The sequence below is a fragment of the Passer domesticus genome, chromosome 12 (assembly GCF_036417665.1).
Source record: "Passer domesticus isolate bPasDom1 chromosome 12, bPasDom1.hap1, whole genome shotgun sequence".
Classification (NCBI taxonomy): Eukaryota; Metazoa; Chordata; class Aves; order Passeriformes; family Passeridae; genus Passer; species Passer domesticus.
The window spans coordinates 17608442-17731221 of record NC_087485.1 but is presented as its reverse complement, the minus strand read 5'-3'; the positions used below and the strand labels follow the sequence as shown (position 1 = coordinate 17731221).

The window sequence follows — 122780 nt, the reverse complement described above, 5'->3', positions numbered from 1 at the left end:
ACCTATGAGGTGAGGGAAAGGTTGTGGATGTGATAGCCACTGCCAAGGCTTCAGCAAGGCTTTGGATACTGTCCCTCAAAACATTCTGCTGGACAAGCTGGCAGCTCGTGGCTTGGACATCTTCCCTTGGACAAAAACTGGATGGAGACTGGGCCAAGGTGGTGAATGCAGTTAAATCCAGTGAGCAGCTGGTAATTAGTGGGGTTCTCTAAGGCTCACTATTGGGGCCAGTCCTATTTAATATCATCATGGGGGGAGTGGAAACTTCAGATAAAGTTTATTAGAGAAGCTCCCAGTAGGTGCAGAAAGGACCCTGGGCTTCCTACACTCCCCAGAGAGGGGCCTGGGGGCAGCTGGATCCACTCTTAGTCCCAAACTGTCAGCAACTCAAGTTGTGTGTATTTATATATACATGTACATACAAACTTAAGTCTAAGGAATCCCAGAGGTGTGACTGAACATTTGTACAACTTTGTCCTGCAGAATTAAGGATGGCAAATTAGATAGATTTCTATAAAATAATTATTTTGATAAATGATTAGACACAGGATCTAATATCTGAATTAATTACTGCATACTATAAGAGCTAAAACTACTAGGATAGGATAGGATAGTGCACTTTATAAAAGCAGTCACAGTAAAGCAAAAAAAAAAAAAAATTGTATCAAAACTATCAAAAAATCAAATTATTAAGTAGAGATTGATGTAACTCACCCAGGCTTGGGGCAAATCCTGTTCACTCCGTCTTGAGGAGTAATTTTGAGTGATGTCTCCATCCAAAGGAGGAATCTCCATACACACTCCAAGAAGGGGTATGTTAGAAGGACCTGCCATTTGGAAGTGGGACTGAATTTTATAGTGTAAAGTGATTGATTACCAGTCATACATGTCCAGGTACCCTAGCAGCTTGCCTGCCAATTAATATCCAGTTTGGGATTGATGTGTAATGCCTAATTCAATAGCAAAAGCAGCACATGAGCCCCTCTCAACCCACCAGTGATAACTTTGTAAATAGGCATTGTCTGAGTTGCTCGCCCACATTCCAGGGCAGAGCATCCTGCTCCAAGCATCCTTTATTTTGATGAGAGGATCCAGTACACCCTCAGTCAGCCAGGTGGGAGTGTGGATCTGCAGGAGGGCAGGAAGGCTCTGCAGAGGGATCTGGGCAGGCTGGATCCACGGGCTGAGGCTCAGGTGCAGTGCCAGCTGCTGCCTTTGGGTGACAAACCCATGCAGTACTACAGGCTGGGGGAAGAGTGGCTGGGATCTGATCTACAGCAGCTGAACCTGAGCCCAGAGTTCCCAGGGGCCAGAGGCACCTGGCTTGTATCAAAAACAGTGCAGCTGGGCCAGGGCAGTGATTGCCCTCTGTGCTGGGCACTGGTGAGGCCACACCACGAGTGCTGTGTCCAGCTCTGGGCCCCTCACAGCAAGAGAGACATTTTGGAGAGACATTCTGGTGTGGAGCCTGCGCAGAGCAGGGCAGGAACTGGGGAAGGGTCTAGAGAGAAAGTGCTGTGAGGAGCAGCTGAGGGAGCTGGGAAGGGGCTCAGCCTGGAGAAATGGAGGCTCGGGGGGCCCTTCTGGCTCTGCACAACTCCCTGCCAGGAGGGGACAGCCGGGGGTCGGGCTGTGCTCCCAGGAACAGGCACAGGAGCAGAGGGAACGGCCTCAGGCTGGGCCAGGGCAGGCTCAGGGTGGGCTCCAGCAGGAATTTCCCCATGGAAAGGCTGCTCAGGCCTTGGCAGGGGCTGCCCAGGGAGCTTGGCAGTGCCCATCCCTGGGGGTGCTGAAGGAACTGGACATGGCACTCAGGGCTCTGGTTTGGTTGACAACACAGTGTTTGGTCAAAGGTTGGATTTTGGAGGCCTTTTCCAACCTTAGGGATTCTGGGATTCTGTACTCTCCGCTCATACAGATCACAGCCTGCGTGAGCTCGACTTCCCTGAAAATGAAAACTTTATAGATGCAGTTTGAAGAAGAGCTGAATTCCTCCTACTTCTGAAAATGTTTGTGGTTTCAATTCATGTTTAAGATGAAAGCATGGTCAGGGTGACAGCAATCCCCAAGAGCAGAGTTCTGTTGTTTATGCACTGTACAGCTACATCAAAGCCATCAAATAGTATTGCTCAGTACCAGCCACTGACCAGTTTAGTTTTCTCCACTCCTTGCTGCTACATACAAAGCTGACAAACTGCTAAAGGATAAGCAAGCTCCTGATCTGCTAACATTGACTGCAGTGTCACCTTTGGAGGGAGCCTCTGGGAGTTATAGATTTCAAACTAGTGTCTTGTGTTGCTTTAAAAGAAAGGTCTCTGCCAAGGAATGTGGGAACCTTCCTGGAATGGGGAATATGACCCCCTTCTCTCCAAATTATTATAACTTTGAAAATGCGGGGTTTTAGGCAAAGATATGGGAGAAATGGAATAACAGTTCTTTATGTGTATGTATATATATATATATGTGTGTGTGTGTATAAATATAGAGACAAATATATATATACACATAAACACACACACCCCCATCCCAACATATATATTTATATAAATATAAATAAATAGATAAATATACACACACATATATATACACAAACACATGTACATACAAACAGGGTCAATCAAAACCCAGCACCTTTTTTCTCTCGGTGTCACCCCCAATCCACCCCCAGCCAGGACTATTTCAATGGAATGTCACACCCATCTTGTCACACTACATCTTTTGTTTCCTAACTGCCCCATTTGTCTCAGGCCTGCTCCCAGGTAGCAGATGGGAGAAAAATTCACCGAAAAAAACCAGACCCAGAATATGAGGGAAAAGTAAGGAAGAAGAAAAAAAAAACAACTTGTAATCATTTGTCATTTTTCTGTTAACGTCAATAATGGAAATAAATAACTTTTAGTAACTGTGAAAAGCAAAGTTCACATTTTAGAAATTGAAGTTCAATAAGGGATAAAACAAGGGACAAATATCCAGCTCTGGGGAGCTTTTGGTGAACGGCCAAAGAGCACAGGGTCAATTCAAACATCGTTCTCTATATACTGCTACATTGCTGGGGGTACATGCATATTCATGATTTATACATTATTCAAATATTCCTTTGAGTTTTTGCTGTTCCAGAAACTCTCTTGTTTGGTTTTAACCTCTGACTTGTCTGCAGGACATTCTGTAAATTGGGTCAATATACTTTATTTCTTCCTCTAGTTCTCTCCTGTTGTTTCACACTCCCTGATATCGAGGAGTGGATAAATCCTCCCTGGATGCTCGTGCTTTGATTTCTGTCACTGTTATCACGTGGAGAGTCCAAAACACAGGTGTAAGAAACAAAATAATTGCTTTACACCATTCTCTGAGTTAGTTACATAGAAGTATTTTAGTCTCTATTTTAACATTTTGCTAAGGCCTATGATACATTACATTTATCACACTACTATTCATATAAACTATACAGTGCGTATATAAACTGGCAGATTATACTATACCAAAGCACTTAAAAGTAAGTATAAATTGTACCATATCAAAATACTTGTGACACAAAAAGCTAATCTATGAATGTGAAAGCCAATATTACATTGTCACCTCTAACAGCAATCCTTGAACCACACTCAGGACTGAGATTAAGTTCACAGAAGAGAATAACAGAAGCACAATCTGATCCGTACAACCACCTTGAGAAACTCAAAATGCTGAGACTGGCAGAGGCTGCAGAGCTCCTGTCACGTTCCTGGAGCACTTGTAACCTAAACTCCAGTGTACTCTGTGGACACGATATGGATATTGTAAACCTTTACAATAAACCCCTGCAGCAATCAGCCAAAGGTCTGCTGTCTCCTCTCCAGCTGGCATGATTTGCTTAGAGATCACTTCACACCTTCCAGGGCACTGGAACCCTGCCTGATGGTCACAAACCTTTAAAATTCAAATTCAAAGCTTTAGGATGTCTTCTATACACGATAACTGAAGAGCCACAAAAGCTTTTTGTGGTTCTAACTGCTGTGTCTTACGAAGGTGGCACACTTGTTCTCATTTCTTGCCCATGCTTGGCATAGTTTCCAGCACACTACAGAAAAGCCAGGATAACTAAAAATGCCTTTATAGGAGGATTTACTGGGCCACTGCTGCCAGCTGATGTTTTGTTAAAGGTGTATACCTTAAGAATTTTAAAATAGCTTTTCCTTGTTTCATAGATGCTATGCTAAATTTAGATGACACAACACTAAGAAATTATTTGACTGTTTTAGTCTAGTACAATAACTCTACCCATGCCAATTGATCCTTTTTCTATTACCCACCTGACAACAGAAACTTGCTATTTGCCCTTGACCACAGCTGACAGAGCATCCTGACTCTGTTATGTCGCTCCAGTTACAGAATCTTCCAGATCTTCCAGTTGGTAAATGGAAACCACGAAGTAGTTTCAGCTTCCTCTCACAACAAAACATAAAAACATTCTTCCATTCCTACCTTGAAAAGGAGAAAATTCAGGATTTGTGGAACTGTAGTCACATTCAAGTTTCATTGATGAATTTACAGAGCACGTTCTGTCCATAATAACTGAACATAATTTTGCCAAATTTTGGAAAAAATAATGTGATTATATATTCAAAAAGCAAACATTGCTATCACCTTTTAGAAACCAAAACCACAGGAGAATTCAGAGTGAAAGGAATGAGAGACTTTTCTTTACAAACGAACTGTGGATCTGCTGGTAAATGGAGCTAGATACTGAGAGATAAAGGAAACAATGGGAAGAATTTTACTGACTCTTGAGTGGAATGAGAGAGATTTGTCTTCACAAACTGCAGGTCTGCTGATAAATAAAACTGGATACTGAGAGATGATAGAAACAACGGGAAGAACCATAAATTCCATAAGGAATTCCACTGATTGACACAAGGAAAAGACAAAGGTGGGGGATGATACATTAGAAGGGAGTCTTAGGTCTCAGGTGTTTGGGAAGTCTGGACCTCCCAAGCACCTCAGCTAATGGGAAAAGAGGAAAATGTGGCCGGGAAATTGGGATAAAAGGGAGGCTGCATCCTCCTAAAATGTGAGAGAACACAGGGCAACGCCCCGTGGCCTCTCCTTTTATTTGAATAAAGTGAAAAGGACTCCTCTGTCTACCTTTTAGACATAAACCTCTAATGTTTGTGGATTACTTTTCCTGCCAGGAGTAATTCCCAGTAGTTCCAATGCCAGCTACAGCTAAAATAGTGGCGTCACTTTTCCCTCCCCTCTGCCAGCCAGGACAGAGCCCTTCACACTCTGTGTTTTGGTTGTGTAAACAGCAGGGAGAGTCTGACACTCCGTCACACCAAGGTAAGTCTGTACCCGTGTTATGTGAACTGACAGAGCTTTGATAAGGTGTACTTACCTTATCTTTATTTCCACTTTCTAAAAAAATTCCCCTGACCATTATAAGTCATTTAAACCCAGGTGTTTTCTTTTCTCCTACCTCTATTTCCAAGCCAGAAAGATGCTGCTTTTCAGGCCGGGAGATTGCCTTTCTCCATCTCAGAAGAGAGAACCTCCTAAGACTTTTTCACCATGAAAAATTCATTCCACTATCCTGGCACATTGCATCAGGAGCTCTGACAATTTTCCCTTGGGACTGCAAGTCCTTCCTTGGGCAGGCAAGGCTCTTCCATTTAGGAGAGTTCTCAGCACTGATCCTTCTCTGCAAATCTACTGCAAATAAGTATGCTAAAAACTCCATGGTGTCAATCAGCTTGGATCTAGAAAAGCAGAAGCACTTTGAAGGCTTCTTTAAGTTTAAAAATGTGGTTTCTCAGGGAGTGAGCTCTCCAGACTTTTTTAGTCCTGAACTATTTTCTTCTATACTAAATTTATTTCAACATACCTATATAACCACATATTCAGACATGAAATGTAGAAAGGAATATATTTTAGCTATTAGAATTGTTTTATACCTGAAATATTTGGTTTCAGTAAATACAAAATTAAAAATGAGACTTCAAGAGTAGCACAGAACATCATGACCTCAGTGGAGTGCTTCAGTACTCAGTGCTCCTTTCCTCAGCTAGAGGTGGGCACAGGACAGATCTGTCTTCCAAAACCAGTGCTAACTGGTAACCCCTCCTTGGTGGAAGGCCAGTGGAATGCAACCTGAGTTTTGGACTCAAAAAGGAGATCAAAGTCAGGTTTTGTTTTTAAATTAAAAAAACATGAGAAGTTGGATGTTTATCAGAAAAATCATTGATCCTGATCAGAGTTGGAAGCACTGTTAAAAACTTAAAAACTAGTGTGGCATACTAAAGCTGATTTTCTCCAGAGGTCATCAAAATTCCTTTAGAACATCCTTAGGAAGAGACTTCTTGATTTTTTTTGGTGACGTTTTGGATAGAATGACACACCCAGCATTTACAAGTTTATTGACAGTCTCTAAACAGCTCTGCTTAAAAAATATCTGATACAAAATAAATATCTCGTTGGACTAAAGACTCTGCACTATTTGGGCAGTTCTAGTACAAAACCTTTAGCAGACCTGAATATATTGTCAAAAGCCTTATTTGTCACAGGAGAAAAACCAATTCCACTGGAACCAAGAACTAAGTAGGGAAAAATACAGGTATTTAAACCCCAAATATTCTGTTAAGAGCTGTAGTCTATTGAGTAGTTCTGTTAAGAACTACAGTCACCTAATATTTCCTACTGACCTTCACAAGATGCAAAGATCTTGCAAACCAGTGGCACAACCCAGCATCACCACAGCTGTTAAATCATATAATTTCTTTATATTCCACTTGCAGCATAGCTGCAGTTACTTAGGAAAAAAAAAAGTTATTTAAAGGATGGCTGAGATCAAATCTTAGAACCCATCTATTAATGGTCAGAGTCAAAGGAGACCAAATGCAGGGAAACACACTGGTCCTCATTAAAATGCAGTAACCTGGAAGCAGGAAGGTTGGAATGGAAAGTATTCACCCTGAGATACTGCTAAGCTACAATTACAAACTGCAAGTTAGGATGATCCTTATCATTTGCTTTAGTATTGATCAAAGCAGAACATGCATCACTGCAAGCAATAAATACCAACCCTAACAAACATTAACCTTCATTTTAGTAAGTAATGATAATAAAAGGTGTATTTATATACTGTCCCCTTGCTATTTCCTGAATTAAAGTTCAAAATTACTTTTTACGATTTAATTGGTAAATGGCATTTTGAAAAGGTTCAAACTACAGTCCTTAAATAGGACCAGCCCTCAAAGTGTTTGCCTCAAAATGCCTTGGAATTTGAACTCATTCATGCCTTCATCTATTTGTGTACCTATTTGAGAGGGAAGGATTCTTTTCCCATGGCTTTAAAATGTAATTTCTCTTGTCTATGAAGAAAATAATATTAGAATCCTTGAAATCAATGTTTCTTTTTCCCTTCAGTGGCTGAGGAAAAAGAGGATTGCTGGTAAAATTAAAAATCTTTTAATGGGTTTACAGCATCCCAAGAAAAGCAACCCCTAAATTAAAACTAGACAATAAATGAAGATACTTTTCAATTTTTATAAAGAAACACAGACTGGTTAAGGTGAAATCACTGCAGAGACCTAAGGCACCAATTGAACAGGTGGGATCTCTCCAGGCTGACTAAAGAAAGCAGCTGCTCAGACAAAAACTCAAACCACATATTTTCAATGCTGCTTTTATGGGATCCGAAGAAACAGAACGGAAAACAGATCTGAAGGAGAAAGAAAAGACAACTGACACATGCATCTACACAAATTCATCAAAGATGACACCAAATCTAAGAAAAATTCCTCAGCAAAACTTTATCTAACAAAGCATTAAAGATTACATATCCCATTGTCTTTTCATCAAAACAACATGGGGTTTTTTGGGTTTTTGTTGGTCTGTAAGTTCCAGGTAGAGATGATGTGAAAGATGTGCCTGCTTCATTTCAAGGGACAATGTTAGCCCCAAATATGACCTCCCCTACTTTTTTGTCTTTTCACATTAGCTCTGTCAATAGTCTCTGTGGCATTTCAGGACAACACAGGTATGAGAAAATTATAAACCTTAATTTCAAATTAATCAGAATAAACAACACAGAGGTACATTATATAATATCTGATCCCAAATAAGATTGGGAAATGTGAAATTGTGAAATTGAAGGATATGAAAACATTGGTTAATTTTGTCATACATCAAAATTACCATGAAAAATATTTAAAAAGTCCTTGTAAAACTTTCATTAAAAGGAAAAAATTGTTCATACCTGTCTTTTCATAGGGAGCATGATTATAATTTTAACATATTTTATTCTCTTTATCTGTAGGCAAAGAAGAAAACCCCAAAGTTTTGTCTGGCCATTCTTACTCTGATAATTTTTCAATAAAAAGTTAATTAAGATGGAAGAGCTTCTCTCGTATCTTAACCCTATTTCTGTGATCATTAAACAAGAAAAACAAAGAGACAAAAAAGCCAGTGACTAAAAAAGTAGAGTTTTAATTTTTTTTTTCTGTACCACCATTACTTTGCAACCTCAGTCTTGGAGAAAAACATTCCCAGTGCAGTCTGGCTCAAGCACCAGAAAGCATGGCAAATATAAACTAACAAGTGCTTCACATGTTCTGAAGAGTCCTTTTTTAGTCACAGATTTACATCATCATTGCGGAGGGAATTCCTGTTGATCAATCCTGCATGCTTAATAAGTTTGTCAAAACGGGAGGAGAAAAATTGTCCAAACGTGTGATACTCAGGCCCAACAATTTGGTTTTAATTTCCAGCCCTGTACTGCATGTTTATGAGCCATTATCTCAACGAGGCAACAAATGTTAAATGTTAACATCAGGATCCAGTTCCTGAACATCTTTTAGCAGTAGGTATTTATTGACAAACTCATTTAGAGGAGGATGGTCAGGACTTACTGGTTGGAGTGTCATAAAGCAAAGGAGCTGTACAACTGCACTGCTAAAAACAATTAAGTGATTAACATGATTAAGTGACTTTTTGCAAGTGTTTCAGGGATGACTAGCTCAAATGAAAGCAGTTACCTTATGACAGAATTCAGGATAATAATACTTTTTTTTCCCCTGGATATACAACTGCATAGAAACAGAATGGCATTTTTCACTGAAGCAAGATCTTTTAATTTTTACAAAAAATGGAAAATATTTGTAGCTGCAAGCAAAGGGAACACCAGCTGCCCACTCAGCTGCCTCAAGTTAATGAAAAACAAAGGAAATATTTTTGCTTATGCTTCTCTACCTTCTCAAGATACAGACATCAACTATTTTTAATAGGCTTCAAATAACATCTGGGCACATGGTTTTAATGCACCCACAATGTGACAATTACTTAAAAGTTATCTTGCCAAAGCATTTCTAAATTAGCAACTGCTTGCTATAAAGAGTATCAAAATAGACTCTCCAAATTATGGTTCACTCTCACTGTGTGATACACCACTTAGGCCTTGACAAACATTCTCACAAATGGAACAAAGCTGAAAAAAACATTTTCTTGTTTTTAAAGATAAACTAATTGGACTATCAGTTCACCTGTGGTCCCTAACTCAAAACTTCTTGGCAGAGAATGGGTTTAATGATTACCTTTTATAACCTCTGTACTTAGGCTGCTGCTCCTTCATATTCTGGTTTCAGACATGGACATGCCTTGCTTGTGACTGGGGAAATCTAACAGGAGAAATACACTTGGCAAGGATTCCCGGGCCTGATTAACACCAAACAAATTTAAATAAATAAGGTAAGTGAAAGCAAGAATTGCTAAAGGTAATGATTGAAGCAGTGTAAATACATGACTTTAAAAGAGAGATGTTGGGCACAAAGCTAAAATGAAGTTCAGCCACCAAGCCCTGCATTCTTCATGTGTGCAGTTTTCCTTCATAGATTTAATCGTAAAAGTTAGATTCATTATGATTATTTTAAAAATCTATAATTCAGAAGGTAAACTTGATGTCTTTATAGCCTAAATGTTTCTGAAGACCAACAACAGTGACCTAAGTAGGTGTTCTGTCAATTTAAAATGCTGCAGGTTTTGTAGCCAGTTACTACTTAATTTACAAAAAAAACCTCAACTTATGTTTCCTAAACATGATGCCTTCCAGAGCTGCCATCTGTATAAAAGCATAAGGATCTTCAGCACTCAAATTCAAGTAATTATAGTTGTAAAGTCTTAGGAGAGAAGAGACTTTTGACTGAATCTGCTTTGGAGACTCAGGACCTAACTCGATCAATTTCCTTCACTGTCGCAGATTGTATTTTAGACCAGTACTGGGGGAAACAGCAAAATCCTCACCAGAAAAGTCCTTAAGTCTAAATTTAAATTTGAAAACAAACTCTTTACATTCCAGTTCTAAAAAGGACAAAACATTGAGTGGAAGACATTCACCCTGAATCAACACAGAGAAGCCTGGTGACCCTTTCTGAGGCAAAGAGCTGCTAAATAGATAATTCTAGGAGCCCACACTCTGTTTAGCAGATGCTTCCATCTCCAAGGAACTGAGGCAAGGCCTGATTTAGTGAAGAATGGAAAGAAGGTCCCTTAGATAAGAAGAAAACCAGCTTTTGGGAGGAAGATAAAATCTGTCTGGACCTTTGGAGTAGTGCAAAGGAAGGACTGGCTATAAAAGCTTGATCGTTGCAGTGAGGACATCCTGCAAGCTGAATGTGAGAAGGCACAGGCATTCCCTGCCAGGTGGGTAAGGAAAATCCCCAGCAAGTCAGAGGAGGAGGAGGAGGTGAAGCTGCCATCGCTTCTCTCTGAGCAGGTAGCTCCATGGGAGTCCCTTTCCTTTGAGTGAGTGTGTGCATGTGTTTGTTTTCTGGTAAAATTTACCTGCACTATTTTGTACCCGCGTGTATCAGCATAATCAAGCAATAATAATAATCAGCATAATCATAATAATAATCAGCAATAATAATAATCAGCATAATCAATCAATCAAGAGTAAGATGTTGTCGTTATTTCCTTAGAAATTTCAACAAGGAAAACAAATGGGTGAAGAAAGCTTGAAGAGAAGAAAAGGAGAGGACAAAGGAAGGGAGGACAGACAATCCATCCAGAGTCATGAGCCCCAAACGATGAACCTACAAAAGCAGGTTTTGCTTTTTCTTTCCTCTTTGGTCCGCGTGTCAGGGGCTGCCAGAGGGAGGCAGAAGGGATAATTGTGCTTATACATCATCATACAAAATCTCCACTGTGTCCCAATTTAGCAAAAATATCCTAATATGTGGTTGGCTTGCATTTTCAGAAACTGCTAGTTACTGAAGTTAAAAAGCTCTGATGTGAACAGACTAAACCTCCAAGAATATGTCGCTGAAGTTATCAGATATAAAAACAATTCAAAGACTTATTCTAAGTTGATCAGCTGAGGCATTTCATAAACTTTTTTTTCCACTTGTACTTTTCAGAAGTAATAGTGAGTTGTCCAGCTCATCGTTTCTGAAAGTATTCTGAAACTCATTTGTTAGTGATCATAGCTAGGAAGTAGGCACTGGTACTTGAAGGAAGAGAAGTGAAAATCTGTCTCCAGAAAATTACAGATGCTTCAGAAAACAGCTTGTCACTTCCTCTCAGGAGGGAGTGGCATTTCTCTTAATTTAAGTAGCCTCTAGAAAGATATCCATGGTTTTAGTTTGGTGTCAAGACTGGAAAAATACTGATGTTATTAGAGTAGCCATAGCTATCAGAAAATATCGAGTAGCCCATGCCTCAGTTTCAGTGGTTTCATGTGATATTGTAGGACACTACAGATTTGGGAGAGCGTGATCTTATCACCTAGCAGTATCAACACCATATACAAATATTAAAAGCAAGGAGAGGAAAACAGCTGCTCAACAACAACAACAAAAACTGGACTCCATCCATGAAAGACAATTTCTGAATCTTATAAAATTCAGAATTCATCAAGTGCTTGTAAAAGAATGTCATGGCTTAATCAGAGAGGAAAGGGCAAATTCACCCATTCAAGGTTATATTTGAGACTGACATAATTCAGTTTAATAAAGGAAATAGGCAGGCAAAACATAAACAGATGTACTTTTGAAAATTCCAGGAGCACACCACAGGGTACATAGAGATCCTGGAAAGAAGAGTGAAACTTTGCAAAATGGTTTAATATATTTATTTACAGAACTTACATATTGAAAGCCAATAAAAATAAGGCAGTAATGACAGTTATTGTAGTTTTATGACACTGAGAAGTAATTGGTGAATTACTAGAAATTGCTTACAAAAATATCTCATTTTACTTCAAGGTGGGCCTCATTAGTGGAATCTGTATGATTGTTGGTACAATTATTGGCTCAGGTATCTTCGTTTCTCCAAAATCAGTTCTTGCCAATGTTGAAGCTGTGGGTCCTTGTTTAACCATCTGGGCAGCCTGTGGAGTTCTGGCAACATTAGGTAAAAGACTCAACAAAGAATCTGAATCTTTGCCTTAAATCTTGATATCTGCTGTTTGTGCACACTACTCTCATTTCACAAATTAGCTTATAGCACCTAGACCAAAATCTACTAAATCCTGCTCTATATATGCAGTACCCAACCATAAATTAAAAATGGGGTGTTTATAGAAGACAAATTAAGTTTTAAAATTGTAAATCACACTCTATTTTGAAAGGAAGGTTTCGTTTTTCCTGCTTCATCCATTGACTGTAATAAAGATAATAGTCTTCTATTTAAATAGCTGGCAATATGTGAAATTTACTGGTAGTGAGCTAGGTACTTTCTGCTTGCTTTCTACTTCTGTAATTCTAATTCTGCTATCTGAAAATTTAGTACTAAGCACCTCAAAATATTTCAAGAAGTAAAACAAATAAATTTTTGAGCATTGTATCAGGTGGGACAGCATACAAGAAAAACCAACATGCCACATACAGCAATAGAACAGGAAGTATCACTGTACTTTAATGTTGAGCTCAGCAGACATTGTATTTCAAAATTGTGCAGAAAGTCTGTTTTTTCAAGCTTCCATTAGGTATGTCAGCCAGTGCAGTTCTCACTTAAATGATTTTGTGATATGTGATAGTGTTAATTTCTTAAACAGAAATCAAATGAAATCAAAATGTTTGTTTGTACTGTTTTGGTGAAGTCTAAAATATCAATGGTGGTAATTTTTAGGCTGCATCTGAATAATTTCAGGGTATTTCTTTCAATTGCTCACAAGTAATTACAATTTTATTTTGCATATACAGTAAAATATACAGGAACATGCAGAGAGTAATGGTGCACTGCACAGATCAATTTCCTTCACTTTTCTACCTATTAAAAAGTGATCATCTCTCCAAGCAGTCCCAGGTTCAAAAGTGCATGAACTAAACCTGCTTTTCTTGTTATTCAGGTGCACTTTGTTTTGCTGAGCTTGGTACAATGATCACAAAGTCTGGGGGAGAATATCCTTACCTCATGGAGGCATTTGGCCCAATTCCAGCGTTTTTGTTTTCTTGGACCAGCTTACTGGTTACAAAACCCAGCTCCTTTGCAATCATCTGTCTCAGCTTTGCAGAATATGCATCAGCTCCTTTTTATCCAGGTTGTGATCCACCCCAAGCTGTCATCAAGTGTCTGGCAGCAGCTGCTATTGGTAAGAGCCACGCTTTTAGACAGAGCAGATCCAACACTGCAGAGTGAGCTGTGTCTGGCCCCATCACTTTCAGTACCCTGAAACTTCCTTATGTTCATCTTCACAAAGACACCAGAAATCTTTAAGACACAGTTATTATTCCCACAAGAACTAATTAAACAGCATTAAAAGGGTGGGTTTAAAAATGGTTTTTTCCCTAGTCTGAGGTTTTTTTATTCCTCCTTAAGATTGATACATCTATATAATGAATGCTTATCTCTAGCAGAAAAGGAAGAAAAAATGGCTGTATAAATACTATTTCTTTATTTATCAGAAAGCTGTGCAACTTCAAAATGTTTTAATTAAAGGTACTATAAAAGTCTAATTCATAAATCTATTTTTCCTCACTATTTTAAAAATTATCCACTGTAAGTAAAACCTATATATAATATAGACAAAAAGTGTGACAGAAAAGCAGTACAGTAAATAAGGGGAGGGGCAACTTTTCTTTTAAATTCTGACAAACATTGCAAAAAATTATAATTTGATTTCTTTTAGTGGTAATTACAGTTGTGAATTCATTGAGTGTGAAGCTGGGAAGTTACCTCCAGAATTTTCTCACAGCTGCTAAAATGATCATTGTCACAATCATTATTGTAAGTGGAATTGTTCTCCTTGCACAAGGTAATAAAATATATTACTTGAAAAATTTTTTTAGCTTTTGTTATGATAATTAAAAATTCCCCACTGACAGAAGTGATGACACAGAAATAAGGCACAGCCCTGAATCTCTTCATTCGGGGTTTTAGTTCTGCATCTCTTGGAAATTATGGCATTTTCTTTCAGAGAAGGGGATGGGTGCAAAATGCAACACTACAGATCAATTAATATAGAAGGGTATTCATTAATTTTATAAGTGAAAAGTTTCAAAACATGGGACATGTGGGAATGTTTTTTCATCTGGTGGCATTACAAGAATTAATTTCAACATTGATCAGTAATCTTCCTCTTATTTGCAGGAAAAACAGATAACTTCAAAGATTCTTTCAAGGGCAGTAAAATTTCTGTTAGCTCTATCAGTTTGGCATTTTATAATGGACTCTGGGCATATGATGGATGGTAAGAAATCTTTATTAACCTTCACAGTTACATTTTAACAGCCTTTAACTGGTTTACTCTCTCCCTGTAAAACTCCTTGAAGAAGTTAGAAACTGACTTGTTATTAAGAATGTCTTGATGAATTCTGGAAAAAGAACATTAGTTTGGGTAAAACCCCCCAGAACTTCTCGCTCTTTTAGTTGCTATTTATTAGGGAAAGAAAATATATTAAATCCCAAAAGGACTACTACTCCTGCTTTGTTGCTGAAGGTGCTTAGATGCTGCAGTAATGAGGAGAATATAACACATTTAATTCCATTGTGTTAGACAAAACAGCTTCCCCTGCAGGTTTTCCCATCAAACTCCATTTCTCGTGAAATATGGTGTTTGATTAGTCCTGGAGAACATAAAAAGGAACATTGTGTCAGAAATGATAAGGTTGAACTTGCAGATTTTCTTCTTAGGGAATGTCAGTTGGCATAGAGCTCTGTTGGCACAAATCCATTGTTATTCTTAAATGTGCAAACTGCAAAAGTCTGTACACAGGTCAGTACTTCGGAAGCAAATAAGAATACAATCTTGATCTACCACGCAGCAATTCCCATTTAAAACCTTTTGAAACTGAATTTATTTTAAATAGATTCTTTTTTTAGGTTCTGTTTACAGGCTTGAGTGTCTCAACTCAGGCATGTAAGTCTGTTAATTCAGGCATTCATATGGACTTTTTAAGAGGGCAAAGAAGCTGATCCCTAAATAATTATTTGTGTATGTAACCAACAGGCACTAATGTCTGAAAATTTGCCTTTGAACTGTAAATACTGACTCCAGATTTTCAGAGTGGATGAATATAACAACCTTGTTTCAATTGGTCTAAACACTCTAGCAAAAATGGGTATTTGGAAATTATAATTCAGATGGGTAAAATTCTTAAAAAGGTTTTCATGCCTGTCTTCTAAAGGCAGAATGACTTACAGAGCCACTCTGACACAGCAGCAGACTTGCTTTTCTCTTTGCCCTCAGCACACCCGTGCTTTTTTTTGACAAGACTCAGACACTGCAAAGCTTGAAGTTGAAAGGCAATTTTGTAAATCTAAGATGTCTGCCAAAATTTTGTTTGATTATTCTGGGACATTTTATCCAATATTTAGAGTCTTAGAGACACTAGAGATAATGCAGGAAGAGATTGTGAATCAATACCCTGACTTTTGGATAAGAAGCTCACATTGGTTTTGTCCTGCAGTTTTCCCACTTAAAAGATTGATTTTATTTTTTTTTTTCCTTTTTAAAACTGAAAAGATGAAAAACAATAACACAGGAAATAACCTCACCTCATAGAATAGTCGTATTTAAACCCCTGACTGCTGAAATACTCTATGAATGTTTTTCCTTCCAGGAATCAACTCAATTACATCACAGAGGAACTTAAAAATCCTTACAGGTAACTGTGTAGGAAAGCAGTGTTTTTACTGGCAAGAAATCAAACACTATATATTTTCCTATAAGCAAGCATATGTTTTGGTTTGTTTTTTAGAAGCACTAATCTATTATTGAAGGTTTGAGCACTAACAGACAAAGGTAATTAGCTAATTATTATTACAGGCTTTGTATCTTTGCATAATTTGTACTTTTCCATTTTTTTACAATTCTGATTTCCATAGCTCTACAGTAAAAAAGAAAAAAAAAGAAAAAAAAAAAGTAAATAGGAAAAGTAAGAATCCACAGTTTACTATGACAACTGTAGCAGTGATCCAGCAATGCTGATGGGGTCTTACTTCTCCATTCTTTAGAAATCTACCACTCTCTATAATTATTGGAATCCCCTTGGTCACAGTTTGTTACATTCTGATAAACGTTTCCTATTTCACTGTGATGACTTCAACAGAGCTCCTGCAGTCCCAGGCAGTTGCTGTGGTAAGCTACTTAATTTTGTAATAGAACATCTGCATTGAAGTCATGTAAGCCACTAAATTCCATTAATTCTTTGTGAGATAAAATTCATTTTAGTCTAAGCTGTTAGTGCCACCTTTCCCCCCATTATCTACTATCATTCCTTAATCTAAAATTTCAGTAATGCCTAATTAAAAGAGTAGTTCTGTCATCTCCAAATGGGAATAAAAGAGGGAAGCAAAAGTAAAGCAGTTTTCTGCAAACATTCTGTAAACATTGCAGGTCAGAGAGGGACTGCTTCCCACAGGCATCAAAAAGATGGAAAGAGAAATCACATCTGGCAGTTGCTTTGCCATTTTCAGTGTTCCCAGTATTTCTAAGAAAGAAGCACATGCCAAATGACAGCACAACAAAATTTGTAGTTATGGAGATAACAGCACATAGTCCATCATTCACTTCCACTTTTCTTTTTGGGCTTTTTTTTTTTTAACATATTTGAAAGATAGGATTTTTATATTTTTGCAAGACATACTCTCAAAGGTAAAAGTAGAAATTACAGAAGTTTCTGAATCCATAAAAAATACACCTGCCCCTTCATTTCCACTCAGTACATTTTCTGTGTCTCTGAAACAACTGTTCAGGTCCTGCAACAATTTTCCTAATGCTAGTTTTTTTGGAAAACAAATAGTGTGTGACAAGCATTTAAATATATATATATAAAATAGTCTAGCCCAGTGAAGAAGTACAGCAATGTTGAAATGCTTAAAAATTTTAAAAATCAAAATCAAAATTAAATAAAAACTAAATAAAAATTTATTTAAAACATTTTAAAATAAAAGCTTTTAAAATTTAGCTCTCCTGTGCATTTCAGCAGTGTGTCTGCACCAAAAGGTACAGCAAAGAATGTATGAAGTTAAATCTTGTATAAGAACTAGTCCTCTTCAATACACCTTTAAACTTACAATCTGAACAACACCCAGCAACCAGCAGTGAACCGACCAGACTGAATTAACAGAACCTCGGCACTGGCTCTGAGCAGAGGCAGCACAGCAGAAGGAGAGCCCTGTGCAGAGCTCTGCACAGCTGTCAGCAGCCTTTGAGTGCCCTACTCCTGGACCAGGACACATCACTGATGTCAGACTTGTGCAAAACCAAAGCTCTTCATGCTTGACTTACTAAAATAAGACCAAAACCAACCCAACCAAAAACTAAACCTACCTGTCAAAAACATTTAAATTCAAATTCATTTGCTGTTGGTCAATGTACCTACCTGGGATCTACAACAAGAACCAACAAACCACACCACAGGTGGAAGTTCAAATTAGTGAAAGACCAGAGGGAGTTTGTCCTTGTTTGCCCCAGGCTCAGGCTGTCACTGCTGGTGTTACTCCTCCTGGAGAGGCTGAAAGCAGCTTTCTGTATGGGCAGTGCTCTGCAGCAATGCCATCTTCCTTCCCTCAGGCTTTGCAGAGACGTCCCAAAGCAGGTGTCTTTTAAGAGAATTTAATTTCTGGGTAGTTTTTACACCTGCCTTCCAATGTCTCCTACAGATGTTGCATTTTAAACATCATGGCAATAATACTCCACTCCATTTTATACTGGCCAATGAATGAATCCAGGTCTTTATTTGGCAGAGTATTCTTTAATAACTACACAAAATATACAACATGGATTTTGTTGGTAACATAGTTCAGATACCCATTTAACTACAAAGAGGCTCTAACGTTACTGATATACTAAATGGTAGTTAATATGACAAAAGTGATTAATTTTAATCCCATTTCCCAGACATTTGGAGATAGAGTCCTTTATCCAGCCTCTTGGATAGTTCCTCTCTTTGTGGTATTTTCGACACTTGGATCTGCCAATGGCACCTGTTTCACTTCAGGCAGGTAAGTCCCCATTCTAAATATCTTCACATGAAAGGTTTTGAAGGGTGGAAAAATATATATGCATGTATCTACAGACATAAGGACATTGTTCTGATCCACATTGCACAAAATGTAACTTGAAATTGCCTGTAAATCTAGCTATATTGTTTAATTTTCAAAAATAAAGAGTGGCTATTCAGGTTTGAAAAATTACAAAACATGGTCTCTTCTTAATTCAATGAAGGTATACCACTATAGCACAAAAGGTTTTTTCATCTCTCATAAATTTTAAAGCTGAGAGTTAAACAGTTAAAAGTTACTAGTAAAAACATGACTACACCAGCAAAGGTAACCAAGAAGCTATTCCCTTCTATCAGCTGTTCAGCACTTCCATTTACTATTTAAAATATTTTAAGATTTCAAAATCATCTGAATACAATGTGACTTTAAAGACCATTTTTTGACAAAAGGTTGTCAATATAGCTTTTTGCTACTAGACACATGAAAAAGGAAATATTTAATTAAAAGGGACACAGTCGGTGACATTTCCCAAAATAATTTTCAATTTTATGTGCAAAATAATGATTCTGAAATTAGTTTCAAGTGCACTATTTTAATACTGGTTCAGAGTATGTTTTAGCTCACACTTTAATACTGGTTATTTAATTTCCCTTATTTTGAGCTGCTACAATCTTTAAATCCCAATGCATATCAAAGAAAACACTGATGAAATTAGTTGGAAATCTATTATTAGTAAGACTGTTTAAAGTCTAGGTGCCACACTAACTGCATTGCCTTGTTTTTGTTTTGTCAGACTTGTTTATGTTGCAGGTCGTGAAGGGCACGTGCTAAAGATACTGTCTTACATCAGTGTTAAGTACTTAACACCTGCACCCGCTATCATATTTTATGTAAGTATATATTTAAATACATAAAAAAAAATTATCACCTATAACAAAAAATTCTCCAGTCATACATACTTTCACAGCTTCTTACAAGCAGTTTTGACACTTATCATAAACTATCTACACAAGAAAATTGCTAAATACATTTTAGAAAAAAGACTACATAAAACCCCCTGCTTCTCTTAATTTGAACATATTAATTTCAGAACTGAACTTTAAAAATCAAAATGGTTAAGAATCAATGGCATGTGAACAAAAACTTAAATGAATGGTTAATATTAGGGAATGCTTTCATAGGATGCTTGCCAGCAAGCTACCCTGTTTGCTCCATGTAGGAATATTTCCTCCATGTAGAAAATTTGCATCTCACTAAAAAAAAGTCCAGTCAGTAAATACACTTAAGAATAAATCTAGAACATCTTGTTATTTTTATTTTACCCATTTATCTTCAAGGCAAAACAAGATATATTCAATCCTGTCAGGAAAATTAACTCACAAACACCAGAGGTTTATGGCCAAAAAGGAGACAGAAGAGTCCCATAACTTTATTTGAATAAAGGGAGAGGCCATGGGGCATTTCCCTTGGAGTCTCTCAAATTATTAGAGGACACAGCCTCCTTTTTATCCTAATTCCCTGGCCACGTTTCCCTCTCTTTTCCCATTGTCTGAGGTACCTGGGAGGTCCAGATGTCCTGCATCACCTGATACAGACCTCATTTCCAAAGTGTGACCCCTGCTTTTTCTTTCTCCTTATGTCTCTGTTCTTTTTCTCTAAATCCAGACATGTAGCACAGTCTCGAGTGAGTAACAGCCTTTGTCAATTAGTGGAATTCCTATGGAATTTATGGTGCCCATTGCTTCTTTCATGTCTCCATATCTGGCCTTATCTACCCTCAAGCCCACAGTTGTTTGTAAAGACACCTCCTCCTCATTCCTTTCAATCCCAGTAACAATAAAAACCTAAAAATATATTTTGTATCTTCAAGATAGTCAGTCAGCAATAAAACAGATTAATGCATAAAAATTATAAGCATTTTTGACTTAAAATGGAATTAAGATTGCACACAAAAATAACCACATGTTGGCAGGAGGCAGTCACAATATTTAAAAGTGCTGCAATACACTTACCCAAATATTTAATCAAAAGCATTCACAGTTCATACTCTGGGACACTACACATGCAGTTGTATTGAAAGAGAAGTAAAATTCAGCCTTCTTCTATAATAAACTACACTAATTTTTGTTTTCATTTTTAGGGGGCCATTGCTATTATTTATGTTATTCCTGGTGACATCAATTCACTCATAAATTACTTTAGTTTTGCAGTCTGGATATTTTATGGTTTAACTGTACTTGCACTAATTGTGATGAGGTTTACAAGGAAGGAACTCAAGAGACCTATCAGGGTAAGTTCTGTATGGCTTTTCCTCCACCCCATGTAGCATGAATTCACACTCAGTATCTGGATATTTAAACAGCCTCCTTGGGCAGTACCTTGTTTTTTACTCCCCTTATCTGAAATCCAACCATTTAACAGCAGATCTGCACTAGGACTCAAAAGCTCAAACCTCATAAGGACTGGGAAAATATTACAGAATGCTGATTTTTACTTGCACAGACCACAGGTCACAAGCCAAAATTTCAGGGATGGGTAATTGCAGTCAGCAGACTGCCATTGAAAGAATATTCAAAATAAGACCCCAGGTCATTGCATGTAAGTCAGTTCCCACATTTATTAAAATGCAAACTTGTACACTGCAATTTGAAATATTCACTAAGAGATCATAGTGGATAATTTGGCAGAAGAGTTATCCCTGCCCATATTTCTGCTACTCCTTCAGTTGCCCCATCTGCTTCCAGAAAATTTTAAAGTAGAAAAATGCATAAGGCAATAAAAACATTTGTTCATACAGGCAACTTCTGTACAAACAGCTAAAGAATGAAGAAGTGATTTTCTTCTTTGTATCTTGCAGGTGCCCATCATCATTCCTGTCATAGTGACATTGGTCTCAGTTGTACTGGTATTGGCACCAATCATCAGTGCACCTGAACTGGCCTATTTGTACTGTACTTTATTTATACTTAGTGGACTTATAGCTTATGCACTTTTTGTTCATTTAAAATTCAGCTGGGCACAAAAGATATCAAGTAAGTATACCTCAGGTAGCCAGCTCTAAACCCAATATTTGCTAAACTTGAGATTAATTGGTATATAAAGTTCAGTATCTGGTCAATCCCTTCTAAAGCATGTAGCAGAATGTGGAGGGAAGCAATTTCCCTGGCGTGCAGTGGGCTTGACTGAATACTGTATTTCACTCCTTCCAGCTGAAAAGAAGTAATGTCTGACTTAAGGAAAAATTAATACACAGAAAACAACACATCACTGTAGTAGCACAAAGGAACAGAACTAATTAATCTGTAAAGTTAGTTTTCTCAGTTATCTGTATTTCAAAACATTGCTTTAGCTATTAACTGAAGATTAGCAGATATAAATTCTTATGCCACCAAACACTGGGCTTTTACCTCTGATTATTAATTTTACTATCCTTACTAAAGAAAATGTTAACAGCATTAGGATAAAAAGATAATCCCAGGGCTGAGTACAGTGAAAGCTGCAAGAGCCCAGCATGACCATTTATGAACTGATTGCATAGTCCCTAAAGAAACTCTGATATTATCTCAGGTAAAACAGGATACACAGGTATTTCTAAGAGGCTAACTGGAATTAGCTGAATACAACAGCATTAGTAGTTCTACAGACATTCAAAAATCCATATTCTATCTCTATTGTCCCCAGGATGATTAATTATAATGTAATAATTATAATTAATTATAATTTGTATTATATAATTGGAAGTGTTGTGCTCTAATGTAAATTTGGAAATATGGAATGCTGTAGTTTGGATCTTAGGACTGCTCATTCCCCACCCTTTATTTTTCATTTTGAAATAGGAATTGAGATTAAAAAAAACAACTACACAGAAGGATAGTTTTATCACTTAAGAGTTTGAATTGAAATTTCTCTTATAAAGCCTCTAACAATAAATCTTTTCCTCAGAGCCCATCACTATGCACCTTCAGATGCTTATGGAAGTTGTTCCAGAAGAGGAAGCTACTAAATGAAGTATTTTATACCCACCAGGTTGTTTTTAAGTGCTGTACTGGTTCAAGTATATTCAATTTAGTTTGGCACACATATATACTTGCTAAATTGTTATGTTTGTACTGGTGTATTAATTTTGCAACACTTCAGTACTTCAAAGCATCAAATATATATAATAAAAGATTTCTAAGCCAGACTACAGTGTCCAGCAAAGCTGGTTTCATTGTTTGTTATAAGTTATGGTGTCTTGTTTTCTGAATTAAATTTTTTAGCAAAGATGTGTTTTAATGTCTTTACAAACAATTCCATGGGTGTCAACGTCTTTGAAATGAGTCAATGCCTTTGAAATGGGTGTCAACGTCTTTGAAATGGGTCAATGTCCTTGAAATGGGTCAATGCCTTTGAAATGGGTGTCATCGTCTTTGAAATGGGTCAATGTCCTTGAAATGAGTCAATGCCTTTGAAATGAGTCAATGTCTTTGAAATGGGTCAATGCCTTTGAAATGGGTCAATGTCCCTACCAACTTCAAGCCACAGGCATGTGGCTTAGAGCATCAGTTTGACTCCTTAAACTGACATGGGTATGCTCAAGGCTGGGATTCTGAACTTTGGGGGAAAATGCCAGGTTCAAGGGGGATATGGGGTGGGTGGTTTGGGAAGGCTGCACCTTCCTGGTACCTCAGCCAATGGGGAAAGGAAGAGGGCAGCATGTGGCCAGGAATTTGGGATAAAATGAGGCTGTGCCCTCCAAAACCTCAACAGAGAAACCCCCGTGGGTGTGTGCTCCAGTGGACTCTCCCATTATTTGAATAAAGTTGCAGGACTCCTCTGTCTCCTTTATGGACACTGGTTTTTCACAGCATGATTTTCCATACAAAATTACTCAAAAAAACCTTTCAGTTATGAAGATGGCAAAACTTAGCAGCAGCAGTGTCAAGATGCTTCTGATGACACTATAGAAAGAATAATACAGCTCTTACAGCATCACAGAAAGGACAAAAATCACATTAACCAGACTAGCTCTATCCTCAGGTTCTCAGACCAAATATTAGCTATCAAAACATCAGTCTTTGGAGTTGGATATTGCATCCTATAACATCAGTCTCACAGAGAGACATTCTGGGTCTGCTGCCTTAATTGCAAGGTCCTAGAACAAAAAGAAAGGCAGTGCTGAGCTATGAAGCTTTAAGCTGTGCAACACACATTGGTGTTATGTTTTTTGGTTTCAGCCACATACACCTTTATATTTTTGCTCTCTCACTGAGCCCAGATCCATGATTTAATCTGGAAATAAAAAAGGAGTAAATGGCTGCTGATTTTCACATTCACTTCGAAGGACATCAACACCTATGAGGCTATGAGCTCCTTTCACACTATGTACTATCACATTCTCTAAATCATGCAGAGCTCTTGAACCTAAACTAACTGTACCAAGCATAAATATTGGTCAAAAAAGGTGCCTGCTCAGCAAATGGTTGCTGTCTCCATGTTTAACTGGCATCATGTGAAAAGCAACACACCCTGTGGAGTGATGCACTTTACCATCTGCTGCATGTATCATCACATTCTTTCATCCTTGCCAAGCCCAGTTGCTCTGTCCAGCAATTGCTCCCTGTCCAAAGGTCCTAGAATAAAAAGTAAGTGCTGGCCTTCACTTTCCCTCTGCAGCTTATGAAGTGCAGGACACAGCTCTGTGCACTCTCTGCACCCTCATGCACTTTCAATCTCACAGAGTCTAGTAACCAAGCTAAGAGCATTCAACCGCTGGTCCCACGGAAAAGGTTCTAGGAGAAAGAGGCTGCACTAGAATTCACTTTTGTTCAGCAGCCTTTAAACTGCAAAGCCAACAATGCAATGATTCCTCTTCCTTCCTCACGGGATGCAGGATCCCATTCCGTCAGTCTCCAAGAGCCAGGATGCACAGCAGAGCTCTTCCCTGCACTGCTCCCACACCCACGGGCCGGGCCAGGAAAGCACTGGGCTTCTACCTGGGCACTGTCAGTGCTCATCACAGCAGCCACACCATGGCACTGTGACTCACAAAAGAACAAAATGCTCGTCCTTCTACAAACCTGAAAACAGCTGGTGAAAACAGAGCTCCCAGAAGTGCCAGCTGAGAAAGATCTGTCTGCCTACAATTGCAGCTGAACCCATGAAACTCCCAGCACACACCCTGCTATCGGCACTTTCCTGCTCAGCTCTAGGTACCATCCTAAGCCTTCAGGCTCACAGTCAGGATCCAAATGGAATGTCACCGGGATCTGCTGAGGGAGAGTTTTGAGAGGGGCAATTGTCATGTCCACTTCACAAAGTTCATTGACTGGCTCACTGGATGTGTGGAAACATTTACTCACTTGGTGTATCAGAAGTTTGTTCACCTCATGTATGGAAAGTCTGCTGCTAGCTTGCTTTGTGTACCAGCAGTTTACTGCTCTCACCTGCTGTATCCAAAGTCTGGTGTTAGCAAGCCCGGTGTATCAACCACAAGCTCTAGGAATGACTTTCAACAGGGCGCCTCATTTTCTAAAAAGCAAAGCACTTTCTAAAGTTTTTCTTAGAGGCAGCTTTAATCTTCAAAGAGGCAATGGGGAAACAGTCTTTACTTTTTACTCTTTCACTACAGAGCCGTAGCAGGAAACCTTTCAGTTTAGACTCAGACTGGTGGCGTGCCCAAATGCTAGAGCTGGGAAGGAAAGTGCATAGCAACAGCCTCTTCTAGGAGCAGGGCTGCCAGCTGAAAATGATCTTCCCTGCTCAAAGTCTAGCTCCCACTGATGCCTTTTCCTTGGTTCTAAAAGTTAAGAGCCAGACATGGTTAAGGTTTTTACCTCAGTATTTTAATAAGGATCCTTGTGGTGCACCACTTTGCCAAGGCAGAATGCACTGTAATGCACACACACGGTAGATCACGTATACAATTTATAGACCTTACAAATTAGCACATCAAACAAAGATGCCCCAGTGAGAGGCTTGAAATAATAGCATGATATCCTCCCATCCTGAGGAATTTTCCCCTGGATGGGCCAAACTTTTAGTTTCCAGGATGTATTCTATAGAGGACCTTGGTTTCTCGAGACAGCTTAGGGCTTTCTGGCCTCCAACTGTGAGGCCTCGAGGATGTTTGGTCTCCTGGCCTAACAGAATACCAAGACTCTGCTCAGCTTTCAGACTTAAGGAATTATAAGTGTGCATCCTAGGAGTACCAAGGATACATAAAAGATATATATAAAAATTACATAAAAGAAGAGGCAAAAAAATCATCCTGGCATCAGCACCTGATGTGTCACATACTCTGACACGTGCGCCCTCTCTCTAGCTCTAGGCACCAGCATAGTTTTTCACTCTCGCAGATCCCAAAAAGCTTAAAACATCCAGCAGCTGCTTCCCTGCAAAAAGTCCCACAGCCAAAAGCCAGGCCTGGCCTTCACCTTCCCCTCGCAGACTACAAACTGCCAGATGTACAGGTGATTCTCACTTTCCTTCTCAGCTACATGGCAATGCACATCCTCTCAGTGTCAGAGTCCTTAGCGAAACTGAACAGCAGTTCCACTTCACACAGCTCAGTGTGCCAGAACAGAAAGCTTTCACTGACCCCGTGTGTCCATCTCCTTCTCACACAAACTGCTTCTGTTGAAATGTGCTGATGCTTTCCTGCTCAGCTATTTGCACTGTCACAGTCTGTGTCCTGCCTGCAGTCTGAATCTAAACCAAGAATCTTTTACGCACATCTTTTATGCACAGATGTGGCAGGAGGAAAAGGCTGCTCATGATTTGTGGAAGCAAACAAACTCCACAACTTTTGTGACAGTTGTAAAGCCAGTATGTTTATTACAGCACTGGACACATGTGGGAATAATTTCCCCAAAATGACATGCATACCTCTGGGAACTCCAGATCCTTTTTTATCTCCCTCTCAAATACACATGCATGCAATTTCACAACAGGTTCATACATATTCATTCTACTAATTTCTACTGACATTTGCTGCTAATTTTTTCTAAATCAGAAAGAATTCCTGGGTCATTTCGTCCTCCTCTCTCTGTCTGCCCTGTCCTTTGGCTGAAGCAGTTTCTCTGAGCATAAGTTTCTGTGAGAACAGGCAGTCAGACCAAACAGCTATATTTGCAAGCTACTCAAAGCTTAACTCAAAGATGTACATTTCACCTAAATCAAAATGGATTTCTACTCTGGAAAATTTCCACTCTGTCTCACCACCACTGCCAACTTGGGCTGCTTTGACAGTGCCAAGCGCCTCCTGCAAACTGACATCAGGAACCTGGGCTGGTGAGTTTTGTTTCCTAGGGAAAATACCAGCATTGCTGTTCAGGGGCCTGAGGCCCTGAGTGGGATTATACCTGCTGGAATTCCGCAGGGCACAGGATGCCACCCAGACCCAAGCTGCCACCACCGCAAACTCAGGCTGGTTTGACAGTGCCAAGTGCCTCCTGCAAACTGACACCAGGAACCGTGGCTGGTGAGTTTTGTTTCCCAGGTATGTGTTGTGTGAGGAGATGTGAATCTTGACTCCCTGATTCAGAAGGCTGATTTCTTATATTATGATATATATTATACACTAAAACTATACTAAAAGAATAGAGAGAAAAGGATCCATTATAAAGCTAGAAAGAGCAAGAACAGAATCAATAACTGTCGGGGTCGGATGTTACTCGTCTCTGCCCCAACACGGGAAAAGGCGGTTCTGGGCAGGCTGCACTTTGAAGGAGGAGTCTGGACTCTTGCTTTTTGGTCTTCAGTTGAGTTTATTGTTCCTTATCTACAAAGTTTTTCTGTCTGTCCAGCCGAGGTCTGATCAGCAAGACAGCCAAGGGCCCTCTCTCCCGCCCACGGGGCAGTTGTCTCTTTTATAGTAAAAACTACGTATAAGATATTTAATTTCCAATACTTTTCACCCTTGTTGGCAAGTGCACTTTCCCTATGAACCAATCCACACATGCCAACATCATCCTGAACATGCATGCCAAGGAGAAGAAAGAAGGACAGGGCATGCCCAAATTCCTCCATCTTGGGACTCCTGACCCATGCGCAGAATTCTAAACCTCCCCTGTACAACATATAAAACCCCCCTGTACAGTGCATTATAATTCAAGTTTTATCAAGTGAATATCATCCCCTCACCATTCAGGCCTGAAATTCTCTCATTTCCTCACATTCAGGTGTCTTTGGCTTCCTGCCAGGGTCTCCGAGGCCCTGCCAGGGCTTTGAGACATCCAGGACATCCAGAGAGATGCTCTGGGTTCCGACAAATAACAAAGCCTCATGACTCTGAGTCTGACGCAGCTGCATCTTTGATCCTGAGGTGCAGCAGGAGGTCTGAGGCTGGTTGAGGCTGTTTTTCTTGTTGCCTGTGTCCACAAAAACCCAGTGATGTCCTGATGCTGCAGTACCAGCTTTGTCTTTAAAAAACACCTGCCTGCTGCCACTGGACCTTATGCTGGACTTGGAGCAGCCGTTCCTGGTCTGTGATAAGGACCAGCAGCCCCTCCCAGATGGCCAGGTGAGCAGCCCTGGACTCCTCCAGTGGGGTCTGAAGAGGAGGGATGTGGTGGTGCCTTTCTGTTGGGAGCTCCTTGAGTCAAGAAGTTTATTCTGTAGTATCAGCAGTGGGCTGGCCTGAGCTGCATCAGAAGAGCTGCTGAAGGAATCAAAATCTCACCTGAATTGAGAAGATCCATCCTGGCTTCAAGGCACAGGGAGAAGGGAGCAGGCAACTGGGTCTGGGCAAGCCATGCAGTAAAGGTGTCTCCTGGAAAGCATGCCAGCTCTCCAGCAGCCACCCCCTTGTATTGCTGCTGAGCACAGGAACGGGAGCCTGGGGGAATCCTGGACTGGACTGTGGTGCCTGCAGTCAGACCCCAGCTGTAGAGCAATGAACCATGAACTGAGAAGCCCATGCTGGAGTCACTTTGAGCATTTACTGTTTTGTGCTGTCAGACCGTGGGACATTATCCCAGAGGTGATTAATTATGAATTACTGCTCATCTCCTTGCAGCCTGTGAGATTGGATGTAGGGGAGACCTGTCATCTCTACGTCGCATTTGACCCAGCTTTTGGACTGGATTTGAAGAGCTGGAAGAAAGAAGGTTCTGAAGATAGACATGGTCAGGGGCCAACCTTTTGTGGAGCGTATCACCCTTTGGGGAGAAGTGCACTTCCCAAATCTCCAAATCCAGCCCAGCACCCTGGAGTTTGGCTGCATCCTGGCTGGCACTGAAGAAGTGCGCTCTCTGAAGATGACCAACTGCAGCTCACTTCCCGCCCAGTACCACTGGTCATTCCATTCCAGCAGCCAGGTGAACAGGTTGAGGTATGTGCACCTTTGCCCTCTCCTTGAAGCCCTTCTTGCTGATGTCCTGTTTGCACTTGGCAAAGAACAAAGCTGTTTGCCTAGGATCTGACAAATAACACTGAGCAGCCGTGCTCAGGCTGGATGCTCAGGGAATAGGTTTTCCACCAGTCTGGTGCTGCATAGCCCCCATAGTGGTTTCCCCTGGGAAGGAAAGCTGGGGTGAAAGCTGCTTTCTCAGACCTCTGTGGCCTGAGGCAATGTCCACCTTGATGAAGGGCTCCTAGTCCCAGCTCCCTCAGTGCTGCTGGAGGCCCTTCTGGCCCCTCTGCTTTGGGATGGGTCCTCTCTGCAGGAGCTGCTCTCTGCTCCTTGCCTTCCTCCCTTGCACTGTGCTGGAGGATGCCCAGAAAGTCCCAAGGCCAAAGAACCACTTAGGGCTGATGCTGAAGATCTTGTTACCTTCCCTTTCCTTCTTTGCTGAGACAACTCCTTTAGTGCCAGGATGATTTCTTTCCCAAGGGCCAGCTTTCAATGGATACCTTGGAGTCTTCACTCCTTTTTTTGTGATACTTGTTACTCATTTTGACTTTTCCACCCTGCAACGTGTCCCTTATGGATTCTGAATTGGTTGACAGCAGGACTTGTTCATTGTTGGGGCGCGTTGGCTTGCTCCCCGCACCCCCGAGTTTATACGTGGTCTAGCCCTGGGACACTCCTCCCTTTTCTCTGTTAATCACCCTGTCTGTCATCCCTCTCCCCGCCCTGTTTAGCAATGTATCCACCTGAACCCCTCCCTGGACCCCCATCCATCACTCGGAGGCACAGTCCCATTTTCTAGAATCTTCCAGCCAGGCCATCGGGTGACTGGCTCAGGGGTCAGAGACACTCCCCACTTCCCCTCTCATTGGTTAATTTAGTTGTCAGTTCAAGGTTTGTTACACCCCCCTGAATCCCTGATTGGTTATTGGTTACCCTTCAAAAGGCACGGTCAGGCGTGGTTCTTGGTCTTCGGCTTGTGTCTTCCCTGGAATAAACCGGACTGTGACACAGCTGGAGTCCGTCTCGTTCCTTCCTGCGGATTGCAGTCTCTGTTCCTCACCTGGGAATCCTCGTCAATATAAGGCTGCGAAGCCTTAGGCGCTCTCTCAACCTCACGTGGGCATAGGAGTGCGCCCCAGTGCTGCCGGTGACGCTGGCCACAGCCAGCCGGGTTCTCCTTTGAGGTCAGCCGCCGCTGCAGTTTGGCGCCCAACGTGGGGCAGGCCGGGAACATCGCCGGAACCCACGGACGAGGTTTCCAGATCTCAGGACACGCTCCGTTGGATTTGGACTTATACCTCACTGGCCGTCAAGCTACCTCTGGGTGAGCAGACCCCGTTTTAGTGGGTGGCGCTCCCCGAGGATTGGGATCGGCAGCTCCTTGCACCCCAGGAGTCGGTCCCGCCGCAGGATCCACCCTCCTCGGACCCTTTCCCGGATTCACCACCGAGTGTGAGTTCTTGCCCTTCCTTCACCCCCGTCTTCTTAAATTTCTGTTGCTTTTCTGTTGACGGTTTCGTCCGTCCTCCTCGTCAAATCCTGCAGGTCATTTTCACCAGCTGGTGGTGTCCAGCGACGGGGTTCGGTTGGTGGTCCCCTTTCTTTGCTCCTTTTTCCCTCCGAGGTTGGGCGGTTTGGGTTGTGGTTGTAACATCTTAAGATGGGTGCCAAGGTCTCCACAACCCCGAAGAGGCTTGTTCTTAAAGTTCAAGGGATTCTTGTCGTTGGGGGGTTTGAAAATGTTAGTAAAAAAGAAATAAAAAATTTAGTTGCCTGGCTGCTCTCCCAGTTCCCTGCCACCACCCCCGAACAGATTGTTAATTACGTGTTTTGGTCCCATGTCTGTTTGAAAGCGGAAAGTATGTGCCGTTCGGGGGATTCTAGAATGCTAAAGGTCACATTTTTATGCTCTCAAATTCGGGACCACTTGAGAGCTCAGAAGGAATTGGAACAGCAGCCAACCACAAGTTGTTCAGTCCCCAGTTCGTACGGTTCTCCTTACCCTACCCCTCATTCCTTACCCTCTACCCCTAAGTCCGGGATTCTGAAGAGGGCAGCCCGCGACAGCACCGCGCAGGGTTCATACCACCTCCCTGGCTCTCTTCAGAATGCCCAATCCCCCCGCCGGAGGAGTCCTGGCCAGACTCCTCGGGATTTATCCAACCCTCCCTTTTCCCCGGTTCGCGTTCTCCGCGGTTCAAAACGTTCGGTTCGGTTCTGTCCTCCCCCTTCTCCTTCACCCTCTGAAGATTCACTGGCGCAAGATGGCGCCGGTGAATCACAAAATGGCGGAGGCCGCATGGCCTTTCCCGCCAAAACCTCTTCTTCTTCCCACAATCCTTTTCTCTCTCCCCACAATCCCTTCAATCAATCTAACCCCTCCTCTTTTATGTCATCCCCTTCTCCTTCCGCTCCGCCCTCGTCTCCTCCCATTGCTCCTCCCTCTGCGACTCCTCCTCTTCGGCCAGCTCCTCCCAGGTACCACCCCTCCAAGGCGAGGACAATACCGCCTGTCCCCGCCCCTGTCCTCGGCCCCTCCTCTTCCTCCCCAGTTTCCGGTTCCCACGGTACCCCTTCCGGTTCCCACGGTCCATCGAGTGCCGGGAGGGGGGCTGGGAGTCGGGACCCAGAGCCGCTGCCTACGCTCTCTGCGGCCCCAGTTGTCTACCATCCGGGGGCGGAGGGGAGGACCCAGGCCCAGTGGACCCCTTTCCCAAACTCCACAATTAAAGAACTATGCAAGGCCCAAAAAGATTACACTCGAGACAGCGAATTTTTTCGGGGAATCTTAAAGGCCACGCTCACTGATGTTGTAGTTATCCCTGCCGATCTGCGGCGAATTTTCTCATGTCTTTTGAATCCCACTGAGTTTGTAGTTTGGGAATCCAAATGGAAGAGAGAAATTTCTAAATCTCTACCATCGTTGTGGGACAATCAAAGTACCGCTGTAGATTCGGAAGGGGGAATCTTAACAACTGATCACCTCAGTGGAGCGGGGGCTTGGGCCGACGGGAATTACCAGGCCTGGTACATCCCTTCGGAGGCATTGAAAGCTACCACATTGGCGGCACAGAAAGCGTTTTTTAGTTTAAGATCTCCTACTGCTCCTTTAATACCCTATTCTAAAATCGTTCAATCAGATAATGAACCTTTTTTGTTGTTTGTTGAGCGTCTGCGCAAAGCAATTGACATGCAGGTCAGAGATGAGGCGACCCGGAATGGAATTCTAGCCGAGCTAGCGGCCGCGAATGCCAACTCCGCGTGTAAGGCCGCCATTCTCAGCCTTCCCCTCGAGCCGCTGCCAGAGCTTTCCCAGATGATTGAGGTATGCGAGAGGAAGGTGGCCGTTCTCCCGGAGGAGCTTAATCAGTGTTCCCGAGCGCCTGCACGTCGTGTCGCCGCCGCAGAACCTGGGGAGGTTCAAGTCGCTGTTGCCCCTGTTCACCCTCGTACGCCGCGTCCCGTCCGCAGACCACCGCCCGGCACGGACGCGCCGTGTCATCTGTGTCACCAACCTGGACATTGGATGCCTGATTGCCCTTTGAGGCGATGATTCCTTCAGCTTTAGGAATCATCAGAGGCCTCAAGGACCCAATCAGCAGCCAAAAAACTAACTTGTGAGCGCGCCTCCTCCCCGCGCCATGACATAAATAGGGCAGGCGTTTTTCCATCATACAGGGGGGGAGGGAGAGAAGAAGCTTTCCACCAGGCTTCCCAGCAAAGCCTGCCTGTTTCGCAACACTCACCGGACTTGGTACATAATGGATCAACTGATATGTCACCATTTTTAACACGCCCAGTCTTAACAACTTTCTCAAATTTCTCACCGTACAGGCTGCAGTTGACGGACTCCCTTTATATCGAGGACTCCGACTTTAGAGACGTCTCGGTCTGCCCGAACGTGCCAGGTACCTGGTGGCGGATCAAGAGTAAGTACGTTGTCGTCGGAGACACAAAACACACACCAGAGCACATCACAATCTTGCCTGGTCTTTTGTCATCTGATTTACATCAATTTTCCGTTGCACTCTACTGCACGCGCCCTCCCATCTTTCTGCCAAAAGGGCAGGTGATAGCACAAGCGATCCCTATTCCTGAGTTAAGCTTTTCTAACACCTCAGATACACTTCAAGACACTTTGACACCCGTTGTGGCCTGGTCCCAGGTTTTATCCAGGGACAAGCCGAGACTCACATGTCACTTGCAGAAAGAGGGAGAGTTTACCACCTTGAATGGGCTTTTAGATACTGGGGCAGACGTGACGATCATTCCCGCAAGGGAATGGCCGTCACAGTGGGAATTGCAGGACGTGGCTGGAAAAATCCAGGGTGTTGGAGGGGTGCAATTGGCCAAGCAATCGAAGAGCATTGTGCAAATTATGGGGCCCGACGGGCAATTGGCATCTATCCGTCCGTTCGTTTTAGACTACGCGGAACCCCTGTGGGGAAGAGACCTCCTTGCCCAGTGGGGAGCCACAATTGATCTCCCATCGGCTCCCCAGGTTTTTCGGGCAGCGGCCACTGAAGAGCGCCCTACTCAAAAGTTAAATTGGAAAACGGATGTTCCTGTTTGGGTAGAGCAGTGGCCGCTTTCCAACAAAAAATTGGAGGCGCTCCAGGAGCTCGTGGAGGAACAGCTGCAAAAGGGACACCTAGTTGAGACCACGTCACCATGGAACTCACCGGTGTTCGTCATTAAAAAACCTAATAAAGAGAAATGGCGGCTCCTCCACGACCTTCGACAAATTAATAATGTCATCGAGGATATGGGGTCTCTTCAACCAGGGATGCCGTCCCCTGCAATGCTCCCTCAAAATTACCATCTGGCCATTATTGACATCAAAGATTGCTTTTTTCAAATTCCCTTGCACCCGGACGATGCCCCACGTTTTGCCTTCTCGGTTCCCACTATAAACCGGGAAGCCCCAAGGAAGAGATACCACTGGCGAGTTCTCCCGCAAGGGATGAAAAATAGTCCTGTCATTTGCCAGTGGTACGTCTCTTCCTTGCTGTCCCCAGTACGTGCAGTGGCGACGGAGGCAATCATCCATCATTATATGGATGACATTTTAGTCTGTGCTCCGACCGAGGACGTGCTTACCCATGCGCTTGACCTGACAATCAATTCATTGGTTGCTGCAGGGTTCGAGCTGCAACAAGAAAAAATTCAACGGATGCCGCCCTGGAAGTACCTGGGCCTTGAAACTGGCAGACGCACGATTGTGCCCCAAAAAATCTCAATTCGGCCTCATATTCGGACTCTGTCTGATGTTCAGCAGCTGTGTGGAGCTTTGAATTGGGTGAGACCTTGGCTGGGCATTTCCACTGAAGACCTGGCCCCCCTTTTCAATCTATTGAAGGGGGGAGAGGAGCTAAGTTCTCCAAGGACCCTCACCCCAGAGGCACGAGCTGCATTGGAAAAAATTCAGACGTCCATTTCTGAGCGTCAGGCTCATCGTTACATCCCAGAATTACCATTCAAATTCATCGTGTTAGGAAAGTTGCCATATCTCCATGGGGTGATTTTCCAATGGGACAAATCATTCAGGAAGGACCAGGGACTTAAGGATCCCCTCTTAATCATAGAGTGGGTATTCCTTAGCCATCACCGGTCCAAAAGAATGACACGGCCACAAGAGCTGGTGGCAGAACTGATCCGCAAGGCTCGCCTTCGGATCAGGGAGCTGGCAGGTGTGGACTTCGAATGCATTCACATTCCCATTCAGTTAAGTTCAGGTCATCTGACGAAAGCAATGTTGGAACACCTGTTGCAGGAAAATGAGTCACTGCAATTCGCACTAGATAGTTACTCCGGTCAAATTTCTATTCATCGTCCAGCACACAAAATTTTTAATCCGGAAGTTCAATTTCATCTTTCTCTAAAATCTGTTCAGAGCCGAACCCCTTTGAAGGCTGTGACCATTTTCACTGACGCGTCTGGAGCATCCCACAAGTCAGTGATGACTTGGCGGGATCCTCGAACTCAGCGGTGGGAGGCTGATGTTAAAGAGGTCAAGGGATCACCTCAAATAGCTGAGTTGGACGCTGTCGTCCGAGCCTTCGAGAAGTTCTCTGAACCCTTTAATTTGGTTACTGATTCAGCGTATGTAGCCGGAGTGGTATCCTGTGCAGAAAATGCGGTCCTGCAGGAGGTTTCCAACAACACGCTATTCATCTTGCTCTCAAAGCTTATTAGATTAGTCTCCCACCGAGAGCAACCTTACTATGTGATGCATGTCAGGTCCCACACTGATCTGCCAGGGTTTATCATGGAAGGAAACAGAAGGGCCGATGCCCTTGCTGCTCACGCCCAGATGGCCCCGCTCCCGGACGTGTTCCAGCAGGCTAAGATCAGCCACCAGTTGTTCCATCAAAATGCTCCTGGTCTTGTTCGTCAGTTTAAGATCACTCGAGAACAGGCCAAGGCAATCGTGGCCACATGTCCCCAGTGCCAAATGTACCAACTCCCATCCATCTCCGTAGGCACTAACCCCCGTGGATTGTACAGTTGCGAAATGTGGCAGATGGACGTAACCCATGTCGCGGAGTTTGGACGGCTCTCATTCGTTCATGTCTCCGTTGATACTTTTTCCAATGCAGTTTATGCCTCTGCCCACACAGGGGAGAAGGCCAATGATGTTAAGAAACACCTGCTATTGGCTTTCTCCGTACTGGGCATCCCAAAGTGTATAAAAACAGATAACGGCCCTGCGTATAAGTCCAGGGAGTTGCGAAGCTTCCTGCAGCAATGGGGAATTGAACACAAAACTGGCATCCCCCATTCCCCGACAGGCCAAGCCATGGTGGAAAGGACCCATCAGAGCCTAAAAAGGGTTTTGAGTCAACAACATTCGGCGATGAAGATGGATCCTCCACAGATCCGCCTTGCCAGGGCACTTTATACCATCAATTTTTTGAATTGCTCATTTAACAACTTAAATCCACCGATAGTAAGGCACTTTGGACAGAACGAGACGCTGCAACTGCGAGCCAGACCGCCTGTTATGGTGAGAGATCCTGAGACCTGGAAGATGGACGGCCCATTTGATTTAGTAACCTGGGGGAGGGGATACGCATGCGTCTCCACCCCTTCAGGCTTGAAATGGGTGCCATCCAAATGGGTCCGGCCGTTTGTCCCCAAGAGGACTTCAGCGGTGAGTGTTGCACAACAGGTTGAGGAGGCATGCTGGCGGAGAAAACGGAAGCCTTTTGTTAATGATCTTGATCTTCTCCCAGAGCTAGACCTTCCCCTTTAATTATGTTTCTTAATCCTTTTATATGTTTTTATTGCAGAGCTCATACCATGACCACCCGAGCAAAATCCATCCTGCCGCTCGTCAACATCGCAACCATTGTCGTCTTGTGTGCTGTGCTGCCATCATCTCAGCCATGGGTTGTTCCCCAACCCAAAAATAACGTTTGGAAAACCCTCGCCGGCGCCCTCGGCCAAGACAGCATCTGCCTGACTACCGCAACAGCAGCAGACCCCTTGTCCACCTGCCTTGTGGGGATCCCAACTCCTCCCGATGAGTTACCTGATTCCCTACATTCCTCTCTTGAGCCCTTTTACAATAATAAGATTAGTCGCCCTTCCAACCCTAACCCCAATGTAGCCTGGAGGAGGTTTGCCAATCAAATGAATAGAACGAAATCAGACCCCATCGAATTCAAATTGCTCGGGTCCTCCCTTGCTCGCTTTTGTTTTCAATTTCTCCCATTTTCAGACCAAGATGAATCAGTGATCACCCCAATTATATCTTCTAATTACACGTCTGAAAACTGGTGTTCCTCCCTTTCCCAAATTACTACCTCTATTACCTTCGATGGTAAACCGCGTTCTCTTCCCAATGGCTTCTTCCTAATTTGTGGGAACCGAGCATGGCAAGGCATCCCCTCTCGCCTTCTTGGAGGTCCATGTACTATAGGCCGGTTGACGCTGTTTACACCCAGCAAAAACCAAATTGTTAATTGGCGGGAAATGCAAGTCGCACCCGATTCGGCCCGTACCAAAAGAGATCTGAAAGATTTAGATGCTGACTGCGACAGTGAAATTGTACATTGGTCGAAACTCGAAGAAGTTGCATGGATCACCTTTCTTCCTTGGGTGGCCGTTGCACAATCTCTAGGTGAATTGGCCCACCTAGAGTGCTGGGCAGCTAAACAAGCGAATTTGACATCAACCGCGCTCAGCGACCTTCTAGCAGACGAGGAGATAACAAGGCAGGCAACGTTACAAAACCGAGCGGCAATAGATTTTCTATTGCTGCTCCATGACCATCGTTGTGACGAGTTCGAAGGGCTCTGCTGCATGAACTTGTCATCAAAGGCTGAGGACGTCCGAATCTCTATTGATAAGATGAAGGAAATGATAAAGCAAATAAAAGAGGATTCTTCAGATTGGTTGGGGAACATGTTGGCAGGATGGGGGTTGTCGGGATGGTTTTCATCTGTCCTGAAAACCGTTGTCTTAATCCTGTTCGTTATATTGTTGGTTTTGGTTGCTGTATCTATTATCTGGAAGATTTTGAAAAGACTTTTGTTAAAGTTAACATCCCCAGTAGAAGTCAACCGAGTGGCAGCGGAGGAAGAATGGAGGTTTGGAAAAGAGGACTTTGAATCTGCACAGATGATAGATTACCCCGATGTGGACAGCTACTCGGAGGACAGTTTTTAAGCTATTATAGTTCTTTTTCTTGTTTTTTCTTTTAAAACAAAAAAGGGGGAGATGTTGGGGCGCGTTGGCTTGCTCCCCGCACCCCCGAGTTTATACGTGGTCTAGCCCTGGGACACTCCTCCCTTTTCTCTGTTAATCACCCTGTCTGTCATCCCTCTCCCCGCCCTGTTTAGCAATGTATCCACCTGAACCCCTCCCTGGACCCCCATCCATCACTCGGAGGCACAGTCCCATTTTCTAGAATCTTCCAGCCAGGCCATCGGGTGATTGGCTCAGGGGTCAGAGACACTCCCCACTTCCCCTCTCATTGGTTAATTTAGTTGTCAGTTCAAGGTTTGTTACACCCCCCTGAATCCCTGATTGGTTATTGGTTACCCTTCAAAAGGCGCGGTCAGGCGTGGTTCTTGGTCTTCGGCTTGTGTCTTCCCTGGAATAAACCGGACTGTGACACAGCTGGAGTCCGTCTCGTTCCTTCCTGCGGATTGCAGTCTCTGTTCCTCACCTGGGAATCCTCGTCAATATAAGGCTGCGAAGCCTTAGGCGCTCTCTCAACCTCACGTGGGCATAGGAGTGCGCCCCAGTGCTGCCGGTGACGCTGGCCACAGCCAGCCGGGTTCTCCTTTGAGGTCAGCCGCCGCTGCAGTTCATCACATCATCTCCTCTCCCTGTCTCCCACAGAGTTTCTACTCTAGAGTGAAAAATGTCATTGTCCAGGCACCATGATCCTGGGCAGTTGCCTCAAACCATTCATTCCACTAAAGACAGTGCAGAAGATGATTAGGGATCTCTTGGGGGTTATGATGAGAGAGCCAGCAATGAAACCCAGCCTTAGATAACAAGCTACAAAGCAAAAGTGCTTCACTGGGGAGCAGGTCATTACAGGCCCTGAACGCCTGTGTGGGAATGGAGCATCCAGGTCGTGTTTGGCTGTGGGAGCACTTGCAGCTCAGCAGGGTGACAGGCAGGCACAACTTGTGTGTCCCTCACATGGCATTAGAAACACAAGCAGAGTTACCCTGAGCACCTGCTTCAATTTAAAATGGGGAATGTGACCTGAGTCACCTGGGAGGGTTGGAAAATGCCAACCAACCCCCCAGCACTGTCAGGGAAACATTCCTGATAAATACCTGGTGGAGCTACAGAGTTTCTGGTGTTGGGCACTGGGGGGGCTGTGCTGGCTCATCACTGGCTGGGTCTGCCCCTCAAATCTCACCTCTTTGCTTGCCTTCTCTGTCTTTTCCTCTCCCACTCTGCTTTTTGCTTCCCCTAAGATATTAATCCCTGTCCTCTGTAGTTCCTCAATGCAAGCATTTGCAGCTGCTGCAGCACCTCAGTGTCATCCCTGGGCTGCCTTTAGAACAGACCTGCTCCAGCCTGGATTGGGAAGGGCTGGATCAAAGCATTTCTCAGTTCAGTGTGCCAGCACCCACCCAGGGGCTGCATCCTGAGCAGGAGCTGCTTGTGCACTCCTCCCACTGCAGGTCCCTGTTCACAGTTATCTTATTTTCCAGAGATGAGCTTCACCCACCTAAATTCAAACCCCAGCCTCCAAGGGGGAAGATAACCTGTTTGGATCGCCGGGCATCTCAATGGAGACACTTCAGGATTAGAAAGGAGGAGGCAGCCAGCACCTTGAAAGAAGTGCAGGATTTAAACCAGTCTTTAGGAGTAGAGGTAGATTTTCTTGTACGTCTACTGCTTGTGTTTCCTGCCACCAGCAAGTCATGCTCCTGCTGAGCTCCCTTTTTGCTGCCCTGCTGTCCTGTGCCCTGACAGTGGCTGGGCAGCAGGACCAGTGGCTGGACATGGGGTGAGAGGGAGGGAGCAATAGGAGAGTTTTCCTTGGAGAAGCTCACTCAGATCCTGTAGGCCTGTGTTAAGTGTGGAATTTTTTGCCTTGCTTCCTTCACAATGTAAGATGAGGCCTTTACCTGCATCATTATGGTAAGAGCTCCAGCTTTCTTCCCAGAGCAAGCTGTGATGAGTCCTGATCTCCATGTGCCCTCTCCCCAAGCCAGCCAGACTCCCTGTTTCCAGGTCTCTGCTTTCAGCCGGGAGCTGGTATTGCACTGGTGGCACTGAAGCAATCTTATAAACTGACTTTGCAAGTGGCTGTCTCTTCCTCCTAGCATAGAAAATGGTTTGTTTTTCAGGTGCCACCTCAAACTCCTGAACACCCTCAGCTCCCAGGAGGCTTGGAGGAATTCAGGTGCTCCATGGACTTCCCACACACTCCCCTCAAAGCAGAGGAAGTAAGAGGGAGTGTGTCTCACTTGCACACTGTCAGTGTGGCAAGCAGGGCTGGAGCTCCCAGTGCCACTGGTGGCCCTCAGCATTGGCCACACAGGGGCCTCCCATCCCTGCAGGCCCATCACAAAGTGCTGCTGGAGCAGCTGGTTGTTGGAGAGGCCGTGCAGGACACGCTGTAGGACTGCCCAAGGATGCTGTGCAGCACCTGTGGAGGGCATTGCTCCCCCTGGAACTCCTCAGGTGGTGCATAGGAAATTTATGGAGGAGCTTTGGCTGTAGCACCTTGAGAAAGCAGCATTTAATTCAGAGAGAGAGGGGAAGAGCCTCAGGAGTCAGATGAGCTGGGCTGGAGTCCTTCACTCAGCTCCAAGAGATCTCACTCTGAGTCTCCTCCTTTTCTAAAAACAGTAAGAAATGCTTTTTAAAGGCAAGTTGTGCCATTAGAGAATTTCTACTGCCAGGAGACATCCCCGTTCACTTTCATGTAATGCACTAATTAATTCATTGATCCGTGTGTATGGGAGAAGATTTTCCCCATGGTCCCTGCACTGGTCAGTGGCATGGATACAGGATGAGATCAGGGTGATTCTGGCTGTGTTTGGGGAATAGGCCCCTCCAGGTACAGCTGCACTTTGCTCCAAGATGCTCTTCTGCATCCATTTCCATGCTCCACAGCTCAGTCTCTCCTGTCTTCCGTGCAGGCTTTCAGGATCGTGCCACTGTCAGGTGTGCTGCAGCCAGGAGAGAGCCAGCAGGTCTCCTTCACCTTCTGTGGCCATGCCAACACCATCTCCAATGTCACGGTGCTGTGCCACGTGGAGGGAGGCCCCAGCTACGAGGTGGTGCTGACCGGGGAGGCCTCACGTGCCAGCTACTCCCTGAGACAAAGCCTTAGAGAAGCTGAAGAAGGAAAAGAAGGGTGTCTCTGTGGGGAAGCAACATCCAAAACCAGGGAGCGAGGAAACTAATGCCCCAGGGAGGAAGAAAACCAGAATCCCAGAGAGGAAACCAAAGTGCCAGGAAAAAAGGAAACCAAAGCCCCAAAGAAAGGGGAGCCTAAAGCCCCAGAGAAGGGGGAAGCTAAAGCCCCAAAGAAGGGGGGAACTGAAATCCCAGAGGACCCAGCTGAGATGGAGAAGAACTTGATCTTGAGATTTCAGATGTAGGAGTCATCACAGCAGAATTTCTCCTACTGGGACAGGGTTCAGGGTACCGTGCAGTTACCTGACCCAAAAGGGAAACAAGTCCCATCCTGCAGCTGGAAACAAAGGTCAGAAGACCAGTAAGCCTCAGGAGAAGGTGAGGAAACCTGAACAAAAAAGTGGAGACCAAAGGATGTTGTTTTACCATGCTTTCATTGTATTGGGTTGTATATTGGACTGTTCTGTTCTCCCCTCTGTTGCAATGGCTGTGCTCTGGTTCTCTCCTCCCTCCCTGAAGTTGTCAGTCACCCTTCCTCCTCCCCTGTTACCGTGGTCACCATTGTATCTTTCCTCAAATCCCTCCCCAGTGCCCTGTCCATCACTCGGCGACCATTCCCTTCTCTCCAGAACCTTCTACTAAGGGCATCGAGTGATTGGTTCAGGGGCTGGGGCCCCTCCCCAAGGTTGTCCCTATTAGTTTCCCTTGGTGACAATCTACCTTTCCCCGCTCCCCCCTGTGCTCCCATTGGGCTAAAGACCCACTTCTCCCCTGTTTGCTCCCCTCCTTATAATCCCCTGCGTGGTGCCAGTTTGGGGTCTTTATTGGTTGGCTCGTCTGAGGTGTTGTGATCCTGGGTGGATTCAATAAACTCGGATTTGCCCCAGCTGCAGTCTGTTCTGTCTCTTGTGCTGCCTGCTGCTGTCTCGTGCTGAACAAGGCGAGAGCCATAGCCGCTCTCCTGGCCAAGGAATGGGAGGGTGTCCCCCACTGCTAGTGGTGCTGGTGCTAGCTGGGAGGTCCTGAGGGACCTTCGGACAGACCCTGCTTCCAAAGGAATCTTCAGTCATCCCAGCTGGAGATGCAAAGCAAAGTTGCAGAGGGGGCAGTCAGATGATGATGTTCCCCAATGACTGTGTGTCATCTGTGTGGAGGGGGAGGTCATGTGTAGAGGGTCAAACTGCTAAGTCAAAGTGACTTGAATCTAGTTTTGATGCAGAAAACATTTGTGTCTGTTGGCAAATTCCTGTCCAAGTAGAGATAAGGCCTGGCCACTGCCCAAGCCCAATTCTCTCCAACTGGGAGAGAATTCCCTAAATGTAGTTTAAAACAAGGTTCTTAGGAGTAGCACTTAGGAGTAAAGGTGTGAAAGGGTGAAAGATCGATGAACTATCCAATAGCTGTCTCTTCCAGAATTTCCTCAGGGTAGAGGTGTTTTAAACACAGCAAACTGTTGGAGTGGTTCTGTAATACTAATACTTAGAGTAGATGTCACAGTACCATCTGTTTAGGGGAGGCTTCTGACAAAGCTGAGAGATACTGTTTCTTGGAACTCTGAAAAATGCAGAAAACTCATGAGACAGCACTGGGTCAAACCATGGAGCCACAGTGCAGAGCCCAGCTAGAGGGGTAGTCTGGTCTAAGAGATACACGAGCAGTTAGAGAACAAAAGACGGATCCTGAAATGACACATGTCTTGTGGATAATTACACCAAAAAGATGGTAAAGCATATGAAAAGCTGGCTATAAAAACAGTAATAGAAACAATTATGTATTTATTACAAAAAAATGCAACAAAGAAAAACACTGAACAGCTGACTAGAAAAATTTATGATTCCTAAAAGGATTTTAAATTAATACACATAATTTCATTATCACCTTAGCAGAACAAAAAGCACACTCAAGAGAACGCGAAGTTAATTACTATTAATACCAAACATATTTTAAACCATAAAAGACTGGAATAGAACATGGTTCAAACTTACTAATACTGAAACTTAACAAAAATAAAATTACCAAAATGAACTTAGTAAATCTTAGCCTTATTCAATGTAACAGAATGCAACTGAGCATCACAATATTGGGCCTTATTTTAACAGAATTAAAATGAACATCCTTAAAAGTTATAGATATGACATGATGTGACAGTCTAAGGTTAACACAAAAAGACAACTAAAAGGTGAATAAGCCGTAAGTGAAGTAACAGCATGATGGTGTACTGGATGGATTAAAGTAGTAAGAAGCATATTAGAATTATGAGTAAATCAATTATGAGAAAAACCCATGGTAAATGCAAATTCCATGGAAACAGAAATTCAGTGAGAGTTTTTAAAGTGCAGGGTTGCTGTGAAATAAATATAATAGCGTGCAATTTAGTATCTTGCTGAACAACCCAACAGTTTTTTGTGACTGTATCTGGCATCATTTTATATGGCATATTTGTTAGCATTCTTGTTAAAGAAATCAGAGCATGTTAAAATTTGGTAGGTAATAAGGCATTGTATTTATCGCTTTTTAATCTCTCCAGTAACTGCAAAACTATATAAAAAATTTAAAATTTAGTGAGAAAACAAAATAAACTAAAAAACCCTATAGCAACAGGTTTTCAAGGCACACAAACACAGCAGGTAAGGCTTCATCAGACAGAGGTACTCAAGCAGCTCTGCGCTGGAGCAGGGCCTATGCTGCCCACAGGGGAGAGGGAAGGCGCCGTGAAAAGGGAAACTGTGGGCAGAACAGAGGACATGTAAACTACAATAACATAACTATACATCAGTAAAGCTTCTCTCAATATTCACACACCATTCATCCCTTAACTGCGAGAGCCAATCATCTCATTATCCCCCTCTGCCCGCAGGGCCCTGCGGCCGTGAATCCAGCCCGCCGGGGCTGGCCCGGCTCGGCTGCCACCGCCCTGCCGGGGCCGCTGCGCCTCTGCTCCCCAAACACTGCGGGGAAGAGAGCAGGGGAAAAGCAGCAACACACAGCAAACCCTACAACCCGCACACAGCGAGAGGAGAAAACCACCAAGAGATAAACACAGAAAACACACAGGCTGCATTTTGTTTCACCTTCTGCCAACAAAGTCACTGACTGAGAGTTGCATTTCCAAGGCAAAGATCTGTCTTTTGAGAAACTTCAAACTCAGAAATACCAGTTTTACTAGATGTGGACAAGGCTAGGCCTGATTGGAGGCACAGCTTTTCTCCCAACTCTGCATCATCTTTAATTGGAAAAGAAGCAGTGTGGTCATGAGTCTGGCATCTCAGCCAGAAATGCCAGGCATTAGAGGGAAGAAGTCAGCCTACCAAATGTGATTATTTTTTCTCTTCCATTGGCCTGTCAATAATGATAATCAGAATATATCTCTACATGTTAACATGAAGGTTTTAGTTTACATAAGCCTTAATATATCTATAAAGTCTTTTGAATTATCTTCAAGGACAAGGAAACTTGAACCAATAACTGTGGCCCAGTTTGATTTTTCACTGAAGATGTTAAACCCAAGGGCAGTTCATGTAATGCTGTCTTTATATGTGGCTGTAGAGATGGGCAAGATATCTATTTCTTCATTTGCAACAGCTCGATTTTATTCTTCACAGCTCACATTTATGTGGTTTTCTAAAGGCATTGTGTTTCATTTTAATTTGTTAGTAACTTACTGCAATTCAGTTCATTGGTTAGTAGATGCTAACATAGGTGTCAGTGAGAAACTTTCCTCTCTAATGAGGTTTACATTCTTGTCTCCTGGATAGCAGGTGTGGGTAGAAGTCTTTCTTTTCACAGGTGCAAATTCCTTTCTCACAGGAACTTGTCAGGCTAGCTGTTAGCTGTGCTTAGCCAAAGTAGCAGGCCCGAGCCATCATTTTACAAGGGAACAAGGCTCTTATTTTATAGGGCTTTACCTGTATGCAACATTGATAGATGTTTCTTTCAATCTTAAAGAATAATCTTAAATTTCTTTCATGTGAAGTTTGACCTTTGTAATATTTGTGTATGATAGATTTAGAGTTAAAATCTATGTTGAATCATCCCTTCACAGAATCACTGACTCATAGAATCATCAAGGTTGGGAAAGCTCTGTGAGCCCATGGAGTCCCAGCTGTGCCCAATGCCCACCTTGTCCCCAGCCCAGAGCCCTGAGTGCCACCTCCAGCCCTTCCTGGGACACCTGCAGGGATGGGCACTGCCAAGCTCCCTGGGCAGCCCCTGCCAAGGCCTGAGCAGCCTTTCCATGGGGAAATTCCTGCTGGAGCCCACCCTGAGCCTGCCCTGGCCCAGCCTGAGGCCGTTCCCTCTGCTCCTGTGCCTGTTCCTGGGAGCACAGCCCGACCCCCGGCTGTCCCCTCCTGGCAGGGAGTTGTGCAGAGCCAGAAGGGCCCCCGAGCCTCCATTTCTCCAGGCTGAGCCCCTTTGCAGCTGCCTCAGCCCCTCCTGGGGCTCCAGGCAGGATAGAATAATGATGCTATGCAAAGAGCAGTGTATAGACCTGCCACAGGTGCCTTTATCACCACATTTTAAACTTTTATAAATATAAAAAGTAGGGAAAGTGCCAATGTCCTTTGGCAATCCCCCCGGCCCGGCCCCGCGCTCGGTGCCGAGGTTGCCCGGTAACCGCGCCGGGAACGCAGCGTCTGTGACGGCGCCGCGGCCTCAGCGCCAGAGCTCGGCCCCGGCTGCTCGTTCGCAGCCTCGGCGCGTTCGGACGGCTGCACTCGGCGATTGGCAAGTGCATTGTTCGCAGATCGTTGTTTTCTGTGAGCGAGTGCTGAGAGTTCGCGGAGATTTGGTCTCTGCGAGCAACTCCTGAACTCGCAAAGCATTGGTCTTTGCGAGGGACTCCTAAATTCGCAGCACATTGGTTTCTGTGAGGGAGTCCTGAACTCGCAGAACATTGGTTTCTGCCAGGGAGTCCTGAACTCGCAGAACATTGGTTTCTGCCAGGGAGTCCTGAATTTCGTTTGAAGGTAAAGATTGGCTCAAGTTTTACTTTCTGGTTTTGTCCCATCTGTGCTCTGAAAGAGAATGCCAAAGGGAAATACAGGATGGGATAAAGCCAGTCTCCAGTTCAGTGGCATGCACAGCTGAGGGGATGAGCAATAGATGGTCTACTGATGGTGCTTTTTCTCACTGAAGAAATACAACATTTCCTAAATATACTAGTCTATACATTTTTCCCTATAGTATTTATTTAAACTACTTATAGGTGAATGAGTTCTGTTCAAGTTTCAGTGGGTTGTTATGATCTGGTTATTAAAATCATTAAGGAGATGTTCCCTGAATTAAGGTGCAAAATGAGACCATATGCCAAAGTCAATAGTCTGGATTTTGTGTAACAGTAAATGTGAGGAAGAGAGAGGGAGAAAGAAATAGAAAAAGGAGGGGGGAGGGAGGGGTCTGGGAAGGGGGGAAGAAAGAGAGTGACAGAGACAGATTTAGTAGAAAATTTCACCATTCCATGGATCCCATCCCATCCCATCCAGTCCTCTTCTGGTCTTTTCTGTGGTGAGGTCTTGCAAAATGTAAGAGTGCAATGGATTAACGCAGATTTGGGCAAGGTGGGACTGCCCAGGTGCCTCCCTGGGGTGGGACAAGTTTGGCTCTGTCTCTTGCTAGTTTTGAATAATCTAAAATCTTTAGCACCAGTATATCCTTTGAGTCTGCTGTGAATTGGGTTGTGGATTTTCAGATCTGTTGTGTTACTTTGCATGCCATGCAGTCATCTGGTGCAAGGGCTCAGGAATGGCTCTGGGGGCACTTTGGGGGTCCTTGATGGGTTATGACACCCCCTGAGCTGCCCCTGATGGGAATGTCCCCTGGATGTGGCCTTCTGGGGGTGGGGGGTTTTAGAGCTGAGCCAGTTTGTGTGAGGGAGGATGGGTGTCCACTGCCCCTTACCAGAGGTTGCGCCACACACCCAAAATTCCCTCCTGCCCCTCTGTTGATGGGAGGTTTGTGTGCAAACCTGGCCTCAGCAGAGGAGTCTGTGGCTATGACTTGCCCAGCCTGAAGGCAGACAGAGCTGATTTTCAGGACAGCTGCTGGCTTTGGCTTTGTTGTGGATATATTTTTCTCCCTCAGCCTTACTCACTTGTCCCCAGACCTGAGCTAATAGGACAATAGTGTCACCTTTATCTCGTCTCAAGTTCCCTTGCGGGGCTGAACTCACAGTCCCTCAGGGAAGGGTGGGCTTGGGTGGTCTCAGCTTCTTTATTCAGTTTTGTCACAATGGGCAAAAAGTCCTTTATAGCAATATTTAAGCCATGAGCCATAACATTGCAGTCTCTCCCAAGTCCAGTGAGGAGCAGCTGAGAGAGCAGGGGTTGTTTAGCCTAAAGAAGAGGAGGTCCACTCAAGCTGTTCTTAAATAATATTTAAGCTACAGCTTTGTCTGTTCTAAGTATTATTAATGTTTAGCACTTTAGCTCCAGGTTTCAGTATTATCCATCTTTGAATTGCACAAGGTAATCATCTAGTCCAAATAAAGTCCAGCTAGAGGCCTAACAATACTAGCTACTTATGCCAAACAAGCATTTAGCTACTTTCAAATCATATAAAATCTTCAGCACCAGTAAAGCCCTTGAGTCTGCCATGAATTGGGTTCTAGATTTTCAGAGTTGCATTGTTGTTCTTTCCAGTTTTGTTGAGGCCTTGTCGCTCATCTGCAACATCCTCCCTTCAGAATGGCGTCTGGATTCTCGGGAAGGACACCAACACCTCGTCTTTTGCTCAGGGACAGACTGAAGCCTAACACTGTGAGTAGGCTCTGGGGCTGTGCTCAGGCTGGCAAGTGCCCTGGTGTCCCTGGTGTCCCTGCCCCTGTTGTCCAGCAGCGCTGTGAAGCTGCAGAGCCCCTGCCCAGCTCTTTGTGCCGTGCTGCTGTTGGTGGGGCTGTCCTGGTGCAGTAGGGAACACTGTGTGATGTTTCAGGGACAGCCAGCGCCTTGCCTGGCTGTGCCACGGGAGCCAAGTGAATCCAATGTGCAGCTGAAGCCCTCAGCATGTGCTTCTGTGCCTGCCCTTTGCCACAGGAATTCCTTCTGTCAGGCTGGGCACTGCCCTGTGCTGCTCTGACCAACCTGCCCTTGGGCACCTGGGCATGTGAGGGGGAGAGCTCAAACTCTGCCCAAAGCCTTGAGAGCCACGGCTGGTCCCAGCCAGAAGAGCTTCCAAAGCAGCTGTTCTCTCTCAGCTCCTGGGTGGGCACAGCTCCAGCCCTGCAGGCAGCACTGCAGTCAGGGCCACCAAGGTCCCTTGCTGTCTGGAGCTCACTTGGCTGAAGGTGCCCCAGTGCTGAGGCTCTGGCAAGGAGATCCCTCTGTTTTCTGCTGTGGGGGGCTCTGTCAGCCCAGGCAGAGAAAACAAATGCTAATTAACAGAAGAACAAAAACATGGACACATTCCTGTGCACCTCACTCTTGGCACAGCTTTTCTTTCTTGCTTCTCTTGGACTGAGCCAGCAGCGCTGTCTCCTCGCTGTGAGTTTGGAGTGCTGTGCAGGGATGGAGTTCAGGCAGTTCTGAGAGCTCCTCCCCACTCTCTGGGAAGGTCACTGCCTCAATCCAATGAAACATAGGAGGAAACAAATGCCCAAAGAGCAGAAATCCCCAAACATGTCACATCAAATCATGGAGAGACTAATGGGACACAGCCATGTGGTTGGAGTGTGTGTATTGCACTCTGTATAATTAATTTCTTGGTGCTAAGTATTTCAGCAGGTAACTTCCAGGGCTTCCAGAACTGTCCTGGTGGCTGTGATCACAAATTATTCATCAGTAGTAAGTGAACAAGAACATGGGCATTTCTGAGACTCTTGCTGTTTTTTTGCCTTTCAGCTGACTCCCTCTGCCTTCCAGGAGGAGGTATCTCTCAGCACCAAGCAGAGGCTGGCCAAAGCTAAGAAGCTGAGTCTGCCTCAGATTGTCCAGCCTCAAGACAAGCATGAGAGCTCTCATCACAAGGTAGCCTTTCCCTGGCCTTGCTGTTTGATGTGATAATTGAGGAGAATGCCAAAAGAGCAGCAAGGCTTGAGCCTGCTCAGCGTGGTCCAGGAGCTTTTGATCAGCCCAGGGCAGAGGTGGAAGAGCCACTGTTTGCCCAGCGTGGGCTGGGGAGACGTGCTCACCCAGAGTCTGTACTTCACTGGGGATCAGATCAGAATCTTCCTCCCAGCAGCTGAACCTGTCTCTCTTGTGTCTGGCCTCTCCTTGCAGTTCTTGGCAGCTGAGCCAGAGCAGAGCTCATTTCAGCCTTGCCCACCAGAGGTGGTGTTTCAGAACTACACCCCTGGTGAGGTCTATGAAGTGCCGGTGGTTCTGAGGAACAGGGACAAGGTAAGTGCTGGGACGTGGAGGTTTAACGCTGCGCTGGGAGAGGAGAGCAGAGAAGGGTGGTTAAGGATGGCACCAGGGCATGTCCACCTGTCTCCACAAGTGGCAAAACCATCATTCCATGTCTGTCCTGCAGGTTCCTCACTTGGTGAAGGTCACGTTGGAGAGCTCACCTTATTTCCAGCTGGTGGGCCCCAATGACGTGTGCTGCAAGGTGCCACCGGGCCTCTACGCAATTGTCCGCGTCCTCTTCACCCCTGGGCAGAACAAAGTGAGTCTGGAGGTCCCAAGAGATTGGTGTCTTCAGTGGAAAGTGGACCTGCAGGGCTGGATTCAGGGCATCTGGCCTGGGTTTTGAGGGCCTGTTCTGGTTTCAGTGGAGTTGCACAGGATCTGGAACTGGGAGATACTTTGCCCATGTTTAAGATGGGGATGAATGCTCTGTGCTGAGACAGTTTCTTTTCCCCACAGGATTACTTCCACAAGCTCCTCTGCACCACTGAAAGGGAAGAGTTCATTGTGCCAATTCGGGCCATTGGTCCCCGAGCCATCCTGGACTTCCCTGACCAGCTGGACTTCTCCACGTGTCCGGTCAAGTACAGCAGCGAGAAGACTCTGCTGGTTCGCAATGTCGGTAACCGGGTAGCTCGTTACCAGCTGAGCACCCAGAGGTGAGGCAGCTCATCTCTCCTTGTGCAAAGGATGTCACCTTTGGGTGATAGCAGAGTTGGGAAAGAGCAACAAAAGGAAGCAGAGCATCAGAGCTGCTGCCCTGCAGCCCTGGCTGGAAGTGAGCAGGATGGATGGCAGCTGCTCTTGCTTTCGGTGTTCTTAGCAGGATGCAGCCTTTGAGCTTTCTCTGTCCCAGATTTCCTGGGGGGTGCTGGAACATGTTGGTAGCTGGCTTGCACCCTCCTGAGCACAAGCAGCTTCTGAAATGCTGACTCAGCACTGTCAGCAAACAGAGCCATTCTCTGGGGGGCCACAGGCACGAGGCTTTCCAGTGGTCCCTGCATCAGATGCCTCATGTGAGCTGTGTTGTGGGCAGCCTGTGCTGTTCCTGTCAGTCTCAGGAGACAATCACTGTTTCTCCTGTTGGCTGAACTGGAGAGAGTAATGCATTTTTGACATCGTATCTGCAAGGAAACCAGTTCAGCTGAAACCAGTCTCCTTGAACACAGCATTTACCAAAAGTGCAGATGAATGGTGCTTTGAGAGACTTGGTGACAAAATTGGCAGCTTTGCTCACTTGTCAGCTCTGTTTCTAAATTATGTCAGGAGTACTTGGTCCTTGGTGTAATCGTGGCCATACTTTTGCCCAGCCCTGTCAGTAAGGAGAGCTGATGCCTGATGAAAGTAAGCCAGATGCAAATGACTGTTGAGCCTAATTGCAGAGAGTATGGGGGAGATGAGGTCACAGGCTCTTGTGAGGACTGGATCTCCTCACTCTAGAGTCAGTAGCTGTTTCTGACCCTGTCTGTTCTGTCTTCTGCTGACTGTGGTTGGTTTTCTCTTTGCTTGCACAAGTGAGCAGAAGTGAACTGGACTGCAAAAGGGGTAACATCCCCAAATGTCCACCAAGAGTCCTGCTATCTCTGTGTTGCAGCCCTTTCTCTGTCATTCCGGCCACGGGAACTCTGGATGTCGGTGGTGCCATGCAGGTGACAGTGGAATTTCAGCCACTGAAGACTGGGGACCATTCCGGGTCCCTTGTCGTGCACTACGACACAGGTGAGTGCTGGGCACTGCACGGGGCACTTGTGCATCCCTCAGAGCAGAGCCCTTTCTAAGCAGAAAGGCTGGTGTGGCCGTGGGTTTAAAGAGGGAGATGATGATAGTTTTCATGGTGTTCATTTTCTAGTCATCTAGTTTGTAGTCATGTAGTTTGTCATCTTGATCCTTGTAGAGCTCAATGTAAATGCCATTTCTAGAGAGCGTGTGTGATATTTGTTGTTTGCATTTCGCCTGGGAAAAACTCATCTGCAACAGGAATGGTGAGCTTGAAGTCTGAGCCCAGATGAATCCCAGGAGCTGGCTGGGAATAATGAAGGTTTGAAAGCTCTGGAAATGAGGGAGCCTTTGCTAGGGGTCTGTTCTAGAGGGTGAAATGCTGGCAGGTTGTCCAGGAGATCCTCATGCTGGGCACATGCAGCTCTCAGCTTGTGATACATGTACTGATCCATGGAACTGCTCATTCAGCTAAAAGCTGTGCCACTTTCTTCTGCTGCCTGTGGTTTGCTCTGCTCCTTGTGCTTCCATCAGCCAGTGAGCTGAGCAAAGACTCCCCTTTGCTTGTTCCAGGTGAAGAGACCCACACAAGCCTTCATGGAAGAGCTGTGGATGTCCCCATCAGGCTGGGCAGGAATACTGTGAGCCTCGAGAAGACGTACATCGGCATGTCAAACCGTGCAACCGTGCGCATCCACAACCAGAGCGATATCACAGCCCGCTTCCAGTGGAAGGCTGTTGATACTGAGGAAGAGGAGCATCATCTGGAGCTGAGGTAGGTTTGAAAGATCCATTTCAGTGACATAGCTTGCCCAAGGGTAAAACTAACATATGGCTTCAGGAGATACTGGTGCTGTTGAATGGCTTAGGGTAAGCAAACCATCCCATCTCTACCTGGCTCCCCAAACAGTTGTGTGTCAGGAAAAGCTGCCTGAGGTGGCTGGTGGATTCTGCCTCAGCTGTGGCAGAGGCTTTGAGCCACGAGGTTCTCTTGAGGGCTGCTGGCTTTGGAAACCTCTCCTGAGCTTGCAAATGTGGAGTGAACAACTGACTCTCTGATCCATTTGGGCTCAGGGTCAGCCCTTTGCTGCAGAGCTGCTCCTGCACTTCCACTTCTCTCTGCAAAGATGTGGCTTATTAAACAGCCTGCTGGGTTTGTGGTTTGTCTTTCCTATGCCTGCAGGCAGTATCCCAGGATATTTCGGCAGCAAAAGGAGAAGTTGTATGATTTTCTGAAGGAGCGCAGAGTGGACATCACTTGCCAAGAACACCTTGCTCTTCTGACCCACAGCTTCCAAAGTGAGGTGGCAAAGATCAGAGAAGATGGCATCCTGTTCCATGATGACGTTTTCTCCCTTGAGCCGAAGGTAAATGCTGGCTGAGAACCTGCCTTCCTGCTTGTCTTCCTTCTCTTCCTCCTCATCCCTGAGTAAGGTCACTTGACTGATCCCTGCCTCAGCTGGCTTTGTGTGCCAAGAGAGAAGTCATTGGGATTCTAGTGAGATCAGAGATCTGGTGGCAAAAAGCATTTCTGCCCTGTGGGCTCCTGGCAGGCAGCAGGAGCCTGACTAAAGCTTGCAAATTCTGTTGTCAGTGTTATTGATGAGTGTTACTCACTCCTTGCTTGTCACTGATGCTCTAAATAACGGCTTACAGGACTGTGGTTGAGAACCAAAATGTGATGTCTGAAGAGAAATGTTTTGCTGTTTCCTTCTGCTTTAGGAGGGTGAGATCAGGCCAAATTGCTCGGCTGAAGTCAGCGTGTTCTTCAAGCCCCAGGAAGCCCGGGTCTATAAGCGAACAGTTTACTGTGACATCTCAGGTACAGCTGCTTCCCCTGCCTCTCTCAGTGCAGTGAAGGCGAGGTGCAAATACTGCCCCAGGTCACTGGGCTCCTGTGTCATTGCTGGGAAGGGTGTGTGGTCAGCAGGGCAGTGCTGGCACATGCCCACTGTCCCTGCAGCTTCCAGGGCATCTCCTCTCTTTTGATTTTTTTCCCTCTCAGCTGTTCTGAATGCTGCCTGTATTTAGTGTGCTCCTCCTCCCTTGGGAAAAACACTCTGAGGTTGCACCCAGAAGGAGGAAGAACAAAATTTCTGGCATTTCCTAAAGTTTCACTCTCAACATAGACGTAGAAGAAAGGGTGGTCTCTATGGATGTACTGCATCTCCTGAGGGAAGAGAAGGGTCCATATCTTCTCCTGGGACATCATGCAGCTCAGAGTCAGGGACTAGCACTAAGGCAGCCTGGAAAATGCAGGATAGCAGAAGGAATTACTGTACTGAAATAGAAATCTCTCCCCAGGCCGTGAGAAGAGGATGCCCCTGCTCCTCACAGGGGAAGGCCTCGGGCCCCGGCTCCATTTCCAGTTTGCGGAGCTGAACATCGGGGAGGTTTTTGTCAGAGTAACCCACAGATATGAGGTGAGCAGCAGGGCTGGGATCCTGGTGGCTCCTAGGGTAGCAGTGAGCCCTGTGGAATTCCTGGCAATTTGGGTAGTTGTGATACTAGTCCATTTTGTGGGGTTTCTTGGAATTTCGATCTTTTGGGTGAGGTCTGAAAGGTGTGTCTGTTGTTTGTGAAACCCCAGTCCCTTCTTTTGGGCAGTCTTCTTTGGAGATCAGCTGGGAGGCTTCCTGCAAAACCGCGTGACACATGAAACCAACACTGGGTCAAAAAGCTGCATGTTCAGAGGCTTTTGTTCCAGTCCCAGACACAAGTCACCTTTGTGCTCAGGCTGTCCAAAGGCAGCGGGAACAAACTGGCCGCATTTGAGTTCAAGCCCATTGCAAACAGTTTTCAGTCATGTCCCTCCTGCATATTCGTGGGAGTCAGAGGAAAGCCACCCACCCTAGCACTGGTCACAGCACTTGGCAGTGCTTTCCCTTGCTGACCAGTCCCTCAGCACACTTCAGCCTCTGGCTCTAGAAAGGGCAAAGTGTTTCTGGGAAGGAAGCAAAGGAACTTTCTACATCTTTGCTTCTGGTTTCTCCCACTCCTGCTGCAAACAGGTTGGGCTGCAATGGAAGCTGAATGTGCCCTGCCCATGGTGGGGTTGGGCACATTAGAAATCACTGTGGCGATGTCACTGGTAATGCTGGGATGCCCAGTGCTGCTCTTGGGGCCAGCTGTGAATGAACTCGGTGATGCTGAGCAGCCCCTCTGTGCTGTAGGTCTAAGTGGACCGTCTCTGCCAGTGGGAAAACCCCAGAGTGACTCTGGTTATGTGAAGCTGTCAGTGCTTTGCATGAAAAACCCAAAGCTATGCAAAGTTGTATTTCAAAGTTGTATTTTTTTGCTTCTACCATGCAGCAGCACAGGGCATCTTCTGTCTCTTACAGGTGTTAATAGTTTAATTTGAAAGTGACTCAGACTTCTGTAAGAAAGGAAGATTCCTCATGTATTTCCACTTTGCTTTTCTGCTGCTGCTGCAGGCGGTCCTGTTCAACAATGGGCCTATTGAGGCTCCCTTCAAACTCATCCCTCCAAGCACAGCCATGGGCTCCTGCTTCACCTTCCAGCCCCAGGAGGGCATCGTGGCACCCTCCACACTCCAGGCCATCAGTGTCTCCTTCTGTCCCACCATCCTGGGGCAGTTTGAGGAAGAATTCTGTTTCAATGTGTCTGAATCCCCTGAGCCTGTGACCTTCACTATCAGGTGAGGAGGGCTTTGGGAGCTTGGTGGGCACATCTGTAGCTGTCTCTGGGTAATCATCTCCCATCTACCTTATTTTGTGGTGGAGCAGAGAAAAGAGGTGTTGCCTGAGGTCTTAATCTTGGCTCTGGCTCTGGCATCCCTTTAGTGTGGGGGTGCCTGCTGGCCTGTGTGGTACCCAGGAGCTGGAGTGACTCCTCCCTGCAAGGATCTCCCTCTGCCTTGGGCCATGGCAGGCAGTGGGATGGATCAGCTTTGGGCAGTAGCTGCTCTGGGATGTCCCACCTGAACAGCCAGCAAAGCCTCCAGGGCTTTGGAGATGGGCCAGCCTGGGTGATTCTGCACCAGCAGCAGTGTTTGTAAAAAGTTCTGTTAATAATCCATGCCAGATGGGCAGCAGCAGCCTCACCTCACCTCTGCCATCCATGCTGTGGGGACAAGCTGTGCTCCCAACTCCTGTGCACAGAGTGCTCTGGTGCCTCCTTTGCACAGCCAGGCAAGGGCTGATGTGGGAGTCAGGGAACTGTGCAGCAGGAACTGTCCCAAGGACTTGGGCACCATCCCCTGGGCTGGTGCCATGGCAAAGGATACAATCCTCACTCAGCAAAGGGTAGAGGTGGGAAAAAAATAAGAAAAGTGATGATAGGAGAAGTAAAAGACTTCAGCTCCAAGGCCTGTCCCAGCTAATCTGTCAGCTGCTGACCATTTTGCTTTGGCTGCCTCCTGTCCACATGGGTTCTGTGCTGAGCACAGGGTGCTGGGTTGATTTGAAACCCAGGGTGGCTCTGGCAGCAGCTTTTATCCACCCTCTCCCTAAGGACCCCTGAACCCTTTGTGATTCCCTTTAACAAAGGCACTGCCTCCCTGCCTTTGTCCTCGCAGGGGCTACGTGATGGGCCCGACTTTCCATTTCGATGTGTCCGCCCTCGACTTCGGTGACGTCTCCTTTGGTGAGTGTGCCCTGGGCTGGCACCACAGCCTCAGAGGTTGGAGTGGTGCTGAAATGGAGCACTTGAACCTAAGAGCATTCATCACCTGTGTTCCTCCACCACAGCCTCTTCAGGGTGTTAATTCCAGGGCTGCTGGTGCCTCAGGTACCCTTTTGCCATCATGAGATCAAACAGGAGCAAAGGAATAAAAAGTCAGCATCACTGTTTGGCCACTTCTTGTTTCCCTTTTAGTAAGTGGCACAATAAAGAAAGGCACCAGGCAGGAATATGGTTCTGTAATAGCAGATTCATCCTGCTTAATCTGATTTCATTCCTAGGGTTTCTTCAGCTGGGGGCAGCTATTTTATCTTTGTTTCTTTTAACTGTGCTGCTGAATGATGTCTGCATGCGGTTACCCCAGTGGCATTTGAGATTGTGACATCCTTTTTGTGCTTCTCTTGCCTCCCTGCTGGAGTCACTGTTGATGGGCATGGAGAAGCCCTGGCTGTGCCTCCAGTTGGGTTTTTCTCCCCATCTGGGTCTAAATGACTCTTGGTAAGCAGGCTGGAAGATGTCTCCTCTGCACATAGCTGGCCAGCCAAGCCATAGATCCACTGCAATGAGCTGTAGTTCAGATAACAAAGAAGTAAAATCCAAGCATAGGATTTTATCCTACCAGGATATTCACACCAGGAATCATGAGATATTGATGCCTAAATGGATATTTGTGTCATTTTCTTAGGTTTTCCTCGCACCTTGAACTGTTGCCTGTTTAACACCTCCCTGACACCCATATCTTTTCAACTCTACATTCCTGGAGATGGCTTGGGAGAGCCCAGTGTTGACAGCTCTACTCAGATATGCAAATGCAGTAGCCAGTCTTGGAGGAAGGAAGCTCAAGGTCTTAGGAGGCCAAGGGAATTTGACATAAGGCCCTGCAGAGGGACCGTCCGTGCCCTGGGATCCCAGGATATCAAGGTATGGGAAGAGTCCAGCCCATGGGGCTGAAGCTTCACTGGAGTGTGGGAGGGCTTTAGCTCTGGTGCCAGCTTTGATCATTGTGGGAGTGAGAGATCTGCACTGCTGTGAGGCCTCTGCTAGCTGGCTTACTCGGGATGTTCCTCAAGGAGCACTGTTTTGTTTCCAAAATCATACGCTGAGATCACATACCATATGGTCAAGTCCTGAAGCCATTCTTGTGTTTTTGAGAGGATTTATTTGATTGCAAGTGGGCAGAGCAAGGATGAGGGCAGAAGGTGGCTGTTAGAGAGAGAGATATCATTGTATAAAGCAGTTTTCTTTTCTTCCTGGTCTCATCTCCTGGGCAGCAGATGAGTTGTATTCAGTGCAGGGATCTTCAGTGGGGACAGAAAATACTCTGCAGCCATGAACTGCCCGGCATGGGCTGGGCCACACTTTGCCCTCAGCTTCCTGCTGTAAAGCTGGACTCATTCCATTCAAGGAAACAGACTTCTCCTGCATTTATATTATTGTAGTCAGGTGAAAAATTAGTCCCCTTAGCAAATCTGACATTGCCAGAGGGCTTTTTTTACTCTCAAAGACTGTTGCTCTACTTATGGACCAGCAGAAGAATGAAAACAAAACCCTCCCTTTGTCTACCATGGAACAAGAATTGGAGGCCAGCACACATGGGTGATGAGATTTTGGGAGTGACCAAATCCTTGCTGCACTTCTTTTCTCTTCTACCAGGTCACCCTGTGTTCCAACACTGTTGGAGAGTACAACCTGCAGCTGGTGCTGGACGTGGATGATGTCGGCGAGAAGGTGTTGGCAGTGCCCCTCACAGCCAGGTACCAACACCTTTCCTGCACCTGCTTGTCTTTCCTTGTGCATCCAGCACACTGCCTGGCTGCAGCTCCAAAGGAGAAGTGTTGCTTAATGAGCTGGATGTGCCCATCTAGACATGAGAACAGTGCTAGGACAGCAGCCCATAGTGAGATGCTCCCTGCTCGCAGCCAGGCATGGCCCTAGGCCTTTTTCTAAAGGGAGCAGGAATAACATGAATTGTTGGCCTGGGGTTTGGTGCTTGAGCTGGAACAAATTTCCAAAGGGTTGCCTGTCCTTCTTCCTGCAAGTGGTGAACTTGTGGTGGCTTGTGACCCCCCTGCATCATTGGTTTGGAACACAGTGAGCAGCCTGCTGAGAGCTGGGGCCTGGTTCACTTCAGCAGTGCAGTGGGGAAGAGGCTCCAGGCAGGAGTGGGGAGACCAAAAGATCTTACAAAGAGGACTGTAGTCCTTGATGTGGCAGGTCAGCTCAGGTTTTGCTGCTTCCCTCTGGCTCTTTTGAGTAATGTTCTCAGAGTTGAGAGCAAAAGTCATTCTTGGTGCAGCAGAATTCCATCCTGCTGTGCTGCTGTGGGTGTCAGTTTGATGCCAAGAGGGATGCAGTTCCTGGTGCCGTTCCCTCTCCCAGGCAGAGCCATCCAGGCAGTGCCTGGGCTGCCGTTTTGTCAAGCAAGTGCAAATGGGGACAGTCAGTGTGAAGAATTGAGGGAGCTGTAGGAACTGGAAGAAGTTGATCACCTGCACTGCGGGCCTTGTGCCCTCCACTGCTGGAAGAGATGATCCAGTTTTCAGGCAGGACAACAGTGCTGTAGCAGAAAAGGGAGTAATTTTCACTGATACACCGAGTCTTGTGTTCCTTGAGCGTGGGTGGGCACTGGTCCTCATTGGAAAGGCTGCCCCGGAGCTCATGGAGCACTGGGACTGCTACAGGAGTCCTTGCAGGTGTCCTTGGGCAAAGAAGGGGCAAAACTGCCAAGACAGCTCTGGACTACTGTAGGACTACTCTACTACTCCAGTGTATTAGATTTGACAAATGTCTTACGCTCCATTGCATGCTCTTGGAGGACAGAAGTTCTCCATGCTCTCAGTATCTCTAATTCCCTTTCATTTCTTTGCCCAGATGCGTCGTTCCTTCACTGCGAGTGCTCAACCCTGTGGTGAAGTTTGGGTACTGCTTTTTCAAGACCTGCTATGATGAGAAGCTGACCCTTGTGAATGACAGCGACTTTCCTGGCTGCTACTGTCTTCTCCCTCAGGTTTGGCCTTGCATCCATCTCCTCCCCTCAAATGTTACTGAGGGTGTTATTAGGGGAATAAAAGGGTTTGGATAAGACCTTGCTGGTTTCTCTTCAAAACTAAAGGTTTTCTGAGAACAGGAACCTAAATACAACCTTCAGGAAGCAGTTTAACATCTTGAGGAAGATTCTAGTCCTGGACTTGTTTTCAAGTGGGAGAGCTTAGAGGGCAGTGAAAATCTGATGCAAGGAGGCTGTCAGCACCGAAGTGGGTGTCTGTGGATGCAGCAACTTTTGGACCCCCTGGGGATGCTCAGCACCTACACCTTGCATCTTGATTTTGCCTTTTTGCTTTCTCCTGAGAATTTTTACAAGCATGTGGGAGTTGCTCTTGTGGTACACGTTAAGGAGTTTAAAGTTCCTCAGTTCTGAAGTTGCTTTTGATTCTGTCCCTTCCAGGAACACAAGGAGGAGGCTGCTGCATGGTGCTCCAGCCCTGCACCGCCTGGGATTATCGAGGCTCACAGCTCGGTGGAGATCCCAATTGCATTCGAGGCCCGGTCGCTGGGAGAGTGCAGCATCACTGCTGAGCTGGCTGTGTTTGGGAGAGCAGGATCCCCACTGGTGAGAGCAAGGGGAGATGTGTGCCTTGAGCAATTCATCCCAGTGGGGTGTAAACTGCACAGGGATTCTTCCAGGAACTTGTGCTGTATGGCTGGTGTGGACAAGGACAGAAGGGATTGATGGCACAAGCAGCAGTTTATGCCTAGGAAAGAGGAAGAGTGGAAGCCTCATAGGTGGCAATGTCAGTGCCTGAGCCAGCATATAGTTACAAATCTGGGAGATGGGATAACAACCCCAGTCTGAAAGCCAGACCAGTCCCTGGGTCTCATACTCTGCCGTGTTTTCAGATGAACACAAGTGCTGCTTCATTACAACTGTTCAGCATCACACAGGAACATCCCTGAATCCTGCTAAAGCAAGCACTGTTTGCTAAAGCAAACACTGAAGGAATGTTTTGTGCAGAGCTGGACTGAGGCTTCTCTGAAAGCCGGGTCCCTCAGACCTGAGAAATACCCATCATATCTCCTCCACAAAAGCCCAGCCAAAACGATACGTATGTCCACACAACTTGCATCTGGAGCACAGACTTTGCTTGTTTTTTCCACCAAGTTTGGAAATGGATAAGGAAAACAATTCCTGAACTAAAGCCTCCTAAAAGAGGACTCTGAAGATTCTAAAGAAGATTCTAAGGATTCTAAAGAAGATTCTAAAAGAGCTCCTAAAAGAGGCATATATCATAACACCAAGAGTGACTACAAAATACAGGCTCAGTCTGCCAGGCACGGCTGCTCTTCATCCCTCCATAGTGTGGTTTGTGACATGAGCACCCCAGCAAAGCCAGCAGTGCTGCAGGATGTGTGGGGCTGCTGCAGGATGTGTGTAGCAGTAACACTGAGGACAAAGTTGCTGTCTGCTTTTATTCTCGTTCCTGTGTGCCGCATTGACTGTAACGCTGCTGAGCTGGGCTGTTCTTGTCCCTTTTAAGAATACTGTAGATGAAGGGTTTGTGTGTTTTATAAGCCTTTTCCTCAGTGAGGATCTATCCCATTGTCACACACTAACTGAAGCTGGCTCAGGAATCCTCCAGATGCTCTTCTGCCCATCTCCAAAGGGCTCTGCCCTGCCTCTGCTGCTTCTGCCCCACTGTCACCTAGAAGCACAGCCAGCTGCTGAGGCACAGCTGCTCCCTCCAGCTTCTTCTTCCAGGGAGCCTTGGGCAGCATCAGCCAGGCTGCAGCCCCTGGGCCTCCCTTCTCCCAGAGGAACAAAAGATCTGTCATCATGAAGGGATTCAGTTCCTTACTCTTGAGGTAGCAGCCATGGTACATAGTTTCTGGCTCTTGTTTGCACAGTCATGTATGTCCCAAAGGGATGTGCATTTCTGGATGCTGCTCCTTCTGACTGAAGGTAATTCTGGCAGCTGTCAATGCCTTTCCCTCAAGTCAAACCTTCAAACTGAAGGTTTTACATCATGGAGGCCGGTTTCTTCTGTAGTTAAATCATACTCCAAGCCCTCCAGTGAATCTCATTGGTGTTGTGAGTTTTATGCATTCAAGTCCTGTGTAAGAGTTGGGGTATTCAGGACCAGTGAAATCCAACAAGATTGAATCAATTGTCCTGGTTTCCACTGGTGTGGGCAGGTAGTTTAGCAAAGGGATCCGTGTTCCTTGTCCCACTGTCTGTGCCAGCTCTGCAAGAACAATCCTCTGCAAGAACAATCCTCTGAACTATTAAGTCAGTTCAGACGTTTTTTTAAGGAAAAAATACTGCTTGAATGATACAATTACTTACTCATAGATACGAAGATTAGACATAAGCACAAAGTGAAGGCAGCTAACTTGCCTCATCTCAACTCTGAAGAGCCTGCTTTGCTTCTGACTCGAGCTGGTTTCACCAGTGTAGCTTTTTGAATTTTCAAGAACTGAGTGTTCAAGGATGGCTGTGCAGCAGCAAAGGTTGGGGTGGTGGCTTGGGCCAAGATGGAGCAGTGAATGAAGCAGGCAGGAGGTAAAGGAAATAGCCATGTGGAAGAGGTGTGAAGAAGGCACCTGGCAAACAGCAATTGTTTGTCCTCTGATAATGGGAGCTTGTGGCTTTCAGGTGGGGTCACTGCAGACTCCACACTTGCTTCAGGCCTTCTGTTTCAGTCTGCATCACTGACAACTTCAAACAGCCATCATTATCCCCAGTCTAGGAATGCTCTTAGAACTGGCTATGTTCTTTAAACTGCATTTGCTGTGTCTTATTTTTGATCTTTCCTTCTTCCTGGAACAGAAAATCCAATTCGAGTGCATTGGCCAGGGACCTGTTGTCTATGTCCATCCGAGGGAGATAAACTTCGGCTCTATCCCAGTCTTAGAAGATTGTTTCCAAACTTTGCACCTTGCCAATCAGTGTCACCTTCCTGCAACCTTCCGGGTGGAGATGGTAAGTGTCTGTGGGGATGTTTTCCAGGGAAAAGTGCTGGTTACTAGCAGCCCTTGACCTGTTTTTTGTGTGCAATGTTTCTGTATTGTTCTGTGGGAGTGGAAGCAAGATATTCCATCCAGGTGCAAGCAAGAGGAGCCAGGATCTCAGGCACGCCTCTGTGAAATAGTTTGCAGAGAGGTTGGAGCAGAAATGAGTCTGGGTCATGTTTGCAAGTTCTCTCTTTATTTTGTGGAAGATACTTAGCTGTGCAAGTCCTGTTTTTGAAGCTCTTGAGATCAAGAGGAGCCTGTGGGGCTTTGTTCCCACGAGGGCATGGATTTCCCCATGGACTCCCCATTCCATCTGCATTTGCTGTGTGCCAGACTTGTGTTAATGGCAGAAACCAGGGTGTGAGCTCTGCCCTCCAACTGCTCATGGGAAGGCAAGTTTCACGACTCAGTAGTGCTGTTGCAAACAAATGCACCTGTGAGGGTTGTGCAGCCCCAGAGCCTGTGGTCTCTGTAGCATTGCAGAAATGTCTCTGGAGACCACCTGCAGAGGAAGGTTGTTTCATTCATGGAGGTTACAGAGGGGGCAAGCCACAGGGCTGGAGCTGCAGCTCCAGGGTACGTGGCTTGGGGATGAGTGGGATGTGCTCCCTGCTGGAGGAGGCATCTGTGAAAGGCTTGAAAAAAGCTTTGAAAAGAGATTTGATCTTCTGTATTTTTGGTGGGTTCAACTTCTGGAGCTGGTTAAAGCCAACCCTGACACTGTTGACTTGTTTGTGTCTGTGGATAAATCACCAGGTGTTGTGTGAGAGTCCAGGCTCAGCCTCTTGTGCTGAAGAGGAGGGGTGTGAATTTTCCTCTTGCTGCTTCTCCAGCTGTTTAGGGGGTAAACATTACACCAAAGTGGAGGATTGCCAGGGCAGCTTTTCCTGACTCCACAATGGAGTTCTGCTTTCCACCTCTGCAGGGAGCAATGCACCTTGGCTGGGTGGTCATGGTGTGTAAAGGTTGGGTTTCACATGCTCCTGCCAGGGCTGGACCTGCAGAGCTGTGTCTGTACAGCTGTGCTGTGCAAGGCCTTTCCTCCCTCCTTGGGACAGCTTCCAGCTCTCTTGCCCAGTCTGTGAAGTCCATGAGAAACCAGATGACAAGAGTTCTTGGGAAGTGTGGGCCATGTCCACAGAGCACATGCATCCAGTTTTCTTTCTGCTTGCTGCTTTCCTGCTCTGCTCTAAGCATTTGGAGGTGACTTTTCCAAAGCAGAGGGCACTGGGGCATCTCTCTACAGCTGATGATCAGTGGGGAGTGAGGGCTTCAGTCCTTTAGGGGGTGTTCAGAAGCATTGATGGCCCCTTGGGAAAGGAGACTTTGGGTTTTTGCTCAGCTGGTTTGCAGTTATTCTTCAAGGTTTCAGCAGCGCCCTCCAGCTGTGTGGCTGCTGGGCTGGGATTTGAGCAGTCCTGCCTTCTTCCAGCCGTGAGCCTTTGTGCAGACCCAGCTCTGCTGTCGGGAAGCCAGCAGAGAGTGAATAGCTTCCCTTGGCAAGCACTCCAAAGAGAGCCGGCAGGGGGAATTGCCTCCTCCTGAGGAGGAGCATCCCTTGGGTTGAGCAAAATGGGGCTAATGACCTGAGTGTGTTAAAGGAAGGTAAAATACAGGTTGTATAAGCTCTTGGGGAGTTGCTGTGCTGGACACCATAGCTTACATTTAGGGAAATTAAACATGTATGGTTTTTATACTCACCTCTTTAGCCTTCCTGTTTCCTGCACCTCACAGCAGAGTGGGGTCCATGGCTTCCATCTAAGTTTGTGTTTGGCTTGTCTTCCAGGCTGGGAAAGACTCCTGCTGGAGGATTGAGCCCAGTCATGGAGTGGTCCCCCCTAAACGTGACACATCCGTGACTGTCATAGCAAACCTGAACGACACAGTGAAATTCCGGGAGAAGGTGAAGGTGTTCATTGAGAACAGCTATACCACCATCATCTCTCTCCAGGCTGTGGGCACTGGCACCACAATTGTCACGGACAAACCTCTCATTCCGAAGCTGGACTTGAAGTCCCACTTCAGGTAGGAGGCTCTGGAAACTTCCACACCTCCTGTGTGTTCAGCAAGGAACAATTTTTCCATAGTCCTTCAGGCTAGATCTTCAGTACTCCAGGTCCCAGCTCTGAAGCCACAGGAATTCCTCTAGAAATATGTCATCCGAGAGTTGCTAGATATCCTGGAAAGCCACAGAAATGGAAAAGCTGGAAGACCCGGCAGGGCTGAAGCTTTGAGCCTGGGCAGCCTTTTGGGTAGAGGTTTTATTGCAGAGTGTGCAGTCAGGGAATGGCATCAGGGTGAAGCTGAAGCTGAGTGATGCCAGGGAAATAACAGCTCCCGTGACATTTTCCATCTCTGCTTCTCTTCCAGCTTTACTCCCTGCTATTTCCATTTCAAAGTGACAAACAGAGGACGACGCATGCATCGGCTGTACTGGAACACAGAAGGTTTCCACATGCGCTGGCGCCGTGATCGCGCCCCTGCCCTCGGTGGCACCAAAAGCAAAGGTGCTTCCCCGATGCCCAGACCTGGCAGCCCCGTGTTCAGGCTGTGGCCGCCGCAGGTGGACCTGATGCCGGGCCAGAGTGCGGACATGGTGCTGGAAGGCTGCTCCAGCACTGCCCAGGTGAGGCCCCTGCCAAGGGCTGAGCCTTCCCCTGCGATCCCCTCCACTGCGGTTTCTTCTGCAGCCCCTTGACATTTGCCTGGCAAAAGGAGCAAGTGCCTTCAAGAAACTGTTTTCAGGCCATTCTTTTCAGTTGCTTTCCTTGCTGGCCACCGTCAGTTGCTAAGGCTCTTTTGTGTTTCCCTAGCTACCATAAACCCAACTTTTATGGTTTTATGGTAGCTAGGCTGAAGGAGGTACTGCTCCTTCGGGCAAACAGGGCTTACCTGTGTCATGTGCTGAGGCAGAAAGGAAGAGCAGAGCAAAGAAGTTGCACTTAGACTAGAAGCCCAGGCAGGAAGCAAATTAAACTACTGTCAAGTGTTTTTTCTGAGGGAAGCAGGGAGTAAAACAAAAGCCCTGTGAATGGCAGGAGTGTCTGGGAGCAGCATTGCTTTTCCTCTGAAGACAAACATGGGCACAGGGCTGGTCTAGCTATGAGTCCTGGAGGGGGAAAACACAGCGTGCCAGCTCTAATGATCACTGTGATGTCCATCCAGGCAGGAACTGTTCCCAGGGATCATGAGAATTGGCAAACTGACTTTGGTCAACTTATCTATTACTGCTTGCCCCAGTCTCTCAGCCAGCCCAGGGACAGCCAGGTTTTGCAGCACCCCTGGAGAGCAACTCAGAGGGGGAGATTTTAGCAGAGTCTGGGAGCATTCTCCTACCTGGACTTTCCTTTCCAGGGGAAATGGAACTCTGCAGAGAAGCTGCCAGCTAAGTCTGGTGTGCATTCCCTGGCTGCGGGACCCTGGGCACAGATATTTAGAACAAATAGGTGGGAGCTCAGAAAGAAAAAAGAGCTATTGAGGAGAGCAGAGACTATTTACAGTCCCTAATAACAAGTGACAGGAATAGGGCCCATGGGTGGGTGGCAAGCCAGTGTGGGGTGCTGGGTCTGCCAGCACACACTGGGAGACAAGTGAATCTTGTATGCAGGAGGTGAAGGAGCGGCTGCTGTGTCAGGCTTTGGTGGGGAAAGAGATAACAAAGAAACAGATAATGCAAGTGGATGTCACCTGCAACTTCATTTGCCCTGTTCTGCAAATGTCTTCCAGAGCAATCACTTTCTGTGTGGTAAAGGTAAGTCTCCAGATTGTATCCTGGCATTTAAAGATGTAACTCTTAAATTGGCTGTAAGTAAATAGAAATAGATGCATTTCTGGAGTTGGAAAATGTGAAATGCATTGGAAGGGGAAGGAGGTCTATGGGACTTGAGGTTGTTTTTCCTTGTCTCCTGTTTCTGTAGGAGCCCAGTGATGTCCTGACACAGCACTACAAGCCTTTTTCTTTAAAAAACACCAGCCCCCTGCCAGTCAGCATTGTGCTGGACTTGGAGCAGCCATTCCTGATCTGCAATGTGGACTGGCAGCCTCTCCCTGCAGATTCCAAGGTGCGCCTCTGTGGGCTTGTTCAGTGGGGTTTGAGGAGGAGGGATGTGGTGGTGCACTTCTGTTGGGAGGTCCTGGAGTTGAGAAGTTTATTCTGTGGTGTCAGCAGTGGATTGGCCTGAGCTGAATCAGCAGAGCTGCTGAAGGAATCAAAATCTTATCTGAATCGGTAACATTCATGCTGGCTGTAAAACATGAGGGGAGGGGAGCAGGAAAGCAGATCAAGGCAAGCCATGCAGTAAAGGTGTCTCCTGGAAAGCATGCCAGCTCTCCAGCAGCCACCCCCTTGTATCGCTGCTGAGCACAGGAACAGGAGCCTGAGGGAATCCTGGGCTGGACTGTGGTGCCTGCAGTCAGACCCCAGCTGTAGAGCAATGAACCATGAACTGAGAAGCCCATGCTGGGTCACACTGAACGTTTACTGTTTCCTGCTGTCAAGACCTTGGGACGTCATCCACAGGTGATTAATTCCTGTTCATGTCTTTGCAGCCCATAACACTGGATGTAGGGGAGGAACTTCATCTCTGCATCCAGTTTAACCCAGCTTATGAGAACAATCTGCACAGCCGGGTGGCCAAGAGGGTTCTCAGGGTGCGCTTCATGGAGCATCCTCGTGAGGAGAAGATCACCGTTCGGGGAGAAGTCCACTTCCCCAATCTCCATCTCCAGGCCAAGGCCGTGGACTTTGGCTGCATCATAAACGACACTGAACAAGTGCTGCATATGGAGATGACCAACTGCAGCCCACTGGCTGTGGAATACCGCTGGTCATTCCTGGCGGACAGCCTGGCGAACACCATAAGGTAAGAGCATCATCCCTGTGCTGCTGGGAGCATGGACCTGCTCCAGCCTGGTTTTGGAGTGGCTGTTCCTGAGCTCACCACACCAGCACCCAGCCAGGGGCTGCATGGCCGTGAGGAGCTGCTCTTGCAGGCGCCTCTCTCTCCCACTGCAGGTCCACCACCATAGTTATGTTCTTTTCCAGGTTCATCCCTCCACCACCTAAATTCAAACCCCAGTCATCAAAGAAGAAGGGAGTGTTTCCACGGAGATACTCCAAGACTGAAAGTGTGGATGAGCCAACTGAAACCCCAGAAACAATGCAGGGTTCTGCCCCGGAAGATTCTGCCCAGGAGGATTCTGCCCAGGAAGATTCTTATGAGGAGGATCCTGCCCACAAAGATCCTGCCCATGAAGATCCTGCCCACGAGGATTCTGCTCAACAGGACTCTGCCCAGGAGGATTCTGCTCAGGAGGACTGTGACCAGGAGCCAGCAGATGCAGAGGATTCCTTGGAAAAAGAGGTGGATTTTCTTGTGCACCTACCACTTGCTTTGCCTCCTCAAGTGGCCACCAAAAAGTCATACTCATGCCAACCTCTGTTTTTGCTGCCCTTCTGTCCTGTGCCCTGAAAGTGCCAGCTGGACATGGGGAGTCTGGGGAGGTAGAAATAGGAAAGTTTTGCTCACAGAAGCTCATTCAGACCCTACAGACCTGTGCTGAGTTTGGGATTTTTTGGCTTATTTTCTTTACAATGTAACATGAGGTCTTTATCTGCATCATGATGAGAAGGCTTGCAGCTTCCGATGTGTGTCAGTCCATGAAGAGTCCGGATCTCCATGGACCCCCTTGCCCACCCAGCCAGAGCGCTCACATCTCTGCCTTCACCCGAAGCTGGCATTGCAGTGACAGCTCCAGGGCTGTCTTCTATAAAGCAAGACTTTGCAAAGTCACTGTCTCTTCCTCCAAACAAGGAAAAAGGCCCTTTGATCTGCCAACTTGCCTGGTGAACATCAGTACTTTGGAATGGGAAGCGGCCCCTTGTTCTGCATCAGGGGGAACAGAGGCTGCTCATGTGGCAATAAAAAAAGAGATGTAAGGAAGCAGAAGAGTTTCTCAAAAACCCAGTATGGGCATTAAGTTTAAGGAGAAGGGTTATACCTGCTGACACACAAATACCAGTTGTTTCTACACTGCACAGTTTTTCTGAATCAGGAGAAACAAAGCCCTATAGATGCAATGAACAGTGTGACTGAATGTTTTCAAATAGAAGCACAAAATCATCTTTATTTCCTGGTTGTTGCCATGTATGCACAAGTAAATCAGGGAAATTCAAGTGGCATCCTGGAATCCTGGAATGGTTTGGCTTGGAAGGGACTTTCAGAGATTATGTAGTTGCAACCCTCCCTGCCTGAGAGCTGGGAGCACCCAGTTCCCTCACACAAGTTGGATGTAGGAAGTGGAGATGGAGCCCAGGTCTCATCTGTGGGTGGGCTTGGACCCACACTCAACTAATGGCCTGGACATTTTCACATTTGATTTGTGCCCAGGTCCCTCTTCAGCTGCTCCTGGTGTGGTGAGGTGGTGGAGCCTGCAGCAGAGTGATCTTGCTCAGACCAGCCAGCTCACTGCAGCCCGTGGTGCTTGTTTTCCAGGTGCTGTCATCCACTCCTGGGGAGTCTCGGAGCCCGGTGAGGATGAGGGGATTGAGTCAATTCTCCGAGACGGAGCACCCCAACGTGACAATGCCTCAGGTAAGTGGGAATTTGTCTCACGTCCATGTTTCCAACGTGGGAAGCAGTTCTGTAGCCCCACTGCCACTGGTGGCCCTCAGCATTGCTCACAGGGGGGCCTCACATCCCTCCAAGTCCATCACAAAGCTCTGCTGAAGCAAGTGGTTACTGGAGAGGCCATGTGGGACCTTTTGTAGGGCTGCCCCAGGATGCTCCCTGTGCAGCACCTGTGGAGGGCATTGCTGCCATTTACCTCATCAGGTGGTTGACAGGACGTTTTTGTAGGAACTTTGGCTGTAGCAGCTTGAGAGAACAGCATGTAAGTCAGAGAGAGGGAGAAAGGCGTCAGAAGTCAGATGAGCCTTCCCCCATCTCCAAGGGTTCCCACCTCCAAGTCTCCTGTTTTTCTGGAGGCAGTGAGAAATGTTTCCAAAGACAAGTTCTGCAGCAGAGAGAATTTTCTGCTGCCAGGAGACATTCCAGTTGACTTTAATGTAGGGTATACTCATGGAGAAGTGATTATGGGAGAAGGTTTCCCCATGGTCCCTGCACTAGTCAGTGGCATGGACACAGGATGAGATGAAGATGATTCTGGCTGTGTTTGGGGAATAGGCCCCTGCAGCTATGACTCCACTCTAGTTCAAGACACAGCTGCTCTTCTGCATCCATTTCCACTCTCAACATGCTGATCTCTCCTCCCCTCCCTCCAGGTTTTTGATATCATGCCGCTGTGGGGAACACTGCAGCCAGGAAAGAGCCAGAAGGTCACCTTCACCTTCTTTGGCCACGCCAACATCATCGCCCGTGCCACGGCGCTGTGCCGCGTGGAGGGAGGCCCCAGCTACGAGGTGGTGCTGAGCGGGCAGGCCTCGTGCCCCAGCTACCGGCTGGACGTGGAGGAGATTGACTGGGGGCTGCAGGTACCACAGGCTTCTCCTGGCATCATGGCCACCTCCATCCCAGGCGCTCTCCCTCCCTTCTCAGCTGCTTTGCTGGCTCTGGGGCTTAGAATACAACCTGTGAGAGATATGTCCAGCATCCAGGCTGGTTTAAAGTGGCCATCTCCACCCCTGCCCTCCCTTCCCCCTGGCCCAGGGACATGGCACTGTCCTCTTCATGCACCTAACCCTGCCTCCTGGGGAACACAAGGGTCCCAGTGAAGATGTCTGGAGGGACATGTCCCTGAGATATCCCTCCACTGATCCGCTCCTAAAGCTTGAGCTCCAAGGAGATGCTTTTGTCAAATGCTCTTGCTTGATGCACAAAATAATCCAGGGAGGAAGTTGGGCTTTCAGTCACTTCAGTAGCTGAAAACAATGTCCCAGAATAATCCCCACTTTCCTTCTTTTCAGTTTAAAGTCCACAGATACTTCCAGTTGCTGGCACTGCCTGTGTTGTCCTGTGTGTCTCTCTTGTCAGCTGTATGTTTCTTGCCAATATTTGCGTGCAGGTGCCTTTTCTTCTGGAACGCCTCTCAGAAATGCACTAACTTTTAGATACAGTTAAATGGGGACAGAGTTGTCAAAGCAGAACAAAACTGTTCATTAGTAATGCTTCAGCTGAGCCAGGTGTGTGTCTCCCTGCCCCCAGAGATGAGCAAACACAGCCTCCAACAAAAAGGCAATGTTTCTGTCCCCTTTGTACCTGGCTGGGACAGTCCCTGTCCCCTTTCCCCTTGGAGGGGTACTCAGGAGCTTCCATTCTTTCTGACTGCCAACTTTTCTGTCCCCTCCCCTCTCATCCTCCTTCCTTTTGGACAGGTCTTCAACCCTGTCCCTCTGCCAGCACACAGCAACACCAACAAAGCAACCTGAACAAATCCAACCCACACACAACAACATGTAGAACCAACAACTTTCATTCTTGAACTTCATAACCTTTTGGCTTCGTCTCACACATCTCAGTGCCACCTCCTCTGTTTCTCCTGGCTGTTGGTGACCCCTCAGAGTGCAGAGGACCTGGTTCCCTGGTTCACTTATTACTGGCCTTGACCACCTCTCTGTAGTTGTGTGGTTTCATGGTGGCTGTGTGCTTTCAACACCATTAAAGAGGAAGGAGATTGCCCAGCATCAGGCCTGTATCTGTGACTTCTCACTCCTCTATCCTCCTCTCTGCAGGTGTTTAACAAAGTCCTCAAAGCAGGGATCACCCTGCGGAACAACGGGGTTATGAAATTCACCTACGTGGTGCAAGACTCCAGCACAAAGCCTCTGCCCGGGGTGCCCGTGGTCGTGCCCCGCAAGGTGAGTAGCACAAGCCATTGGCTCTGGCCCTGTGTCAGGCAGCCCAGGAGAGGATTAAAAGAAACAAGGGGGAAAAGAGAGGGAAAAAAGTCGGGGGGAAACCCCAAAGCCAGCCCTGAGAGATAGGGCTGTAAGCAATTGCTGCTGGGGGCAGAGAGGTCAAGCAAGTACTCACCTAATAGACTCCCCCATGGCCTTGGCTGGCAGGTGCCACTTGCCAGAGGCAGAAGTGCTCAGCTCTCTGGCTGTGCTGGTACTGGAGTTGGGTGCTGCTGGCTCTTCTGAAGATCACTTTCTTCCTTGTCCCTGCCTCCCTGCTGCCAGCACTAAGCAGTGTTTACATATTCCTTGCTTGGGCTTGAAGCTCCTTTACCAGAAATTGCACAGCCTCTGTGCTGGTCCCTCCCTCCTCCAGCTTTGCTTCTCTGCAGGAGCTTTGTGGGGCAGTGAGGGGACCAGAGAGGAGCAGGGCTGAAAGAGCATGGAGAAGAGGCTGCAGCATCCCCCCATGCTAGCTTCTCAGTCCTGCCTGGATGTCCTGGAGCTTCAGCAGTATTCATGCCTTTGGCCCCCTTTGGAATGGGAAGGGGTGCTGTGGTGCCAGATTTCTTGGGCCCGACTGGCTCCTGACAGCCCCAGATAGCTGTGGAATCCGGGGTGTGGCTGTAGGGCACAGCTGCTCTAGGCACGGGTGGACTGTGTCCAGGGCAGGGATAAGGAACAGGGAGAGGTCTTCTGTATGTTTTCCAAAGGTGTTTATTCCCCAGAGGGTCAGGGACAGAAAGACACTCAACAAAGGCATACATCAGTTTATAAACGGTGCAGGTCCCAAGGGAGGATACACTCTTCAGCCAACTGGGAGAAACTGGGGGTGGAACACAAGTGGGAAATACAATGTCTAAACCAATAGAGGATTACAGCGGAGGAGAATCATTGAAAGAAACCAATGGGGCCTCGAAGGATACAAAATTCATAGGGAAGTTTCTAGAGAAAGGGACAGGCATGGGAAGGGATTGACATTCAGTGGGAGGAGGAACAGGGAACAAAAGGGCAGGTCTTTGGGGAGATGGACAACTAGGGCAAAACCACAGGGGGGAAAGAAACAGCCCATTGGTGATAAAATATGCTGTAACAATACAAAATGGGTGAGGGGCGTTTATAAAACTGACTACTAGGACCCAATTACAATCCAAAACACACATGGCCACAAAGGGGAAGCCAAATGGCTTTCTCATTATTTCGTGTATGTCTCGTGCAAGGGGTGCCCCGCTGGTGCCCTCCTCCTGTGAGCACCTGCAGACACAGCTCTGCGTGGGCCTGCACTCAGCTGCTGGAGCAGCATCCTGCCCCTGGCAGCTTGGCCAGGCTCCCTTTGGCTGCAGCTGTGTTGTGTGCTGGAGTAACTCAGGAGACCCAGGAGCAGGCTTTGTCCTGCTCAGCTGTTTCTCCCTGCACAGAGAACAGGAATGGGGAGCTGAGGGCCCAGCCTGGTGTGCAGGGGGGAGCCCAGGAAAGCTGCAGCTGAGTCTGTCACCCAGAGCTGTGTTTCCCTTCAGCCCCACTGCTGTGAGCCCAGCCTGGGACTTGGACAGCATTTCTGAAAGCACAAAGAGGAGGATGGCCCTTCCTGCCATCACTGTCATCCCCAGATCTCATCCAAGTCTCTGCTCCTGCATTTCCAGAGATGTATGTGTGCAGGAAACCATGAGTCAGGATGGTGTAACTGCAGAGGCAGAAGGTGTTTTTGCTGGGATCATTAATGAGGGGTCAGGCCCTTGGACATGAGCCTGGAATTGCTGATGTGCTGTGACAAGGGCTACTGGCCCTCCTGAGAGTGCAGGCACTTCACTCCTTTTGCGCAGAGCCTGGCAAAAGAGCTTTTCTTTTTTGGGCATGACCCTTGCTGGCAGAGGGCACATGCCACGAGCAGCAGAGCTGTGCTCCTGTCAGGCTGTGCTGGGGCTGCAGCCTTGTGAGAGCTCAGGACACGCTGCACCCCAGGGCTGGAGGCGCAAGCTTTTGGCACAAGGAAGGTAGAAAGTGAGGTGGTCTGATGTTTTCTTCTAGATGAGAACCTGTCTTCTCAGCCTGTCTGAGTCCTGAGCCATCCCACATCACACCTTTGATGCAGTCCCTCCCTCCTCTCCTGTCCCTGCAGGGCTCCATTGCACCTGGCAAGAAGCGAGTGCTGAAAGTCTCTTATCTGCCAGAAAAGCCAGGAGCGTTCCGCAGGACTTTCCAGGTCCAAGTGGCTCATCTGGAACCGGCAGAAATCGTCCTGAAAGGAAAGACGATCTTCCCTGGGGTTACCAAGTGCCTGACCAGGATGCTGAAAGGTGAGCACTGTCTGTCATCTCCCAGGAAGTTCCCCTGCTTTTTCCCCCTACCTGCACTTAAGGCAGCTCACGCCCGTCTCCACAAGTCTGGAAGTTGCAGGGCTGCCAGACCAACACTTTGGCCTCTCTGGTTGCTTCCTGAGTTTTGAGCAGTTGAGTCCTTTTAGGCTTTTTCCCAAGATCCTTTTCCCAGGATCTTGGAAGGGCCTGGAAAGATGATGGTAGGCAGAAAAGCTTGGGAAAGCCGTAAGAGAGGCTGGCAGGGCTATTGGCAGGGTTGGATGTGCATGACATTGCAGGGGATGAGATGATGCTCTGGGAGGAAAAAGCTAAGTAAGAATGAACATGAGGAGTCAGAGAGGAGCAGCAGCATCCATTGTTTCTGGGAGAGGCCAGTGTTGGGGAAGTGGGACTTCTCAGCTTAAATGGGATTGGCAATGTGCCTCGTCTTCTATTCATGGATATTTTTTTCCTTCAAAAGAGGAGAAGATACTGGAAGAGGAAGAAGAAAACCCAGAGAAGGAAGAAAAGGAAAGTGATGAATCATCTGTTGCCATGGAGTCACTGGTGGAGTCACTGATGGAGTCACTGATTGTCACAGCTGAACGACAGGCTAGTGTCCAACATCTCCCCAGGGGCTCTTCAGCTGAGGGGCTCCCCCAGCAGCATCCTGGGTCTGGTGGAAGAGGTGGGAGGGTTATTCCCACTTGGGAAATTGGAGGAGTAGCAGCTGTGCTCCCTCCCTCAAAGTTGCCTTTGCTTGTGGCCAGCCCATGCTCCATACTTTGAGCTCTCAGACAGATACTGCCATAATCAGATTATAAGATTTCTGGGCCACTTGCTGAATTTGGAGAGCTTGTGGTGTGTTCTCTTTTATGACTGAGAGAAATATTTGTATTCAAGTGTTTATACCTATAAAGTGAGCAGAATATTCAGAGTCAGTGAAGGGCCAAGCACTAGCAAACTCCTCTTCATTAGCTGTGTAAATGGCAAGAAGGGCAACTGAACTGGTGAACTTTGTGGTCTACAAATGGCCTTATTCATGATAGCCCTCATTTACTTTTTTATTGGTGTATGATTCCACAAAGCATTTCTCTCCTGTTCTGGAATGCAGAGGTTAAGCGGAAAAAAATATTGTTTAAAAACAAAAGCCTATTTCTATAGTTTTATAATGGGAATGACGTGGCTTCTTCTCCAGTGATACTGCCAACCTTGAGATTTCAGCTGAGGATAAAGAAACTGAATCATCTAAATATTCTTCAGAAGACAAACCTTGAGAAGTTCATGGAAAACTGGGAAGCTCTTTGAAGAACCTACTGAGCCATAAGAACCTCGAGGATTGGCATTGGCCCACCTCGTTTACCAATAAAGCAGGGAAAATTATGTCTTCTGGGAAGAAATCTGTGAATGCTGAACTCTGCCCAGGCATGGTGCAAATTTCATGAGATCCTGCGCAGCCTTCCTCTTCTCCCAGATGAAGCTTTTCAGGACAGAGAACTGGATTCCTTCCACCTCTGTGAAGCACCTGGAGCTCTTATAGCCAGCCTTAACCTCTACTTGAAGTCCCACCATGTCCCTTCCACTGGAATTGGATAGCTAATACTCTGAACCACATCATGAAGCCAGTGACACCCTTATGATGACCATGGATGACAGTCTGATAGCAAACACGTTACCTTGGTGGGACTTCGGCCCAGATAACACTGGGGATTATAGTGGCAGACTCAGAGAGAACTCTTGGTCAGGTGTGAGATGTATGACACTGATTATGTGCATCATTATGACTAAACTTATTGCTAATACAGAATCTCAATATTGTCAAAGCAGTATAAAATATAAGCAGGTCTACAGAGCTATAATATGAGCAGCTTTGGCTAGAAACAGAATCACAGAATCACAGAATCTCTAGGTTGGAAGAGACCTTCAAGATCATCGAGTCCAACCCATCCTATCTTATACCTCAACTAGGTCATGGCACTAAGTGCCACATCTAGTCTCCTTTTAAACACATCCAGGGATGGTGACTCTACCACCTCCCTGGGCAGATGATTCCAGTGTTTGACCACTCTTTCTGTGAAAAACTTCCTCCTTAGGTCTAACCTGTATCTCCCTTGGCGCAGCTTGAGACTGTGTCCTCTTGTTCTATCTGTTGTTGCTCGGAGAAAGAGACTGACCCCCAGCTCACTACAGCCACCCTTCAGGAAGTTGTAGAGAGTGATAAGGTCACCTCTGAGTCTTCTCTTCTCCAGGCTAAACAAACCCAGCTCTCTTAGTCGTTCCTCATATGGCTTGTGTTCCAAGCCCCTCACCAGCCTCGTTGCTCTCCTTTGGACATGCTCGAGCATCTCAACATCCCTCCTAAACTGAGGGGCCCAGAACTGGACACAGTACTCAAGGTGTGGCCTCACCAGTGCCGAGTACAGGGGAAGAATGACCTCCCTGCTCCTGCTGGACACACTATTCCTGATACTGGCCAGGATGCCATTGGCCTTCTTGGCCACCTGAGCACACTGGTGGCTCATGTTCAGCCGACTGTCAACCAGCACCCCCAGGTCCCTTTCCACCTGAGCACTGTCCAGCCACACCATCCCCAGCCTATAACGCTGCAGGGGGTTATTGTGGCCAAAGTGCAGGACTCGGCACTTGGACTTGTTGAACTTCATCCCATTGGATTCTGCCCATCCATCCAACCGTTCCAAGTCCCTCTGAAAAGCTCTCTGTTCCTCTAACTGATCGACACATGCTCCCAGCTTAGTGTCATCTGCAAATTTACTAATGAAAGACTCTAAACCCTCATCCATATCATCAATAAAAATATTAAACAGAACTGGCCCCAGCACAGACCCCTGAGGGACAGCACTGGTGGCTGGCCTCCAGCTGGATGCAGCACCATTCACGACCACTCTCTGGGCCCGGCCATGCAGCCAGTTCCTAACCCAGCACAGAATGTTCCTGTCCAAGCCACAGGCTGCCAGCTTATCTAGGAGTATGCTGTGGGAGACAGTGTCAAAGGCCTTGCTGTAATCCAAATAAACAACATCTACAGCCTTCCCTGCATCCACTAGGCGGGTTACCTGGTCATAAAAGGTGACCAGGTTGGTTAAACATGACCTACCCTTCCTAAACCCATGCTGACTGGGTCTGATACCCTGGCCATCCTGTAAATTCTTCATGATGGCACTTAATATAAACTGTTCCATTATTTTGCCAGGTACTGAGGTCAGACTGACTGGTCTATAATTACCAGGATCCTCCTTTGCACCCTTTTTGTGAATGGGTGTCACATTGGCCAGCTTCCAGTCTTCCGGAACCTCACCAGTGAGCCAGGACTGTTGGTCCTGGAGATGAGCTTTGTAAGCTCATCTGCCAGCTCTCTCATTACCCTGGGGTGGATCCCGTCAGGTCCCATAGATTTATGAACATCCTGCAGGTTTACAGTCTTTGGAATTGCAGAACTCACAGGGACAAAGCACCTATGGAGCTACTTCAGGATTTTCTCTCTGGACATGACTGGATCTTAGCTGGATCTGCAGTCAGAGGCACCAGGAAGCTGCTGGGACATGCAAGGAGCTCAAGTGACACAGTGGAAGGGTGGCACGAGCCTTTCAGCACTTGCTCCTTGCCAGGTGCAAGGGAACCCTGCAAGGCTTGGCTCGATGCCCTTCCTCTCTCTTCTGCACACTTTCCCATCAGTAATGGGATTTCATACTCCAGAAGAGCTGCCTCTGTGAGGTGCACTCCCAAAGGCAGAGGGAGTATTCTACAGTGAAAATCACTGCTCTAAATTGTGCCACTTTGCTTCTGAGTTTAACAAGAGGAGCATCCCCACAAGCACCCATTTTTGCAGCTCTCTGACTCCCAACTAACTGCACACGTGCCAGCTGTGCCAAGGAATGGGGATTTCTAGCTGTGATCACATACTTGCCAGATTGTGCTATCATGGTAATTGATTTTGAGAGGAATAGCAGATTTGTCTTCACAAAGAAGCTGTGGCTCTGCTGGTAGATAAAACTAGCACGGGGAGATAAAAGAAACAATGGGAAGGATTCCACTGATTGATGAATGGAAAAGGTATTTGCTTTTACAAATAAACTTTAGGTTTGCTGATAAATGAAGACTGGACAATGAAAGATGAAAGAAACAATAGGGAAGAAAAGCCCCTCAATTCCATAAGATTTAAAAATGAAAAGGGAGGGTTATACCTTAGAGGGAAATCTTTTGTATCAGGTGTATTGGGAAGTCTGTACCTCTCAAGTACCTCAGCCAATGGGGAAAGAGAGAAGGGAAATGCGACTGGGAAATTGGGATAAAAAGGGAGGCTGTGTCCTCCAAAAATTTGAGAGATCCCAGGGGAATGCCCCATGGCCTCTCCCTTTCTTCAAATAAAATAAAAGGACTCCTCTGTGTCCTTTTCGGACATAAACCTCTGATGTTTGTGGATTCATTTTCCTAACAACTTCTTGACTCCAATTTATACTGCTCCATCTTGTGTTCAGGTTGCAGAATATTTGGCATGGAGCACTCAGCCACTGAATGTTCAGAGGCTCTTCCTGGGTGCTGTTGGTCTCTTAGGATTCTTCAGTGCCTTGTTCTGTAGGCTCTGAACCCCTCTGCGTTGCTCTTTGTTTGGTGGGTTGTCCTTGTGAATCCTCACCTCCACTTTTCTGTCCTGGAGAAGACTCCTGTCAGCAGCTGAGTGAGATTTGATAACAAGATGGTGAGGGACAAACTTCAGTCCTGTTGCCTGTATCCTAAGTTTTCCATAGCCTATGGAATTGCCTCATGAGAAATGTTAAATTAACCAAAACTCATTGCACATACTGACCTGCCCTCTTCCCTCCACAAGCCCAAGGAAAACAAAATAAGATTGTGAAAGCAGCTGAAACCTTTTGTATTTTTATTGTGCATTCTGTAAGTGCTCAAAGATACCACACAAGACTGTATGAATCATGTTGTCCACGTATGGCACATGTAAGAGGCAGATCCCAAAAAGTTTTCATAGGTTAACTCAGACACAAATTCCATCAAATAGCATTATCTCATTATAGACAAAGCAAAGCACAGAAACACACAGAACAAAGGCACTGAAACTGAGAAGGAACTGAAACAGACCTTTTGAAAGTCTGTTTCACAGAAAATATTGTGTGCTTCTCACAGGTCTTCAAAGAGATTAAAAATTACATTAATCTAGTTAGGGATTGTCAACTTAAAAATTTCCAGTTCTGAAGAAATTCAAGTGTAGCTTTCAAACAAGAAGTACAAAGGAAATAAACCAAGCTCCTTTTTCCTCTTTCAAAGTAAATGAATGGCCAGACCAAGCTGTCACAGATTACTCTTCTTTCTTTCATGTACAGATGCATACAATTTAGTGAAGTAATTCTCAGAGGATGAAATTAAGTTGTCAAGATCATAATCCACTTCAAAGGTAGGTCTTTCTCCAGAAATTATAAGAGCAAGAAATACAGCAAAGTGGGCAGTCAGTCCCCATATCTTGAATGACTTTTTATGTTCCTGGTCATCATATATAAAGCAGTGTACACGAGTTGAGTAACCTGAGGAGGTTTTATAAGTGAAGGTCTTGTAATTCAAGGGCTTGACAAAGTACTCCAAAGGCACAACAAAAACCTCGCTCACTTCATCTGGATTAGGAGTGCCCTGGAATGTATCCTCTATAAACCCTACAACTGGTGTCACCAAGTTATTCATCTAAAAAGAGAGAGAAAAAATCCCCAATAAATAAGTTAATTTTAAAAAAATCAACTAAACTCTCAAACACTTATGTCTGTACCAAGTAAAAATGTTCATTACTTAAAAAAACATTGCATTGTTACAAAATGAGTACAAGAAGCCTATGAACTATTTTTAACTGCAATGCAATTTAGTCTCCTAATGGCAAGCTATTTAATTTGACTTTGAGAATTTGAAATAATATTTTTGTATTTGTCAAAAATTAGTTTACAAATACTGTGCTCATCCTGTATAATCAGAGCAGTTCAAAAGGCTTCTACAGAAGTCAAAAGACAAATGTGGTTTCTCTCATGGGTCTTCCTTATTTATGTTTTTAATTCTGATTTCATTCCAAATTTTCCCTATCCTTTATCATATTTCTGTATTGTTTTCCCGAGATACAGGAATTTTCCAGAATATGGAAGTATTTTTCTATAGGTACAGAAATATTATTGCAGTGTATTTAGCCATAAAATGTAACACTTTTTCAAACACATTATTTATGGACATGGGAACACATTATTTATTTCTTCCATGGGAAGACAAAATCACTGAAATCATAGTTTGCATCAACAGAACACCAAAATTCTTTAGGATACAGTGCTAGTTCTATTTATTCACACTAACTAAGACCACTGTCCTGTAGAAAGGAGGAAAACAGTGCCTGTGGTATTTGATTCAAGTCTGGAAAGACTCAGTCCAGCCAGAAGCGCCTGGAATGTGCATATTGAGGAGGCAGAGTATCATCTGACATGCACAATATTCATGGTCCAAAACCCACACCATCTCTCCTACTGACTGAAGTAACTGGCTGGAAACACGGAAAATATGATCCTTTTTACACACTGCCTCTGAACTGTGTGGTTCTAAGGTCATCTGTAGAGAAATTATAATTTAAGTCGTTAAATAAAGCTGTTTTCAATACAATTTCAAAAGTAGGTATTTATTTTTTAATGGGGAGAGGGTACTGCTGACAGATAAAAGAATAGGAGGCATAGTAATAGAGTTTCACCTGGTGAACAAAAATAGTCTTCTGAAACAGCAATTCCTCTGTTCTGTGGGAAAACTGATCCTATGTAATACTGAACACTGCTATTGAAACTGAGAAGCTGTTAATTTACAAATGGTGACCTACACTCCAAAGACACCTCTGGGAGTCTCCCTGCTGGAGGAAGATGATGCACACCATCCTGGTGCACATCCCCTCTGGTGCTCCCTCTCTGTGTGCACAGCCCTGGAGCCAGCAGACACCAAAGGAGACACCTGTGAGGCTACAGCAGCCTGGGTGAGTGAGCTCTGCACAGCGCCAGGGATGGAGATTATACAGCCTGCCAGGAACATCTGCTCCACTTTTGGGCTGACCTCATGGTGAAGAGGAATTTTTCTTGCATCTCATCAGAAAGTCCATGCTGCTGCTGTGTCTACTGCCTCAAGAAGAGTTCTGGTATCATCCTCTCTCTGACTCGCCAGGAGAAGAAAGCAGCCAAATCCCCTGGCAGCCTTCAAGCTGAGCAAGCCCACCTCTCTCAGCCTGTCTGCTCATCACCCACTCGCTGTAGCCCCATGACTGCACTCGTGGCTCTCTGCTGAACTCTCGCCAGGGCAGCGCTGTCAGCGTGGTACTCCAGAGTCACTGACTGGTGCCCCAGAGCTGGTCTCACAAATACCAAACTCTGAGCAAGAACCCTTTCCCTGGGCTCTGCTGGACACACGGGCTGTGCACGTGAAGAAGCGGCGCCTCCTGGCAGCTCCAGGTTTGAAAAGGTCACTGCCAGCCTCACAAGTGAAAACCACCCAAACTTATTCTGTGCTGACATGCTGACTTACTTTATCAATTCCAGGCATCAGCCTACAGATGACTTCCACCTTCTCTGGCTGAAGACCAACTTCTTCTTTAGCTTCTCGGAGAGCAGTGTCAATGTCATCTTTATCAGTGGCTTCCCTTTTACCTCCTGGAAAACACACTTCCCCTGGTGATCTTCTCAGCTAGAATGTAAAGGAGTACTGCTGTTAAATATAGCAAGGTTTATGTTTCTTATTGGACCCACACAGATGCATGTTGGTATTGCAGCATCCCTTTATGTTTATCTTTCCAGTCAAAGAAGCTGGAAATGGTGGTTAAGGTTTCTGCAGACCAGAAGAAGCATCCCTTAGCAAGAGTAGCTACCTAAGAAAACTCTGAGGCTATCCCCTGCTAATCCATAAACCCTCACTATCAGAAAATACACTGTAGCTGTACAGTGCTGTGTAATCCATACTGGAACTTCTACTTATGTCAACGTTCACATTTTGCATCATCTTGTTTGCATAAATGACAGATGAATCCAGACAGACAACTTGCAGAGCAAGATTAAAATACTCTAAGAGCAAAAACTTTTGAAAGACACAAATAATGTACCCATGAGAGAGGAAATAACATTTTGCTTCAGCCCAAAAATATTACGGAGTAGAAGAACGAAAATGGTTGGTTCTGTTTCCTCTTTGTTGTTATCTATAGTTGGGATATGTTTTGTTGGGTGCTGTTGAGAAACCAGGAGAGGGGCAGGGTTGAAGACATGACCAGAACAAGAAAAAAGGATGAGAAGGGAAAGGACGGAAGAGTTGGCAGTCTGGAAAGAGCCTGAGTTCCTGAGTAGCCATTCAATGGGAAAGGGGACAGGGATCACCCTCAGCCACACAAGGGGATAAAAGATTGCCATTTGACTGCCAAGTGCGTGTGTGTGTTTTCGCCTCTGGGGAGGGAGACACACACCCGACTCAGCTGACTCATTACGAATTAAATTATTTAGTTATTGCATCAAAGACTGTGTCCCCTCTTGACTGTATCAAAAAAGGAGTTACTTCTAAGATACCCTTAAGTACATTGCAGTAGTAGGCTTGTGCATCAAGGATCAGTAAAAAACACATTTATAATCACTGCATCAGCTATGGAACTGTATTTGTTTCTTAAGCAAGACCCAGCAACAGAAAAAAAGTGATTCCTGAGTCCAGGCAGTTGATGTGACACAGGGATGGAAAACAAGAGTTGTAAAAGAAAACAAAATGCTGGAGAAAGAGTTCTGGCAGCCTTGGGTTGTTGCCTTTTATGTATTAAAGGGAGAAAAGAGTAATACTAACTGCAGATTGAAACCCCTCATTTAACAAAGCTGCGCTGCACGGTCAGTTTCCTTATTTAAGCAAGCCATCAGTGCCCACAATGATAATTTCCTGTCACGGGTTTCCGCGGTGCTCCTGGCAGGCGAACACCAGGAGGACAGGAGTGTAAAAACAGCCGGCCGTGCCCTGGGGAACGAGGGGCGGCACTGGGGGCACACACGGCGATGGTTCCCCGGGAGGGAAGGAAGGATCGCAGCCCTGGGAGCCCCGGTACCTGCAGGGAGCGGACGGTGAGCAGCAGGTGCAGCCGCCCCGCTCGCACCAGGAGCGGCAGCAGCACGGCGGCTCGGGGCAGCGGCAAGCGGCAGAACCTGTCCCCGACATCGAACTCCCTCAGGCGGCGCCGGGCCTTCTCCAGGGCGCCGTGCCCCGGAGCGGGCAGAGCGGAGCACCGGCACCGTCCGGCCGCGGCCCGCTCATCCCCCGCGGGCCCTGAGCAGGGCCCGGGAACGGGGCCCGGCCGCTCCCGCTCCGCCGCCATCGCCCGGCCCGGCCCCGCCCCGGCAGCGGCACAGCGACACCGGCCGGCTCCATCGCTCCCTTTCCTGTTCCCTTTCCTGTTCCCTTTCCCTGCCCCCCTCTGGCCGTGTCCTGGCCGCCGCGGGCCCGCGCTGCCCCAGACATGCGGCGGCTCCATCGCTTCCTCCCCAGCTCCGGCACCGCGGTGCGAGAAGGACCGTGAAAGGGCCGCAGTCGTGCCCAGTCACAGAACCATAGAACACGGACCTTAAAGATCACCTTATTCCCCCTCCACGGTGTTAGAAATGCACTAACTTTTAGGTACAATTCAATGGGGACAAATGGTCGAAGCAAAGGAAAACTGCTTATTAGTAACGATTCAGCTGAGCCAGGAGTGTGCCTCCCTTGCCCAAGAGGCCAACATACCCACTGCCCGAGGAAAGGGCTGCTTTTTATACCTTTTCCTGGCTGGGGCAGTCCCTGTACCCTCTGCCATTGGATGGGTACTCAGGAAATTCCATTCTCTCCCGACCACCAACTTTTCACAGAATCACAGAACAAATTAGGTTGGAAAAGACCTTTAAGATCATCTAGTCCAACCCCATGACCTAACACCTCCTCATCAACTAAACCATGGCACTGAGTGCCACATCCAGTTTTTTTTAAACATGTCCGGGGTTGGTGACTCCACCCTGGGCAGGCGATTCCAGCGTGCAGTCACTCTTCCAGTGAAGAATCTTTTTCTAACATCTAACCTAAACTTCCCCTGGCGCAGCTTAAGACTGTGCCCTCTCATTCTGTCACTTGTTGCCTGGGAGCAGAGCGAGCCCCACCTGACTACAAACACCTTTCAGGTAGAAAGTGATGAAGTTTCCCCCAAGTCTCCTTTTCTCCAGGCTGAGCACCCCCAGCTCCCTCAGTCATTCCTCACAGGGTTTGTGTTCCCAGCCCCTCTCCAGCCTCGTTGCCTCCTCTGGATGTGCTCAAGCATCCCAAGGTCCTTCCCAAACTGAGGGCCCAGAGCTGGACACAGCACTCGAGGTGTGGCCTCACCAGTGCCCAGTGCAGGGGCAGGATGGCCTCCCTGCTCCTGCTGGCCACGCTGTTCCTGATCCAGGCCAGGAGCCATTTGGTCTTGGCCACCAGGGCTCTGCTGGCTCGTGTTCAGTCACTGCTGACCAGCACCCCCAGGTCCCTTTCTGCCTGGGCACTGTGCAGCCCCTCTGTCCCCAGCCTGTAGCACTGCAGGGGTTGTTGTGGCCAAAATGCAGGGCTGGGCACTTGGACTTGTTCAGCTTCATGCTGTTGGACTTGGCGCATCTATCCAGCCTGTCCAGGTCCCTCTGCAGAGCCCTCCTAAACAGATTGACTCATGTTCCCACCTTGGTGTCATCTGTAAATGTATGGTACCCTCCCCGCTCATCCTACTTCTTTTAGTCAGGTCTTCAACTCCACCCCTCTCCCAGCTCACAGCAACACTCAATGAACCAACCAGAAAAATCCAAACAATCCAAACACCACACAGAACTAACACCTAACCTAACAACCTTTTGGCTTCAGCAAAATGTCACAATTGTCTCTCACAATCCACCCTTTCTTTTTATTATCCTTTTATTGCTGAAGCCCTTGCTTTAATGACCCTGTCTGGTCAGCACAAACTGGCTCCTTTTGTGAAGTAGTTGTAAATAAGACTAATCAGTCTTTATTTGGTCAGTGCTAAGTTCAGTCTCTTTAAAAGTTCCTGATTTGTCAGTTCACGTTGCTGTCCACAGTTCTCCTCCAAGTCAAGTCAAGTAGGATGCAGATACACTTGTGTGCAGTGCCTCCATCAGCAGTTCCATCCGTGCTTGCTCAGATGATGCAAACCTCAGACTGTAACTGCAGCATCAAAGATTACCTTCCTCGGTATCCACACCTGCTTCCTGAGTTCTGTGCACTAGAACAGCACACTGCAGGGATGTAGAGGTGAGGCACAGACGCCATGACACTCCATCCAGCAATTTCCAGAGTCTTAAATCATCATTTCCTATTCCTCTTTTATCAAGGTCTGGTTTGCCTTACATTCCCACTGCTCAACACCCGAGGGATGGCAGCCCAGAGTAGAGCAAAAGGCTCTCTGGTGGCAAATACAGAGGTCTGTCCAGTTCTGCCCTTGACTGTTCACTATTAAATCATCTTTTGAAGATTAACTTTTAAGAGTCACTTCCTTGTACCACTGTCCAAGTTTGGGGAGCAGCTTCCACTGGCCCTTTGACTTGAGAGGTTCTTTTTCTGCAGTCCTGGTGACTGTTCCAGTTGTTAAAAGTACCTGACAGGGACCTTCCCATGCTGCTGTTGAGGTATCATCGTTCCAAGATTTAATTAGAACCCCATCTCCTGGTTTTACCTGGTGTATGTGAAAGTCTAGAGGTGATGTTTGGGGTAACAATAACAACTCTTTTCTTCGAAGATCTGTGAGAGAGAGTGCAATTGCCTGAAGTAATTTCTGAGATATAAGTCATTAGTTTCAGCCATTGGCAAACCCTCCTTCCTTCCCAGATAAGGTAACCCAAATAACATTTCATAGGGAGAAACTCCTGTGTCCTTTCTTGGAGCAATTCTGATCCGTAATAATGCTGATCTGGTTTCAATAATTAATCTGGTAATATGGTTCTTAAGGATACCATTCATTCTCTCCACACTTCCAGAGCTTTGAGGGTGCCACAGGGTATGGAATTTCCAATTTTTGTCTAATACAACACATATAGAATATGAAATTTTTTGAAGTAAAGTGTGTACCTTTATCTGAGTCTATTCTTTCAATTATACCATATCTGGGAAAGAAACTTCTGGGCTTTTTTCCTTTTTAGGGAGACAAAGGATAGTTTTGTCACTCCATCAATAGGGGGCACATTCCTACAGTAGCCCTGAAGCTGTCTTACAAACTGAGACTTTGGAAGTGGCTGTCTCTTCCTCCTAGCATAGAAAATGGCTTGTTTTTCAGGTGCCACCTCAAACTCCTGAACACCCTCAGCTCCCAGGAGGCTTGGAGGAATTCAGGTGCTCCATGGACTTCCCACACACTCCCCTCAAAGCAGAGGAAGTAAGAGGGAGTGTGTCTCACTTGCACATTGTCAGTGTGGCAAGCAGGGCTGGAGCTCCCAGTGCCACTGGTGGCCCTCAGCATTGGCCACACAGGGGCCTCCCATCCCTGCAGGCCCAGCACAAAGTGCTGCTGGAGCAGCTGGTTGTTGGAGAGGCTGTGCAGGACACGCTGTAGGGCTGCCCAAGGATGCTGTGCAGCACCTATGGAGGGCATTGCTCCCCCTGGAACTCCTCAGGTGGTGCATAGGAAATTTATGGAGGAGCTTTTGCTGTAGCACCTTGAGAAAGCAGCATTTAATTCAGAGAGAGAGGGGAAGAGCCTCAGGAGTCAGATGAGCTGGGCTGGAGTCCTTCACTCAGCTCCAAGAGATCTCACTCTGAGTCTCCTCCTTTTCTAAAAACAGTAAGAAATGCTTTTTAAAGGCAAGTTGTGCCATTAGAGAATTTCTACTGCCAGGAGACATCCCCGTTCACTTTCATGTAATGCACTAATTAATTCATTGATCCGTGTGTATGGGAGAAGATTTTCCCCGTGGTCCCTGCACTGGTCAGTGGCATGGATACAGGATGAGATCAGGGTGATTCTGGCTGTGTTTGGGGAATAGGCCCCTCCAGGTACAGCTGCACTTTGCTCCAAGATGCTCTTCTGCATCCATTTCCATGCTCCACAGCTCAGTCTCTCCTGTCTTCCATGCAGGCTTTCAGGATCGTGCCACTGTCAGGTGTGCTGCAGCCAGGAGAGAGCCAGCAGGTCTCCTTCACCTTCTGTGGCCATGCCAACACCATCTCCAATGTCACGGTGCTGTGCCACGTGGAGGGAGGCCCCAGCTACGAGGTGGTGCTGACCGGGGAGGCCTCACGTGCCAGCTACTCCCTGAGACAAAGCCTTACAGAAGCTGAAGAAGGAAAAGAAGGGTGTCTCTGCGGGGAAGCAACATCCAAAACCAGGGAGCGAGGAAACTAATGCCCCAGGGAGGAAGAAAACCAGAATCCCAGAGAGGAAACCAAAGTGCCAGGAAAAAAGGAAACCAAAGCCCCAAAGAAAGGGGAGCCTAAAGCCCCAGAGAAGGGGGAAGCTAAAGCCCCAAAGAAGGGGGGAACTGAAATCCCAGAGGACCCAGCTGAGATGGAGAAGAACTTGATCTTGAGATTTCAGATGTAGGAGTCATCACAGCAGAATTTCTCCTACTGGGACAGGGTTCAGGGTACCGTGCAGTTACCTGACCCAAAAGGGAAACAAGTCCCATCCTGCAGCTGGAAACAAAGGTCAGAAGACCAGTAAGCCTCAGGAGAAGGTGAGGAAACCTGAACAAAAAAGTGGAGACCAAAGGATGTTGTTTTACCATGCTTTCATTGTATTGGGTTGTATATTGGACTGTTCTGTTCTCCCCTCTGTTGCAATGGCTGTGCTCTGGTTCTCTCCTCCCTCCCTGAAGTTGTCAGTCACCCTTCCTCCTCCCCTGTTACCGTGGTCACCATTGTATCTTTCCTCAAATCCCTCCCCAGTGCCCTGTCCATCACTCGGCAACCCTTCCCTTCTCTCCAGAACCTTCTACTAAGGGCATCGAGTGATTGGTTCAGGGGCTGGGGCCCCTCCCCAAGGTTGTCCCTATTAGTTTCCCTTGGTGACAATCTACCTTTCCCCGCTCCCCCCTGTGCTCCCGTTGGGCTAAAGACCCACTTCTCCCCTGTTTGCTCCCCTCCTTATAATCCCCTGCGTGGTGCCAGTTTGGGGTCTTTATTGGTTGGCTCGTCTGAGGTGTTGTGATCCTGGGTGGATTCAATAAACTCGGATTTGCCCCAGCTGCAGTCTGTTCTGTCTCTTGTGCTGCCTGCTGCTGTCTCGTGCTGAACAAGGCGAGAGCCATAGGCGCTCTCCTGGCCAAGGAATGGGAGGGTGTCCCCCACTGCTAGTGGTGCTGGTGCTAGCTGGGAGGTCCTGAGGGACCTTCGGACAGACCCTGCTTCCAAAGGAATCTTCAGTCATCTCAGCTAGAGATGCAAAGCAGAGTTGCAGAGGGGGCAGTCAGATGATGATGTTCCCCAATGACTGTGTGTCATCTGTGTGGAGGGGGGAGGTCATGTGTAGAGGGTCAAACTGCTAAGTCAAAGTGACTTGAATCTAGTTTTGATGCAGAAAACATTTGTGTCTGTTGGCAAATTCCTGTCCAAGTAGAGATAAGGCCTGGCCACTGCCCAAGCCCAATTCTCTCCAACTGGGAGAGAATTCCCTAAATGTAGTTTAAAACAAGGTTCTTAGGAGTAGCACTTAGGAGTAAAGGTGTGAAAGGGTGAAAGATCGATGAACTATCCAATAGCTGTCTCTTCCAGAATTTCCTCAGGATAGAGGTGTTTTAAACACAGCAAACTGTTGGAGTGGTTCTGTAATACTAATACTTAGAGTAGATGTCACAGTACCATCTGTTTAGAGGAGGCTTCTGACAAAGCTGAGAGATACTGTTTCTTGGAACTCTGAAAAATGCAGAAAACTCATGAGACAGCACTGGGTCAAACCATGGAGCCACAGTGCAGAGCCCAGCTAGAGGGGTAGTCTGGTCTGAGAGATACACGAGCAGTTAGAGAACAAAAGACGGATCCTGAAATGACACATGTCTTGTGGATAATTACACCAAAAAGATGGTAAAGCATATGAAAAGCTGGCTATAAAAACAGTAATAGAAACAATTATGTATTTATTACAAAAAAATGCAACAAAGAAAAACACTGAACATCTGACTAGAAAAATTTATGATTCCTAAAAGGATTTTAAATTAATAGACATAATTTCATTATCACCTTAGCAGAACAAAAAGCACACTCAAGAGAACGCGAAGTTAATTACTATTAATACCAAACATATTTTAAACCATAAAAGACTGGAATAGAACTTGGTTCAAACTTACTAATACTGAAACTTAACAAAAATAAAATTACCAAAATGAACTTAGTAAATCTTAGCCTTATTCAATGTAACAGAATGTAACTGAGCATCACAATATTGGGCCTTATTTTAACAGAATTAAAATGAACATCCTTAAAAGTTATAGATATGACATGATGTGACTTAGTCTAAGGTTAACACAAAAAGACAACTAAAAGGTGAATAAGCCGTAAGTGAAGTAACAGCATGATGGTGTACTGGATGGATTAAAGTAGTAAGAAGCATATTAGAATTATGAGTAAATCAATTATGAGAAAAACCCATGGTAACTGCAAATTCCATGGAAACAGAAATTCAGTGAGAGTTTTTAAAGTGCAGGGTTGCTGGGAAATAAATATAATAGCGTGCAATTTAGTATCTTGCTGAACAACCCAACAGCTTTTTGTGACTGTATCTGGCATCATTTTATATGGCAGATTTGTTAGCATTCTTGTTAAAGAAATCAGAGCATGTTAAAATTTGGTAGGTAATAAGGCATTGTATTTATCGCTTTTTAATCTCTCCAGTAACTGCAAAACTATATAAAAAATTTAAAATTTAGTGAGAAAACAAAATAAACTAAAAAACCCTATAGCAACAGGTTTTCAAGGCACACAAACACAGCAGGTAAGGCTTCATCAGACAGAGGTACTCAAGCAGCTCTGCGCTGGAGCAGGGCCTATCCTGCCCACAGGGGAGAGGGAAGGCGCCGTGAAAAGGGAAACTGTGGGCAGAACAGAGGACATGTAAACTACAATAACATAACTATACATCAATAAAGCTTCTCTCAATATTCACACACCATTCATCCCTTAACTGCCAGAGCCAATCATCTCATTATCGCTCTCTGCCCGCAGGGCCCTGCGGCCGTGAATCCAGCCCGCCGGGGCTGGCCCGGCTCGGCTGCCACCGCCCTGCCGGGGCCGCTGCGCCTCTGCTCCCCAGACACTGCGGGGAAGAGAGCAGGGGAAAAGCAGCAACACACAGCAAACCCTACAACCCGCACACAGCGAGAGGAGAAAACCACCAAGAGATAAACACAGAAAACACACAAGCTGCATTTTGTTTCACCTTCTGCCAACAAAGTCACTGACTGAGAGTTGCATTTCCAAGGCAAAGATCTGTCTTTTGAGAAACTTCAAACTCAGAAATACCAGTTTTACTAGATGTGGACAAGGCTAGGCCTGATTGGAGGCACAGCTTTTCTCCCAACTCTGCATCATCTTTAATTGGAAAAGAAGCAGTGTGGTCATGAGTCTGGCATCTCAGCCAGAAATGCCAGGTATTAGAGGGAAGAAGTCAGCCTACCAAATGTGATTATTTTTTCTCTTCCATTGGCCTGTCAATAATGATAATCAGAATATATCTCTACATGTTAACATGAAGGTTTTAGTTTACATAAGCAGTAATATATCTATAAAGTCTTTTGAATTATCTTCAAGGACAAGGAAACTTGAACCAACAACTGTGGCCCAGTTTGATTTTTCACTGAAGATGTTAAACCCAAGGGCAGTTCATGTAATGCTGTCTTTACATGTGGCTGTAGAGATGGGCAAGATACCTATTTCTTCATTTGCAACAGCTCGATTTTATTCTTCACAGCTCACATTTATGTGGTTTTCTAAAGGCATTGTGTTTCATTTTAATTTGTTAGTAACTTAGTGCAATTCAGTTCATTGGTTAGTAGATGCTAACATAGGTGTCAGTGAGAAACTTTCCTCTGTAATGAGGTTTACATTCTTGTCTCCTGGATAGCAGGTGTGGGTAGAAGTCTTTCTTCTCACAGGTGCAAATTCCTTTCTCACAGGAACTTGTCAGGCTAGCTGTTAGCTGTGCTTAGCCAAAGTAGCAGGCCCGAGCCATCATTTTACAAGGGAACAAGGCTCTTCTTTTATAGGGCTTTACCTGTATGCAACATTGATAGATGTTTCTTTCAATCTTAAAGAATAATCTTAAATTTCTTTCATGTGAATTTTGACCTTTGTAATATTTGTGTATGATAGATTTAGAGTTAAAATCTATGTTGAATCATGCCTTCACAGAATCACTGACTCATAGAATCATCAAGGTTGGGAAAGCTCTGTGAGCCCATGGAGTCCCAGCTGTGCCCGATGCCCACCTTGTCCCCAGCCCAGAGCCCTGAGTGCCACCTCCAGCCCTTCCTGGGACACCTGCAGGGATGGGCACTGCCAAGCTCCCTGGGCAGCCCCTGCCAAGGCCTGAGCAGCCTTTCCATGGGGAAATTCCTGCTGGAGCCCACCCTGAGCCTGCCCTGGCCCAGCCTGAGGCCGTTCCCTCTGCTCCTGTGCCTGTTCCTGGGAGCACAGCCCGACCCCCGGCTGTCCCCTCCTGGCAGGGAGTTGTGCAGAGCCAGAAGGGCCCCCGAGCCTCCATTTCTCCAGGCTGAGCCCCTTTGCAGCTGCCTCAGCCCCTCCCGGGGCTCCAGCCAGGATAGAATACTAATGCTATGCAAAGAGCAGTGTATAGACCTGCCACAGGTGCCTTTATCACCACATTTTAAACTTTTATAAATATAAAAAGTAGGGAAAGTGCCAATGTCCTTTGCCAATCCCGCGGCCCGGCCCCGCGCTCGGTGCCGCGGTTGCCCGGTAACCGCGCCGGGAACGCAGCGTCTGTGACGGCGCCGCGGCCTCAGCGCCAGAGCTCGGCCCCGGCTGCTCGTTCGCAGCCTCGGCGCGTTCGGGCGGCTGCACTCGGCGATTCGCCAAGTGCATTGTTCGCAGATCGTTGTTTTCTGTGAGCGAGTGCTGAGAGTTCGCGGAGATTTGGTCTCTGCGAGCAACTCCTGAACTCGCAAAGCATCGTTTTTTGCGAGGGACTCCTAAATTCGCAGAACATTGGTTTCTGCCAGGGAGTCCTGAATTTCGTTTGAAGGTAAAGATTGGCTCAAGTTTTACTTTCTGGTTTTGTCCCATCTGTGCTCTGAAAGAGAATGCCAAAGGGAAATACAGGATGGGATAAAGCCAGTCTCCAGTTCGGTGGCATGTACAGCTGAGGGGATGAACAATAGATGGTCTACTGATGGTGCTTTTTCTCACTGAAGAAATACAACATTTCCTAAATATACTAGTCTATACATTTTTCCCTATAGTATTTATTTAAACTACTTATAGGTGAATGAGTTCTGTTCAAGTTTCAGTGGGTTGTTATGATCTGGTTATTAAAATCATTAAGAAGATGTTCCCTGAATTAAGGTGCAAAATGAGACCATATACAAAGTCAATAGTCTGGATTTTGTGTAACAGTAAATGTGAGGAAGAGAGAGGGAGAAAGAAATAGAAAAGGGAGGGGGGAGGGAGGGGTCTGGGAAGGGGAGAAGAAAGAGAGTGACAGAGACAGATTTAGTAGAAAATTTCACCATTCCATGGATCCCATCCCATCCCATCCAGTCCTCTTCTGGTCTTCTCTGTGGTGAGGTCTTGCAAAACGTAAGAGTGCAATGGATTAATGCAGATTTGGGCAAGGTGGGACTGCCCAGGTGCCTCCCTGGGGTGGGACAAGTTTGGCTCTGTCTCTTGCTAGTTTTGAATAATCTAAAATCTTTAGCACCAGTATATCCTTTGAGTCTGCTGTGAATTGGGTTGTGGATTTTCAGATCTGTTGTGTTACTTTGCATGCCATGCAGCCATCTGGTGCAAGGGCTCAGGAATGGCTGTGGGGGCACTTTGGGGGTCCTTGATGGGCTATGACACCCCCTGAGCTGCCCCTGCTGGGAATGTCCCCTGGATGTGGCCTTCTGGGGGTGGGGGGTTTTAGAGCTGAGCCAGTTTGTGGGAGGGAGGATGGGTGTCCACTGCCCCTTACCAGAGGTTGCGCCACACACCCAAAATTCCCTCCTGCCCCTCTGTTGATGGGAGGTTTGTGTGCAAACCTGGCCTCAGCAGAGGAGTCTGTGGCTATGACTTGCCCAGCCTGAAGGCAGACAGAGCTGATTTTCAGGAGAGCTGCTGGCTTTGGCTTTGTTGTGGATATATTTTTCTCCCTCAGCCTTACTCACTTGTCCCCAGACCTGAGCTAATAGGACAATAGTGTCACCTTTATCTCGTCTCAAGTTCCCTTAGGTGGCTTAACTCACAAGCTCCAGTCAGGAGGCATTTTCAGGGAAGGGTGGGCTTGGGTGGTCTCAGCTTCTTTATTCAGTTTTGTCACAATGGGCAAAAAGTCCTTTATAGCAATATTTAAGCCATGAGCCATAACATTGCAGTCTCTCCCAAGTCCAGTGAGGAGCAGCTGAGAGAGCAGGGGTTGTTTAGCCTAAAGAAGAGGAGGTCCACTCAAGCTGTTCTTAAATAATATTTAAGCTACAGCTTTGTCTGTTCTAAGTATTATTAATGTTTAGCACTTTAGCTCCAGGTTTCAGTATTATCCATCTTTGAATTGCACAAGGTAATCATCTAGTTCAAATAAAGTCCAGCTAGAGGCCTAACAATACTAGCTACTTATGCCAAACAAGCACTTAGCTACTTTCAAATCATATAAAATCTTCAGCACCAGTAAAGCCCTTGAGTCTGCCATGAATTGGGTTCTGGATTTTCAGAGTTGCATTGTTGTTCTTTCCAGTTTTATTGAGGCCTTGTCGCTCATCTGCAACATCTCCCTTCAGAATGGCGTCTGGATTCTCGGGAAGGATACCAACACCTCGTCTTTTGCTCAGGGACAGACTGAAGCCTAACACTGTGAGTAGGCTCTGGGGCTGTGCTCAGGCTGGCAAGTGCCCTGGTGTCCCTGGTGTCCCTGCCCCTGCTGTCCAGCAGTGCTGGGAAGCTGCAGAGCCCCTGCCCAGCTCTTTGTGCTGTGCTGCTGTTGGTGGGGCTGTCCTGGTGCAGTAGGGAACACTTTGTGATGTTTCAGGGACAGCCCAGCGCCTTGCCTGGCTGTGCCACGGGAGCCAAGTGAAACCAATGTGCAGCTGAAGCCCTCAGCATGTGCTTCTGTGCCTGCCCTTTGCCACAGGAATTCCTTCTGTCAGGCTGGACACTGCCCTGTGCTGCTCTGACCAACCTGCCCTTGGGCACCCGGGCATGTGGGGGGAGAGCTCAAACTCTGCCCAAAGCCTTGAGAGCCACGGCTGGTCCCAACCAGAAGAGCTTCCAAAGCAGCAGTTCTCTCTCAGCTCCCGTGTGGGCACAGCTCCAGCCCTGCAGGCAGCACTGCAGTCAGGGCCACCAAGGTCCCTTGCTGTCTGGAGCTCACTTGGCTGAAGGTGCCCCAGTGCTGAGGCTCTGGCAAGGAGATCCCTCTGTTTTCTGCTGTGGAGGGCTCTGTCAGCCCAGGCAGAGAAAACAAATGCTAATTAACAGAGAGAGCAAAAACATGGACACATTCCTGTGCACCTCACTCTTGGCACAGCTTTTCTTTCTTGCTTCTCTTGGACTGAGCCAGCAGCGCTGTCTCCTCGCTGTGAGTTTGGAGTGCTGTGCAGGGATGGAGTTCAGGCAGTTCTGAGAGCTCCTCCCCACTCTCTGGGAAGGTCACTGCCTCAATCCAATGAAACATAGGAGGAAACAAATGCCCAAAGAGCAGAGATCCCCAAACATGTCACATCAAATCACGGAGAGACTAATGGGACACAGCCATGTGGTTGGAGTGTGTGTATTGCACTCTGTATAATTAATTTCTTGGTGCTAAGTATTTCAGCAGGTAATTTCCAGGGCTTCCAGAACTGTCCTGGTGGCTGTGATCACAAATTATTCATCAGTAGTAAGTGATCAAGATCATGGGCATTTCTGAGACTCTTGCTGTTTTTTTGCCTTTCAGCTGACTCCCTCTGCCTTCCAGGAGGAGGTATCTCTCAGCACCAAGCAGAGGCTGGCCAAAGCTAAGAAGCTGAGTCTGCCTCAGATTGTCCAGCCTCAAGACAAGCATGAGAGCTCTCATCACAAGGTAGCCTTTCCCTGGCCTTGCTGTTTGATGTGATAATTGAGGAGAATGCCAAAAGAGCAGCAAGGCTTGAGCCTGCTCAGCGTGGTCCAGGAGCTTTTGATCAGCCCAGGGCAGAGGTGGAAGAGCCACTGTTTGCCCAGCGTGGGCTGGGGAGACGTGCTCACCCAGAGTCTGTACTTCACTGGGGATCAGATCAGAATCTTCCTCCCAGCAGCTGAACCTGTCTCTCTTGTGTCTGGCCTCTCCTTGCAGTTCTTGGCAGCTGAGCCAGAGCAGAGCTCATTTCAGCCTTGCCCACCAGAGGTGGTGTTTCAGAACTACACCCCTGGTGAGGTCTATGAAGTGCCGGTGGTTCTGAGGAACAGGGACAAGGTAAGTGCTGGGACGTGGAGGTTTAACGCTGCGCTGGGAGAGGAGAGCAGAGAAGGGTGGTTAAGGATGGCACCAGGGCATGTCCACCTGTCTCCACAAGTGGCAAAACCATCATTCCATGTCTGTCCTGCAGGTTCCTCACTTGGTGAAGGTCACGTTGGAGAGCTCACCTTATTTCCAGCTGGTGGGCCCCAATGACGTGTGCTGCAAGGTGCCACCGGGCCTCTACGCAATTGTCCGCGTCCTCTTCACCCCTGGGCAGAACAAAGTGAGTCTGGAGGTCCCAAGAGATTGGTGTCTTCAGTGGAAAGTGGACCTGCAGGGCTGGATTCAGGGCATCTGGCCTGGGTTTTGAGGACCTCTGCTGGTTTCGGTGGAGTTGCACAGGATCTGGAACTGGGTTTAAGATGGGGATGAATGCTCTGTGCTGAGACAGTTTCTTTTCCCCACAGGATTATTTCCACAAGCTCCTCTGCACCACTGAAAGGGAAGAGTTCATTGTGCCAATTCGGGCCATTGGTCCCCGAGCCATCCTGGACTTCCCTGACCAGCTGGACTTCTCCACGTGTCCGGTCAAGTACAGCAGCGAGAAGACTCTGCTGGTTCGCAATGTCGGTAACCGGCTAGCTCGTTACCAGCTGAGCACCCAGAGGTGAGGCAGCTCATCTCTCCTTGTGCAAAGGATGTCACCTTTGGGTGATAGCAGAGTTGGGAAAGAGCAACAAAAGGAAGCAGAGCATCAGAGCTGCTGCCCTGCAGCCCTGGCTGGAAGTGAGCAGGATGGATGGCAGCTGCTCTTGCTTTCAGTGTTCTTAGCAGGATGCAGCCTTTGAGCTTTCTCTGTCCCAGATTTCCTGGGGGGTGCTGGAACATGTTGGTAGCTGGCTTGCACCCTCCTGAGCACAAGCAGCTTCTGAAATGCTGACTCAGCACTGTCAGCAAACAGAGCCATTCTCTGGGAGGCCACAGGCACGAGGCTTTCCAGTGGTCCCTGCATCAGATGCCTCATGTGAGCTGTGTTGTGGGCAGCCTGTGCTGTTCCTGTCAGTCTCAGGAGACAATCACTGTTTCTCCTGTTGGCTGAACTGGAGAGAGTAATGCATTTTTGACATCGTATCTGCAAGGAAACCAGTTCAGTTGAAACCAGTCTCCTTGAACACAGCATTTACCAAAAGTGCAGATGAATGGTGCTTTGAGAGACTTGGTGACAAAATTGGCAGCTTTGCTCACTTGTCAGCTCTGTTTCTAAATTATGTCAGGAGTACTTGGTCCTTGGTGTAATCGTGGCCATACTTTTGCCCAGCCCTGTCAGTAAGGAGAGCTGATGCCTGATGAAAGTAAGCCAGATGTAAATGACTGTTGAGCCTAATTGCAGAGAGTATGGGGGAGATGAGGTCACAGGCTCTTGTGAGGACTGGATCTCCTCACTCTAGAGTCAGTAGCTGTTTCTGTCCCTGTCTGTTCTGTCTTCTGCTGAGTGTGGTTGGTTTGCTCTTTGCTTGCACAAGTGAGCAGAGGTGAACTGGACTGCAAAAGGGCTAACATCCCCAAATCTCCACCAAGAGTCCTGCTATCTCTGTGTTGCAGCCCTTTCTCTGTCATTCCGGCCACGGGAACTCTGGATGTCGGTGGTGCCATGCAGGTGACAGTGGAATTTCAGCCACTGAAGAGTGGGGACCATTCCGGGTCCCTTGTCGTGCACTACGACACAGGTGAGTGCTGGGCACTGCACGGGGCACTTGTGCATCCCTCAGAGCAGAGCCCTTTCTAAGCAGAAAGGCTGGTGTGGCCGTGGGTTTAAAGAGGGAGATGATGATAGTTTTCATGGTGTTCATTTTCTAGTCATCTAGTTTGTAGTCATGTAGTTTGTCATCTTGATCCTTGTAGAGCTCAATGTAAATGCCATTTCTAGAGAGCATGTGTGGTATTTGTTGTTTGCATTTCGCCTGGGAAAAACTCATCTGCAACAGGAATGGTGAGCTTGAAGTCTGAGCCCAGATGAATCCCAGGAGCTGGCTGGGAATAATGAAGGTTTGAAAGCTCTGGAAATGAGGGAGCCTTTGCTAGGGGTCTGTTCTAGAGGGTGAAATGCTGGCAGGTTGTCCAGGAGATCCTCATGCTGGGCACATGCAGCTCTCAGCTTGTGATACATGTACTGATCCATGGAACTGCTCATTCAGCTAAAAGCTGTGCCACTTTCTTCTGCTGCCTGTGGTTTGCTCTGCTCCTTGTGCTTCCATCAGCCAGTGAGCTGAGCAAAGACTCCCCTTTGCTTGTTCCAGGTGAAGAGACCCACACAAGCCTTCATGGAAGAGCTGTGGATGTCCCCATCAGGCTGGGCAGGAATACTGTGAGCCTCGAGAAGACGTACATCGGCATGTCAAACCGCGCAACCGTGCGCATCCACAACCAGAGCGATATCACAGCCCGCTTCCAGTGGAAGGCTGTTGATACTGAGGAAGAGGAGCATCAGCTGGAGCTGAGGTAGGTTTGAAAGATCCATTTCAGTGACATACCTTGCCCAAGGGTAAAACTAACATATGGCTTCAGGAGATACTGGTGCTGTTGAATGGCTTAGGGTAAGCAAACCATCCCATCTCTACCTGGCTCCCCAAACAGTTGTGTGTCAGGAAAAGCTGCCTGAGGTGGCTGGTGGATTCTGCCTCAGCTGTGGCAGAGGCTTTGAGCCAGAAGGTTCTCTTGAGGGCTGCTGGCTTTGGAAACCTCTCCTGAGCTTGCAAATGTGGAGTGAACAACTGACTCTCTGATCCATTTGGGCTCAGGGTCAGCCCTTTGCTGCAGAGCTGCTCCTGCACTTCCACTTCTCTCTGCAAAGATGTGGCTTATTAAACAACCTGCTGGGTTTGTGGTTTGTCTTTCCTCTGCCTGCAGGCAGTATCCCAGGATATTTCGGCAGCAAAAGGAGAAGTTATATGATTTTCTGAAGGAGCGCGGAGTGGACATCACTTGCCGAGAACACCTTGCTCTTCTGACCCACAGCTTCCAAAGTGAGGTGGCAAAGATCAGAGAAGATGGCATCCTGTTCCATGATGACGTTTTCTCCCTTGAGCCGAAGGTAAATGCTGGCTGAGAACCTGCCTTCCTGCTTGTCTTCCTTCTCTTCCTCCTCATCCCTGAGTAAGGTCACATGACTGATCCCTGCCTCAGCTGGCTTTGTGTGCCAAGAGAGAAGTCATTGGGATTCTGGTGAGGTCAGAGATCTGGTGGCAAAAAGCATTTCTGCCCTGTGGGCTCCTGGCAGGCAGCAGGAGCCTGACTAAAGCTTGCAAACTCTGTTGTCAGTGTTATTGATGAGTGTTACTCACTCCTTGCTTGTCACTGATGCTCTAAATAACGGCTTACAGGACTGTGGTTGAGAACCAGAAATGTGATGTCTGAAGAGAAATGTTTTGCTGTTTCCTTCTGCTTTAGGAGGGTGAGATCAGGCCGAATTGCTCGGCTGAAGTCAGCGTGTTCTTCACGCCCCAGGAAGCCCGGGTCTATAAGCGAGCAGTTTACTGTGACATCTCAGGTACAGCTGCTTCCCCTGCCTCTCTCAGTGCAGTGAAGGCGAGGTGCAAATACTGCCCCAGGTCACTGGGCTCCTGTGTCATTGCTGGGAAGGGTGTGTGGTCAGCAGGGCAGTGCTGGCACATGCCCACTGTCCCTGCAGCTTCCAGGGCATCTCCTCTCTTTTGATTTTTTTCCCTCTCAGCTGTTCTGGATGCTGCCTGTATTTAGTGTGCTCCTCCTCCCTTGGGAAAAACACTCTGAGGTTGCACCCAGAAGGAGGAAGAACAAAATTTCTGGCATTTCCTAAAGTTCCACTCTCAACATAGACGTAGAAGAAAGGGTGGTCTCTATGGATGTACTGCATCTCCTGAGGGAAGAGAAGGGTCCATATCTTCTCCTGGGACATCATGCAGCTCAGAGTCAGGGACTAGCACTAAGGCAGCCTGGAAAATGCAGGATAGCAGAAGGAATTACTGTACTGAAATAGAAATCTCTCCCCAGGCCGTGAGAAGAGGATGCCCCTGCTCCTCACAGGGGAAGGCCTCGGGCCCCGGCTCCATTTCCAGTTTGAGGAGCTGAACATCGGGGAGGTTTTTGTCAGAGTAACCCACAGATATGAGGTGAGCAGCAGGGCTGGGATCCTGGTGGCTCCTAGGGTAGCAGTGAGCCCTGTGGAATTCCTGGCAATTTGGGTAGTTGTGATACTAGTCCATTTTGTGGGGTTTCTTGGAATTTCGATCTTTTGGGTGAGGTCTGAAAGGTGTGTCTGTTGTTTGTGAAACCCCAGTCCCTTCTTTTGGGCAGTCTTCTTTGGAGATCAGCTGGGAGGCTTCCTGCAAAACCGCGTGACACATGAAACCAACACTGGGTCAAAAAGCTGCATGTTCAGAGGCTTTTGTTCCAGTCCCAGACACAAGTCACCTTTGTGCTCAGGCTGTCCAAAGGCAGCGGGAACAAACTGGCCGCATTTGAGTTCAAGCCCATTGCAAACAGTTTTCAGTCATGTCCCTCCTGCATATTCATGGGAGTCAGAGGAAAGCCACCCACCCTCAGCACTGGTCACAGCACTTGGCAGTGCTTTCCCTTGCTGACCAGTCCCTCAGCACACTTCAGCCTCTGGCTCTAGAAAGGGCAAAGTGTTTCTGGGAAGGAAGCAAAGGAACTTTCTACATCTTTGCTTCTGGTTTCTCCCACTCCTGCTGCAAACAGGTTGGGCTGCAATGGAAGCTGAATGTGCCCTGCCCATGGTGGGGTTGGACACATTTGAAATCACTGTGGTGATGTCACTGGTAATGCTGGGATGCCCAGTGCTGCTCTTAGGGCCAGTGTGAATGAACTTGGTGATGCTGAGCAGCCCCTCTGTGCTGTAGGTCTAAGTGGACCGTCTCTGCCAGTGGGAAAACCCCAGAATGACTCTGGTTATGTGAAGCTGTCAGTGCTTTGCATGAAAAACCCAAAGCTATGCAAAGTTGTATTTCAAAGTTGTATTTTTTTGCTTCTACCATGCAGCAGCACAGGGCATCTTCTGTCTCTTACAGGTGTTAATAGTTTAATTTGAAAGTGACTCAGACTTGTGTAAGAAAGGAAGATTCCTCATGTATTTCCACTTTGCTTTTCTGCTGCTGCTGCAGGCGGTCCTGTTCAACAATGGGCCTATTGAGGCTCCCTTCAAACTCATCCCTCCAAGCACAGCCATGGGCTCCTGCTTCACCTTCCAGCCCCAGGAGGGCATCGTGGCACCCTCCACACTCCAGGCCATCAGTGTCTCCTTCTGTCCCACCATCCTGGGGCAGTTTGAGGAAGAATTCTGCTTTGATGTGTCTGAATCCCCTGAGCCTGTGACCTTCACTATCAGGTGAGGAGGGCTTTGGGAGCTTGGTGGGCACATCTGTAGCTGTCTCTGGGTAATCATCTCCCATCTACCTTATTTTGTGGTGGAGCAGAGAAAAGAGGTGTTGCCTGAGGTCTTAATCTTGGCTCTGGCTCTGGCATCCCTTTAGTGTGGGGGTGCCTGCTGGCCTGTGTGGGTCCCCAGGAGCTGGAGTGACTCCTCCCTGCAGGGATCTCCCTCTGCCTTGGGCCATGGCAGGCAGTGGGATGGATCAGCTTTGGGCAGTAGCTGCTCTGGGATGTCCCACCTGAACATCCAGCAAAGCCTCCAGGGCTTTGGAGATGGGCCAGCCTGGGGGATTCTGCACCAGCAGCAGTGTTTGTAAAAAGTTCTGTTAATAATCCATGCCAGATGGGCAGCAGCAGCCTCACCTCACCTCTGCCATCCATGCTGTGGGGACAAGCTGTGCTCCCAACTCCTGTGCACAGAGTGCTCTGGTGCCTCCTTTGCACAGCCAGGAAAGGGCTGATGTGGGAGTCAGGGAACTGTGCAGCAGGAACTGTCCCAAGGACTTGGGCACCATCCCATGGGCTGGTGCCATGGCAAAGGGTACAATCCTCACTCAGCAAAGAGTAGAGGTGGGGATAAAATAAGAAAAGTGATGATAGGAGAAGTAAAAGACTTCAGCTCCAAGGCCTGTCCCAGCTAATCTGTCAGCTGCTGACCATTTTGCTTTGGCTGCCTCCTGTCCACATGGGTTCTGTGCTGAGCACAGGGTGCTGGGTTGATTTGAAACCCAGGGTGGCTCTGGCAGCAGCTTTTATCCACCCTCTCCCTAAGGACCCCTGAACCCTTTGTGATTCCCTTTAACAAAGGCACTGCCTCCCTGCCTTTGTCCTCGCAGGGGCTACGTGATGGGCCCGACTTTCCATTTCGATGTGTCCGCCCTCGACTTCGGTGACGTCTCCTTTGGTGAGTGTGCCCTGGGCTGGCACCACAGCCTCAGAGGTTGGAGTGCTGCTGAAATGGAGCACTTGAACCTAAGAGCATTCATCACCCGTGTTCCTCCACCACAGCCTCTTCAGGGTGTTAATTCCAGGGCTGCTGGTGCCTCAGGTACCCTTTTGCCATCATGAGATCAAACAGGAGCAAAGGAATAAAAAGTCAGCATCACTGTTTGGCCACTTCTTGTTTCCCTTTTAGTAAGTGGCACAATAAAGAAAGGCACCAGGCAGGAATATGGTTCTGTAATAGCAGATTCATCCTGCTTAATCTGATTTCATTCCTAGGGTTTCTTCAGCTGGGGGCAGCTCTTTTATCTTTGTTTCTTTTAACTGTGCTGCTGAATGATGTCTGCATGCGGTTACCCCAGTGGCATTTGAGATTGTGACATCCTTTTTGTGCTTCTCTTGCCTCCCTGCTGGAGTCACTGTTGATGGGCATGGAGAAGCCCTGGGCTGTGCCTGCAGTTGGGTTTTTCTCCCCATCTGGGTCTAAATGACTCTTGGTAAGCAGGCTGGGAGATGTCTCCTCTGCACATAGCTGGCCAGCCAAGCCATAGATCCACTGCAATGAGCTGTAGTTCAGATAACAAAGAAGTAAAATCCAAGCATAGGATTTTATCCTACCAGGATATTCACACCAGGAATCATGAGATATTGATGCCTAAATGGATATTTGTGTCATTTTCTTAGGTTTTCCTCGCACCTTGAACTGTTGCCTGTTTAACACCTCCCTGACACCCATATCTTTTCAACTCTACATTCCTGGAGATGGCTTGGGAGAGCCCAGTGTTGACAGCTCTACTCAGATACGCAAATGCAGTAGCCAGTCTTGGAGGAAGGAAGCTCAAGGTCTTAGGAGGCCAAGGGAATTTGACATAAGGCCCTGCAGAGGGACCGTCCGTGCCCTGGGATCCCAGGATATCAAGGTATGGGAAGAGTCCAGCCCATGGGGCTGAAGCTTCACTGGAGTGTGGGAGGGCTTTAGCTCTGGGGCCAGCTTTGATCATTGTGGTAGTGAGAGATCTGCACTGCTGTGAGGCCTCTGCTAGCTGGCTTACTCGGGATGTTCCTCAAGGAGCACTGTTTTGTTTCCAAAATCATACGCTGAGATCACATACCATATGGTCAAGTCCTGAAGCCATTCTTGTGTTTTTGAGAGGATTTATTTGATTGCAAGTGGGCAGAGCAAGGATGAGGGCAGAAGGTGGCTGTTAGAGAGAGAGATATCATTGTATAAAGCAGTTTTCTTTTCTTCCTGGTCTCATCTCCTGGGCAGCAGATGAGTTGTATTCAGTGCAGGGATCTTCAGTGGGGACAGAAAATACTCTGCAGCCATGAACTGCCCGGCATGGGCTGGGCCACACTTTGCCCTCAGCTTCCTGCTGTAAAGCTGGACTCATTCCATTCAAGGAAACAGACTTCTCCTGCATTTATATTATTGTAGTCAGGTGAAAAATTAGTCCCCTTAGCAAATCTGACATTGCCAGAGGGCTTTTTTTACTCTCAAAGACTGTTGCTCTACTTATGGACCAGCAGAAGAATGAAAACAAAACCCTCCCTTTGTCTACCATGGAACAAGAATTGGAGGCCAGCACACATGGGTGATGAGATTTTGGGAGTGACCAAATCCTTGCTGCACTTCTTTTCTCTTCTACCAGGTCACCCTGTGTTCCAACACTGTTGGAGAGTACAACCTGCAGCTGGTGCTGGACGTGGATGATGTCGGCGAGAAGGTGTTGGCAGTGCCCCTCACAGCCAGGTACCAACACCTTTCCTGCACCTGCTTGTCTTTCCTTGTGCATCCAGCACACTGCCTGGCTGCAGCTCCAAAGGAGAAGTGTTGCTTAATGAGCTGGATGTGCCCATCTAGACATGAGAACTGTGCTAGGACAGCAGCCCATAGTGAGACGCTCCCTGCTCGCAGCCAGGCATGGCCCTAGGCCTTTTTCTAAAGGGAGCAGGAATAACATGAATTGTTGGCCTGGGGTTTGGTGCTTGAGCTGGAACAAATTTCCAAAGGGCTGCCTGTCCTTCTTCCTGCAAGTGGTGAACTTGTGGTGGCTTGTGACCCCCCTGCATCATTGGTTTGGAACACAGTGAGCAACCTGCTGAGAGCTGGGGCCTGGTTCACTTCAGCAGTGCAGTGGGGAAGAGGCTCCAGGCAGGAGTGGGGAGAGCAAAAGCTCTTACAAAGAGGACTGTAGTCCTTGATGTGGCAGGTCAGCTCAGGTTTTGCTGCTTCCCTCTGGCTCTTTTGAGTAATGTTCTCAGAGTTGAGACCAAAAGTCATTCTTGGTGCAGCAGAATTCCATCCTGCTGTGCTGCTGTGGGTGTCAGTTTGATGCCAAGAGGGATGCAGTTCCTGGTGCTGTTCTCTCTCCCAGGCAGAGCCATCCAGGCAGTGCCTGGGCTGCCGTTTTGTCAAGCCAGTGCAAATGGGGACAGTCAGTGTGAAGAATTGAGGGAGCTGTAGGAACTGGAAGAAGTTGATCACCTGCACTGCGGGCCTTGTGCCCTCCACTGCTGGAAGAGATGATCCAGTTTTCAGGCAGGACAACAGTGCTGTAGCAGAAAAGGGAGTAATTTTCACTGATACACCGAGTCTTGTGTTCCTTGAGTGTGGGTGGGCACTGGTCCTCATTGGAAAGGCTCCCCTGGAGCTCATGGAACACTGGGACTGCTACAGGAGTCTTTGCAGGTGTCCTTGGGCAAAGAAGGGGCAAAACTGCCAAGACAGCTCTGGACTACTGTAGGACTACTCTACTACTCCAGTGTATTATATTTGACAAATGTCTTACGCTCCATTGCATGCTCTTGGAGGACAGAAGTTCTCCATGCCCTCAATATCTCTAATTCCCTTTCATTTCTTTGCCCAGATGCGTCGTTCCTCCACTGCGAGTGCTCAACCCTGTGGTGAAGTTGGGGTACTGCTTTTTCAAGACCTGCTATGATGAGAAGCTGACCCTTGTGAATGACAGCGACTTTCCTGGCTGCTACTGTCTTCTCCCTCAGGTTTGGCCTTGCATCCATCTCCTCCCCTCAAATGTTACTGAGGGGGTTATTAGGGGAATAAAAGGGTTTGGATAAGACCTTGCTGGTTTCTCTTCAAAGCTCAAGGTTTTCTGAGAACAGGAACCTAAATACAACCTTCAGGAAGCAGTTTAACATCTTGAGGAAGATTCTAGTCCTGGACTTGTTTTCAAGTGGGAGAGCTTAGAGGGCAGTGAAAATCTGATGCAAGGAGGCTGTCAGCACCGAAGTGGGTGTCTGTGGATGCAGCAACTTTTGGACCCCCTGGGGATGCTCAGCACCTACAGCTTGCATCTTGATTTTGCCTTTTTGCTTTCTCCTGAGAATTTTTACAAGCATGTGGGAGTTGCTCTTGTGGTACACGTTAAGGAGTTTAAAGTTCCTCAGTTCTGAAGTTGCTTTTGATTCTGTCCCTTCCAGGAACACAAGGAGGAGGCTGCTGCATGGTGCTCCAGCCCTGCACCGCCTGGGATTATCGAGGCTCACAGCTCGGTGGAGATCCCAATTGCATTCGAGGCCCAGTCGCTGGGAGAGTGCAGCATCACTGCTGAGCTGGCTGTGTTTGGGAGAGCAGGATGCCCACTGGTGAGAGCAAGGGGAGATGTGTGCCTTGAGCAATTCATCCCAGTGGGGTGTAAACTGCACAGGGATTCTTCCAGGAACTTGTGCGGTATGGCTGGTGTGGACAAGGACAGAAGGGATTGATGGCACAAGCAGCAGTTTATGCCTAGGAAAGAGGAAGAGTGGAAGCCTCAAAGGTGGCAATGTCAGTGCCTGAGCCAGCATATAGTTACAAATCTGGGAGATGGGATAACAACCCCAGTCTGAAAGCCAGACCAGTCCCTGGGTCTCATACTCTGCCGTGTTTTCAGATGAACACAAGTGCTGCTTCATTACAACTGTTCAGCATCACACAGGGACATCCCTGAATCCTGCTAAAGCAAGTACTGTTTGCTAAAGCAAACACTGAAGGAATGTTTTGTGCAGAGCTGGACTGAGGCTTCTCTGAAAGCCAGGTCCCTCAGACCTGAGAAATACCCATCATATCTCCTCCACAAAAGCCCAGCCAAAACGATATGTATGTCCACACAACTTGCATCTGGAGCACAGACTTTGCTTGTTTTTTCCACCAAGTTTGGAAATGGATAAGGAAAACAATTCCTGAACTAAAGCCTCCTAAAAGAGGACTCTGAAGATTCTAAAGAAGATTCTAAGGATTCTAAAGAAGATTCTAAAAGAGTTCCTAAAAGAGGCATATATCGTAACACCAAGAGTGACTACAAAATACAGGCTCAGTCTGCCAGGCACGGCTGCTCTTCATCCCTCCACAGTGTGGTTTGTGACATGAGCACCCCAGCAAAGCCAGCAGTGCTGCAGGATGTGTGGGGGTGCTGCAGGATGTGTGTAGCAGTAACACTGAGGACAAAGTTGCTGTCTGCTTTTATTCTCGTTCCTGTGTGCTGCATTGACTGTAATGCTGCTGAGCTGGGCTGTTCTTGTCCCTTTTAAGAATACTGTAGATGAAGGGTTTGTGTGTTTTTATAAGCCTTTTCCTCAGTGAGATCTATCCCATTGTCACACAATAACTAAAGCTGGCTCAGGCATCCTCCAGATGCTCTTCTGCCCATCTCCAAAGGGCTCTGCCCTGCCTCTGCTGCTTCTGCCCCACTGTCACCTAGAAGCACAGCCAGCTGCTGAGGCACAGCTGCTCCCTCCAGCTGCTTCTTCCAGGGAGCCTTGGGCAGCATCAGCCAGGCTGCAGCCCCTGGGCCTCTCTTCTCCCAGAGGAATAAAAGATCTGTCATCATGAAGGGATTCAGTTCCTTACTCTTGAGGTAGCAGCCATGGTACATAGTTTCTGGCTCTTGTTTGCACAGTCATGTATGTCCCAAAGGGATGTGCATTTCTGGATGCTGCTCCTTCTGACTGAAGGTAATTCTGGCAGCTGTCAATGCCTTTCCCTCAAGTCAGACATCACTGAAGGTTTTACATCATGGAGGCTGGTTTCTTCTGTAGTTAAATCATACTCCAAGCCCTCCAGTGAATCTCATTGGTGTTGTGAGTTTTATGCATTCAAGTCCTGTGTAAGAGTTGGGGTATTCAGGACCAGTGAAATCCAACAAGATGGAATCAATTGTCCCGGTTTCCACTGGTGTGGGCAGGTAGTTTAGCAAAGGGATCCGTGTTCCTTGTCCCACTGTCTGTGCCAGCTCTGCAAGAACAATCCTTTTGAGTTTCAGACTACTATTAAGTCAGTTCAGACGTTTTTTTAAGGAAAAAATACTGCTTGAATGATACAATTACTTACTCATAGATACGAAGATTAGACATAAGTACAAATTGAAGGCAGCTAACTTGCCTCATCTCAACTCTGAAGAGCCTGCTTTGCTTCTGACTCGAGCTGGTTTCACCAGTGTAGCTTTTTGAATTTTCAAGAACTGAGTGTTCAAGGATGGCTGTGCAGCAGCAAAAGTTGGGGAGGTGGCTTGGGCCAAGATGGAGCAGTGAATGAAGCAGGCAGGGGGTAAAGGAAATAGCCATGTGGAAGAGGTGTGAAGAAGGCAGCTGGCAAACAGCAATTGTTTGTCCTCTGATAATGGGAGCTTGTGGCTTTCAGGTGGGGTCACTGCAGACTCCACACTTGCTCCAGGCCTTCTGTTTCAGTCTGCATCACTGACAACTTCAAACAGCCATCATTATCCCCAGTCCAGGAATGCTCTTAGAGCTGGCTATGTTCTTTGAACTGCATTTGTTGCGTCTTTTTTTTGATCTTTCCTTCTTCCTGGAACAGAAAATCCAATTAGAGTGCATTGGCCAGGGACCTGTTGTCTATGTCCATCCGAGGGAGATAAACTTCGGCTCTATCCCAGTCTTAGAAGATTGTTTCCAAACTTTGCACCTCGCCAATCAGTGTCACCTTCCTGCAACCTTCCGGGTGGAGATGGTAAGTGTCTGTGGGGCTGTTTTCCAGGGAAAAGTGCTGGTTACTAGCAGCCCTTGACCTGTTTTTTGTGTGCAATGTTTCTGTATTGTTCTGTGGGAGTGGAAGCAAGATATTCCATCCAGGTGCAAGCAAGAGGAGCCAGGATCTCAGGCACGCCTCTGTGAAATAGTTTGCAGAGAGGCTGGAGCAGAAATGAGTCTGGGTCATGTTTGCAAGTTCTCTCTTTATTTTGTGGAAGATACTTAGCTGTGCAAGTCATGTTTTTGGAGATCTGAGATCAAGAGGAGCGTGTGGGCCTTTGCTCCCACGAGGGCATGGATTTCCCCATGGACTCCCCATTCCATCTGCATTTGCTGTGTGCCAAACTTGTGTTAATGGCAGAAACCAGGGTGTGAGCTCTGCCCTCCAACTGCTCATGGGAAGGCAAGTTTCACGACTCAGTAGTGCTGTTGCAAACAGAGGCACCTGTGAGGGTTGTGCAGCCCCAGAGCCTGTGGTCTCTGTAGCATTGCAGAATGTCTCTGGAGACCACCTGCAGAGGAAGGTTGTTTCATTCATGGAGGTTACAGAGGGGGCAAGCCACAGGGCTGGAGCTGCAGCTCCAGGGTACGTGGCTTGGGGCTGAGTGGGATGTGCTCCCTGCTGGAGGAGGCATCTGTGAAAGGCTTGAAAAAAGCTTTGAAAAGAGATTTGATCTTCTGTATTTTTGGTGGGTTCAACTTCTGGAGCTGGTTAAAGCCAACCCTGACACTGTCGACTTGTTTGTGTCTGTGGATAAATCATCAGGTGGTGTGTGAGAGTCCAGGCTCAGCCTCTTGAGCTGAAGAGGAGGGGTGTGAATTTTCCTCTTGCTGCTTCTCCAGCTGTTTAGGGGGTAAACATTACACCAAAGTGGAGGATTGCCAGGGCAGCTTTTCCTGACTCCACAATGGAGTTCTGCTTTCCACCTCTGCAGGGAGCAATGCACCTTGGCTGGGTGGTCATGGTGTGTAAAGGTTGGGTTTCACATGCTCCTGCCAGGGCTGCACCTGCAGAGCTGTGTCTGTACAGCTGTGCTGTGCAAGGCCTTTCCTCCCTCCTTGGGACAGCTTCCAGCTCTCTTGCCCAGTCTGTGAAGTCCATGAGAAATCAGATGACAAGAGTTCTTGGGAAGAGCGGGCCATGTCCACAGAGCACATTGTTGTCCAGTTTTCTTCCTGCTTCCTGCTTTCCTGCTCTGCTCTAAGCATTTGAAGGTGTCTTTTCCAAAGCAGAGGGCACTGGGGCACCTCTCTACAGCTGATGATCATGGGGAGTGAGGGCTTCAGTCCTTTAGGGGGTATTGAGAAGCATTGATGGCCCCTTGGGAAAGGAGACTTTGGGTTTTTGCTCAGCTGGTTTGCAGTTATTCTTCAAGGTTTCAGCAGCGCCCTCCAGCTGTGTGGCTGCTGGGCTGGGATTTGAGCAGTCCTGCCTTCTTCCAGCCGTGAGCCTTTGTGCAGACCCAGCTCTGCTGTCGGGAAGCCAGCAGAGAGTGAATAGCTTCCCTTGGCAAGCACTCCAAAGAGAGCCGGCAGGGGGAATTGCCTCCTCCTGAGGAGGAGCATCCCTTGGGTTGAGCAAAATGGGGCTAATGACCTGAGTGTGTTAAAGGAAGGTAAAATACAGGTTGTATAAGCTCTTGGGGAGTTGCTGTGCTGGACACCATAGCTTACATTTAGGGAAATTAAACATGTATGGTTTTTATACTCACCTCTTTAGCCTTCCTGTTTCCTGCACCTCACAGCAGAGCGGGATCCATGGCTTCCATCTAAGTTTGTGTTTGGCTTGTCTTCCAGCCTGGGAAAGACTCCTGCTGGAGGATTGAGCCCAGTCATGGAGTGGTCCCCCCTAAACGTGACATATCCGTGACTGTCATAGCAAACCTGAATGACACAGTGAAATTCCGGGAGAAGGTGAAGGTGTTCATTGAGAACAGCTATACGACCATCATCTCTCTCCAGGCTGTGGGCATTGGCACCACAATTGTCACGGACAAACCTCTCACTCCGAAGCTGGACTTGAAGTCCCACTTCAGGTAGGAGGCTCTAGAAACTTTCACATCTCCTGTGCGTTCAGCAAGGAACAATTTTTCCATAGTCCTTCAGGCTAGATCTTCAGTACTCAAGGTCCCAGCTCTGAAGCCACAGGAATTCCTTTAGAAATATGTCATCCGAGAGTTGCTAGGTATCCTGGAAAGCCACAGAAATGGAAAAGCTGGAAGACCTGGCAGGGCTGAAGCTTTGAGCCTGGGCAGCCTTTTGGGTAGAGGTTTTATTGCAGAGTGTGCAGTCAGGGAATGGCATCAGGGTGAAGCTGAAGCTGAGTGATGCCAGGGAAATAACAGCTCCTGTGACATTTTCCATCTCTGCTTCTCTTCCAGCTTTACTCCCTGCTATTTCCATTTCAAAGTGACAAACAGAGGACGACGCATGCATCGGCTGTACTGGAACACAGAAGGTTTCCGCACGCGCTGGCGCCGTGATCGCGCCCCTGCCCTCGGTGGCACCAAAAGCAAAGGTGCTTCCCCGATGCCCAGACCTGGCAGCCCCGTGTTCAGGCTGTGGCCGCCGCAGGTGGACCTGATGCCGGGCCAGAGTGCGGACATGGTGCTGGAAGGCTGCTCCAGCACTGCCCAGGTGAGGCCCCTGCCAAGGGCTGAGCCTTCCCCTGCGATCCCCTCCACTGCGGCTTCTTCTGCAGCCCCTTGACATTTGCCTGGCAAAAGGAGCAAGTGCCTTCAAGAAACTGTTTTAAGGCCATTCTTTTCAGTTGCTTTCCTTGCTGGCCACCGTCAGTTGCTAAGGCTCTTTTGTGTTTCCCTAGCTACCATAAACCCAACTTGCTGATCCCAAAATACAGGCTGAAGGAGGTACTGCTCCTTTGGGCAAACAGGGCTTACCTGTGTCATGTGCTGAGGCAGAAAGGAAGAGCAGAGCAAAGAAGTTGCGCTTAGACTAGAAGCCCAGGCAGGAAGCAAATTAAACTACTGTCAAGTGGTTTTTCTGAGGGAAGCAGGGAGTAAAACAAAAGCCCTGTGAATGGCAGGAGTGTCTGGGAGCAGCATTGCTTTTCCTCTGAAGACAAACATGGGCACAGGGCTGGTCTAGCTATGAGTCCTGGAGGGGGAAAACACAGTGTGCCAGCTCTGATGATCACTGTGATGTCCATCCAGGCAGGAACTGTTCCCAGGGATCATGAGAATTGGCAAACTGACTTTGGTCAACTTATCTATTACTGCTTGCCCCAGTCTCTCAGCCAGCCCAGGGACAGCCAGGTTTTGCAGCACCCCTGGAGAGCAACTCAGAAGGGGAGATTTTAGCAGAGTCTGGAGCGTTCTCCTACCTGGACTTTCCTTTCCAGGGGAAATGGAACTCTGCAGAGAAGCTGCCAGCTAAGTCTGGTGTGCATTCCCTGGCTGCGGGACCCTGGGCACAGATATTTAGAACAAATAGGTGGGAGCTCAGAAAGAAAAAAGAGCTATTGAGGAGAGCAGAGACTAATTAGAGTCCCTAATAACAAGTGACAGGAATAGGGCCCATGGGTGGGTGGCAAGCCAGTGTGGGGTGCTGGGTCTGCCAGCACACACTGGGAGACAAGTGAATCTTGTATGCAGGAGGTGAAGGAGCGGCTGCTGTGTCAGGCTTTGGTGGGGAAAGAGATAACAAAGAAACAGATAATGCAAGTGGATGTCACCTGCAACTTCATTTGCCCTGTTCTGCAAATGTCTTCCAGAGCAATCACTTTCTGTGTGGTAAAGGTAAGTCTCCAGATTGCATCCTGGCATTTAAAGATGTAACTCTTAAATTGGCTGGAAGTAAATAGAAATAGATGCATTTCTGGCGTTGTAAAATGTGAAATGCATTGGAAGGGGAAGGAGGTCTATGGCACTTGAGATTGTTTTTCCTTGTCTCCTGTTTCTGTAGGAGCCCAGTGATGTCCTGACACAGCACTACAAGCCTTTTTCTTTAAAAAACACCAGCCCTCTGCCAGTCAGCATTGTGCTGGACTTGGAGCAGCCATTCCTGATCTGCAATGTGGACTGGCAGCCTCTCCCTGCAGATTCCAAGGTGCGCCTCTGTGGGCTTGTTCAGTGGGGTTTGAGGAGGAGGGATGTGGTGGTGCACTTCTATTGGGAGGTCCTGGAGTTGAGAAGTTTATTCTGTGGTGTCAGCAGTGGATTGGCCTGAGCTGAATCCGTAGAGCTGCTGAAGGAATCAAAATCTTATCTGAATTGGTAACATCCATGCTGGCTGTAAAACATGAGGAGAGGGGAGCAGGAAAGCAGATCAAGGCAAGCCATGCAGTAAAGGTGTCTCCTGGAAAGCATGCCAGCTCTCCAGCAGCCATCCCCTTGTATTGCTGCTGAGCACAGGAACAGGAGCCTGAGGGAATCCTGGGCTGGACTGTGGTGCCTGCAGTCAGACCCCAGCTGTACAGCAATGAACCATGAACTGAGAAGCCCATGCTGGGTCACACTGAACGTTTACTGTTTCCTGCTGTCAAGACCTTGGGACGTCATCCACAGGTGATTAATTATTGTTCATGTCCTTGCAGCCCATAACACTGGATGTAGGGGAGGAACTTCATCTCTGCATCCAGTTTAACCCAGCTTATGAGAAGAATCTGCACAGCCGGGTGGTCAAGAGGGTTCTCAGGGTGCGCTTCATGAAGCATCCTCGTGAGGAGAAGATCACCGTTCGGGGAGAAGTCCACTTCCCCAATCTCCATCTCCAGGCCAAGGCCGTGGACTTTGGCTGCATCATAAACGACACTGAACAAGTGCTGCATATGGAGATGACCAACTGCAGCCCACTGGCCGTGGAATACCGCTGGTCATTCCTGGCGGACAGCCTGGCGAACACCATAAGGTAAGAGCATCATCCCTGTGCTGCTGGGAGCATGGACCTGCTCCAGCCTGGTTTTGGAGTGGCTGTTCCTGAGCTCACCACACCAGCACCCAGCCAGGGGCTGCATGGCCGTGAGGAGCTGCTCTTGCAGGCACCTCTCTCTCCCACTGCAGGTCCACCACCATAGTTATGTTCTTTTCCAGGTTCATCTCTCCACCACCTAAATTCAAACCCCAGTCATCAAAGAAGAAGGGAGTGTTTCCACGGAGATACTCCAAGACTGAAAGTGTGGATGAGCCAACTGAAACCCCAGAAACAATGCAGGATTCTGCTCAGGAGGACTCTGACCAGGAGCCAGCAGATGCAGAGGATTCCTTGGAAAAAGAGGTGGATTTTCTTGTGCACCTACCACTTGCTTTGCCTTCTCAAGTTGCCACCAAAAAGTCATACTCATGCCAACCTCCCTTTTTGCTGCCCTTCTGTCCTGTGCCCTGAAAGTGCCAGCTGGACATGGGGAGTCTGGGGAGGTAGAAATAGGAAAGTTTTGCTCACAGAAGCTCATTCAGACCCTACAGACCTGTGCTGAGTTTGGGATTTTTTGGCTTATTTTCTTTACAATATAACACGAGGTCTTTATCTGCATCATGATGAGAAGGCTTGCAGCTTCCGATGTGTGTCAATCCATGAAGAGTCCGGATCTCCACGGACCCCCTTGCCCACCCAGCCAGAGCACTCACATCTCTGCCTTCACCCAAAGCTGGCATTGCAGTGACAGCTCCAGGGCTGTCTTCTATAAAGCAAGACTTTGCAAAGTCACTGTCTCTTCCTCCAAACAAGGAAAAAGGCCTTTGATCTGCCAACTTGCCTGGTGAACATCAGTACTTTGGAATGGGAAGTGGCCCCTTGTTCTGCATCAGGGGGAACAGAGGCTGCTCATGCGGCAATAAAAAAAGAGATGTAAGGAAGCAGAAGAGTTTTTCAAAAACCCAGTATGGGCATTAAGTTTAAGGAGAAGGGTTATACCTGCTGACACACAAATACCAGTTGTTTCTACACTGCACAGTTTTTCTGAATCAGGAGAAACAAAGCCCTATAGATGCAATGAACAGTGTGGCTGAATGTTTTCAAACATTTCATCTTTATTTCCTGTTTGTTCCCATGTATACACAAGTAAATCAGGGAAATTCAAGTGGCATCCTGGAATCCTGGAATGGTTTGGCTTGGAAGGGACTTTCAGAGATTATGTAGTTGCAACCCTTCCTGCCTGAGAGCTGGGAGCACCCAGTTCCCTCACACAAGTCGGATGTAGGAAGTGCAGATGGAGCCCAGGTCTCATCTGTGGGTGGGCTTGGACCCACACTCAACTAATGGCCTGGACATTTTCACATTTGATTTGTGCCCAGGTCCCTCTTCAGCTGCTCCTGGTGTGGTGAGGTGGTGGAGCCTGCAGCAGAGTGATCTTGCTCAGACCAGCCAGCTCACTGCAGCCCGTGGTGCTTGTTTTCCAGGTGCTGTCATCCACTCCTGGGGAGTCTCGGAGCCCGGTGAGGATGAGGGGATTGAGTCAATTCTCCGAGACGGAGCACCCCAACGTGACAATGCCTCAGGTAAGTGGGAATTTGTCTCACATCCATGTTTCCAATGTGGGAAGCAGTTCTGTAGCCCCACTGCCACTGGTGGCCCTCAGCATTGCTCACAGGGGGGCCTCACATCCCTCCAAGTCCATCACAAAGCTCTGCTGAAGCAAGTGGTTACTGGAGAGGCCATGTGGGACCTTTTGTAGGGCTGCCCCAGGATGCTCCCTGTGCAGCACCTGTGGAGGGCATTGCTGCCATTTACCTCATCAGGTGGTTGACAGGACATTTTTGTAGGAACTTTGGCTGTAGCAGCTTGAGAGAACAGCATGTAAGTCAGAGAGATGGAGAAAGGCCTCAGAAGTCAGATGAGCCTTCCCCCATCTCCAAGGGCTCCCACCTCCATGTCGAGCCCCCACTCCCTGCCCAGAGGGGCCGGGGGGCCGCAGAGCGGGGCCGTGCGGATGGCCGAGCCCCAGCAGCCGATGCCCTGGACCACAGCAGCGGCAAAAGAAAGAACCCAAGCCCAGCAGTTTCTGCGGGGGAGCCACCAGACCATCAAAATGCAGTTATCAGCTTTGTCCGAGCTCCACACCTTTCCAAAACTGTTTTCCTCAGTTCTGTGACCTCCTTCCTTGGTCTTTCTCTCCCCTCACTGCTCCTTCTCCCTAATTCCATCCCTAACCTGCCCTCCCCTTAACAAACCCTCGGGAATCCACTCTGTCCTTCCAAATCCGGCACTGCAGCCACATGGCTAAGCCTCAGCATTTCACTGAATTGAAAATTCTACTTTATGATCTCCTTCCCCTGTTACTCCAAGAGCAGGATAATATCCTTCTCTGCAATCCATACCCCTTTTTTCCTTACTTTGGGTAGATCACTGGAAGCAAACTACCTTTCAGGGTACCCCAAAAAGGTTTTTCTTTCACAGAGTCCCTGGGTTCCTGTAACCTCTCCAGTTCCCAATCCCTATCCACTTGTTCTAGCTGACAAGAGCACGCCAGCTAGAACTTTTATCCTAAAACCCTCTAACCCTTTTATCATTCTTATCCAATACCTGTCCTCTCCATTTCCTTCCTGTCCCCATGAAGTAGTTTTTACAATTAAGCTTTTCTAGTTTGTGTGTGTTCGTATTGCCGATTGTCCTGTTTTCAGTTTTACAAAGCAGGGCCCTGTCAGGTCACAAGGGTAGATCCAAAGAGAAGCAGTTTTTGATTGTTTCTTTAATAGCGAGGGTTCAGACAGTATTAGACTGCTGAATCAAAATCGCTGTTGGGTTTGTGCTGTCCTCAGTAGGTTCTGAGGCTGACTGATAACCTAAAATGGTGTCTAGGAAAGTATTTTGATGGTTTTCGTGGGGAATGCTCCCTGAGTATAGGTTATAGCTGAAGCCAAATTTTTTTTCTTTTTGTTTTTCTTTTAATGACCTAAAACCGGGCGTCTTCTGGGTTAAACCGGTTGGAAGGTGAAAGCCCTGAGAGGGGGAGCAAAGCCGGCGCCTCAGCCTAAAGTGGGGGCTGCGGTGGTCCGAAAAGCCAGTTGGGAAAGGTTAGACACCATTGGGCCAATCATGTTGAAAAGGCCAATCCCAAAATTCTCATATGAGCTTAGTGCCAAAGGAAGCACTTGCTCATGCTTTAAATTCGCTTAAGATCTGCAATATGGACCCACATAACCTGTTTATTACAATTAAATGCTCATTATATCGTTGCTGCCTAAAAGCAGCAAAGCAAACATCAAATCAAATGGGCTGTTTAAAACTTAATTCTCACTGCTATTGTATTTATTTTAATGTTACAAAACTGTATAACTACTGTTTCATTTTTTAAACTGTTAATTATCATATTTCTCTTTATCTTTCTAACGTAAAAAAGGGTGAGGTGTAGTATTGCATTTTAATTAAATGGTATGCTCCCTCCAAAATGTATGGTATATCCCAAGCCTGTGGTCCTGCCCTGAGCCATCCTGTATCTGTAATCCCATTGGCATGAGTCTGATTCCGCGCCCACTTTCAATCTCCCTCTTAAACCGTGCCAGCAAGACCAGCCGCTCTCTTCGCCTTTTCCCCTCTCTTAGCCTTCCTCCCCTCTTGTCCCTTCCCTCGCCTAGGCTCCCCCTCCTTCCCCCTCCCCCTTCCCCCCTTCTCCCTCAGTAACCATGCTGTTCCCAGGGATGGGACCCCCAATAAACTCCCTCAGAAGCTGTGTGGAGTCTCCTTGCCTGCCTGCTGCTGCCAGCCAACTCACAGCCTAGGGGGCCCTCTGGGGACTCCCCGGGGTGCCCCCCCCCAAAAAAAACCGAACTACAACACACGTCTCCTGTTTTTCTGGAGATAGTGAGAAGTGTTTCCAAAGACAACTTCTGCAGCAGAGAGAATTTCTTGCTGCCAGGAAACATTCCAGTTGACTTTAATGTAGAGTATACTCATGGAGAAGTGATTATGGGAGAAGATTTTCCCACTAGTCAGTGGCATGGACACAGGATGAGATTAGGATGATTCTGGCTGTGTTTGGGGAATAGGCCCCTGCAGCTATGACTCTATTTCAAGACACAGCTGCTCTTCTGCATCCATTTCCACTCTCAACATGCTGATCTCTCCTCCCCTCCCTCCAGGTTTTTGATATCATGCCGCTGTGGGGAACGCTGCAGCCAGGAAAGAGCCAGAAGGTCACCTTCACCTTCTTTGGCCACGCCAACATCATCGCCCGTGCCACGGCGCTGTGCCGCGTGGAGGGAGGCCCCAGCTACAAGGTGGTGCTGAGCGGGCAGGCCTCGTGCCCCAGCTACCAACTGGACGTGGAGGAGATTGACTGGGGGCTGCAGGTACCACAGGCTTCTCCTGGCATCATGGCCACCTCCATCCCAGGCTCTCTCCCTCCCTTCTCAGCTGCTTTGCTGGCTCTGGGGCTTAGAATACAACCTGTGAGAGATATGTCCAGCATCCAGGCTGGTTTAAAGTGGCCATCTCCACCCCTGCCCTCCCTTCCCCCCGGCCCAGGGACATGGCACTGTCCTCTTCATGCACCTAACCCTGCCTCCTGGGGAACACAAGGGTCCCAGTGAAGATGTCTGGAGGGACATGTCCCTGAGATATCCCTCCACTGATCCGCTCCTAAAGCTTGAGCTCCAAGGAGATGCTTTTGTCAAATGCTCTTGCTTGATCCACAAAAGAATCCAGGGAAGAAGTTGGGCTTTCAGTCACTTCAGTGGCTGAAAGCAATATCCCAGAATAATCCCCACTTTCCTTCTTTTCAGTTTAAAGGCCACAGATACTTCCAGTTGCTGGCACTGCCTGTGTTGTCCTGTGTGTCTCTCTTGTCAGCTGTATGTTTCTTGCCAATATTTGTGTGCAGGTGCCTTTTCTTCTGGAATGCCTCTCAGAAATGCACTAACTTTTAGATACAGTTAAATGGGGACAGAGTTGTCAAAGCAGAACAGAACTGTTCATTAGTAATACTCCAGCTGAGCCAGGTGTGTGTCTCCCTGCCCCCAGAGATGAGCAAACACAGCCTCCAACAAAAAGGCAATGTTTCTGTCCCCTTTGTACCTGGCTGGGACAGTCCCTGTCCCCTTTCCCCTTGGAGAGGTACTCAGGAGCTTCCATTCTCTCTGACTGCCAACTTTTCTGTCCCCTCCCCTCTCATCCTCCTTCCTTTTGGCCAGGTCTTCAACCCTGTCCCTCTGCCAGCTCACAGCAACACCAACAAAGCAACCTGAACAAATCCAACCCACAAACAACAACATGTAGAACCAACAACTTTCATTCTTGAACTTCATAACCTTTTGGCTTCGTCTCACACATCTCAGTGCCACCTCCTCTCTTTCTCCTGGCTGTTGGTGACCCCTCAGAGTGCAGAGGACCTGGTCCTCTGGTTCATTTATTATTGGCCTTGACCACCTCTCTGTACTTGTGTGGTTTCATTGTGGCTGTGTGCTTTCAACGCCATTAAAGAGGAAGGAGATTGCACAGCATCAGGCCTGTATCTGTGACTTCTATCCTCCTCTCTGCAGGTGTTTAACAAAGTCCTCAAAGCAGGGATCACCCTGCGGAACAACGGGGTTATGAAATTCACCTACGTGGTGCAAGACTCCAGCACAAAGCCTCTGCCCGGGGTGCCCGTGGTCGTGCCCCGCAAGGTGAGTAGCACAAGCCATTGCCTGTGTCAGGCAGCCCAGGAGAGGATTAAAAGAAACAAGGGGGAAAAGAGAGGGAAAAAAGTCGGGGGGAAACCCCAAAGCCAGCCCTGAGAGATAGGGCTGTAAGCAATTGCTGCTGGGGGCAGAGAGGTCAAGCAAGTACTCACCTAATAGACTCCCCCATGGCCTTGGCTGGCAGGTGCCACTTGCCAGAGGCAGAAGTGCTCAGCTCTCTGGCTGTGCTGGTACTGGAGTTGGGTGCTGCTGGCTCTTCTGAAGATCACTTTCTTCCTTGTCCCTGCCTCCCTGCTGCCAGCACTAAGCAGTGTTTACATATTCCTTGCTTGGGCTTGAAGCTCCTTTACCAGAAATTGCACAGCCTCTGTGCTGGTCCCTCCCTCCTCCAGCTTTGCTTCTCTGCAGGAGCTTTGTGGGGCAGTGAGGGGACCAGAGAGGAGCAGGGCTGAAAGAGCATGGAGAAGAGGCTGCAGCATCCCCCCATGCTAGCTTCTCAGTCCTGCCTGGATGTCCTGGAGCTTCAGCAGTATTCATGCCTTTGGCCCCTTTGGAATGGGAAGGGGTGCTGTGGTGCCAGATTTCTTGGGCCCGACTGGCTCCTGACAGCCCCAGATAGCTGTGGAATCCGGGGTGTGGCTGTAGGGCACAGCTGCTCTAGGCACGGGTGGACTGTGTCCAGGGCAGGGATAAGGAACAGGGAGAGGTCTTCTGTATGTTTTCCAAAGGTGTTTATTCCCCAGAGGGTCAGGGACAGAAAGACACTCAACAAAGGCATACATCAGTTTATAAACGGTGCAGGTCCCAAGGGAGGATACACTCTTCAGCCAACTGGGAGAAACTGGGGGTGGAACACAAGTGGGAAATACAATGTCTAAACCAATAGAGGATTACAGAGGAGGAGAATCATTGAAAGAAACCAATGGGGCCTCGAAGGATACAAAATTCATAGGGAAGTTTCTAGAGAAAGGGACAGGCATGGGAAGGGATTGACATTCAGTGGGAGGAGGAACAGGGAACAAAAGGGCAGGTCTTTGGGGAGATGGACAACTGGGGCAAAACCACAGGGGGGAAAGAAACAGCCCATTGGTGATAAAATATGCTGTAACAATACAAAATGGGTGAGGGGCGTTTATAAAACTGACTACTAGGACCCAATTACAATCCAAAACACACATGGCCACAAAGGGGAAGCCAAATGGCTTTCTCATTATTTTGTGTATGTCTCGTGCAAGGGGTGCCCCGCTGGTGCCCTCCTCCTGTGGGCATCTGCAGACACAGCTCTGCGTGGGCCTGCACTCAGCTGCTGGAGCAGCATCCTGCCCCTGGCAGCTTGGCCAGGCTCCCTTTGGCTGCAGCTGTGTTGTGTGCTGGAGTAACTCAGGAGACCCAGGAGCAGGCTTTGTCCTGCTCAGCTGTTTCTCCCTGCACAGAGAACAGGAATGGGGAGCTGAGGGCCCAGCCTGGTGTGCAGGGGGGAGCCCAGGAAAGCTGCAGCTGAGTCTGTCACCCAGAGCTGTGTTTCCCTTCAGCCCCACTGCTGTGAGCCCAGCCTGGGACTTGGACAGCATTTCTGAAAGCACAAAGAGGAGGATGGCCCTTCCTGCCATCACTGTCATCCCCAGATCTCATCCAAGTCTCTGCTCCTGCATTTCCAGAGATGTATGTGTGCAGGAAACCATGAGTCAGGACGGTGTAACTGCAGAGGCAGAAGGTGTTTTTGCTGGGATCATTAATGAGGGGTCAGGCCCTTGGACATGAGCCTGGAATTGCTGATGTGCTGTGACAAGGGCTACTGGCCCTCCTGAGAGTGCAGGCACTTCACTCCTTTTGCGCAGAGCCTGGCAAAAGAGCTTTTCTTTTTTGGGCATGACCCTTGCTGGCAGAGGGCACATGTCACGAGCAGCAGAGCTGTGCTCCTGTCAGGCTGTGCTGGGGCTGCAGCCTTGTGAGAGCTCAGGACATGCTGCACCCCCGGGTTGGAGGCGCAAGCTTTTGGCACAAGGAAGGTAGAAAGTGAGGTGGTCTGATGTTTTCTTCTGGATGAGAACCTGTCTTCTCAGCCTGTCTGAGTCCTGAGCCATCCCACATCACACCTTTGATGCAGTCCCTCCCTCCTCTCCTGTCCCTGCAGGGCTCCATTGCACCTGGCAAGAAGCGAGTGCTGAAAGTCTCTTATCTGCCAGAAAAGCCAGGAGCGTTCCGCAGGACTTTCCAGGTCCAAGTGGCTCATCTGGAACCGGCAGAAATCGTCCTGAAAGGAAAGACGATCTTCCCTGGGGTTACCAAGTGCCTGCCCAGGATGCTGAAAGGTGAGCACTGTCTGTCATCTCCCAGGAAGTTCCCCTGCTTTTTCCCCCTACCTGCACTTAAGGCAGCTCACGCCATCTCCACAAGTCTGGAAGTTGCAGGGCTGCCAGACCAACACTTTGGCCTCTCTGGTTGCTTCCTGAGTTTTGAGTAGTTGAGTCCTTTTAGGCTTTTTCCCAGGATCTTGGAAGGGCCTGGAAAGATGATGGTAGGCAGAAAAGCTTGGGAAAGCCGTAAGAGAGGCTGGCAGGGCTATTGGCAGGGTTGGATGTGCATGACATTGCAGGGGATGAGATGATGCTCTGGGAGGAGAAAGCTAAGTAAGAATGAACATGAGGAGTCAGAGAGGAGCAGCAGCATCCATTGTTTCTGGGAGAGGCCAGTGTTGGGGAAGTGGGACTTCTCAGCTTAAATGGGATTGGCAATGTGCCTCGTCTTCTATTCATGGATATTTTTTTCCTTCAAAAGAGGAGAAGATACTGGAAGAGGAAGAAGAAAACCCAGAGAAAGAAGAAAAGGAAAGTGATGAATCATCTGTTGCCATGGAGTCACTGGTGGAGTCACTGATGGAGTCACTGATTGTCACAGCTGAACGACAGGCTAGTGTCCAACATCTCCCCAGGGGCTCTTCAGCTGAGGGGCTCCCCCAGCAGCATCCTGGGTCTGGTGGAAGAGGTGGGAGGGTTATTCCACTTGGGAAATTGGAGGAGTAGCAGCTGTGCTCCCTCCCTCAAAGTTGCCTTTGCTTGTGGCCAGCCCATGCTCCATGCTTTGAGCTCTCAGACAGATACTGCCATAATCAGATTATAAGATTTCTGGGCCACTTGCTGAATTTGGAGAGCTTGTGGTGTGTTCTCTTTTATGACTGAGAGAAATATTTGTATTCAAGTGTTTATACCTATAAAGTGAGCAGAATATTCAGAGTCAGTGAAGGGCCAAGCACTAGCAAACTCCTCTTCATTAGCTGTGTAAATGGCAAGAAGGGCAACTGAACTGGTGAACTTTGTGGTCTACAAATGGCCTTATTCATGATAGCCCTCATTTACTTTTTTATTGGTGTATGATTCCACAAAGCATTTCTCTCCTGTTCTGGAATGCAGAGGTTAAGCGGAAAAAAATACTGTTTAAAAACAAAAGCCTATTTCTATAGTTGTATAATGGGAATGACGTGGCTTCTTCTCCAGTGATACTGCCAACCTTGAGATTTCAGCTGAGGATAAAGAAACTGAATGATCCAAATATTCTTCAGAAGACAAACCTTGAGAAGTTCATGGAAAACCGGGAAGCTCTTTGAAGAACCTACTGAGCCATAAGAACCTCGAGGATTGGCATTGGCCCACCTCGTTTACCAATAAAGCAGGGAAAATTATGTCTTCTGGGAAGAAATCTGTGAATGCTGAACTCTGCCCAGGCATGGTGCAAATTTCATGAGATCCTGCGCAGCCTTTCTCTTCTCCCAGATGAAGCTTTTCAGGACAGAGAACTGGATTCCTTCCACCTCTGTGAAGCACCTGGAGCTCTTATAGCCAGCCTTAACCTCTACTTGAAGTCCCACCATGTCCCTTCCACTGGAATTGGATAGCTAATACTCTGAACCACATCATGAAGCCAGTGACACCCTTATGATGACATGGATGACAGTCTGATAGCAAACACGTTACCTTGGTGGGACTTCGGCCCAGATAACACTGGGGATTATAGTGGCAGACTCTGAAGTCTCGTGGTCAGGTGTGAGATGTATGACACTGATTATGTGCATCATTATGACTAAACTTAATGCTGATACAGAATCTCAATATTGTCAAAGCAGTATAAAATATAAGCAGGTCTACAGAGCTATAATATGAGCAGCTTTGGCTAGAAACAGAATCACAGAATCACAGAATCTCTAGGTTGGAAGAGACCTTCAAGATCATCGAGTCCAACCCATCCTATCTTATACCTCAACTAGGTCATGGCACTAAGTGCCACATCTAGTCTCCTTTTAAACACATCCAGGGATGGTGACTCTACCACCTCCCTGGGCAGATGATTCCAGTGTTTGACCACTCTTTCTGTGAAAAACTTCCTCCTTAGGTCTAACCTGTATCTCCCTTGGCGCAGCTTGAGACTGTGTCCTCTTGTTCTATCTGTTGTTGCTCGGAGAAAGAGACTGACCCCCAGCTCACTACAGCCACCCTTCAGGAAGTTGTAGAGAGTGATAAGGTCACCTCTGAGTCTTTTCTTCTCCAGGCTAAACAAACCCAGCTCTCTTAGTCGTTCCTCATATGGCTTGTGTTCCAAGCCCCTCACCAGCCTCGTTGCTCTCCTTTGGACATGCTCGATCATCTCAGCGTCCCTCCTAAACTGAGGGGCCCAGAACTGGACACAGTACTCTAGGTGTGGCCTCACCAGTGCCGAGTACAGGGGAAGAATGACCTCCCTGCTCCTGCTGGACACACTATTCCTGATACTGGCCAGGATGCCATTGGCCTTCTTGGCCACCTGAGCACACTGGTGGCTCATGTTCAGCCGACTGTCAACCAGCACCCCCAGGTCCCTTTCCACCTGAGCACTGTCCAGCCACACCATCCCCAGCCTATAACGCTGCAGGGGGTTATTGTGGCCAAAGTGCAGGACTCGGCACTTGGACTTGTTGAACTTCATCCCATTGGATTCTGCCCATCCATCCAACCGTTCCAAGTCCCTCTGAAAAGCTCTCTGTCCCTCTAACTGATCGACACATGCTCCCAGCTTAGTGTCATCTGCAAATTTACTAATGAAAGACTCTAAACCCTCATCCATATCATCAATAAAAATATTAAACAGAACTGGCCCCAGCACAGACCCCTGAGGGACACCACTGGTGACTGGCCTCCAGCTGGATGCAGCACCATTCACGACCACTCTCTGGGCTCAGCCATGCAGCCAGTTCCTAACCCAGCACAGAATGTTCCTGTCCAAGCCACAGGCTGCCAGCTTATCTAGGAGTATGCTGTGGGAGACAGTGTCAAAGGCCTTGCTGTAATCCAAATAAACAACATCTACAGCCTTCCCTGCATCCACTAGGCGGGTTACCTGGTCATAAAAGGTGACCAGGTTGGTTAAACATGACCTACCCTTCCTAAACCCATGCTGACTGGGTCTGATACCCTGGCCATCCTGTAAATTCTTCATGATGGCACTTAATATAAACTGTTCCATTATTTTGCCAGGTACTGAGGTCAGACTGACTGGTCTATAATTACCAGGATCCTCCTTTGCACCCTTTTTGTGAATGGGTGTCACATTGGCCAGCTTCCAGTCTTCCGGAACCTCACCAGTGAGCCAGGACTGTTGGTCCTGGAGATGAGCTTTGTAAGCTCATCTGCCAGCTCTCTCATTACCCTGGGGTGGATCCCGTCAGGTCCCATAGATTTATGAACATCCTGCAGGTTTACAGTCTTTGGAATTGCAGAACTCACAGGGACAAAGCACCTATGGAGCTACTTCAGGATTTTCTC

General features: G+C 47.3%; 5 protein-coding genes and 1 long non-coding RNA gene across 12 annotated transcripts; 5 read left to right on the top strand and 1 right to left on the bottom strand.

Annotated features, from left to right (window-relative positions):
* The first annotated feature begins 3289 nt into the window (after positions 1-3289).
* On the top strand, positions 3290-5988 carry LOC135279679 (uncharacterized). Of its 2 annotated transcripts, XR_010346901.1 has the most exons (4): positions 3290-3313; positions 4803-4906; positions 5241-5316; positions 5466-5988. It is a non-coding gene; the product is annotated as an uncharacterized LOC135279679 (long non-coding RNA). The 2 variants fall into 2 exon arrangements; XR_010346900.1 differs by lacking the exon at positions 3290-3313 and having other exon boundaries at positions 4396-4906.
* A 3573-nt stretch (positions 5989-9561) lies between these two features.
* SLC7A9 (solute carrier family 7 member 9) lies at positions 9562-22637 on the top strand. Of its 3 annotated transcripts, none has more exons than XM_064386840.1 (14): positions 9562-9717; positions 10325-10668; positions 10947-11072; positions 12231-12378; positions 13316-13558; positions 14096-14221; positions 14557-14656; positions 16029-16073; positions 16423-16546; positions 18311-18414; positions 19208-19304; positions 20555-20704; positions 21272-21446; positions 22357-22637. In XM_064386840.1, exons 3-14 carry the CDS (start codon positions 10968-10970, stop codon positions 22419-22421), a joined length of 1482 nt encoding a protein of 493 aa, XP_064242910.1. In that variant the 5' UTR covers positions 9562-9717; positions 10325-10668; positions 10947-10967; the 3' UTR covers positions 22422-22637. The 3 variants fall into 3 exon arrangements, with proteins under 3 accessions (XP_064242910.1, XP_064242911.1, XP_064242912.1); XM_064386841.1 differs by having other exon boundaries at positions 10325-10741; XM_064386842.1 differs by lacking the exon at positions 10325-10668 and having other exon boundaries at positions 9629-9717.
* Positions 22638-27531: 4894 nt separating this feature from the next.
* On the top strand, positions 27532-41402 carry LOC135279597 (hydrocephalus-inducing protein homolog). 2 transcript variants are annotated; one of them, XR_010346814.1, is made up of 4 exons: positions 27532-27916; positions 28412-28726; positions 38932-39094; positions 39574-39830. XR_010346814.1 is itself a non-coding variant. In XM_064387056.1 (4 exons), exons 2-4 carry the CDS (start codon positions 28518-28520, stop codon positions 40636-40638), a joined length of 639 nt encoding a protein of 212 aa, XP_064243126.1. In that variant the 5' UTR covers positions 27536-27916; positions 28412-28517; the 3' UTR covers positions 40639-41402. The 2 variants fall into 2 exon arrangements, 1 of the variants encoding a protein (XP_064243126.1); XM_064387056.1 differs by lacking the exon at positions 39574-39830 and adding an exon at positions 40372-41402 and having other exon boundaries at positions 27536-27916.
* A 3869-nt stretch (positions 41403-45271) lies between these two features.
* On the top strand, positions 45272-73833 carry LOC135279443 (hydrocephalus-inducing protein homolog). Of its 2 annotated transcripts, none has more exons than XM_064386833.1 (30): positions 45272-45558; positions 47274-47346; positions 48427-48552; positions 48805-48924; positions 49058-49192; positions 49393-49592; positions 50528-50652; positions 51223-51424; positions 51833-52016; positions 52372-52471; positions 52954-53072; positions 54084-54307; positions 55187-55254; positions 55976-56211; positions 56944-57044; positions 58162-58297; positions 58736-58900; positions 61115-61267; positions 63086-63324; positions 63670-63925; positions 64907-65050; positions 65217-65360; positions 65848-66161; positions 66344-66662; positions 67794-67892; positions 68582-68791; positions 69989-70114; positions 72273-72450; positions 72932-73062; positions 73649-73833. In XM_064386833.1, exons 2-30 carry the CDS (start codon positions 47275-47277, stop codon positions 73649-73651), a joined length of 4629 nt encoding a protein of 1542 aa, XP_064242903.1. In that variant the 5' UTR covers positions 45272-45558; position 47274; the 3' UTR covers positions 73652-73833. The 2 variants fall into 2 exon arrangements, with proteins under 2 accessions (XP_064242903.1, XP_064242902.1); XM_064386832.1 differs by having other exon boundaries at positions 47230-47346.
* A 3497-nt stretch (positions 73834-77330) lies between these two features.
* On the bottom strand, positions 77331-81845 carry LOC135279446 (peroxisomal coenzyme A diphosphatase NUDT7-like). The gene is made up of 3 exons (XM_064386838.1): positions 81548-81845; positions 80005-80163; positions 77331-78156 (listed from the first exon to the last, which is right to left on the bottom strand). Exons 1-3 carry the CDS (start codon positions 81812-81814, stop codon positions 77773-77775), a joined length of 810 nt encoding a protein of 269 aa, XP_064242908.1. The 5' UTR covers positions 81815-81845; the 3' UTR covers positions 77331-77772.
* A 10532-nt stretch (positions 81846-92377) lies between these two features.
* LOC135279444 (hydrocephalus-inducing protein homolog) lies at positions 92378-120456 on the top strand. 2 transcript variants are annotated; one of them, XM_064386835.1, is made up of 28 exons: positions 92378-92493; positions 93575-93700; positions 93953-94072; positions 94206-94340; positions 94525-94724; positions 95660-95784; positions 96355-96556; positions 96965-97148; positions 97505-97604; positions 98087-98205; positions 99217-99440; positions 100321-100388; positions 101111-101346; positions 102079-102179; positions 103297-103432; positions 103880-104035; positions 106242-106394; positions 108212-108450; positions 108796-109051; positions 110029-110172; positions 110339-110482; positions 110970-111283; positions 111466-111649; positions 112771-112869; positions 115450-115659; positions 116848-116973; positions 119123-119300; positions 119767-120456. In XM_064386835.1, the coding sequence occupies exons 1-28, from the start codon at positions 92422-92424 to the stop codon at positions 120009-120011; spliced, it is 4596 nt and encodes a 1531-aa protein (XP_064242905.1). In that variant the 5' UTR covers positions 92378-92421; the 3' UTR covers positions 120012-120456. The 2 variants fall into 2 exon arrangements, with proteins under 2 accessions (XP_064242905.1, XP_064242904.1); XM_064386834.1 differs by having other exon boundaries at positions 103871-104035; positions 119767-120455.
* Positions 120457-122780: the final 2324 nt, after the last annotated feature.

Bases quoted from the DNA above. Each gene is read 5' to 3' on its own strand.
- SLC7A9 (XM_064386840.1), top strand. From the start codon at position 10,968: ATGGGTGAAGAAAGCTTGAAGAGAAGAAAAGGAGAGGACAAAGGAAGG. The intron at 12,379-13,315 runs GTAAAAGACTCA...CTTGTTATTCAG, and splicing joins TGGAGTTCTGGCAACATTAG to GTGCACTTTGTTTTGCTGAG. The intron at 14,657-16,028 runs GTAAGAAATCTT...TTTTCCTTCCAG, and splicing joins CTCTGGGCATATGATGGATG to GAATCAACTCAATTACATCA.
- LOC135279597 (XM_064387056.1), top strand. From the start codon at position 28,518: ATGGTCAGGGGCCAACCTTTTGTGGAGCGTATCACCCTTTGGGGAGAA. The intron at 28,727-38,931 runs GTATGTGCACCT...CTTATTTTCCAG, and splicing joins AGCCAGGTGAACAGGTTGAG to AGATGAGCTTCACCCACCTA. The intron at 39,095-40,371 runs GTAGATTTTCTT...TCTTCCGTGCAG, and splicing joins ACCAGTCTTTAGGAGTAGAG to GCTTTCAGGATCGTGCCACT.
- LOC135279443 (XM_064386833.1), top strand. From the start codon at position 47,275: ATGGCGTCTGGATTCTCGGGAAGGACACCAACACCTCGTCTTTTGCTC. The intron at 54,308-55,186 runs GTGAGGAGGGCT...TTGTCCTCGCAG, and splicing joins CCTGTGACCTTCACTATCAG to GGGCTACGTGATGGGCCCGA. The intron at 72,451-72,931 runs GTGAGCACTGTC...TTCCTTCAAAAG, and splicing joins CCTGACCAGGATGCTGAAAG to AGGAGAAGATACTGGAAGAG.
- LOC135279446 (XM_064386838.1), bottom strand. From the start codon at position 81,814: ATGGCGGCGGAGCGGGAGCGGCCGGGCCCCGTTCCCGGGCCCTGCTCA. The intron at 80,164-81,547 runs GTACCGGGGCTC...TTTACATTCTAG, and splicing joins TCACCGTCCGCTCCCTGCAG to CTGAGAAGATCACCAGGGGA. The intron at 78,157-80,004 runs GTAAGTCAGCAT...CTCTCTTTTTAG, and splicing joins TGATGCCTGGAATTGATAAA to ATGAATAACTTGGTGACACC.
- LOC135279444 (XM_064386834.1), top strand. From the start codon at position 92,422: ATGGCGTCTGGATTCTCGGGAAGGATACCAACACCTCGTCTTTTGCTC. The intron at 108,451-108,795 runs GTAGGAGGCTCT...CTTCTCTTCCAG, and splicing joins GACTTGAAGTCCCACTTCAG to CTTTACTCCCTGCTATTTCC. The intron at 116,974-119,122 runs GTGAGTAGCACA...CTGTCCCTGCAG, and splicing joins CCGTGGTCGTGCCCCGCAAG to GGCTCCATTGCACCTGGCAA.